We start from the raw sequence: 144,179 nt of genomic DNA, 5'->3' as shown, positions 1-144,179 counted from the left end.
CCATATATCTTCCTCACCTCCACAAACCACATCTGTACCTCCACCTTTTCCTTCTTATTCTCTCCTTAGATCTCAGAAAAACAAGCATCTTTCTTTAATTTGAAGGAGGCAAATGGGCTAGAAAGCAGTCAGGACAGCGGAAGGATCACTGAACAGCACATCCAGAAACCTGAGTTAACATCTCAGCTTTGCTCTGCCTGTGTGATTCGGGGAAAGCGATTTCACCTGCTCAGATCTGATTCCTTATGTATAACCTGAAGAAAATGGACTGGTGCATCCTGAAGCTATCTTCTTTGTCAAACATTGTAACCCCACCACCCCTTTACTTTTAATACCTTCTCGTCCTGTGTCTAAAAGCACAACATTTTTTTCCCTTACTGAGGAAGAGAAAACCTTTTTCTCTTTTCCTGTATTTAAATGTCCAATATTTTCTTTGCTGCTCTTCAATACAGGCAATTGAATCACCAACGCTTAAGAGCTCATAGGTTTTTCCTGGAGAAGGTGCCATGCACTGCTGAGAAGAAGGTGTAGTCTGTGGCTTTAGGATGAAATATTCTATAGATGTCTACTAGGTCCAGTTGTTCTATTGTTTGTGTGAGTTCTGTGCCTTCTCTGTTGAGCTTTTGCTGCGTTAATCTATCTATTGGTGTTAGTGGGGTGTTGAGATCTCCCAGAATTATCGTATGTTCATCTATGTCTCCCTTTAAGTCCAAAAGTAGTTGTTCACCTAGCTGGGTGCATCCGGGCTAGGAGCATAAATGTTAAGAATGGCAATTGGTTCTTGTTGGATCCTCCCTTTCAAGAAGATGTAGTGCCCTTCCCTGTCCTTTTTGACGTTCGTTACTTTGAAGTCCGTATCATCTGAGAATAAGACTGCCACGCCAGCCTTTTTTTCTCGTCCATTGGCATGGAATATTTGTTTCCACCCTTTCACTTTTAGTTTCCTGGAGTTTCTTCTGGTTAGATGTGTTTCATGCAAGCAGCATATAGTTGGGTCCTGATTTTTAACCCAGTCTGCTAATTGGTGCCTTTTGAGTAATGAATTTAAGCCATTTGTGTTGAGAGTTAATATTGAGAAATTATAATTTTGCCGTGACATATGCCTGTGTTTTTGAGGTTGTTGGTAATTGATTGTCGTTTCTGTGGATGGACTTTATTGAGATCTCCCTGATTGCCATCCTTGCTTATTTCTTGCTTCCTTTTTCTCTGGGAGTAGTGCATTTCTGAGGAGATTTTGTAGAGTTGGTTTTGTGTTGGCATATTCTTCTAATTTCTCTTTGCTGTGAAAGTATCTAGTTTCATTCTCGAATTCAAATGAAATCTTTACTGGGTAGAGTATTCTTGGTTGACAGTTGTTCTCTTCCAGTACTTGAAAGATTTTGTTCCACTCCCTTCTTGCCTTGAGCGTCTGTTCTGAGAAGTCGGCAGTGATTCTGATGGTCCTGCCCCTAAATGTAAGCTTCTCTTTGGTTCGTGCTAACCTTAGGATTCTTTCTTTGTATTCATTGGAGGGTAGCTTGATTACCACGTGTCTTGGGGAGGATCGTTTTGGGTCAACTCTGTGGGGAGTCCTCTGGCCTTCCTGAATTAGGATTGGGTTCATGTTCCAGGTATTTTGGAAGTTCTCCTGCATAATTTCCTCAAGTACTGGTTGTATGCCTGTCTCTCTTTCCACTCCTTCTGGGAGCCCCATGATTCTGATATTTGACTTCTTGATGTTGTCGTTCATCTCTTGGATCGTCTTGGTCGCCTTGTGTAGTTGTGACTCTAGTTGGTTAATAATCTGCCTACTTTCATTCTGGGAATCTTCCAAGTCGGATATCCTGTCTTCTGCTGCTGTAATTCTGTTGGCTAAGCTCTCAACTTTGTGCTTCAAGTCTAGGATCTTGTTTTTGAGTGATTTTGTTTCTGTGATTATGTGGTTTTTGAAATCTTTGAGCTCATCTCATCGTTTTTCATTGTCTCTGAAGAGTTTTATAATTATTTTTCTGAACTCCTTATCAGATACGTCTTCAATTTCTTCATCTGTAATCTCTGCGATTAACCAGGCTTTATGGTGGCTTTTTTGGGGCTGGCACTGGCTGTTTCTACTTCGCTAATTCTCTTATTTCATTTCATATTTGTGGCCCAAGGTGTTGCTGGATTCTCACCCTTGACCTCTGTTGCCATCTAGTGGGTGGCCTGAGGTCTTGCTGGCCTAGGTTTTTATTTTTCTTCTGGACCAGGAGTTTTTGCTTTGTTGTTTCCCTTCTGGGTTTCAGGTTTCAGCGCCTCAGGTTTCAGCCTAGGCGCCCGGGTCTCGTCTCTTGGTTTTTTTTTTTTTTTTTTTTTTTTTTTTTTTGGCTTGGTTTGGTTTGGTTTGGTTTGCTTTGTTTTTTTGTCTGATGCACAGGATCTGGCAGACCTCGCTCCACTGCCTCTTTCGCCCGGCCTGGGTTGGCCCTGAATTTAGATTAGCTGTGATCCTGGGAAGTTCACTCTCGCTGCCACAGCTGCTGGCTACTGGGCTTCAGGGTCCTAATGCCCTACCAGTACCGTGGCATTTCTTTATGAGGGAGTGTGTGTTGTATAGCCATCCGCGTCTTTACCTGGGCCCCACCAAGGTAATGAAAATCGCCACCACTTCTAGAGGTTTCAGTGCTCCTGCAGTTTCTAGCCGCCACTGGAGGGGCTTTGTGCAACGATTTCCTAAAGTTGCCCGTATATTCTCCGGTTAAAATTCCCGCTGGCCTTTCCCCTGCTGGGTTCTTAACTCACCCTTTTTGAGCTGAGCCGCCCGAGCTGCGGAGTGCTGCCTTGGTTTTTTTGTTTTTGTTAATTTTAGTTGATTCTCCAGATTGCTGCTCCTTCTTCTGGCACTTTTTGGCCCTCTCTCTCTGCCTTCCCCCTTACATCAACCCTCCATGGTTGGCCATTTTTTCCCTCTAGCCTCAGCCATTTTTAAAGTGAAACCTGTGTGCCTACTGTAGACAAGAGGAGCATTGGAGAAGTGAATGTCTTCAAAAGCCCAAAAGGACAGAGGTTCTCCATATCAACACTGAGTGATGGGGCCTAGGCTCTAAAGCCCCCCTCCAAGGCTCTGGTAACCTTACCTATTGGGGGCAAAAGACTGACTTCCTAATTGATATCAGTGCAAATTTTTCAGTATGCAAACAGAACCAAGGTCCCACCCAGGTAAATACAACTGCTGTACAAGGAGCTACAGGGTTGCAAATATGTGATTGGACTACTGATCCCACTGTTGATTGTCCCTGAGTGACTGCAGCAAGCTTTTCTTTAGTAAGTGGCCACTGATCAACCCAGACAGGGTTTGTAGTAGTCCAAGTAATTTTATCTGCATGTGATTGTGGTGTGGGTGTCTGGAGTACAGGAGAAGCAGTTGCCATTATGGAAAATGGGATGTATGGCCAAGGCCTGTGTGATTGTTTTTTGAGGATGGTTGGATGGGCAGGGGCCATCCTTGGAAATTTTTTTCCTAAACTTTGGCTGGGAAGGAATCCTTGAAAAAGCATTTGGGGAGCATATAATTACATTCATCTGAGATAGGATGCCCCGACCCCCAAAATTAAGGGGCAATCCTGAAACGACAAAGGGTTGGACTTGTCCCTGGCTACCCTCATTGTCTTGTTAAAATTTTTGAACTCTGGGGTTTGATGTTTGTCCTATACCTTGGATAGGTGTAAGGGAGTCGGGAAGGGCCAGGTTTTTGGCCAGTGGTGGGTGGAGATGATGGATGCATCTGTCCTGGAGTCAAGAAGACCTGTAAAGGTCTTCCCATCAAGTTTTAGTGTGAGGGTGGACAGGAGTTAGTAATTTCTCAGACCCCAAAAAAATCTGTGGACCCTATTTCTGAAGGGAATCTATGGAGTTGTTTGTAATCATCATTTAGTTGGGTAAGGGGTAGAATAATAAGTTGGGCTATTTGCTGGCCTCGGAGGAGAGTGTGGACTGCTTGGGACAGCTGTAGGAGGATATGTATTTCTCCCTGAGAATTGGGGTCCACGACTCCAGGAAAAATAATAATCCTTTTTGTGCAGCCAAGGCTTAGCCCAAAATCAGTCCAAAGGTGTCTGGTGGCAGGGGGCCGAAAACGCCAGTAGGCATGGTATAGACCCCATCCTCAGGTGTCAGTACTGTGTTGGAGGAGGGGCCAAGGTCCAGTCCTGGGCTTGTTTTGGTTCCCCACCAGAGATCTGAGACATATAAGTGTGTGGCGGATGGGGGTGAGTGTTTGAAGTCTGTGGGTGGAGTGCCGGCCCATTAACCCCGGGAGCCACCAGGGAAGGGGTCCAAGGTGACCCCGATGGGAAGTTTCTCTGTCCTTTAGGGGGTAGTGGGCATCCCTGAGCATCTGTTTTGGAATGACATTCATTCTTTCAATGGTGTCCTCTTAAGCACCAAGGACAAAGGGTGACAGGAGCAGGGCACGAGGTTGTGGGTGGGAGAAGAACAGGCCATTGGGCACCCTGGGGGTTAGCATGGGGATGGGAGCACTCCCTGGAGAAGTGACCTGGTTATTTGCAGTTAAAGCATGTCTTTTGTTGCTGTCTTTTGCCTGCCTTCTGTAGGGCTGCCCCAAAAGCAAGACCGATGGCATGGCTCGTCTCAACTTCAGCACAGAGGCCTACGTAAGTGGAGAGGGGATCTTTGCAATGGTGTTTGAGAATATCCTGACAGATTGGGTTGGAATTTTCGAATGCGAGCTGTTTAATGAATGGAGGCTCCAAACAAATGCTCGGCAGTTTCAGAGAGCCTGTTGATAATGGTACTATATGGTTCATCTGGCCCTGGTATAATTTTTGTAAGCAATCCGGTAGGAATGCCTTTTGGAGAGAGCTTTTTCCAGGTTCCTAAATCTCCTTGACGGATCTGTGCAAGCAGTCCAGTAGGGAAGGCGGCTAGCACTTCAAGGGTATCAAAAGGAGGATCCCCTAGAATTGTGCCGGCTGTCCACAAATGGGACTCAGACTTTAAGATATATTTTTGGGTCATTTCTTTAGCCATCTCTGTAAATTCTGGTTTCCAAAGGACAAAGTCTCCTCCATCTAGGGTACCTCTAGGTAATTGGTGCCACTCGTTTGGAGTTAGCCATGCTTCAGTGGTATTTTCAGGAAGGGCTAGGGTAAAGGGGGCTGTGGCGCCATAATTAGTGATGGCTGACTTAAGTTTTTCTATAACTTTAACGTCAAGAGGCGTATAGCGCATGGAGGGATGAGGGGGATTGTTCTCGGGGACTCTAGCTTCAGAGGGCTCGGGAGCATCCCTTTCCTCATCTTCGGAGTTCTCCCCGTCTTGGGAGATTTCAAGCGGCATGCAGGGGATTTGAAGGCCGCTACAAAGGGCTAGTGGAAGGTGAGAAGAGGGGGATTTTTATTCCATTTAGTGGGTCTGGTATGAGGGGATACTAAGGTAGAGAGTTTTAAGTGAAGTTCCTTGAGTTTACTAATAAGTTGGGTTTGTTGTTCCTTTATAGAGATTAAGGTTTTTAAGTGGTCGAGGTTCTGCAAGGTTTGGGAGCAGTGGGCTGACACGTTGCCCTGAAAAACAAGGTCTCCTATCTCAGGCTGATATGGTGGTGGGGCTAAAACCAGCGGCTAACTTCATTAAGAGGCTTGTGGCAAGCAAGTAAGGGAGCGCTATCACGCAACAGGAGCCAATCTTCCGAGTGATAGCAGGTGGCTTCCTCCTCAAGGGTGACCGCATTGGATGAGTTTAAAGGTTCATTATTAGGGAAAAGTAGAGAGTAGAGTCTCACAGGAGCAGAGGGCTCTTTCGGGGGTTCGGAGCAGGGGATCTTAACTTTGACTTTGGGGCACGGGGTTTCACTTTTACGGCTGGGAGGTCTGGAGGGTTGGTTTGATGAAGCTAACTGAAGGAGGGGAACTGAAGGGTCATAGTGGGAATTAGGGAGAGGGGTTGAGGGTTTGGCCAGGAAAGGCAAGCAAGGGTTTTTTCACCCTCTTTTACCAAATCAGTGAGATCCAACCATTGTTGATGTACCCTAAGGACATCATTAATAAGATTCCAATAGCTAAAGGCAGTAACAGGTATTCTTTGTGGCCCCCATGCTTCGTAAAAAACGTGAAGTGCATTGCCTATGCACCTCCATTGATTTTCATCAATGATACCCTCTTGAGGGAACCATGGGCAAAGATCTACTACAAAGGCAAAAAACTTACATAATTGCTTTTTCTTAACCTGAGTTCCACGCATTTTGAGGGATTCTTTAATCCCTTGAAGGAAGGCATCATCCTTACTTAATGCTTGCCCCATTGCTCACTGTTTAGGTGGTGGTCATGAACCGGAGACATAGACAATAGGGTAAGGTCGTCAGAATGTCCTCCCTAGCCAGTTTCGCGTTTGGTGGAAGCCAGGGACACCTCAAGCATAGTAAGGGCTGTCCTTCTAGTGACCACTGATGTCCCCCAATCTTCATGAGCTTTGTCCCACATTGGGCACCAGTTGTCCCGTCCCACAGGACATCAACACGCGACAAAGACCCTGCAAGATTGAGGGATATGGACAAGAGACTCGGAGGAAATGATCACAAGACAGGAGTCTGATAAAGTGGCATTTTTTATTTTCTCAAGCCGGCTGATATACTCAGTTGGGCAGGATGTTGGGAGAGGGGAGGATAGGGTAGGCAGGCAATTAGGGGTAGCCAAATGCTAGTGCAGTCAGGATTCCAGGAGCCACAGGGGGAGGGTGTTAGACCTGATAAAGCAGGATGTTGGCAGGGTGAAAAGGTAATAAGACCAAGGGGTGCAGAGTTCCAGGGAGGGTTGCTATGGTAATCAAGTCTCCTGGTGTGGGGGGGTTAACTATTCCCTGGGGATAATCTTTAGGGAGTAGCTATGTTCAGGGCAAAAAGTTAGTTGTATGTTTAACTCTAATATATGTTCCTGGTCATGGGAGCTGCTTAGGTCTTTGTCTGTGGCTTCATGGCCCCTTGCCTGTATGTATGGCTTCCCACAGAAAATCAGAGTTAGAGACAGAGAGATCCCCCATTTGTTTGTTCCCTTCCCAACTGGCTGTCATGGCTGGTGCTAGGCCAAATCAAAGCCAGGGGCTTGAAACTCTGTCCAGGCTTTCCACGCTGTTTACTAAGGAGCAGGATTGAAAGTTTGGCAGCTGTAAGGCACCATCTGCAGCACCAGTGTTCTATATGTGATGCTCCAACTATGATCCAGTTCCCTGCTAAGGTATTGGGAAAGCAGCGCAACATGGCCCAGGGGAGACCTGGAAGAAGCTGTGGACTCCTGGCTTAAGACCAGCCTAGCTCTGGCCACTGTGACAATGTAAGTGGGAAATGGAAGATTTTCTGCCTCTGTATGTCTCTCTTTGTAACTCTTGATTTCAAATTACATGTATTTTTTAAAATCTCAAATGTTTTTGGAGAGTTCTTCCTCCCACCCACTCCACCCAATTCTGTAATAAATAAACTTAATGCAAATTATTTGGACCAAATCTTCACCTCCAATGAGCTGAGATCCCGCAGGAGTTCCAGTTTATGTCTTGGTTGCTGCACTTTCTTTCCAACTCCCAGTGTGTGGCTTGGAAAAGGAGAAGAGGAGGGCCGGAAATAATCATGGACTGCATCCACAGGGGAGTTGCAGAAGAGGCTCCTGGTTCTGGATCAGTTCAGCTCCAGCCACTGCGGCCACCTGGGGAGTGAACTGGTGAATGGAAGATCTTTTTCTCTGTTTCTTTTCTTCTCTGTATATCTGAGACAAAAAGATCTTTCACCCACTGGCTCACTTACCAAGTGACCACAATGTTTGGAGCAGAGCTGATGTGAAGCCAGGAGCCAATTTTTATTGCATAGCGAGATACACAGAGAGGAAGAGAGACCAAGAAAAACATCTTTCTTCCACTAGTCCACTCCCAAAGCATCCACAAAGGCAAAAATTTATCCAAATCCAGGAGCCAGGAGCTTGTTCCCAGTCTCCTATGTGGGTGCAGGATCCCAAGGCTTTGTGCCAGCCTTGACTGCTTTCTTAGGCTACATGCAGGAAGCTGTATGGAAAATAAAGCAGCTCTGACATGAATTTGTGCCCATATGGGATCCCAATGCCTTCAAGGCTAGGGCTTTAACCACTCCTCTATCATACTGGGCCCCAAATACAAATTTTTCTCTTACAATCACAGAGCTTAGCCTCAAGGCTTCTTGAGATTAAATGAAAAATGGCCTAGTAATGAAACTTAGTTTTGTGCCACTCTTTTCCAACTAAGAGTTGTTTCAGAAAAATTTCAAAATTGTTCGTGTTAAAGTGTAAATGCACTTGACTGATGTATGTTTCCTAAGTCATCTTGGCATAGTTAACAGGTATAAATTGTGCAAAGGTAAAAGACTACTGTTCCAAATATGATGTTAAATCTAACATTCTCTTTTATTTAAAATGATTGTTGTGTCCTCAATAATGAAAAGTGTTTGGAAAAAGAAAATTTTGAATGTCTTGTGAAATATTTTCCCTGCAAGAGAATGGCTACATTACCCTGGTTTGGAAAAAATGCAAAAAAATCACAAAAGCTTTAATATATGAGTCATTAATATGATAATACCTGAATCAATTAATGCAAATGTATTAAGTTATTAAAATTAATAAAATACAACTGTCAAACTCTAGTTGGGAAAACCTGAGCTTTAAAGGAGTAAAGGTTGCCTCTGGATATAAATTTTTATTTTGAAGTATTTGAGTGATCACTTTATTAGTGAAAAAATCTGATGTGTAATCTGTAAACTCTAACTGTAATCTATAACTTGATTAAATGTGTAAATGTTATTTTGTGCTCCTTTGCATATTTGTTAGGATTGTTTTCTCTGACTTTGGGATTTCCAGATAGGCCCCTGGACCCCTGGAGATCTCAAAATACAACATGAAAACCAAGAGTCAGAAAACTGTGCTTGTCTGGTTTTTGTTTTATGTTTGTTTGTTATGAAGGTATTGGCTATTTGGATTGTATGCAAAGTATTACCAAGGTATGAAAGTATGCTATGTCATTAAGGCTAAAAATGATTCTAATGGTCCTATTATTACTATTGATATCATATTGAAAAGGAACAAAACTTTTGTAAAAAGCCTTCTTACTTCTGAGAATTATTATTTTCAAAGAAACACTCTGAAGTTAATCCTGCAGCAGAATCGTGGCTCTACTACTGAGCTGGCCTGGCTCCAAGCTGCCTTCCCACTGTCTACTCAACTGGGAAATAAATCACCAATCGAGGTAATGGAGCTCTTAACCAGCATTGCCAGATTCTACTGAGAGAGGCTCAAATGGCAGCTAGAAAGCCAACCAAACTTTCTAAGGTAAGCAAGATGCTCAGAGGCCCAATAACCCCCTGAGATGTTTCTTATGTCTACTAGAGGCATACCACTTGTACACCCTGATAGATCCTGAGGTGCCTGAGAACAGGTGCGGTATAAATGTAGCCTTTGTGTACCAGTTGGCTCCTAATGTTTAACATAAGTTAGCAAAGGTAAAAGAGTTTAAGAAAAAGCTGTTATCTGAAATGGTGGGGGTAGCTCAAAAGACCCATCCTTAAACTAAAACATGAATAATGAATTTTGGAAAAGGAACTATTGTTCATTCTTTCCTTGTGATGCTGGAATGCCCATAGAATCTCTGCTCTCTGAGCCAACACATGATTGCCAAGACAGCCTAAATTCTTCAGCAAACCTGAGGGCCAACTTGATAGACATTCCATGTCCTGACCTGCATAAAATCCTATTTACAGATGAAATCAGTTACATCATCAACAGGATCAGGTACATGGTGTAGTGGTCATCTAACATGATCAAATCATATGGGCCCAAGCACTACAACATGAAACAGTTGCCCAGAGGATGAATTAATTGCCCTGACCCAGGCCCTGAGATGCGCCAAAAAAAAACCTATAAGCTGTTGCCAGTGCCCATGTCCATGGGGCCCTTTATCATGATATGAGACTTACCAAACAACCAAAGAAATTGCATAAAAACTGGTGGGGCCTCCTTCAGATGCTCCTAGTCCTATAGGAATGAACACTACCACAGACCCCTCAATATTTGAGTGATCAAATGGATGTCAAATGAACTCATAGGACAGAGATTTACTCCAAAGGAGAAACATAGCTGATGATTAATTTCACTGAGATTCTCCTGGGAAAATATGGTACCAGTACCTCCTGAGCTGAGACACTTTCTCTGGCTCGGTAGAGTCATTCACCAGCAACACAGAAACAGCTCAGGTAGTAGCCAAGATGTTTGTCTCTGAAACTATCCCCAGCTTTGGCCTTCCTCTAACCATGGGGTTCAACAATGGCCTGATATTCATCCTTAAAAATCACACAATTGCTAGTACAGATCTTAAATATTAATTGGAAGTTACACTGTGCATATGGGCTTTAGAGTTCCCTTCAGGAAAATTTTAACTAAAAATTAGAGACTGGCAAAACTGGATGAGCCTCCTTCCCTTTGCCCTCCTGTGATCCCATTGTATCCCTTATGTGCAAGACGTCACCCTGTTGTCTAGGAGCCAACCACCCAAGCAGGGGACTGAGTTAAATAATAAGTCCCTCCTTAAGTCATTACAGACTCTATAGGTTGTCCTTCAGCAGACTCACAGCCTGGTAAAGGTGGCACATCCAGGAACAATAAGGACAGTATCTCACTCCAATTCCTGTGAACTCCAGCCTATGGACTTGGTGTGGATTAAGAAGCAAAAGCCTGCCATCCTTGAGCCACACTGGACTGATCCCTGCCAGTAATTCTGACTTACACACCAACAGTAACAAAATTTGCAGGAAAATGTCACTGGATCCACCACATGTAGACTCAATGCTGGACAAATGGATTGTAAAGGCCACGGAAGACTTGTGAAGATAAGGCTTTCTTGGGCCTGGTGTGGTGGCTTAGCCGCTAACGTCCTCGCTTTAAATGTGCCGGGATCCCGTATGGGCACCTGTTCTATTCCTGGCAGCTCCACTTCCCATCAAGCTCCTTGCTTGTGGCCTGGGAAGGCAGTGAAGGGTGGCTGGAGCCCTTGCGATGCTGCACCCGTGTGGGAGACCTGGAGGCGGTTCCTTGCTCCTGGCTTCAGATCAGTGCAGCACCAGACTTTGCAGTCACTTAGGGAATGAATCATCAGATGAAAGATCTTCCTCTCTGTCTCTCCTCCTCTGTGTGTATCTGACTTTGCAATAAAAATAAATAAATCTTTTTTTTAAGATAATGCTTTCCTGAAAGAATTCCTAATACTTGTAATGCTGCTAAGCCTAACTGCTCGTGGGGGCAAATAAGAATGGGCTCTCCCTGCACCAACTAGTTCATTATACTTAAGGACTAAGACTTCTCTGCCTTTGGGTGGAGCCCTTAGGTGGAGTTTAACCTGGCTTGCTACTTTCCTCTCTTCCCTGGATAGCCCTCTAATACTAATGTTTCAAGAACTACTTGTAGGCCTGTGTGTTATAAACTGTTTAACAAATTTATAACTGACTATGACCAGGCAGTAAAGCCCATGGTACTTAGGACCCACTCTCAGTATATTAATAATCAGAACAAGGAGCACTTGATTTGACTTCCCAGAAAAAAAAAAAAAAAACAGTGGGGAATGTGACAGGGTGAAAATTATAGAGTGTATCCCATGGTCAGCAGTGGAGTTAGACTGACCCTTGTCCCCTGCAGAGCAGCAATTTGTTAGGCATTTCTAGAAAAAGAGCCCCATGAAAAGAGTTTCCATGAAAGAAGAAATCAGGTTGTGGGAACTGAACCTCATTAAGAATGGAAAACTGGAGCCAAAAATTCCAAACATTAGGTAAACAAATTAATATGGCTAGCTTAGAATCTTCCCTGAACTCCTTGGCCCAGGTGGCACTCCAACACAGTTGGGGACTTGCACAAGGAGGCCTTTGAATGACTCTGAGAAAAACCTGTTGTTTCTATGCTAATCAGTCTGGAATAACTGAAAATAGTCTATCTCAAGACAGAAATCAACTCAAGGAAAGAGAAAAGCGTAGAGAAGATGAACAAAATTGGTTTGAGAGTTTCTTCTAGTCACCTTGCTCACCAGATTGATTAAGGCTTTATGCTTTTGCTCTTAGGATTGCTAAATACGCTGTATTAATATTAATTGCAGGGTTCAATGTATAAAAAAGTTAACAATGCTACATTTATGGTCCTCAGGTCTCATTCTAACTGCTTTTCTGCAAATGACAATGTGCCGAAGGCTTGACTCTAGTTACTAGAATAAGGTGAGAATGTGATTTCCTGTCACAAAATGGAATCACGTTGGTTCAGATCTACGTACGTTTGTTAATCCACTCTTTATGCTTCTGTACAAAATGTTTTGCCAGTTTCCTGCTTTATGGGCCAGATCACTAGGCTAATATGCCCTGCTAGCAACCCTCAGTTTGAGGAATTAATATTGTATAATTTATTCACTCATTATTTCTTTTCTATGGCTGCACCCTGTGGCTGCCCAAGCCTACCCATTGTCCCCATGGCAGGCTCCTGTGGTTATTATAGCCTACCAATTGTCCATCCATTGTTCCCATGGCAGCCTCTGGCAGCTGCCCAACTCACCTGCTTCCCATGGCTGTACAACACTTTGTATAAAAACTCAGCTAGCTCCCACCTTGAAAGGGGTGCTGACTCCAGCCACTAGGTCTGTTTTTCTGTCTCCTCAAAAACTTTTGCTGCTTAACAGAGTTGTCAAGGGTGTAATTCTTAGGGAGAGACTCAGTCTGGATGCAGCAAATAAGCCTATAACATATAGCCCTAGTAACGCAGGATTATTGAGAATGTTTTCCCTGGGATCAGACACAGAATGGGTTGCATCTCCTCACAACCACACTCCATGTTACAGTGGAGATGTGGACATGGACACAATCAACAAGCAGAAAACACAAGACTTGAGAATTCACCTTGAAGCAGCACTAAAGAAATCAATCAACAAGGCAAAGAATATGCTACAAAATTGAAACTGATCTTCCACAAACTGGCAAGTGGACCAGATCCAACAAATGGAAAGCAACAGCCTGAGAATCTTCCTGAAGTAAAAACAAATAAATAACTTCTTGAATCCATTTCCACAACAATACCAAAAATATATTGAATAGAATAAAACTTTTAAATCTTAACTTTCTTAATCTCATACAGATTGTCACAAATAAGCCTACAACATATAACACAAGAAACATAGCATTATTGAAAATGGTTCTCCTGGGATTGGATGCAAAAAAGGCTGCCTTTTCTACTGAACAGGCTCCAGGTATACAATGAGAACGTAGTCATGGAAACAACAAACAAGCAGAAGACACAAAGCCTAAGTACTTACTAAAAAGCTAAATAAATAAATAAATAAATAAATAAATAATGCTGAGGATACCTTACATAATCCAAACCATGAATTAACCAGTTCACATGACTTCCTCCAAAGGAGGAAAAATTACAATCTGCAGAATAATGTAATGCACCAAATAAAGACAAACAATGCTATTCCATCAAAATTTTTTTTAAAAAGGGGGGATGGGTGAGACTAGGAAAGGAGTCTATTTACATGTGAAATACAACCAAAGAAAACATGTATGTAAGATCTGTAAGCATTGTTTACAGCAACCCTGTAAATAACACCCTTGGCATAATGAACCAAATGGGTGAAGAATGTGCAAAGAAGTTCTGAAAGAAGATTGTAGGGGGATGGTTGTTGAAGCCACAGGTTCTGCCAAGTACCAAATAATAGTGAGAGCGCGGACATGTGGATGGATGAGTTGCACCAACAAAAAGGTTATAGGACACCAACTTTGGTGGGCCATGACCAGGTGAAAGTGAGAGAGGAGTCAGACTGGGTGGCAGGCAGTTAGGGTATTCTGGGTCCCTGAGTCATTTTTCCTCAAAATGAAATGGCATTTTCTCCATCATGTCTTGGGTTCACCTGAGCACGTTTCTCCCAAGAGACAAGTGCATATTTAACATATCAGAAACACACTGCCCCAAGAAGCAAGGGTGACATTAATATATCTGTTCCCCACCTAAAGTGCCAGCCCAATTCTGTCTTGGCCATTGCCAAGGGGGTAGTGTCAGACTGATCTCATTATCATTACAAAGGACAGAGGAACTTCACCAGGAACACTTTTTGGGCCTTTTGTTCCATGGTCAAGCACCAAGCAAATAGGAATCATTTGCTTGTTGAGAAACTCCAAGGGTGTCATGTTATAAGAGACACTCTCCCCACCATTAACTTGGGGTTTTTCTTTCTCCTGCCACTATGGCAGAGGCCTACGGTCCTTTTTCTCTTTCCTCCTGCCACTATTCAAGAGGTACAGGTTCTTTCTCTCTTCTAACCCCTTCCCATCATAAGGATGGGAGTCTCTCTTCACAGCTTTTCTGATAAACCTTGCTTTAAAACTAAACTGTGTCGGGTCTGGCGGCATGGCCTAGCGGCTAAAGTCCTCGCCTTGAAAGCCCCGGGATCCCATATGGGCGCGTGTTCTAATCGCGGCAGCTCCACTTCCCATCCAGCTCCGCAGTTCCACTTCCCTGCTTGTGGCCTGGGAAGGCAGTTGAGGATGGCCCAATGCATTGGGACACTGCACCTGCGTGGGAGATGAGGAAGAGGTTCCAGGTTCCTGGCTTCGGATTGGCGCGCATCGGCCCATTGTGGCTCACTTGGGGAGTGAATCATCGGACGGAAGATCTTCCTCTCTGTCTCTCCTCCTCTGTTTATATCTGACTGTAATAAAATGAATAAATCTTAAAAAAAAACTGTGTCTGCATGAAAATTCTTCTTTCCCATGAGACAAGAAGTGAGGTCACTGCTGTATTCTGGCTCTAAAACCCTACAACAAGAGGTCAGACCTCTGAACCTGAACTGCAGCCTTGGCCCTCACTCTTGCTGCACTCACATAACCCCATGTGGCTGTCCTGGCGACAGGGAGCATTTTGATTGGCTACATCTCTGAAGTCACAGGGCTATGACCATACAAGCTGTCCAATCAGCAGCTGCCTGGTCATAACAACCCACAATTCTAAAGCCTCAGCATTCTAGAAATGCCATGGTGACAGACAGGCTCTTCTGCCTGGTGGAGACATGTGGTGAGTGGCTCAAATTCTGCTTTCTGTGGTCTTTCTCCCCACATGCCCTGACACGTAAGGATGTTCAGCCCCCATGGAAGCCAGCAGATTGTGAGTGTATGGGGCTGGGTGACTACTGAGTGTGAGTGTGCAAATATTTTAAATGTTAGGGCTTTTTCAACACTGGTATCATGAAAAATGTTTCATTTTCCATCGATGAGGACCTCCAAGGATCCAAACTGATCCAATTCTTCATTAAAATCTTGCATCCAAGCTGAGCCTCTCCCCAAGAAGTGCAATCCAGATTACTCTCCTAAACAGTAAAGTTTATTCAGGGGCCAGGTAAGCTAACCAGCTGTAGATCAGCTCTCCTTTCCTTTAGAATGTGACCCCAATGTGAGAGTTAGAAGGGCTTCCATGTAAAGTGTTATACAGTCATGGGAAGCAGGTGAGTTGGGCAGTCACAGGAGGCTGCCATGGGATCAGTGGGTGGGCCTAGGTAGCCACAGGAGGCCTCCATAGGAATAATGGGTGAATAAATCATTCTCTGAAACCAAGAATTGCAGACAGGGCATGTTTCTCCTTGTGATGTGGTCCCAAAAGCAGGCAGCTGGCAAATCATTTTGTACTGATGTGTAGAGAGCAGGTTAGCAATCTTGTGCAGGCCTGAACCAAAGTGACTCCAGATTGTGATTGGATTTTACATTTCCCTCTTTTCTAGTAGCTAGAGTCAAACCCTTGACTCATTATCATCATGAACATGAATTAGGTTATATTGAGATCTGAGGACCCTTAGTTTAACAGTATTGATTCTATGTTTTATAGAGTCATTCAAGCAATTAACAACACAAGGGCCTATCAGTGATCCTAAAAGCAAAAGCAGAAGGGGGCCAGCAATGGCCATAATGAAAGTGCTGAGCCAAGGTGACCAAGAGAATAGGCTCTCAAATCAATTTTGTTGATTTTCTCTTAGCACTTTTCTTTCCTTGAGACAGCTTCTGACAAGAGATAGTCATTTCTAATTACTCCAGAGTGATGTGTATAGAAGCAGCAGGTTTCTCTCAGGGCTGTACAAAGGGCTCCTTGTTTTAAAAACAGATCTAGTCCTCAACTGTTTTGGAGGACCACCTCAGCCAAGGAGGATAAGGAGATTTTTAAGTTGGACACTGATGTCTCTAATTCAGAGAGGTCCGCATCCACTTGTTTACATAATATGTGGAAGTTCTGGCTCCCAGTTATGAGGGCAGCCCCTCCAAGAGCCGTGGAGCCAGCTATTCCCAATCTAACCATAACTGACACTAGGGCAGAGGCAGCTCTTTCATCTGTGGGCCAGCTCCCAGTGTTTTCTTCCCCCTCCCCTCAAATAGTAGCCATTTCGGGGAATTATGTGGACAAGGGCACCCATTGCTGTGTTGTGTGTGTGATAATCCTGTCCGTGAAAGGCAGGAGGTGATTCCTACACTACAAGCAAGCCATGATCCTTCTGGAGCTACTAAGTAACTATTTTCTCAAATGTCCCAAAGGCTGAGTTTGTACATTTGGCTGCATGAAATTTGGTAGGGGGAGTTACCGATATTAAGCTCATTATTTAAGAAACAGGTAACTCCTTCAAGGTTCCCAAGAGTGAGCTTGGATTCCTTTCCCCAGCTGGCAAAGCCCCTGGGCATGGGCTTGTTCAGCACTTACATTGTGGATATGGTGGGGTAGTTGCTCTACATTGCTGTGGGTGACAAAGCCTATATAATATGGTGGTTCAGGGTTGACACATGGCCAACGGTCCTGGGTGTCACTGGAATTTGTTGTATTAAGAAAAAAAACTGAGTCTAGCATGTTTAACCTAGAACTCTGTGAGTAATTGACTTACATTTTGAGGGGTGGCCTGTTGCTATTAGTGCTGTAATTTGCCCTGTGGAAGATGTAACTGAAGCCTGTGGCTGCACCAGCAGCACAAGTCATGTAATCTGTCTACTAGGGACAATTGAGTTGATTGGCATTTTAGGGTGGTAACATTGTATGGTAAATATTGCCTCTGGGTCCCAAAAATAATAAGTAGTCATGGTCTCCATGTGAGTCTTGTGTTCGAGTGAAATCTTGTAGTTTTTTGTTTTTTTAATCCGAATAGCTATAGGGTTACTTTATCTACTTTACAAGGTCCCAGATTTGTTTCTCTTTTGAAGGCAATATAACTGTCTGGGATTCGGGGCTGCCAGGAGTCTATTGTTTCACAGCCCCAAGCGCAGCAGTGATAGTCTCCAGTACCTCCACAGTGTGCGTTTTATTTATCAGGGCATACATAAAACTGTGCATTAAAAAAGTTGTTTCTTGCCTTGCCTCCCACATCCATAGATTATTAGTGGACTATTCCAGTATCTTCCAAATAGTTGACAGAGAACAGACCGATATGTAGGGACCCCATAGTTGGATACCTGCTTAACTGCAGTCCCGTCCTCTGTTTTACTTAACTCCCAAGTATAGTTAATCAATTGATGTAGGGAATGCAATAGAGTCCCATCCATCCAATTTCTATATAAGATCAACAACATCAATATTACAAACAGGTGCTAAAGAGTTTCTTTGGTAAGTCTTATCTTCAGTGGGTCTCAAGGGTCTCTGATGATTCTCTATTTCTTACCTGATGTGTGAAGACCTGTGACCATTGCCAGTTGCTCCACTGGGCTGGTGTCCTGTGGGTTGGTGGCCATTGCTGGCTGCTCCCTGGAGTTGGTGCCCTTTTTGACCTGAGAGTGGTGAATCAACACCTTGGTGCTAGCTATCTTAATGACTATTGGAGTGGTTATGATTATAGTGCATGGTCCTTTCCACAGTGGTTGCAGGGTTTCAGTTTGATGTCTCTTGATCCAAACCTGATCATCTCATTTGGAAACAAGGTTGTTAGACTGGGTGGCCAGAAAGCTGCCTCCAGGTCAGACATCAGTTCCTTTGGAATTTTCTGGAAATTCAAAGGATTTTCTGCAAGAAACTTAAGAGCCAGTCATGGGGCCCGGTTCACAACCCCCAGGTTAGTAACCATGAGGACAATTTGGGAGCTGGACTAATCTAGCTCCATTCTGCCACCATGGAGGCAGGACAAGTCAGGGTGGATTCCATTCTTGGGGCTGGGGACGGACAGAACCACTCCGCAGGGTGGTAGCTGCAGGGAGGCATCTCTGCTTAGCGGAATCCGGCTAGGGGCTCAAGCCAAAACCATCCTGCAAGGTGGTGGTTCAGCCCTTGGTTTTCTCCACACCTTGGAGCAATGATCCCTCTGGTTCACAATCCCCAGGTTCATAACCATGAGGGCAATTTGGGAGCTGGACTAATCTAGCTCCATTCTGCCACCATGGAGGCAGGACAAGTCAGGGTGGATTCCGTTCTTGGGGCTGGGGACGGACTGAACCACTCTGCAAGGTGGCAGCTGTGGGGAGGTGTCTCTGCTACGTGGAATCTGGCTAGGGGCTCAAGCCAAAACCACCCCAAGAGGTGGTGGCTGAGTCCTTGGCTTCAGGTGGCCAATGGACCAATTGGTGTCAGGCTCTGCCTGCTGGCTGCCCAGTGGCGAGCTCTGGGGCTTTTATGATTTGTAATAGCTGCTCAGGGACACTCATGAATTAGACCAACTTTAGTATAGGTGAAACATAAATTTCTGGTGATTGCCAGTGATAGGGACATGTAACTTTGCGCTTGCACCTGCTGGTCTACTTTAGTCAGGGATGCTGGGCCACAGTGTCTAGGGCAGAGACCAGGACAGGTGAGGGCCTGAAACAAGCTGAGTCATAGCAGCCACTATCAGGTGCATGATCTGCAGCTAGGAGCAAGACAAGCTGGGGAGCTGGGTTGACACCCTAACAGGGTTGAAGTTCCCACCAAGGGGCCTGTGTACTGGAATGGGGGCTGTGTTCTAACTAGGAAAGAATTGTAGTCTCCCATGGCACTAGTGTGGGCTGGGATTGGATGTACCAGGCCAGGCCAGACCCCAACACCATCTGGTATCCTGGGGAACCAGTGTAGATGTGGGACTGGCAAGGCTAGGTCTCAACCCCCTACTGAGCCATGTGTGAGTTGTATGTGGGTACGGACGAGCCATGGCTGGGCTGAAACATCCAGCAACAAGAACCAGAATGGGTTGAAAGCCACCCAAGAAAAGCCACTGTTCCTGCTAGGATATGAGGTGAACTGAGAAGGGCTGGCTCATGGACCCCTTGATATGCGCAAAATAAGTGCAAGAAGTATGATAGGAAACAGCCCAGAATAGGCCATGGAGCCTTTCCCACTGGCATACATTTGGCATGGGTCAGGGGTGGACCAGGCTGAATCAGTTCATGTCTCCACTGGCAAACCCGAACACCAGAATAGGGTGTGGATCGGGCCTAGGTTTGGTCACGACAATAACCAGTACACAATATGGAATGCCAGGGTGAGGTTGCCTGTACTGGATTTGAAAGCAGCACCCAACCAGCACGAGTGAGAACCAGGAAGGGAGAGGCAAGAGCCAGCAGGGGGATTAAGGGGCTGTTACCCTTGCCAGACAGCTACTCCCACTGGAGAGCACGGGCTGGGATGGGGACACCTGGGCTGCAACACCAGAGCACCGCATGTGGACTAGATCAGAGGAAAGCCAGGATGGGCTGATTATTCCTGCCAGTACAAGCAGAAATGGGAGTGGGTGAGGGTTGTTTGGGCTTAGCCGCAGACGGCTGGCAGAAGCTGGCACTGGGGGCTAATTCTGTCAAATCAAACCATAGAATCACCCAAAGACTGCATATACCGGAACTGAGAGAGACCTGGGAGGGTAGTGGTGGGTTCCTCCCTCTTGGGTCACTAGTCCCGTGGGAGGGCATGAAAAGTAGGACGGGGCTGAGGTGCCTAGATGGAAAGGCACTCAACACTGTGAGGGCTGGATAGTTGAGTTGGTTAGAAGGAAGTAAGCTTTAATACCCCATGACAGGTACAGGAGCCAAATGGGATGGGGGACAGACTGGACTAGTCTGCTATGTACACTGGCAGGCCGGGGGGGCGGGCCTGGTGGGGGTTATTGTGGGTCGCCCCAACTGGGCTGCAACTCCCACTGGTTGATGAAAGGGTCGAGTATGTGCTGGGCAGAACCAGGCTGGACTGAAACACCCATTGGTTCCAGTGCAAGTTAGGACTGAGAGCAGAACCAAACCAGCAATTGCAACCACCAGCTGATTGTGGTGACGGACTGTGCCGGGCCCTGTGCTTGCTACAACATACAAGAATCTGGTCTGGGAATACCTCAAAGTTTCTTTGGAGATCTCCCCAATCGAACTGTGGGACTCAGAACTCTAGCCAAGAAAAGAGGGCAGAACAAGTCAATCAACCACCTCGGCTATATGTTGGGCAGCGAAATACTGGGCAAATGAAGAATCCATGATGGACTGTGATAATCAGTGGATTCTTCAATTACCTCATTGAGCTGGGAGTGGTGAGATTGGCAGAGATCCATAACTGGAGAACTATTTAAACCACTTGGGCCCAGCGGCGTGGCCTAGCGGCTAAAGTCCTCGCCATGAACGTGCCCCGGGATCCCATTTGGGCGCCGGTTCTAATCCCGGCAGATCCACTTCCCATCCAGCTCCCTGCTTGTGGCCTGGGAAAGCAGTCGAGGATGGCCCAATGCCTTGGGACACTGCACCCGCGTGGGAGACTTGGAAGAGGTTCCTGGTTCTCGGCATCGGATCGGCGCACACTGGCCCGTTGCGGCTCACTTGGGGAGTGAATCATCGGACGGAAGATCTTCCACTCTGTCTCTCCTCCTCTGTGTATATCTGGCTGTAATAAAATGAATAAATCTTTAAAACAAACAAACAAATAAACAAACAAAAAAACACTTGAGCAAAGATCTCAGAGCATGCCCGACATCCAGGACTTGGAGTGGGTGGGAAACTGGGTGGGGCTTCTCCCTCAATATCCCCCTTTACCTCAGATACATGAAGGAAACAATATGGACATAAAAGTCTTACCCACTTCCCTATAACCCCTGAACATTTTTACTCTAATTAACTATGTAAAGATTGTCAACAATATAAAAAAATAAATAAATTTAAAAAAAATTTAAAAGGCAGTCATGGGGCCTAGCACGATAGTGCTGTGGTTAAAGTCCTCAGGTTGAATGTGCAGGGATCCCATATGGACACTGGATCTATTCCCGGTGGCCCCGCTTCCCATCCAGCTCCCTGTCTGTAGCCTGGGAAAGCAGTTGAGGATGGCCCAAAGCCTTGGGACCCAGCACCCGCATGGGAGACCCTTAAGAGCTCCTGGCTCCTGGCTTCAGATTAGCTCAGCTCCAGGTGTTGTGGCCACTTGGGGAGTGAACCATCTGATGGAAGTTCTTCCTCTACTTCTCTCTGCATATCTCCCTTTCCAAAAAAAAAAAAAAAAACTTAGAAAAAAGTGACCATTACTGATAATTTGCAGGGTTTCTTCTCCTATCTTGGGCAAAATGGTTGGGAGGGTCTCCCAAACATGGTCTCAAAAGAGTGAACACCTTAATGTTGGGGGTACATCTTGTTCTAAATAGCACAAAAGGCAGCATGCCCACACAATTTTCGCGAGTCTCTAGGAATAGTTTACCAAGGTCTCCCTTAAGGGCCAATTTGCTCTCTACCTGGTCAGAGCTTTGGGGTCTACAGGTACAATATAATTTCCCATTTATTCCACACACTGGGCTATTCCTTGTGATACCTGGGCAATAAAGTCAGGGTCATGAGCTGAGCCTATATGAAAAGGCAGCCCACAGGTAGGAGTAATCTCATGTAACAGTTTTTCAGCAGTCATGCTTGCAATTTCAGTCTTAGTAGAGAAAACTTCTGAACATCCTGAGAATGCATCTATCAACACAGTAAGTATTTATATCCATTGTTTTCTTGGCTTAATTTCAGTGAAATCAACTTCCCAAATCCTCCATGGCTCTGTTCCCCTATGTCTGATTGCAGTTTGTTGCTGGTCCTGACTTGGGTTAACCTGGAAACAAATTACACAATATTCTACTACTCCTTCCATTAATGCATTTAGTCCTTGCACCCTAAATTCTTTTCTGAGGAGCTCAGCAAGCCTTGCTTTTCTAAATGTGTGCTTTGATGGAGTTGGTGGGCCAGACGTTGCCCCAGAGCTTTTGGAAGAAACATTCTACCATCCATGTCTTGATACCAGTTCTGTTCTTGCTGCCTGGTACCCCCACCCCCTGTCATTTCCTGGGTCTATTCTGAAGCTTTGGAATGATATGGATCTGAGGGAAGAATTGAGGTGGTAAATAGAGGGAGTATGGCAGTTGTCTGCGTGGCCGCTTCTCAGTAGCCATGTCATCAAGGCGGTTTCCCTTTTTGGTGTCCAGTACAGTGTTATCGCGACTGTGCTAGGAACCAAATACTATCTAATAGGTCGTGAGAATTTCGTCTTTGTTTTTGTTTGCATTTGTCTGTAAGGAGGCATAATTCTCAGTAGATGGCGCCATATACATGAGCTGTAGCAAAGTCATATAGGCTGTCAGTGTGGATATTAACAGTCTCATTAGTGCACATTTTGAGAGCCTGGATCACCACAATAAGTTTATCCTTTTGAGCTGAGGTGCTTGTTGGCAAGGCAGTCTGCCATAAGACTTCAGTGGGTGAAGTCACTGCTGCTTCAGCCACACATATTCCATCCTGATTAGACCTGCTGCCATCACTAAATGAAATGAGATCTAGCCAGGACCATGAGATGTCATTGAGGTCTGGTCAAAGGTCAGAGAGGAGCTTATCATCTCCAGGTAGGAGTGGAGCAGTTGAGTAATTGAAGAGCCAGAAAGGTGGCTGGGTTAAAGGCAGAAGTGGTCAAGAATTTAGTGCAGGGTTGGTCAAGGAGCAAAGTTTGATAGTGAGTTATGTTGGAATTGGAAAGCCAGCGACTGGGAGGGGCTATGAGGAGCAGCTTGACTTCATGTTGGCCTGTGAGATGGAGGTTTTGGCCCAGGGTTAGTTTATCCAAGTCTTTTGCCAGGAGGGCTATGGAGGTTATCTGGCATAGACAAGCAGGCCACCTGGCCACCACAAATTCCAGTTTTTTGGACAGATAGGCCACAGGGTAACACCAGGATCCTAACATTTTGGAAATTAACCCTTCCCATAAGCAAATCCCTTTCGTTCATCCACAAACAAATGAAAAGGTTATCTGTTGTTTATTGGTGGGCTCAAGGATGATGATGATGATGGATGCATTGGCTGCCCAAATAGTGGTGGTCCCTGAAGTAGATACCCTAAGTATATTACTTCGGTTGGGCAAAACTGGGCATTTTTGGCTGAGACCAAGTATCCAAAAGTCTGTAGGTGTCCCAGTAAGTCCTTGGTGGCTTCAAGGCAGTCTGCATGAGAAGCAGCTGCAAGGAGATTATCAATATACTGTGAAAGGGTTACCTGGAGGTGTTTTTTTTTTTAAAGATTTTATTATTATTGGAAAGCCAGATATACAGAGAGAGGAGAGACAGAGAGGAAGATCTTCCATCCGATGATTCACTCCCCAAGTAAGCCGCAACGGGCTGGTGCGCCAATCTGAAGCCAGGAGCCAGAAACCTCTTCTGGGTCTCCCATGCGGGTGCAGGGTCCCAAAATTTTGGGCCGTCCTCGACTGCTTTCCCAGGCCACAAGCAGGGAACTGGATGGGAAGAGGAGCTGCCGGGATTAGAACCAGCGCCCATATGGGATCCCGGTGCATTCAAGGCGAGGACTTTAGCCACTAGGCCATGCCGCTGGGCCCAAACTGGAAGTGTTGATAGCAGTAGGCAACAAGGTCCGAATGAAAGGGTCCATCAAAGAGCATGGATGAATGTTTGAATCCTTGTAGGAGCTGAGTCCAAGTGAGCTGTCCCGTCTTACCATTCTCTGGGTCTTCTCACTCGAAAGCGAAAAGTGGCTGCTTCTGGGTTGCCAGAGCGATGGTGAAGAAGGTATCCTTCAGCACCTGTTGCAGGGAGTGGGATGCTGGATGAGCCAGCCCTGTTCTTGTGCTGTGGACAGGGTGTGTGTGTGTGTGGGGGGGGGAGGCTTGCTGTTTGCATGTGTGAGTTTGATGGGATGTTAGCCAAGCCTTCTGAGAACCCTGGAGTATTGGATAAGTGGAATGGGGACATGGGAGGCATTGCCTGGGCCCATCTGATCTGGCAGTGCCAAGGGTGGTCAGCAGGTTGGTAATGTTGTGTGGTTTATTACTCTGGCTGAGCTGGTCTGTCCTTGGAGCAGCAGATAGAATGCCTAGAATAGCCTGAGATGGACATGGAAAGAAGGTTCAACATGGAAAGATATTGCCAACTGAGAAAACCTGTGTCAGCTGCAGCAATCAAGTCTAGAATGCTAGAGACTCTGTGGACCCAGGAAGAGTGAGCCCAGCCCTGAGGTACAAAATGGAGGTTGGGGTCGCAGTGTCCTTGGCAGAACCAGCCTAGACCTGAAGTCATAAGTAGGGCAGCAGTGGGGGGTGTTTTGTATGCATGATGGTCTGCAGAGCTGTTCCAGACCTGAAGCAGCAGCCTTAGCTTCAGGACCCAAATGGTAGTGAGTTGTGGATGATGGCCCACCAGGCCTAGCCCTATAGCCATCAGCAGGAAGGTTGCGGATGCAATGCAGTGAGCACTGCTAGAGTTGGCATGGCCCTTAAGTGATGGGACTGTGGGGCAGGCATGCTTAATAAAGAGGAGGCTGGGCGCCTTGCAATGGAGCAAGCAGGGTGGTTGTGGACATGAGGGTGCTGGAGTAGTGTGTGAGGAGTCAGACTGGATAGCAGGCAGTTAGGGTCTTATGGTCCTGGTAAAATTAAACCTCAAAATGTAAAAACAGGGCTTTCCCCTATTTACATACCATTCCTGGTGCAGGGTCTCCCTCTGGGGAGGCAGCAAAGGGACAGAATCAACATATCAACCCCCATCTCTGAGAGCTGTTGTCATATCAGAAGCAATGGGATATGGCTCACACAAATCTCATCTCTGAATCACTCCAAAAGGAATGGCACTTTAGCTTTCAGTTTAGCATCAGGATGGTATTGCAGGGTGCCAGCAAGCTTACATTAGAAAAGTCTAGAATATGGGAGAATCAAGATGGTGGAATGGGGTAAGGGCACATTTAAATGGAGGGAAAAACATTTAATCAGGATGAAGCAGAGAGGACGCATTCCAGGAAATAGGAGAGGACAGAATAACAGAAGAGGGGTACCTAGAGACTGACAGACACAGGAAAGCAGCAGATACAACGGTGTGGTGTGGCAGTGACTGATACTCCAGCAGCATTCAGCTAAGGCCATTTGAACTCCACCAGCAGCTGGAACTCCACCAGCAACCAGGTGGGAAAAGACTTGCACTGGGAGCTTGGGAGGTGAACCCAGACAAAGCACTGTCCATCCTGCTGGTCTGTTTGATTTGAGCGGGAGTAGAGACAGAGCAGCTGATCCCAGAAGGGAAGTGTAGAAACAGGGTGGATTTCCCAGCCCAGTCAGCCCCTAGAGCTGAATTGGGCTCCATTTTGCATAAGGAAGAAAGGCAAAGGAAAGGATTGAGCATAAACTGAGCTCAGAGTAAACTCATTTCTGACTCAGTGACTGCATCAACATGGCATTCTACAGGCTCCACCCAACACAGAGACCTGTGTTGATGGCTAGCAGATCAAGAACTCTAGTAGTGGTACACCAGTCCCCATTTCGTACACCATGGCAAATGCTTTGGGACTGCAGGAGACAACAGTGGACTGCGCATGTGCTGAGCTCACAAGAACTGACTACGTTCCATGGATTGCACTGGTCCTGCAGGAAAATAATACCGACTGTGACATCGTACAGGTCAAAATATGTCCGTGTTGCACCTAGACCTAACGGCCAACAGGTTCTGCAAACAACCTAATTATATGGGACACCTGGTATATCTAATCCTGGGGCCTGCTACAACCAGAAGTAGGAGAACGCTTGTAGAGACAACAGTGCAGCCTCAGCACTATATCACAGGAGGTGGAGAGTGGTGAGCCAGGAGTTGGGGCTACGGAGTTCTTTGTGGAAATCTAACATAAGAACCCAGACCTGGAATCGCCGGAGGGAGTGTCACAATTGGCTGCAAGCAAAGAGTTGTGTACCAACTGCAATAAATAAAATCAAACTGCAGACCTGTGGGTAACAGGTTTCTACTACCTCAAGGAGAAGACTCTGCTAACCAGAAGCACAATGACCAAAAGCAAAAGAAGAGACAAAGGCACAATGAATATGACTAAAAACTCCCCTGCAAAGAAGCAAAACCCTATGCCAACCTCAGAGTTAACTGAGGAAGACATCGAGAAAATGGGGGGCACAAAATTCAGAAAACTCCATTTAAATCTTCTCATCAACACAGAAAAGCACATACAAGTACTCAAAGAAATTAAGGAATATTTTACACAAGCAACAGCAGCAATAAAGCAGATCAAGGTTGATATATCAGAAATTAAAAACTCAGTAGAGCAAATTAAAAGCACAGTGGGGTGTCTCCAAAATAGAATGAAGCAAGCAGAAGAAAGAATCTCAGAATTGGAAGATATTTCCTGTAATCAGGGCGAAGCAAACAAAAAGCTGGAAGCAGAGCTGGATCAGGCCAAAAAAGTATTCAAGAATTGAAAGACACTATTAAGGGGCCAAAAATAAGAGTTATGTAAGTCCCAGAAGGTGCAGAAAGAGAAACTGGTTTTACAAATATATTTAATGAAATAATAAAGACAAATTCCCATAACCTAAAGAAAGAATTGGGAAACAAGATCCAGGAGGGGCACAGAACTCCCAACAGGCTTGGCCAAAAGAGATCTTCACCAAGACACATGATCATCAAACTCTCTTCAATTGAACATAAAGAAAAGATCCTTAAATGTGCACGTGAAAAACATCAGTTGACATATAAAGGAATGCCAATTAAACTCACAGGAGACCTCTCACAGGAAACTCTACAGGCAAGAAGAGAATGGGGTGATGTATTCCAGATTCTAAAAGAAAAAAAAAAATTGTCATCCTGGGATAACATATCCAGCAAAGCTTTCTTTTGTCTTTCAAAATGAAATCAAATACTTCCACAGTAAAGAAAAGCTAAAAGAACTTGCCTCTTTCAAACCTGCCCTACAAATGATACTTCAAGATGTTCTCTTGACAGAGAAGAGGAATAGCACCTACCAAAACCAAGGGCAAATGGGAAGAACATCCCGGTAAAATGACAAAAGAAGACTAAATCAATGAACAACCCATTCCTAAAATGACAGGACTAAAGTACCACCCATACATATTAACCCTGAATGTAAATGGCTTAAGCTCAATCAAATGTCATAGATTAATACACTGGATTCAAAAACAAAACTCATCTATTTGTTGTTAGAAGAGACACATTTCACTAACAAAAATCAGCAGAAACTATATCACATGGGTTTTGATGTTTTCTGTTAGTTTCATCTCTTCAAAACACTTTCTTCTGATTAAATCATTCAATGATTCGTAGATCATAGAGTAGCATCATTTTCTTCAAGAAGGTTCTTGATTTTCATTTCTTCATCTACATATTAGTCATTTAGTAGCATGTTATTTAACTTCTTGGTGCTGTTAACTTCTTTTTTCTTCCTGATGCTGATTTTGTTTTGTGGTTTTTCATTTAAGGGGATGTACAGTAGTTGTGTAATGGAGACTGTCATTTAACTTCATGGCATTGTAAATTTCTATTTTTCTTCCTATTGTTGATTTTGTATTTTGATTTTCTTTTGAGGGGATGTACAGTAACTGTGAAATGGAGACTAAAATATACAGAAGTGAGGATATAATGTAGAATGCATCTCTACTTCCAGACAAAGAAGGACTTACAATGAAATTGCTTACTATATTTTGACAATAGGATTCTGAACTCACTGCCATTATCCATGGCCGCAATGATGAACAAATGACTATCTATGAAGAACTACTCTTTAGTAATCATATAGAGAAACTAGATGGGGTGTGAATTGGGGCTGGGATAAGAGAAATTCCAGGAGCCTATGGAAGTGCATCATAAAAAAATAAATAAATAAATAAATAAATAAATAAATAAATACATAAATTCTGGTTTAAAAAAAAGAACATCCTATTTAAGGAATCTATTAGCCACTCTTGGTGATAACAGGCCACACTAGAAATTAACAAATGACATGTTCATGTGACAATCCAGTCTGAATGGAAAGCCCAAGATGAAGGAATGATCATTACCCTGAAGTCTGTCTGTTAATCTGAAGACCTATGTTCCAGTTTCCCCAGCAATGTAAGTTATCCTAAGAAACATACAACAAGCAGCATGGATACACTTCAAAAGTCTGCAAGCATTCATAGTTCCATGCCTTCTCTGCCTACATTCCATTACTGCTAGGCCTCACCTCTCCTGGAACTCTTGAAAGTACACAAGTGAGCAATACAAAGCACCTTAGAAATAGCATCTTTACTGTCATGCTCAAGCAGTGAACAGAGTGTGAGGAATACAGACACACAAGGGCTACGTTCAGGGGCTACCTATCTTCAGAGTCTGTCTGTAGGAAGCCAAAAAGCAAACAGGTTCTGGGGAATCAAAGAGTCAGAGTGCCAGAGTAATGGTAGTGTTGTGCCAGATTTTTGAAATCCCCAGAAAAGCATCGAGTCTGAAGTCAGCGATAAGGCATAAAGGTGGTTTATCCAGTTTAACCTAGGTCTCCCAGCCACCTCCCCCAGCCAAGGTTGCTGTAGGAACAGCAGGGTAGAAAAAGAGAGCAAAACAAGGGCCAAGGTTAAACAGCATAGGGTTCTTATAAATTTCAGGACAATTCCATATAATTATACAGTCATGATTGGTCAGTTTTAGCTGCTAACTTTCAAAATGAGCTTTTGGCAGGCTTGTATTGGTAGGTTTGAAGCAAGCAACTTTCAAAAGGTGCAAATTGATGGGCTATAGGGCAATGACTCTTATCAAACACCAGGGACCTTCTTCCTGAGGAGTGGTCTACCAACATGAACTTCCAGGTGTCCTGCCGGGTGATTGTCACATAGACTGTCAAGCCAGGAGTTCACACAGCCCCCAGCCAAGCAATTAAGGCAGATCACAAAAGCAGAAAAACATCTAGATTCTTCAGAAGCATGTGACAAAGAGAGGGAGGCTCTCCCAATCATGGGCCTTTATAGGGGCTTTCGAGGGGAGTGGTACCAAAAAAAATGCAATACCACCCCCTCTCAGTTCCAGTGATGATAGGTAAGAGTCACAGGTGGGCAGAAGGGAAAGCCTAGATTGTGTGGGGGTGTGGCTTCCAAGCTGGTGACACTGAACTAGCTGACTAGCCCATAATATTGGGAGAAAGAAGACACAAGTCTCAACCTTTTTTCTGGGTGAGGTGGTAGACATTATTGCCCATTGTGAATAAGTTTGTTTCTCTTTGCCCTTGGGGGGACTCATGTGAACACCTCCCCAAGATGGTGCATAAAAAAACACTATTTCCACCATATTCTTCAGTCTTTCCTCCTTTGGAGTGCCATGCTTCTGCTAAGGCAGGAATCACTGTGGTTCCTATTCTTAAATAAATCCTGCTTTGCAAACTAGAGCTGTCCCCATGAAAATTCTCCCCTGTGAAACAAGAAATGATGTTGTTGCAGTGTTTTGCTTGGATTCCCTGCAAATCTAACCTGCCTTGCTCTGGAGCAGTGGAAATTCTGAAGAGGTGGGCAGGTAAGAGGTGAGTGTTGGGGATGCACAGGTGCCCTGGCCCTGGAACAGCTTGCAGGCAGGCTATAGATGTAGGACATCTGACTGGTAGGACTAGTGAGGTGACAGGGTGTTGTGGGGTGGGGGACTCCAGACATGCAGTCTCTGGCCCCAGGGTCACCAGCAGAAAGGACCCAGCCTTGGAGAGGCTGGCAAGCACACTGCCTGCCTGCTGAAGGAGCAAGATCACTGCATGAGCTGGACTGGCTTTTAAGTGGTGGGAGGTCAACAGTGTGCTGGCACTCATAGGCTAGGGGCAAGCTGATGACGGCTCACTGAGCCTGCCCCTGGCTGGGTAAGTGCAGCAATGGATGGGACATGTTAGTGGTATATCTTCCACTCAAGAGTAATTCAGTCTGGCCCTGAAGTGGATGACTATTGAGCTGTGGGATTAGGGACACTGCCCAGGACGTCTTGGCTATGAAGCAGATGATAGGTGGGCAACAGGAACAGAGTGCACTGGCTTGTCGAGCTTGGCCCTGAAATAGCTATTAGTGGACGCCTTTGGCCCTTGGCTCACTGTAGTAACCTCTAGGTGCTGGAGTGCATGTGTGTGTGCTGGAGATGCATGGGGTACTGGATAAACCCTCTTGGCCCAGTGTGGACCGTGGGCTGTGTGGAGTAGGTGTTTGAGCATACCTGGACAGGAAATGCCTGGCAGGTCTGTTGCACCCCATAGGGTTACTTACCTGTTGGTGAAGAAGCAACCAACAGAACGGGAGAAAATTTAGTACACTACACAAGTGATATGGGGTATATCCAGGATTTACAAAGAGTTTCAGAACACCAGGAACAGTAAATACATACATACATACATACATACATACATACATACATACTTTGAAACAATGGGCAATACAACCGAAGAGGCCTTGTGCAAAAGAACAGTGCTAAATGGAAATCAGTATGGAGTGTGTTTAGAGAATTGCAGATAAATCTGCCACATTGGACAAAGGGTGCAGATATATTCGAGATGACAGAGAAACACTGGACAGGGTAAAGAAGAGAGAGCAGATTGCTGAAAAACATAGGGGTCAGGCAGTCAATACGAATGTACCTGGAGACCCCCTGAACACAGGGAAGAGGCCACGGTGGAGGAGCAGTGCTACAGGGTACAGAAAACCTACCAACCACAGGTGAGCTGTGATGTAAACTCCAACAATACCCAGGGATCCAGTGGTAGCAACAGAATTAAGCCTTGCAGAAGCCAGGTGGGAGCTTGGATCTGCTCCTGGAGCTCCAGAGGTGAAGGTAGGTTGGGACTGACATATCCTACTTAATAATCTGGCCCAACAAAAAATGAGAAGGGAGCTGTGTACTCCTCAGGGCAGGTTGGTGGTGGATTGGATCTAACAGCACGGATATCGAGCGCTGGAGTGGGCAAGTTTCCAACTAGTCACACCCAGCTGATCCCACTTTGAGGACAGCACCAGCTTACCATCCTACATAATCTGTGTGGTCCCTGGATCAAAAGGCCAACAGCACCAGTTCCCTGGCAGTGCCCCACTGGGTGCCATCTTGTGTGTTTAGATATCAGTGCCCACTGGGCGTCATCTTGTGTTTGGATAAGAGCAGTGTTGCTGACAAACCAGTTATCTGGGACAGTTGGCCTCTTCCTAAGCCAAATGATTGAACTTTGCTTGAAATTGATTTGCAGATCTCTTGGCAATACATCTTAGAAATCCAAACTAAAGGAGCAAAAATCCACCAAACAGGATTAAAATGTCAAAAGTTAAAAGACGAGACAGAGGCACAATGAATGTTCCTGAAGACTCCTCAGTAAAGCAGAAAAAGCCTCTACCACCCTCAGAGTTATCTGAGGAAGACATTGAAAAAATGGGGAACACAGAACTCAGGAAACTTAGTATAAAGCTTCTGACCAACACCGTAAAGCACATAATGCAAGAGATCAAAGAATTTAAAGAGTTTGACACAGATGAAATGAATTAAATGAAAGCTGACATTTGAGAAGTTAGAATTACAGTAGAGCAAGAAATGAAAAATATTTCCTGTCACCAGGGGAAACAAACAAAAGCTACAATAGAGCCAGATCAAGGTTAAAAAACAAAAGTATCCAAGAATATAAAAATATAATTAACAGGCCCAACATAAGAATTATGGGAACTCCAGAAGACACAGAAAGAGAAGTTGGCATCTAAGGATTATTCATTGAAGTAATAAATGAAAACTTAACTAATCTAGAGAAAGAATTGGGAAACAGCATCCAGGAGGGGCACAGTACTCCCAACAGAGTTGATCACCATGATACATGATAAGAGAGCAAGCTTTCTCAGTTGAACATAAGGAAAAAAATCCTTAGATGTGCACATGAGAAAAATCAAGTGACCTATAGAGGAACTCTAGGCAAACTCACAGCTGACATCTCAGAGGAAACACCAAATTAAGAAGATAATGGAGTGACAAATTTCAGATTCTAAAAGGGAAAAAAATGTCAGCCCAGAATACCGTATCCTATAAAGCTCTCCTTTGCAATTGAAAATGAAATAAAATTCTTTCTCAGTAAAGAAAAATTCCAAAAATTCAAATCCTCCAAATCTGCCCTACAGCTGATATTCAAATATGTTTTAGTGAAATACACTTTTTTTTGTCAGTGCATGGAACCTTCTCCAGAATTGAGCATATTATAGGCCACAAAACAAGCATCACAAAATTTTTAAAAATCAACATTACACCATGCATGTTTTCAGACCATTGTGTAGTGAGGCAAGAGACCAAGAAGCCAAAAACTTATGAAAACTTGCAAACATATGGAGACTGAATAATATTTTTTTTAATTTTTTTATTTTTTAAAGATTTATTTTATTTTTATTACAAAGTCAGATATACTGAGAGGAGGAGAGATAGAGAGAAAGTGGAGCTGCCGGGATTAGAACCAGTGGCCATATGGGATCAAGGCGAGGACCTTAGCCACTAGGCCACACTGCCGAGCCCTGAATAATATGTTATTAAATGAGCAATGGGTTAGAGAGGAAATCAAAGGGGAAATAAAAAAAACCTGAAACAAGTGAAGGCATCAACACAACATATCAAAACTTATGGGACACAATCAAAGAAATGGAAAAGGCAATGTTCATCCCAATGCTTGTGTTAAGAAACAAGAAAAGAATCAAGTAAATCTCTTAATCTTACAGTTGTAGGAAATAGAAAAGCAACAGCAAAGCAATCTCAAGATTACTAGGAATAAAGAAATAATCAAAATAAGGGAGGAAATAAACTGAATACAGACCAAGAGATCTGTACATAACAGCAATGAATAAAAGAGCTGGTTCTTTGAGAAACATCAACAAAATAGACTCCCCACTAGTGAAACTAATAGAAAAAGGGGGAGAGAGAAAATATGCATTAATAGCGTCAGAGAAGAGAAAGGAAACACAGTAACAGATATGTGAAATACACAGAGAAGTATTAGGAACTATTATAAGCAACTGTATGCAAACAAATCAGAAGACGCAGTAGAGATGAATAGATTCTTGAACACATACAATCCACAAAAACTGAATCAAGAAACAATCGACAATCTAAATAGACCTCCAATATGCACTGAGATTGAATCAGTAACTAAAGTCCTCCCAACCAAGAATTATCCTGTACCAGATGGCTTCACTGCTGAATTTTACCAAACATTTAAAGAGGATATTACCCTAATCTTCCACAAACTTTTCAAAACAATAGAAAGAGAGGCAAATCTTCCAAACTTTTATGAAGCCAATACCACATTAATACCAAAGCCAGATAGAGACGCAACAGAAAAAGTGAACTACAGACCAATATCCTTGATGAACACAGACAGAAATTCTCAACAAAATGCTAGCCAACAGGATGCAACAGTTCATCAGGCAGATCATTCTCACAGACCAGGTGGGATACATCCCAGGTGTGAAGCGATGGTTGTCCATTCACAAATTGATCTGATACATCACATCAATGGAATGAAAAACAAAACCACATGATCATCTCAATAGATGCAAAGAAGGTGTTTGATAAAATGCAACACCTTGTCATGTTAAAAACGCTAAGAAGAGAGGCATAAAAGGAACATTCTACAATACAGTCAAAGCAATTTCTGCAAAACCCTAATACAAGCAGCATTCTAAATGAGGAAAGATTGGAAGCCTAACCACTAAAATCTGGAATAGGATTTTATCTGGATTTTATCTGGATTTTCATCTGGATTTTAAAATTTTATCTAGATTTTAAAATCTGGAACTAGTGTAGTGGTGAACTGTCTCCACTACACTTCCATATAGTATTGGAAGTCCTTGCCAAAACTATTAGGCAAGAAAAGGTAGTTAAAGGATTCCAAATTTCAAATGAGGAACTGGAGTTACCTCTATTTACACACAGCATAATTCTCTACATAGGAGAATCAAAATACTCAGTGAAGACACTATCGAAACTCATACAAGAGTATTGCATGGTACCAGAATACAAAGTTAATGAAAACAAATAAAGGGCACTAGTATACAAAAATCTTCATTCCTAAGAAATTTTAAGGATCCCATATGGATGCCAGTTTTAATGCCGGCAGCCCTACTTCCTTTCAGCTCCCAGCCTATGGCTATGGAATGCAATCGAGGGCAGCTCAAAGCTTTGGGACCCTGCACATGCATGAGTGACCTTGGGGAAACTCCTGCCTCCTAGTTTCAGATGGGCTCAGCTTCATTGCAGCCACTTGGGGAGTGAAAAATTGGATAGAACATTTTCCTCTCTGTCACTCTTCCTCTCTGTATGTCCACCTTTCCAATAAAAATTTTAAAATTTTAGAAAAAAAGAAATTGCAACTATAGTCCCCTTTAAAATAATGGAGATGAATCTTAAATACCTAGGAACTAAGTTACAAAATATGTAAAAGACCTCTATGATGAAAAGTATAAATCATTAAAAAAGGAAATAAAGAAATCTTTGGCAAAGGGAGAAACTTCCCACGTTCCTTCACTGGCACAGTAAACATAATCAAAATTGCCATATTACCAAAAGCAACATACAAGTTTGATGCAATCCCAATCAAAATTCCAACAACATTCTTCTCAGAAACAGAAAAGATGATACAAAAGTTAATCTAGAATCACATGAGACCATGAATAGCCAAAGCTATCCTGAAGAATAAAAATCAATCTAGAGGAATCTCAGTTTCAGATCTCAAGACATACTACAGAGCAGCGGTCATCAAAATAGTCTGGTACTGGTACAGAAACAGAGAAGAAGATCAGTGGAACAGAACTGAAACCCCAGAAAGGAGCCCACACATGTAGGGCCAACTAATCTTTGACAAGACAACTGAAAATAGTCCAGGCAAAAATCCTGGTCTATTCAACAAATGCTGTTGGGACAAGTGCATAGCAGGTTGCAGAATAATAAAACATGACCCATACCTGTCACATTATGCAGAAATCAGCTCTAAACGGATTAAACAACTAAATCTATACCAAGTAACCATCAAACTATTAGGGGAAAACATAGGAAGCACTCTCCAAGAAATCGGAGCAGAGAAAGACTTCTTGGAAAAGACGCCAAAAGCACAGGTGAGTCATTACCTAACATCATCTAGCGGTTGTGAGAACCATCACGGGGAGAATGTTCAGTGCTGTATCAGGCCACAAAATAGGCAATTCACATGAGGGCTGAGACAGGCGACATGCTGTTCCTAGATAGGTTTTAGCAAACAGCAACATGGAGTGGAATTGGGGGAAGACTAGACTGAGCCAGGCTGCAATACATGCTGGTGGAAAATGAGTGGAGGCAAGCCATGGCAGACAGGGGGATGTTGGTGCTGGACACATGATCCCTGGGCGCAGGAGATCCAGTGGGGCCCTGGTAGCCTTGTCTGGGCCCTTGGGCACAGTTGTGTGATAAGCCCAGTTTGTAAGCCCCAGTGGCTGTATGTGTGGCGGTTTATGTTGCTTGGCCTGGATCCTTGGCTGTCCAGTGCAATGGGTCCTGGGTCTGTGAATCCTGTGAGTAGAAGGTGTGGCAGGCCTCAGATCACCTGGCTTGGATACTTTAAATGCCTGCATGGTGGTGCTAGCTCAGTGAGCGCTGAGGGTGGGGCTCCACTGGGGCAGGATTGACTGGCTCGAGGTCTTGGTGCACTTGCAAGAACTGGTACTCCTCAGTTGAAAAGGAGTATTAGACAACTGGCCTGGCTCCACCTGGAGATGGAAACCCACTGAGGCCTGGAAAGCACATCTGGACCATCCAAGAGAAAGGAGGAGAGAAGAGATTGAATAACTACCCCAGCCATACAATGACATCAAATATCTGGGAGAAAGGAGACTCCAAGGTCAACCATGACAGCCAATGAACATTGAAAGGGTTCCCTCCTGCTTGAATTGGTGAGATGGACATCATTTCAGAATTATTGGAACCACCTAGACAGAAACTGCAGGGCCTAGTCTCCCAAGGATTAATTTCACAGTTTAGCTTGTTCTTCAAGGGGTAACATGATGCACAATCTTGGCCTGATACATTTAGTTCTTGGCTGAACCACAAGTTCCTACTTCCCATTAATCAGGATGCCCCTGGGGATCTTAGGAGCTGCTAGAGCATTGTAAGAGTACTGGGAGGAACCAGAGAGTAAAAACGGCAGGCTAGACTTCAGCAAAGTGGCATTCTCTTTGCACGACTGGCCCAGTGTGTGCTGTCTTCTTTGTAACCCTAGTCCCTCTGCTCGAATTGGGGTATATGGCGATGTGGGCATTGCTGACAAGAAACTTTGCAGTGTGTGCCACATTGACAACCTGGTTTGGTATCAGGGGTCCAGTACCCATCCTTAAGTACTAGGATGTTTGGGAGACCTGGTATAGCTTCTCTGAATATCTTAACTCTGACCTAAAACAGGAAGGAAAAATAGAAAATGTGGAAATGATCACACCAATTTCTCCTTAATGATCTAATACATGTGCACACACACATTGAGTGCAATTAAATTGCATACACACACACACACACACACACTACACAGAAACCCAACTCATGAAAAAAAAATGATTAGGTCATACTCCCCCAGTCCCACCCACCTCTCAATGTTGGAGGTGGGTGGAGCCTAGGCCTGCCTTGTTCCCAAGGTATCTGCTCCCAGTGTACTCACCAGGAAGGGTGAAGCTTCTTGAGTCTAGGCAGGCCAAGGCCCAGCTCACCCAGTGGTCATAGTGGCTGAACCTCAGGTCCCAAGCATGGACTCCAATCTGGGTTAGGTCCTCCCAAGAACAGCAAGTGTATGTGAGGATAGAGAAAGTATGCAGATTTCTATAAATACCAGTTGCTCACATTTAGGAGGTGCATACAGAAACTGGATCTCAAAGTCATTTTCTTTTAATGTATCCTTTTAGAGACAGAGAAGTTTTATTTGCAAAGTGATCATGTGAGCAGGGGAAGAGGAGGGAAGGGGAAAGCACTTCTCAGAAAACTAGGTGGTGGTGTGCTTCTTGAAATTGGAGACACCCAGTTAGCAACTTCAATGTTGTCCCAACCCTTGTTTTCTCCCAGTTCCTGTGAATCCCATCCTTCCACCCTATTCCACACATTCCTAATATGTAATTAGAAAAATCAAAGGATGTCAGGATGCTGTGAGAGACTTGGACTATTTTAAAACAGGAACTGCAAAAAATTCAATAAATCTCACTGTTGCAGGAAACTCTCTGAGGAGTGTCCTAATGAGGACCTGAGCCACAAGCTGATAAGCAACAATAGCAGATGAGGGGGCTCATGAGCAATATGGTAGGAAGCATGTACATGTGTGGAACTTCATTCTGTAGTTTAAGTAAGATACTGATTACATGACACATTTTTAAAAAAGATTTATTTATTTTTATTACCAAGTCAGATTTACGGAGAGAAGAGACAGAGAGGAAGATCTCCCATCCGATGATTCACACCCCAAGTAAGCGCAAAGGCCAGCGCTATGCTGATCTGGAGCCAGGAGCCTGGAACCTCTTCTAGGTCTCCCACATGTGTGGAGGGTCCCAAAGCATTGGCCCGTCCTTGACTGCTTTCCCAGGTCACAAGCAGGGAGCTGGATGGGAAGCAGGGCTGCCGGGATTAGAACCGTCACCCATAAGGGATTCTGGCACGTTCAAGGTGAGGACTTTAGCCACTAGGCCATGCCACTGGGCCCTACATGACACATTTTACAAAAACAAAAAAAATTGTCTCTCTTACCCTCAGTGCTTGTCATTGTTGGTCTTGATAGGGCCTCGACTCTAAATAATAAGTAGTAGAAATGCTCTAGGTTGTCGCACATGAGATGCAAGTCAATGGGCTTCACATTTCCCTCAACACCAGTCATGGGACCCACTCTTGAATATTTTTTTTTTCTTTAAAAAGCAGAATTAGAGTGAGAAAGACAGAAGCAGGGAGATATCTTCCGTCCACTGGTTCATATTCCCAATGGCTCAATTGCAGTACCTGAGCTGTTGTGAAACCAAAGCCAAGAACAAAACCATGGTGGATTGGCTAGGATCTCATACAGCTTACCTACTATGTAACAATGTTGGTCCTGGTGCTCACTCTTATGATTGAAAGACTTCAGGCACAGGTTGGCATCAAGGAGCTCATACAATGGCAAGAAACTTACTGTGAGAAGCCATGATACGTGAAATCAGTGTGAATCTGAGCAGTAGTGGTGGCAGCTAACACATAAACTCCACCTGAAAGAGGAACTCCAAGAATCTGATGTCAGACAATTGTTTTGTCTCTGAGATATTCCTCCTAGAGTCTTGGTTGTTTTTTGACCAGCATTCCTCAAGATTCTTGAGGGCCATGACAATGGTGTAGGTTGGCTGCAGAACCACCAGAGAGAAACTGGTGAGGGATGCATTGGAAAGATAATACAAGCATATATACAGTGGAGGGGGAAGGCAGAAGGGTGGTCTCAATAGTACTCCCACCCTACACTGTTATTGTAACTGGCCAGTAGGCATGCCTATCTCTCAGGACACTCTAATCAAGTCACCAGTTACATTCTGTAAGCAGGGTTGATACATTAGTGTTTTAGGTCATTTGCAGGTAGACCAAGACAAGCTAGCACCAAGGCTGAAAGCTATACCTTTGATCATGATCATTACGTGTGACTGGTAAACAGGATGAGGGTTGTACTTAACTACTTAGAGTTGCTTATCAGGGACATTCTAGCACAGCTTTGCAGAGACAGAGAAATTGAGATACAGCCTACTGCTCTGTATGCCCAGTGAACAGGCAGGCCAAGATGGAGTTTCTGTTAGCTGAGACCACTGCCAGGGCTTCACCTCAGAGACACAATGTGCCATGTGCCTATGACGTGTTGTATCAGATAAGCTGGCAGAGATGCAGGAGTGATCTCCCATACTTACTATTCAAGGAGAGACAGTGGCCAAATAGGATCCACACTTGGCCAGGTATAACAAGAAAATCTTGCCTCTAGAAAAGATTCATCCTTCAAATCTGGGTGTTTATCATTACAACTGCCACATGCATCATTTGATAACTGTGGTTACAATATAGTTCTATAATAGGATGAGGAATTTTGTGATTCTAAAAAAGATAAATGCATAAATGACAAAGATGGTTTTTGAAACAAGTGGTACATACTGAGCATTTATTATTAACATTTAATCTGAAAACAGCATTCACATTTACCACCTCAAAACAAAGAGAGATCACAAATTGCATCTTAATTATTTTAGTAACAAATACCCTCTCTTCTGAAATAAAATGATACTGCTTATGTTTACTATTTAACACTTGCTGAGACTTTCAAAATGTTTCCACATCCATTCCCCTTTTACAATGTTTTGTGTTTGCACTCTTGCTAATCGTTGCTTTTTAATTCACTTTGTAAGCTTTGACACATCCGTTGCCCCTTTATAATATTTTGTATTTGCACTCTTGCTAATGGTTGCTTTTTCATTCACTTTGTAAGCTTCGACACACCATAACAGGTTTATGGTGGCCACTCTTTTGATTGACATGCTTTTGTAGTTCTGAGGTCTGTGACTCTGCTATTGATTGACTTCAGAAAATGATTTTTTAGTCAATGCTGTGTGTTTGATCATGTCTGTGAATATGCTACTTATTGAAGCATGTATGCTTTGCACTGTGCTGAAAAGGTTTGTGTATGATTTTTAACACACATGTAACACATTTCTGCTTTCCCACATGAATTTAGATGTTTAATAAAACTTGACTGCCTGCAACAGGATTTTCCATTCATTATGTTCATGCGGTTCTTATCATGTATGGATACTGTGACGTTGAATGAAACCTGTCTGGTAAGTAAAGGCTTGAAGATACGCACTACAATCTTAAGGTTTCTCCCCTGTGTGGACCCTCTGATGTATGATTAGGTGTGACTTCTGAGAAAAAGCTTTTCCACACTCACTACATTCATAAGGTGTTTCTCCAGTGAGGACACTCTGATGTCTAATGAGGTGTGGCTTACAAGGAAAGCCTTTTCCACACTCACTACATTCATAAGGTTTTTCCCCAGTGTGGATTCTCTGATGTATGATCATGCTTGACTTATGAAGAAAAGCTTTTCCACACTCACTACATTCATAAGGTTTTTGCCCTGTGTGGATTCTCTGATGCACCATTAGATTTGAATTCCGAGAAAAAGCTTTTCCACACTCACTACATTCATAAGGTTTCTCACCTGTGTGGATTCTCTGATGTATGATTAGGTGTGACTTCTGAGAAAAAGCTTTCCCACACTCACTACATGCATAAGGTTTTTCCCCTGTGTGGATTCTCTGATGTCTAATGAGAACTGAGTGATAACTAAAGCATTTTCTACACTCACTACATTCATAAGGTTTTTGCCCAGTGTGGATTCTCTGATGTATGATCATGCTTGACTTATGAAGAAAAACTTTTCCACACTCACTACATTCATACGGTTTTTCACCTGTGTGAATTCGCTGATGTGATCTAATGCTTGACTTAGCAGAAAAAGCTTTCCCACACTCACTACATTCATAAGGTTTTTCACCTGTGTGGATTCTCTGATGTGATCTAATGCTTGACTGATCAGAAAAAGCTTTTCCACACTCACTACATTCATAAGGTTTCTCCCCAGTGTGGATTCTCTGATGAGTAATGAGGTGTGACTTACGAATAAAAGCTTTTCCACACTCACTACATACATAAGGTTTTTCACCAGTGTGGATTCTCTGATGTCTAATGAGGTGTGACTTATAAGGAAACCTTTTCCCACACTCACTACATTCATAAGGTTTTTCCCCTGTGTATATTCTCTGATGTGATCTAATGCTTGACTGATCAGAAAAAGCTTTTCCACACTCACTACATTCATAAGGTTTTTCCCCAGTGTGGATTCTCTCATGTATGATTATTCTTGACTTATGAAGAAAAGCTTTTCCAAACTCAGTACATTCATAAAGTTTTTCCCCACTGTGGATTCTCTGATGTGTAATGAGGTGTTGCTTATAAGAAAAGCCTTTCCCACAATCCCTACATTCATAAGATTTCTCCCCTGTGTGGACCCTCTCATGTATGATTAGGCTTGATATACGAGGAAACTTTTTTCGACACTCCTTACATTCATAAGATTTTTTTGTGTGGAGTCTGTGTTGCCGACTTAGTGATACTTGCTGGTGAAAGGCTTTACTGTGCTCATTGCATTCATACGGATTCTCTGCACTTTGAAGGATCTGATCTCTAATGAGTTCTGACTTCTGGCACGTGTTTCCTTTACCTTCATTAGACAAATACAAATATTCTCCTGTGTCAGTTCTCTTTTTGGTGGTAAGGCAAGATTTATAGTAGCCAACATGAATTGCTTCTCCCACACTGACAGGTTGCTGATTACATGGGTCTTTGGGATAAACTTGCTCACACATAAGGACTATCTTCTTCCCGCTGAAATTTTTCTCATTTCCATTGTGTTCAAAGGACTGCTGACAAATCTGGATCTTGTCAAACTGACTGAGAATTTCCTTACTCTCGAGGTTGTTCTCAGGGACATTAGAGGCATGCTTCTTTTCAAATGGTATTTCATTAGGCTTCCTGTGGGAAAATCAAATTTAAAATAAACTATGACATCATTTTCTCTCCATTCAAAAAGCTCCAGATCTTAGAGCCCCTCCAGGGAGTAACTTTCCCCCTCTCCTGTTCCAAGTTCAACTGGTCAATTAACTCTAAAAATTTGGTCTACAAGTGTTTTTCATTATCTGTTTCTATACTATGTTAAAGGAAACAATCACTGAGCTTTCCTGGTAACATTTGGTTCAGTGAACAATATGGGAATTGAAAAAGAATTTTTGCTCTTATACAAGAGCTATGAGGCTGAAGGGAGCAAAGCGAAGATTCCAAGATGTTTGTACTAAACCTCTGGAAATGACCCTTGGCACCTCATGCCTCTGCACAAAGAGGAACACAACCACACACTCACATACTCCCCAGCCACTGCTTAACTCCAGCAAAATATTCAGATGGACTGTACTTGGATAGGTTTTAGCAAACAGCAACATGGAGTGGAATTGGGGGAGACTAGACTGAGCCAGGCTGCAATACATGCTGGTGGAAAATGAGTGGAGGCAAGCCATGGCAGACAGGGGGATGTTGGTGCTGGACACATGATCCCTGGGCGCAGGAGATCCAGTGGGGCCCTGGTAGCCTTGTCTGGGCCCTTGGGCACAGTTGTGTGATAAGCCCAGTTTATAAGCCCCAGTGGCTGTATGTGTGGCGGTTTATGTTGCTTGGCCTGGATCCTTGGCTGTCCAGTGCAATGGGTCCTGGGTCTGTGAATCCTGTGAGTAGAAGGTGTGGCAGGCCTCAGATCACCTGGCTTGGATACTTTAAATGCCTGCATGGTGGTGCTAGCTCAGTGAGCGCTGAGGGTGGGGCTCCACTGGGGCAGGATTGACTGGCTCGAGGTCTTGGTGCACTTGCAAGAACTGGTACTCCTCAGTTGAAAAGGAGTATTGACGGTGGGTGCCAGCGGGGCGTGAGCAGCGGGGAGTGCTGCTTCAGTTCCTCTGAGGGATCTCCCTCGGCAAAACCCCTCAGTACAACAATGCCTGGGGTGCGCACCAGCACAGCTTCTCACTGCTGAACACCTGTGGCCCCACAGAGGTGGGTGCCAGCACTATGCACCAGTGGCGGGGAGTGCTGCTTAAGTTCCTCTGAGGGAGCCCCCTCGGCAAATCACCCCAGCACAACAACAGCATCTGGGGTGCAAGCCAGCACAGCTTCTCACTGCTGAATGCCTGTGGCCCCACAGAGGCGGGTGCCAGAGGCAGGAAGTGCAACTTCATTTCCTCTGAGGAATCCCTCTGGGCAAACCCCTCAGCACACCAGCATCTGATTTTCACATTAGGTAAGTTTTGGGCAGCTCCACAACTGCAGGCCCTGAAACAGTGGCTAAGATACACATAGCTAGAGTCCCCGACGGCCTGACACATACTCTCCCACAGGCCTGAGGGGTGCTGGGGGCCTTCTAAAATCTGCCCCAAAACTAGAGACAAGGAGCCCTGAAGCTACAAAGTGCTGCTGCTAAGCTCTATCCCTGAAGACGCACACAGGACAAAAGGTCTAACCAACAGACCTTAGAGAAACCAAGCTACAGAGGGTTATAGACATTCAGGGGTTGATATAGCTATCCCCCTCACCAAACGTCTCCAATACAAGTCAAAGAAATTCTCCTTCAAAAGTAAACTAAAAGGAAGCAGCAAACTAACAGCTACTCCAAACTACTGCACAGAGACCAGAAGCTGTAGATAAACAAATCAGAGAATACATCCCCGAAATCAACAAGAAACAATAACACAATGAGAAGAAACTTTAGAAAAGGTAATGATCCGGACAAGAGAGCCAATACACCAACAAAAAAGACCAAAAGCCAATATCTATTTCGGAAATGCGAGATGAAGACATGGAAGCTCTACCAGACAAGGAATTTAAAAAAAATAATGTTAAAAGCTGTCAGAGACAATGAGAACTGGGAAGATTTCAAGGAATTCAAGAACCACATAGTTACAGAAATACAGCAAGTCAAAAACAAAATCCTTGACCTAGAGCACAAAGTTGAGAGCCTAACTAACAGAATAAATACAGCAGAAGAGAGGATCTCTGAAACTGAAGATACACAAAATGAAAGTACCCAGCTCATTAAACAGCTAGAAACAAGCCTGAACAAAGCCAAAACGACCATACAGGAGATGAAAGACAACCTAAAAAAATCTAATATCAGAATTATGGGACTTCCCGAAGGAGCAGAAAGAGAATTAGGAATGGAAACGGTGCTCAACGAAATTATACAGGAAAATTTTCAAAACACTTGAAACATGAACCCAGCCCAAATCCAGGATGGACAGAGAACTCCCAATAGATATGATCCAAACAGATCCTCACCCAGACACATTGTGCTCAAGTTCAACTCCAACGAGGACAAGGAAAGAGTCCTGAGACAAGTACGAAGCAGAGAAAAGATCACATTTTCAATCAGAATCACTGCTGACTTCTCTGAAGAGACCCTACAAACAAGGAGAGAATGGACAAAGATCTTCCAAATCCTGAAACAGAACAACTGTCAACCAAGATTAATGTACCCAGCAAAGATCTCATTTATATTCGAGAACGAAATCAAATACTTTCACAGCAAAGAGAAATTCGAAGAATATGCCAGCACAAAACCAACTCTTCAAAATCTCCTTAGAAACGTGCTAAATCCAGAAAAACCAGGGGCAAACCACAAGCAAAGATAGCAAACAGGAAGATCTCCCCACTAAAGTCCACACAAGGAGGGATAATTACACAGACACCAACACCCACAAAGACACATATGTATGGCAGGGCAAAAATCGCAGCCTCTCAATATTGACTCTTAACACATATCGTCTAAACTCACCAATCAAAAGGCACAGATTAATGGAATGGATCATCAAACAAGATCCAACTATCTGTTGCCTACAAGAGACACATCTAACTAGAAAAGCCTCTAAGAAATTTAAAGTGAAGGGATGGAAAAAGATATTTCATGCCAATGGACAAGAAAAAAAGGCTGGGGTAGCTGTCGTAATTTCAGATGATACAGACTTCAAGCTTACAGACATCAAAAAGGACAGAGAAGGACATTATATATTGGTGAAAGGATTAATCCATCAGGAAGCAATTACCATTGTGAACATATATGCACCAAATCCCAACACACCTAGCTACATGAAGCAATTACTTACAGACTCAAGGGGAGACGTAGATATGCACACAATAGTAGTGGGTGATCTTAACACCCCGCTAACAACAATAGACAGATCAACAAAACAAAAACTCAACAAAGAAACAACAGAGCTCATACAAACAATAGAACAACTGGACTTGGTTGACATTTATAGAACTTTTTATCCTAAGGCCACAGATTATACATTTTTTTCAGCAGTGCATGGCACCTTCTCCAGGATCGACCACATGATAGGACACAAAGCAAATCGAAGTAACTTCAAAAAGATAGGAATCATACCATGTACCCTCTCAGACCACCACGGAATGAAACTGGAAATCAGCAATTCAAAATGCCCCAGGAAATACAGAAACTCTTGGAGGTTGAACAATATGCTATTAAACAAACAATGGATCAGAGAAGAAATTAAAGATGAGATCAAAAAATTTATGGAAACCAATGAAAACTCTGACACAACATTCCAAAACTTGTGGGAGACCACCAAAGCAGTGCTACGGGGTAAATTCATCGCAATTGGAGCTCATGTCAAGGCCCAAGAGAGGCACCAAATACAGGAACTAAACACACACCTCCAGGAATTGGAAAAGCAGCAGCAGATGAGCCCCACACACAACAGGAAACAAGAAATCATCAAAACAAGGGAGGAAATCAACCAGATAGAAATAAAAAAAAAAACATACACAAAGTAAATTAATCAAAAAGCTGGTTTTTTGAAAAGATAAACAAAATAGACACCCCGCTGGCCCGACTGACAAAGAAAAAACAAGAGAAAGCAAGAATTAACAGCATCAAAGATGAAAAAGGCAACATAACAACAGACATTGCAATCATTCAGAACATAATTAGAAAATACTACAAAGCACTGTACTCCAACAAATCAGAAGACCACCAAGAAATGGAAAAGCTCTTAGACTTCTACCACCTGCGAAAACTTAGCCCAGAGGCAACAAACGAACTGAACAAACCCATAACTGAAGTAGAGATTGAATCAGTGATTAAAGACCTCCCAACAAAGAAAATCCCAGGCCCAGACGGCTTCACTATACAATTCTACAAAACATACCGAACAGAACTAACCCCAATCCTCTACAAACTCTTCAAAACAATAGAAAAGGAAACAACCCTTCCAAACTCATTCTATGAAGCCAACATTACCTTAATCCCAAAACCGGACAGAGAACCAACAGAGAAGGAAAACTACAGACCTATCTCTCTGATGAACATTGATGCTAAGATTCTCAACAAAATCCTAGCCAATAGAATTCAAGAAAACATCAGAGAGATCATTCATCCAGATCAAGTAGGATTCATCCCTGGAATGCAGGGATGGTTCAACATTCAGAAATCCATAAATGTGATACACCACATCCAAAAACTGAAAAACAAGAATCACATGATAGTATCAATAGACGCGGAAAAAGCCTTCAACAAAATCCAACACAACTTTCTGCTAAAAACCCTAACCAAGGTAGGCATAGATAGAAAAATCCACAACACAATCAAAGCAATATATGAAAAACCAAATGCCAGCATCATACTGAATGGAGAAAAACTGGAACCCTTCCCACTGAGATCTGGAACAAGACAGGGATGTCCACTTTCTCCACTGCTATTCAACATAATCCTAGAGGTATTTGCTGAGGCCATAAGACAAGAGAAAGAAATCAGAGGAATCCAAATAGAAAACGAAGAAGTACAAAATTAATGAACAAAACTCAACAGCCATAGTGTATGCAAACAGTCCCAAGATGGAAAAGACCTATCCAGCAAGATACCATTCAAAATTACAGAGAAAAGTATGAAGTATCTGGGAATAAATCTAACCAAAAATGTAGGAGACCTATTTGAGGAAAACTACAAACTACTTAAAAAAGAAATTGAACAAGACCTCAAAAGATGGAGTAACATGCCATGCTCCTGGATAGGTAAAATCAATATCATTAAAATGTCTATATTGCCAAAGGCAATATAAACATTCAACGCAATCCCCATCAAATTGCCCAAAACATTCTTCATGGAACTGGAAATAATGATTCAACGGTTCATCTGGAAACACAAAAATCCACGAATGGCAAGAACCATCCTGAAGAACAGGAAGTTGGCAGTGGGAATCACAGTTCCAGACCTCTGGACATACTATAGGGCAGTGGTTATCAAAACAGTCTGGTGGGCCCAGCAGCGTGGCCTAGCAGCTAAAGTCCTCACCTTGAATGCCCCGGGATCCCACATGGGTGCCGGTTCTAATCCCGGCAGCTCCACTTCCCATCCAGCTCCCTGCTTGTGGCCTGGCAAGGCAGTCGAGGACGGCCCAAAGCTTTTGACCTTGCAACCGCGTGGGAGACCTGGAAGAGGTTCCTGGTCCCTGGCATTGGATCGGCGCACACCGGCCCGTGGCGGCTCACTTGGGGAGTGTAATATCGGATGGAAGATATTCCGCTCTGTCTCTCCTCCTCTCTGTGTATCGGCTTTCCAATAATAACAAAATCTTACAAAAAACAAAACAAAGCAAAACAAAAAAAAACAGCCTGGTACTGGCACAAAGAAGATCAATGGAGAAGATCAATGGAGCAGAATAGAAACACCAGAAGAGAACCCACACAGACACAGACAAATAATCTTTGACAAAAAGAAAAACAATAATCCAGGCAAATGGGAAGGTCTGTTCAATAAATGCTGTCGGGATAACTGGTTGATAGCCTGCAGAAACAAAAAGATAGACCCACATCTTTCACCATACACTAAGATCAAATCTAAATGGATAAAAGATCTAAACCTACATCCAGAAACTTTCAAACGTTTGCAAGAAAATGCTGAAAATACTCTGCAAGATCTAGGGGTAGGTCCCAACTTCCTAAAAAGGACACCAAAAGCAAAAGCAATCAAGAACAGAATAAACAAATGGGACCTCATCAGACTAAGAAGCTTCTGCACAGCAAGGGAAACAATCAACAAAGTAAAAAGGCAACCCACAGAATGGGAGAAGATTTTTGCGCACTACGTAGGTGATAGAGGGCTAATCTGCAGAATACACAAAGAACTACAAAACAACCAAAATACCAAAACAAACAAGCCACTCAAGAAATGGGCACAGAAAATGGGTAGACATTTCACAAAGGAACAAACCCAAATGGCAAATAAACATATGAAAAAATGCTCAAGTTCCCTGGCAATAAGGGAAATCCAAATTAAAACATCAATGAGGTACCACCTGATGCCAGTGAGAGTGACCCACATGAAGAAATGCACCAACAACACTTGTTGGCGAGGGTGTGGTGAAAAAGGAACCCTACTCCACTGCTGGTGGGGCTGCAGGTTGGTACAGCCTCTATGGAAATCAGTATGGAGAACATTCAAACAACTGAAAATCTGCATACCATATGATCCAGCAATAGCACTCCTAGGAATATATCCAGAACACCTGTTTTATGAGAAACCAACATGCATCCCTATGTTCATAGCAGCACAATCAGTAATTGCCAAAACATGGAAGCAACCAAAGTGCCCATCAACAGAAGACTGGATAAGAAAGCTATGGTTCATCTACTCCATGGAATGCTACTCAGCTATTAAAAAAAAAACAAAATGCAGCTCTTTGTTGCCAAATGGGCCAAACTGGAAACTATAATGCTAAGGGAAATGAGCCAATCCCAGAAGGTTAGATACCATACGTTTGCCTTAATTTAAGAGGATATGATGTTATGTAAAACATGTTATTTTATGAATATTATGTTATATATTATGCGTAAACTAAAATTGAAATGTCAATGAGGTGGTCACACAAGGTGGTTAAGAACCCGCATTTATTTTTAACATATTGGTTACTCATTGCTATGTCAATTAATTCCATAACGATGTAAATTTTTGTGGATGGTATATTGGAAGGGTCTCTGTAAGAAGCCATTGAACTAGGCTGGACATTAAGATGCTGGACTCTATGGTTGGTATATGCTTGCAGGGAGGGAATCTCAACTGAACTTAACCTGTGGTCATGTAACAGAATGGAGTAATCCACCATGGAGGAGGGTGTGGAGAGCGGTGGGGGAAATCCCAGTACCTATGAAACTAATACAATGTAATTAATGAATAATAAAAATAAAAAAGAAAAAAGAAAATCAAGAGTGTTAAGTCCTTACAGGCAGCAGGAACCTATGCTTAGGGTTGTCCTCCCACACTGACCATATGCTAATCAAGGATGCTAAGTCCCTAGATGTAGTGGAAATCTATTCTTTCCCTCTTTCACTAATCTTTAGGTCCCTCCTTCTGTGATGCACTTCCTCCATTAACCGTTTCAAGAGTAAGTTGGACAATAAGATGCTGGACTCTATGTTTGGTATATGCTTGCAATGGGGGATTCTCAACTGAACTTGAACTATGGTTATGCAACAAGGTGGAGGAATCCACCATGGTGGGAAGGTTTGGGGAGGGGTGGGGAGAATCCAAGTACCTATGAAACTGTGTCACATAATACAAGGTAATTAATGAATTAATAAAAAAAGAGTAAGTTGTAGAATCAGGATTGTAATAGAATGTGCTACTGATTGACATGTACCATCTATTGAGAACTTCTTGACAACAGGATTAGTGTGGCTGATATCCTGCCTCAAGGGGAAACAATTGGCAGAACTATCCTTAGGAATTTCTGCTTGACCAGGTGTGAAAATTAGGTGCCAGAGTTTGTGAAGACTTCTGTGCAAAATAAAGAGGACAGCTTTCTCACACTGTCCATTATGATCCTGAAACTGTAGTGGTCCATTTATTTTCTATGCCTACTCCAAGCACCCTTCTTAAGTTCTGAACTTCACTTGAGCTGGACTCTGGCAAAGGGCAGAGAGCTGGATGTTCAGTGAGGCTTCCAGGGCACAAAGCAGTGTTCATATATGTTCCCAGTGCTTGCAAGGTGAGGGCCAGCCACTAAGCTACCATGCCATTCCCTCGGGTTTGATCTCTAGAAATGACTTATGTGGGCCTTCAATGACCTCCTCTATACTTCATACACGGGTTGAGCAAAAGCCAGTTTCTTCAACTTTGTCACTCATGTGGCTTCCTACCACTGACAGCTGAACAGCCATAGAATGGTCAGTGTACATTGGAAGCTGTGTAATAGCAGCTATTTCCTTGCTAGTTGAGAGACAACCAAAGGGAAGTGTCTTATCCACAGGTTCCTGTCCAGACAAGGAATGCTCAGGGCACACTTAAAAATCTGAGAGCCTTCTGAAAAATTTTGCTGTCTCCATTTAACAGCAAATCATCTTCTGGCTCTATCCCAAGAAATTCTATTTGATTCCCTCTGCTTTTATATTCATCTGTTCACTTTGCAAATAAAACTTCTGTCTGAAAATGAAAAAAGAAATAGAAAGAAAGAAACCCTATTTCTCAAGTCTCATTTTTGCAAATTTCCCTTTCGTATTGTGTTTCAACTATGGCCAGAGCTAATGCTAAGCATCTTTGTGACAATGCAGCTCTCTTTTCAGTTATTCTATAATTTTTGTGATTACAACTTGCCTGAAGATTATCTCTTGACCTTTTTGATTAGCTCCAAGCTGCTCATTCTTTCCATGGGGATCTGAAATGAGCAAAAGAGTAACCATATCTATGAATCACATCTAAATGTTTCTTTTCAAAATTTCCAGTGAAGCCAATGAGATTTGTTGCCATTCTAGATACAGCACATTTTAATATTAGTGAAATGTGGACATTTATGAGCAGTATTAAATAGGCATTACATCTCACCTATTAATGCCTTAACTTAATACCCATTTTTTTAAATAAAAATTTCAATTAGTTGAGATTGCGTATTTAACTTAAAGCAGGATATGACAGAAAATATGGAATAAAAATTCAAACTAAGGCTTGGGGTATCTTACATCCTATCTTAGCTCTAGTTCGTCTTTTCCTGGCTACTCTGCTTTAAAAACAACTTCCTGAAAATGTATCCTGGGAAGTGGCAGATGTGATTCAAATGTTTGAGATCATGAAAAACCCATATATAGTTCCAGATTTATGGTGACAGGCTGGCAAATTGCTAGAAGAAACCTGTACATGGAGACTATACAATGCTTGTGTCTCACCAGCTGTCCTTCTGGAAGAAACTCAAAGCAAAACTCAAATATAATTCCAGTCAACATTTACTGAGCTATGTATCAATTCCCCTGTCCATTATGTGCTGACCTGGAAGTCTCTGCATGACAGATTTCTCCACTGTCCATGGTACTGATTCTTGCTCCAACTTGAAGACCACATCAGGCTTTGTCATTGAGTACCCTATTCATGGAGAATGATGCAGATTTTTTGAAATCACCATTAGTCCTACCAACTACTGCATTTTATAAACTGTTCTTTCATTAGCAAACTATACAGAAGTGTTCTGCTTAGGCATGACAGAACTTCACTCACCCAAGGACAGCAAATTGTTATAGGTCTCAAGCATCACCTCCTTATACAGGGTCCTCTGAGTATTGTCCATTGTCTGCCATTCTTCCTGGGTAAAGTCCACAGCCACATCTTCAAAGGACACCAACACCTGTAACAGCACATGTCTCCTCAGCTCTGGATCATTAAATAGAAACACTGACAGTGCATTCTCTGTATATTAAATTTGCAACTTCTATGGACACAGTTCAATTAATAATTCATACAGCATCATAGAGTAACAGTTAAATGAAAATATCTTGTGCTATATTACTTTTTCAAGTCCAATGCTACAACAAAATAATCCTTATTCTATTAAAGGTTGTTTCCTGTAAAGATTCTATCATTAGATTCAATCTAATTAACTGTTGAAGGCATTGCTAGAATAGCTCTCCAAGTGGAAGATGCCACTGTTATTACCACTGTTTTTCTTTTTTTTAATTTATTTATTAATTACATTGTATTATGTGACACAATTTTATAGGTACTGGAATTCTCCCCACCCCACCCCAAGCCCTCCCCCCATCCTGGACTCCTCCACCCTGCTGCATAACCACAGCTCAAGTTCAGTTGAGATTTTCTCATTGCAAGCATATACCAAACATAGAGTCCAGCATCTTATTGTCCAAGCTCAACAGCTTCTTAGGGAGACCTGCTCTGGCCCGAAGGCAGAGCCAGCAGAGTATCCTCCCAATTAATTAAAAGCTCCAACATACCATCAGCAACAATTTATAACGTTATGGAATTTTTGACATAGCATTGAGTAACTAATGTGCTAAAAATAAATGCAATTACTTAACCACATCCTGTGACTACCTCATTGACACTTCAATTTTAGTTTATATAGAAAGGGTTCTATACATTTTAAATAGCTATAGATTACATCCAGCTGTCTTGTGTCTATTCTCATTACAATATTTGGCCTTTTACAGCATTGAAGCATATTATTGCTGAACCTGGCTTTTTTTTCCTGGGTAGTCTAGACTGGCTTATAACTCCAATAGGACATATGTCAACAGTTTAGGTGCAGAACAGGTTTAGGAGGGATGTGCAGAGAAATCCTCAATACCCTAGTGATGAGCAACTAATATTTCACATCTTCAGCTCACCTTCTAGGGTGATGGAAGATTGCTCCTCTCCTCCAGGCCCTTGCGGAATGACATAAGGTATTAAAAGCATATTAGGCTTTACAATTCTTTGATGTAGATCATAAGCAGTCTGACTCACAATTATTGTTGGTTCGTTGGTTGCTTCACAATATCTTATTGCTTGTGAGATAGGCTGCTTGAGGTTGAGATAATATTACATTTTACAGGTACTGTTTTTCATATTGACATTATTTCATCTTAAATTAAGGCAAACATGTGGTATCTAACCTTCTGGGATTGGCTCATTTCCCTTAGCATGATGGTTTCCATTGGGCTCAATGGTCACAAACAACTGCATTTCATTTTTTTCAATAGCTAAGTAGCATTCCATGGAGTAGATGAACCATAGCTTTCTTATCAAGTCTTCTGTTGATGGGCATTTTGGTTGCTTCCATGTTTTGGCAATTACTGATTGTGCTGCTATGAACATAGGGATGCATGTTGGTTTCTCATAAAACAGGTGTTCTGGATATATTCCTAGAAGTGATATTGCTGGATCATATGGTATGCAGATTTTCAGTTGTTTGAATATTCTCCATACTGATTTCCATAGAGGTTGTACCAACCTGCAGCCCCACCAGCAGTGGAGTAGGGTTCCTTTTTCACCACACCCTCGCCAACAAGTGTTGTTGGTGCATTTCTTCATGTGGGTCACTCTCACTGGCATCAGGTGGTACCTCATTGATGTTTTAATTTGGATTTCCCTTATTGCCAGGGAACTTGAGCATTTTTTCATATGTTTATTTGCCATTTGGGTTTGTTCCTTTGTGAAATGACTGCCGATTTTCTGTGCCCATTTCTTGAGTGGCTTGTTTGTTTTGGTATTTTGGTTGTTTTGTAGTTCTTTGTGTATTCTGCAGATTAGCCCTCTATCACCTACGTAGTGCGCAAAAATCTTCTTCCATTCTGTGGGTTGCCTTTTTACTTTGTTGATTGTTTCCCTTGCTGTGCAGAAGCTTCTTAGTCTGATGAGGTCCCATTTGTTTATTCTGTTCTTGATTGCTTTTGCTTTTGGTGTCCTTTTTAGGAAGTTGGGACCTACCCCTAGATCTTGCAGAGTATTTCCAACATTTTCTTGCAAATGTTTGAAAGTTTCTGGATGTAGGTTAGATTTGATCTTAGTGTATGGTGAAAGATGTGGGTCTATCTTTTTGTTTCTGCAGGCTATCAACCAGTTATCTGACAGCATTTATTGAAGAGACATTCCCATTTGAATGGGTTGTTGTCTGTTTTTTTGTCAAAGATTATTTGTCTGTATCTATGTGGGTTCCTTCCTTTGTTTCTATTCTGCTCCATTGGTTCTCCTCTCTGTTTTTGTGCCAGTAGCATGCTGTTTTGAGAACCATCGCTCTGTAGTATGTCCAGAGGTCCAGGACAGTGATTCCCCCTGTTAACTTCCCAACCTTGAGGATGGTTCTAGATTTTGGTGACTTTTTGTGGGTGGTCCTCGCTCCTTCCTCTGACTCATTTCTTTTCCTGTGGCCTCGCCCCATATCTATGTGATCTGATATTGCTGGCTTCTAATCCTTGACCTCTGCAGTAACCTTGTGGCTGACCTGAGGTCTTGCTGACTTAGATGTTTTTTTCCTTCTTTCGGTGTCTGGGTTCCCCTCCCCCTACTTCTTCAGTATGCAGTATTGTGGGCTCTGTAAAACAGGACAATATTTGCAGTAGCTTTGGATCTCCCTTCTGTGGGGTTCCTGTTGCCCTGGGATTGGCACTGATCAGTGCTGGGGAATTCCAGTTCCCAGGTTTGCCCAGGCTCTTTGTTTCTGTGCCTAGTCACCCTCTCCAACCCGTCTGCCCAGATCCAAGCCTGTCGTGATTTGCTCAGTCGACCCACCCTTCACCATGTTTTGTTCCGAAGATCAGTTTAGGCACCTTTCACTGGATTTTGTTCCCAAGATCCACCTGCCCCTCACCTCCTGCCAAGGGCGGAAACTTCCCTGTGTTAGCGGCTCTCTGAGGTTCACTCCCTGAATTTCACTCACCAGATTTTGCTCGAGTCTCTGCAGCCCGGGGCACCTTCCTTGTCCTTCTCAGGTTGTTGATCCTAGTCATTCTTTTCTGTTTTACTGCTGAGTGCCACCTTTCTCAGTCCTAGCAGCACTGGGAGATTTCCCACAGTGTTCCCCATGGATCTTTCCCCTCAGGCTCAATTCAGACTGCTCCCATCCCTAACTTTCAGGACCCTCGGTCACTTTAGTCTAACTTTGTCGACAATCTTGACTCCCCTCCCCTGTTATTCTCTTAAACATTTGAAATAACATGTTTTAAATTGATATTGCACTCAAGATCTTAATTTTTCATTAAGTGATTAAAACAACAGTAAGAAGATCAATGTAATGGGTATAATGAAATGAAAAGATATGTTTCAATCATACAGCTTACAGAGATCAATTAAACTACAGTAGAATATCATCATTCGCTACTTGACAAAGATATAAATCAAAAGTGACAAATCATGTTTACACCAATACTGATATATACCATTGTACCCCCCCTTTTGTTGTTGCTTGTGATTTTTTTTGCTACTCTACATAACAGAATATCATATTTGTATATCTGTATTTAGAATATTTCACTCATTAACATCTTGGCCTCTAGTTACACTCATTTTGATATAATACACAGAATTTTGTTTCTGCAGCTGAATAACAGCCTGTTGTACACAGAGACTATTTTTTCCTTATTCAATTATCTGATGACGGACGCCTCAATTCATTCAATATCTTGTGTATTATGAATAGCGCTGTTATAAAAAAGATGGCATCTCTTTTACAGAATGTGTTCATAACTTTCAGAAAATACAACTAGTAGTGAGATTGCTCAAACTTACAGTAATCTTACTTAAATTAAATCTTTTTGATTTTATTTGAACTTTATTTTATTTATTCTTTTTTAAAAAAGATTTATTTCTTTTTATTGCAAAGTCAGATATAAAGAGACAAAGACGAACAGAGAGGAAGTTATTCCACCCAATGATTCACTACTCAAGTGGGCTCAACAGCTGATTCTGCGCCAATCCTAAGACAGGAGCCAGGAGCTCTTAAGGGTCACCTATGCAGATGCAAGGTCCCAAGGCTATGCACAATCCAGAATTGTTTTCCCAGGGTACAGGCAGATAGCTGGATGGGACACAGGGATGCTGGGATTAGAACCAGTGTCCATATGGGATCCCAGCACATTCAAAGCAGTTTACCTGCTAGGCTACCATACTGGGCCCAGCAATCTTATCTTTAAACATTTAAGAAATTTTATGCTATTTTCACGTGCTGATTTAATCTATAACTCCATCAACATTGCATAAATGTTCTCATTTTTTACTTCCTCACCAGTATTTGTTACCTTTTCTTCCAAATAATAATAGCCATTCTGACAGGGTGGAGATATCTCATTGTGATTTTGACTTACATTTCCCAATTGGTTACATTTTGAGAACTACCTACTGAGGTCCTTTGATCAGTTCTTTTACAAACAGAGGATGTTTTTTGTTGCTAAGGTTACATGGAGCTTGAAAGATAAAAGTTGCCAATATGAACAACAAATGGAACTTCCCGTATCCTGATACTTGACAAATTATGACAACTGATACAGAGGGACCAGAGTTGTGGCCTAGAGGCTAAGTTCTTGCCTTGATAACGCTAGGATCCCATATGGGCACCAGTTCTAATCAACACAGCTCCACTTCTCTTCCATCTCCCAGCTTGTGGCATGAGAAAGCAGTCGAGCACAGCCCAAGCTTTGGAAACCTGTATCCACATGGAAGACCTGGAAGAATCTGCTGGTTCCTGGCATTGTATTGGTGCAGCCCCGACCATTTCTGTCACTTTGGGAATGAATCATTGGATGGAAGATCTTCCTCACTGTCTCTTCACTTCTCTTTATATCTGACTTTGCAATAAAAATAAAACAAAAAAAAAAGAGTGGTAGAGAAACACTTATAATCCATAAAGCTCACAATACAAGTACAATTTCTCTAGAAGAAAACAAAAACCAAAAAACCTAATATTTCCTAATGAAATATGACTTCTACTTAGATTTGGGATTTTTTTGTTTCCCTGTTTTTGAAAGATTTATTTATTTTTAAGCAAGAGAAATAGAAATTGGAAAAGGGGCCTGACACAATAGCCTAGGGGTGAAAGCTCTCACATTGCATGCACTAGGATGCCATAGAGGTGCCGGTGTGTGTTCTGGCTAATCTACTTCCTATACAGCACCCTGCCTTTAATGTGGGAAAGTGGTGAAGAACAGCTAAAAGCCTTGGGACCCTGAACCTGTGCGCTAGGTCAAGAAAAAACTCCAGGCTTCTCATCGGCCCAGCTCCTTCCATTGCAACTCTTTCAGAGTGAGAGCAGATGGAGAATCATTGTATGTCCTTCTTTTTGTATATCTGCCTTTCAAAAAATTCACATATATGTGAATTTTCTAAGTTTATTGTGGATTATGACTACATATGTGATCAGGGTGGGAAGGTTCAAGGCTTAGGGAAAAGTTGAGGTGATCATTTCTTCCAAATTTTCTTTTTCTTCTTCCTATGGAACTGGTTCATATGCTGATTGTTCATTCCCCATCTAGCTCCCTGCTTGTGGTATTGGGAGGCAGTACAAGGAGGCCAAAAGATATGGAACTGGGTTTAAGCATTTTTACACCAAGAGTAAACATAGTTGCGACACTGAAAAAGTTATTAAGGTCAACGCATGGTAGAGTTACAGGATAATCTTTGTTTAATTTCTGCATCAGTCACAAATTAAATAAGCAAGTATTACAGTATAAGTATGACTGTCAACTCAAATGTTACCTGGTGGGCATGCCTAACAGCCTACCTGCCTATGATCTGAGGCATGGCTTACAGCCATGTTTTCAGTACTTGACCTGTGACTGGATTGGAGTTTCCAAATAGACATGCCTTCTAGTCAATTACAGTGTTCTTGTTGTGTGGGAGGGCTGTCTGGGACTTCCCTTCTGCCATCCTCTTTCCAAGTGCATATTAGTAATGCTCACTTAACAATAAATGGACATGCTCCCTCAGACTATCCCCAGTGGTTCTTGCAGCCCAAGAACTCTGACACCGCATCCCTTTGGTGGTTTTGGGCATGTTGGCAGGAAAATCCTTGAAACCCAAAAGCAATAAAAACAGATACCAAAATGAACAAATAGCTAAAAATATTTCTACAAAGAAGATAATCAAAAAGCTAATTAATTCGCACAAAAAGATTTTTTGCATGATTGATCATTACGTGAATAAAAATGGCAACCACATCCATTGCAATGTCCTTCATTAAAACAAACCAGGCAAGGGTGGCTCAAGCTGCCTTCAAGCAGCCAGGCGCTGTTCTGCCCTTCTACCAACCAGACAAAAGTGGCCAGTGGGGCTAAGGTTCTCTTTGCACACATGCCAAGGCCAGGATGGTTCAAGTTGCCTTTAAGCAACCAGACCATGCTTTGCCACTCACCTCAGCCACAGTTGGCCAGTGTGGTCCAGCATCCAGTTTGACACTTAGCCCAGGCCAGAATGGCTCAAGCTGCCTTTAAGTAGCCAGGCTGGGCTATGTCCCTCCTGCCACCAGTCAAGAGCTGACAGTGGGTACAAGCTCACGTTTACACTCTCATCACAGGCTGGGATGTCTGCAGGTGCATTCAAGCAGCTAGGCTGGGATGCTTGATTCCAGGAGCAAGAATTGCAGATTGCTCAGGAGAAGGGGTAAGGGGAATGTGTGGGAGGCAGGACCACTGAAGGAGTATGTTGCAGCTGAAGAATGACTTCTGAAGGACTTCTACTGACAAAGACATTTTACTTGCAGGTAAATGAGGGGGCTAACACCTAGTGGTTTGGAAGCTATAACTGAGGAAATGTCTGGGTCAGACCAGTACACATGCCCAAATGGGAGACCTGAACTGGGATGGTTAACATGGACTACCACCACCCACCAGTGCACACATAAGGTAGGGCTGGGGACCTGTCTGGCAGGGAAAGATTACATTACTGCCAATGAGTTTCATAGAAGGGGAAGATAATGATAGGCTGGGTCATGATACCAACAGGCATGCAAAAGAACTAGGTCTGGGGTAGATCCTGTGGGGAATATGAGGGCTCAACCTGTGGAACTGCAAATTCTGCTGCTTGGCTCAAGGGCTGAGAGTTGTAAACAGCTGAGCTGCACATGACCATGGAACCCTTTGACACTCATGAATACCGGGATTGGGAACAGGACACACTGGTCCAGTCTGCAGCAAACAGCAGTCTGCTGCTCAAAACAACAAGCAAAGGAACCATGGCGGGGGGCAGACCTAGTAAGCATTATAGGGTGTCACTTTGATTGGAATGCAGTTCCAACTGGTATACATGAGAGCAGAATGTGGGATGGGCACGGTTGGTCTCCACCACAGCATCCACTGGTTTGCATAAAAGATGGGACTAGAGACAAAATTTATCCAGCAACTGCAACCAATTGTGTGTGCATAGGCTGATGTGGGTGACAGACTGAGCTGACCCCATATTTGCAAGTACACACACAAGTCTATGATCACCTCAGCTATTTTCTTCAGGGATTCCCATCACTGAACCAATTACTCAGAACTCCAAAAATGTGGAGAAATGTGGAAACTGTGCATTAACTTTGGAGTTCATGTATCAGAACTGGGCCTCCTCATTTGTTGAATGAACATGCTCAGATGCACATAGGGGATATGGCAGTCTGTTGGAGCCTGCAGATGAAGGAGGGCAGAAAAGATTGGACAACTACCCCAGACAAGTGTTGACACTAAAGATATGGATGAATGGAAACTAGTTGGAATGTCAACCAATGGGCCGTGGGAGGATTTCTTATGGAAACCAGTTGAATGGAACCCTCAGAGCATGCTCCACATCAGGGTCCCTGGAAAATAAGATGGCCATTCTGCATCCACGGTTCTATTGTGGGGATTCTGGGAATCACTTTTCTCCTTCTCTCCACCATTTCCCAGACACAAAAAGACAAAAATTCGGAAACAATGATCTCATCCACTTTCCCCTATCTCTCGATTCTGGCTAGCTTAATCAGAATCCAAATGTGCATGCATGCTCCCTTCTCAAATGTGTAAACATCATCAAAATAAAATTTTAAAAAAGAACAACAAGAAATTAATTACTGCAATTCAAGACACACATTTTATAGTATATTTTTTTATGGCAACCAAAACACACTCTTATTTGTAACTATACTTCCTATTACCAATGAGAAAGAACTGACCATGATCAGAGAAATGTAGAAATCAAAAGTTTTCACTTTACATGGTCAACATCTGAACAATAGCAACTAAAATGTCAAATGGCATCCTAAGCACTGATCTCTAACTCTCAGAAAAATAAGAAGCCAAGTCTAGAAGTAGAAAAAGGAAATTCAAAATAAAGATTAATGAAGAAATGAATAAAACCTGTATTCAGCAATACTCAAGATAAAGGAAACATTCACTGTTCTTAAAAAGATAACAAAATCAATAAAACTTTTACTAGATTAATCAAAAAGTAAGCTCCAGTATATAACATCAAAAAGAAGAGGGACATATTCAAATTGGTATCACAGTAGTAGAGTGGATCAGGGCTGTTTGGACAAAGTGGTTCTGTCACTACTTGTGAGATGAAAGTCAGAGCTGCTGCTTTTTTTTTTCTCTTTTTTTTAAAATAAACATTTCTTTACTTTTATTGAAAAGCATGATATATATGGAGGAGAGGCAGAGAGGATGATTTTCCATCTACTGCTTCACTTCCCAAGTGGCCACAATGGCTGGTGCTGAGCAGATTTGAAGCCAGGAACCCAGAGCTTCTTCCAGGTCTCCCACACAGGTGCAAGGCCCCATGTGTTTGGGCCATCCTCCACTGCTTTCCCATGCCACAATCAGGGAGCTGGAGGAGAAGTGGGGCTGTCAGGATTAGAACCAGCACTGAAACAGAATCCCAACATAGGCAAGGCATGGACTTTATCCACTAGGTTATCGTGCCAGGCCCAGCTGCTTTATTTCTGATCCAGCTCCCTTCTAGTGCCGGTGTGAATGCAGAGAATGTCCCAAGTGCTTGATCCCCTATATTGATCTGGGAGAACTGGAAAGAAGCTTCAATCTGGTCCTGCTTTAACCACCATGGTCACTTGGAAAGGGATAAAACAGAAGGAAGATCTCTCTAACTCTCCCTCTTTCTCTATAGTTCTGCCTTATATATCAATTAAATAATTTTTAAAGATTTTTTAAAAGATATTTTATTGCAACATCAGATATACAGAGAGGAGAAGAGACAGTGAAGAGGATGAAGATGTTCCATCCAATGATTCATTCCCAAAGTGACAGCAACGGCCAGAGCTGCATCTATCTGGAGCCAGGAACCAGGAATTTCCTCCAGATCTCCCACACGGGTGCAGGTTGCCCAAGCTTTTGGCCATCCTCAACTGCTTTCTCAGGCCACAAGCAGGGAGCTGGATGGAACAAGGGGCCAACAAGATTAGAACGGGTGCCCATATGGGATCCCAGTGTGTTCAAGGTGAAGACTTTAGCTGCTTGTCCACAGCACCAGGTCTGATAAAATAATTCTTTACTTAAAAAAAAAAAAAAAAGGATGTGCAATGGATCACTAAGGACTATCAACTGTAGTTATAAACAAATAAATCATAAAAATGTTTAATTTATGGATACTTAACATTAGGCTACAAACTGAATGAGAAAGACTTCAAAAAAACTTGACAGTACTAACAGGCAGTTAACAGTGAATCAGGAATATATCTCTTCAAACCAAAGGTCAACACTAGGTGTCTTCACGGCTAGATTCTACCAAATTAGCACCAAATTTTCTAGAATTATGGTAAAAAACTAAAATGAAAAACCATTCCAAAATTGTGCTGAGTGTAACAACATTTGGATTCCTAAACTAGACTGAATCAGCAGTAGAAAGATCTTCAACTATGCCTGACTGTTTAAAATAGGATAAAAAAAGATGGAATTGCTCAGTAAAAATGCAATCTCCATTCCTGTACAATTAGTTCTGTATATATTTACTTAACACTTCTTCTGAAATAATTGCTCATAGTCCAGAAATCTAGCTTAAAATCATTAAAAGGTCATAGACCAATACACCTGATAAAATAGATGTAAAATTCTTATCATAGGGCCCAGGGCGGTGGCCTGTGGCTAACGTCCTCATCTTGCATGCGCTGGGATCCCATGTGGTCACCGGTTCTAACCCCAGCAGTCAGCGCTTCCCCACTTGGGGAGGAAACCATGGGACCTAAGATTTTCCTCTAAGTCTCTCCTCCTCTCTCTATATCTGATTTTGAAATAAAATCTTTAATAAAAACATTCCTATAACACATGTAAAATAAAAGCAACATCACAACAATAAGCTCACATGAACTAGCCAAGGTGCACCTAACTGGAGAATGTAGAAAATGGACCAACAAACCAAAGATTTCACATAAACAAGATGAAGGACAAGCATTGTTGAAATCACCTTATAGAAAGCACTCAATGAATTTCTACATTTATTTTGTAATAACACATATGTAAGTTGAGGAAATGTACAAATAAATAAATATATCCGAATATACCTCAGCTGAGGCACACAGAAATAGGCCTCAATAAAGTAATATCTACAGATAACAAACCTATACCCATCACACAACTGAAGGCCAAAAAACCAAACGCATTTCGTCTAAGATACATGACCAAATTAGAATGACTACTTTTTATTGTTATGTAATTCAATATTCACACAGAAATGAAGTAGACAAGGAAGTAAAAGGCACAGAAATAATAATATACTAGATTAGTATACTAAAAAAGAAACAATTAGTTGTGATTCTAGATTTCACTGGTTCCCCTGATGTTATTAATAGTGAAACCCAATGAATGTCAAGAGACTGCATTCAGTCATTAAAAACAACAAATTCTTATTTGTTACCAAATAGATGAACATGGATGTAGTGAAATAAAATAAGGCAAATGTAGAAAAAACTAGCATGTTATCATATATGCATGTTAAAAAACAGCTGCAAGCTTATAATTGTGATTGCTACGGGTTGGTAAGAGTGAAGACCAGGGCTAGGAAGGAAGTAGAAAGGTAGCAAAGAGAGACAGAAGGACAAAGATCCAGTGTTCCATCCCAGTGCGTGGTGACTACAGTTTACAATGATAAGGAAATTGGAAATGCAGGACGCTGTGTGCTGTAAAAACAAACAAACAAACAAACAAACAAACAAAAACATGGAAAGCCTGGGCACCTGGTTTACTCAGCTCATGTTGTACATATACTTAAATACAACACTGCACCCAGTGATAATATTCAAGTACATGTTGATCAAAATTCACAAGATGTTTTTAAAAATCAGAATCATCCGTTCATACTAAAATGATCTATTTAGAAGATATTAAACACCCCAGCTCTAGGCAGCTGCCTAGTTTGCATTGTACCTAGGTAAATGTTACACAGGTGGGAGAAAAGTAGCTAATAGCTGGTGGGCATCCTGGGCCTGATTAATGCCAAATATGTGTTAACAGTACCAGTGTGTCAGCATAGTTGCACATTCTTTTTCTTTCTTTCTTTCTTTTTAAAAGATATGTGGGAAGGACCTCAGGCTGTGTTAATGGAGCTGCCAACAGCATGGGGGCTGCTGGCGGTACCTGAGTCAGCTTGCGCTCAATACTTGGAGCACTAGCAACAGCCATTGATGCCAAGTGCTGAGTGAATTCTGGGATTGTGGGCAGCCAGAGCACCAACTGGCACCAGGCTTCACCTGCTGGCTTCACCCAGGGGCGAGCTTTAGAGTCTTGGGGTGTGGAATTGTTACCTAAGGAGATTCATGGATAAGGCCACTGTACGTGTAGGTAAGAAATGAATCCTGAGGGACACCCAGTGACAGGGCAATTGCACTTGCAGGAAAATGAGGAGCCTGAGACATAGTGGTTTGGAGGGGAGAGACCAGAAGCACTGTATGGGTCAGACTGATACACCAGCCCATACGGGAGTCCTGAGTAGGAATTCTTAGTAAAGAATATTGCTGACCACCACATGCTAATCCATGCAAAAGTTAGGGCTGGGAATCTGAATGACAGGGCTAGATCCTACTGTCTGACTGAATGTTGGAACAGGGAAGGGTCAGGTAAGGCAGGGCAATGACATTAGCATGTAGGAGAACCAGGTTCAGGAGAAGATTCTGTGGGGGATATGTGGGCCTTAACCTGTGGAAATGCAAGTCCCACTGGTTAGCTCAAGAGCTGGGAGGGTGATGGGTTGAGCTAGGTGTGACCATAGAACCTGTAAACATTCATGGATACAAACACCGAGAATAATCCGGGCAGGTCCAGGCTGCAGCATCAGCATATGCATCCTAAAAGAGGGTGTACAGCAGGCCAGGCCGCAACATTCATAAGCTCACACAAGACCAAGATGGAGAGGCAGGCTATGCCAGGCAAGGACCGAGCACCCACTGACATGAGTGAGATCTGGGTCTCGGAGTAGGCAGAGTGGGAGAACTTGGGAAACTCTCCTGCTGGGTCATAGCTCCTGCTGGTGAGTACATGATCCAGGTCTGGGGGTTGGGCAAGGTGGACAAGGTTGGCAACTTAGCTCCACCTGTTGTTGAATGTGTGGGCAAGGGGGCAGATCACGCAGGGAAAAAAAAAGCTTTACCTTACCAGCAAGTGAAGAAACTGGGCCGGAGCACAGGTCATTCCAGGGTAGGGTGTCACATCTACCAGTTTTCATGGGCCAGGGATAGGTATAGACTGCGCAGCTCTAGGCTACAGTAACGACCAGCAATAGTTGGGAATGGGGGCAGGCTGGGTCCAGCCAGGCTGCAGCATTTGAAAGCAAAAGCCAAGACAGGTGAGGGACTATGCCAAGCTGGGTCAGAGAAACCATTGGAAAAAGCAAGATCTATGACTGTGAACAGGCCTGGCTGGGGAGCTAAGGTTTACACTGACTAGGTTGTGGTTCCTACTGGTAAATGTGAGGGGCAGAGCAGGGGCTGTTATCTGATCTGGAGATGGCTGCAGTCTCTTTTGGCACAAGTGTGGACTAAGTCTTAGTGTGCCACACCGAGCTAGACTCCAGCACCCACCGGTGCTCATGAGAGCAAGGCTTAATGTAGGATGGACTAGGCTACATCTCTCCCTGCTGAACTATGCATGAGCTATGTCTGGATGTCTACCATCCTGGGCTGGGCTGTAATATCCAACAGAAAAAAACAGAATGGGTTGAGGGCCAAACAGGAAAGGCCACTGTTCCTGCTAAGACAGGAGATGGACGAAGTAGGGCTGCACCATGGACCCACTGGTCTGGCACTAGGATAAGTTCTCATGGAGGAGCTTGTGCAATTCCTCTGTTGGGACACAGTCCCTGCAGGTGAGAGCAAGAACCATGACAGGGAGCAGCCTAGACCAGGCCAGGTTATGGTACCCAAGGACATACCTTTGGCTCAGGTCTGGGATAAACCAGGCTGGGCCAGTTCATATCACCCACAGGCAAATCTGAGAGCCAGAATGGTATGTGGATCATGGTGAGTTGGGCCGCAACACCACACAATTCACATTAGGGATGGAACTGGTAGTTGGTTGGACTGGCTAAGCTGTAGCTCCCACCTATGAGAGCTTGAACTGGGACAAGCTGAGAAGGCCACGCTATAGCACTCAATGGCAAATGCCGAGGTGAACTATGCTATGCCAGACTGGGCCACAGCACATAACCATTACAAGTGAGACCAATGGGAAAGCAGGAGAACCCAGGAGGGGGCTGCAAGGAGCTCCCCCACCGAGTCACTACTCCCAATGGTGAATGTAAGAGCTGGTATTTGGGCAGACCAGTCTGGGCAGGGATATAACATCTGTTGGCCTGCATGTTTATGGAACAGGGAAAATCCAAGGTGGGCAGACTGTACCTACAGGTACGTGCATAAGCCAGAGTGGGTGAGGGTTGGGTTGGGTGGGCTTTGCCACAGCATCACCTAGCAGATGATGGCTCCAGCAGAGGGGGTGAGGCAAATTCTTCCAAGCTAAACTGCAGAAACTCCTGGAGAGTGCAAGATCCAGGAATGGGAGAGAGCCCATGAGGGAAACAGTGAACACCTCTCTAATAGACTGCAACACTCATTGGTATGTATAGAAGAAAGGGCTGGAGACAGATCTGATTCAGTGATATCAACCACCAACATGTGCTTAAGCTGATTTGGGTGATGGAATGTGCTGGACCCTCTGTTGGCATGCACACACAAGAATCAGGTCTGGGATCACATCAGATCAAGTTTCTTTGGGAATTCCCCCCAACTGAATCACTGGATTCAGAACTCCAACCATTGAGAGAACTGCAGGTTCCATGGACTGATCATGGAGGGTATTTGTCAGAGCCAGGCCTCCTCAGTGGCTTTGATGCAACAGTGAGCAGCATATTCAGGTGCACATGGAGGATATGGCAATACATTGGAGCATGCAGAGCACACTAAGTACCAAAACAGAGCATGAAGAACAGAACAAACCAATCAACTACCTCAGACAGTGCTCGAGGTGAATACGTGGGCAAACAGAGACTCTAAGATGGACTATATCAACCAGTGGATTCTGGACAGATTTCATTGTGTGTAAATGATGAGATCGGCAGTAATTCAGAACTGTTGAACTATCAAAACCTCAGGAGCAGGACCATCAGAGCATGCCCCACATCAGGCATCATGAGATGGTTGGGAGGCTGGGTGTGGCTTCTCCCTTTATCTCCTCCCTTCCCCCAGATACAGGAAGGAAAAAAAGAGATTGTGGAAATGGTCATCTCACCTACGTTTCTATAGCCTTGACCAACCAAACTAAACAACAATATAAAAATCACCAAAAATAAAAATAATTAAATAAGAAGAAATTTAACAGTCCCCAATCTACAGAGTATAAAGTATGGTGGTTTTATTTTTCAATTCCTTTAAAAAAACAAAAGCAATTTACTTACTTAAAAGTGAGAATTACAAAGCAACAGTCAAAGCCATGCAGGCAGAAAGATCTTTGCTCCACTTGATTCCTCCACATGTGGCCTCAAGTGGCATCAAAGTCCAGGCCAAAACAGAGCAGGCTGAACTCCATTCTGACCCTCCAAAGGGGTGCAGGTGTCCAAGGAACTGGGACATTTTCTGCTATCTCCCAAGCACGTTAGCAGGGAAGTAGATCAGAAAGTGAACATCAGGGACTTAACTAGTCCTTATATGGAATGCTGGCATTGCATGCAGCAGTGTAACATGTTATCACAAAACATGCCACAAGGATGGCTTAAGTAAATCTGGTAATCAAAAGTCAGGTTGCTTTTCCCACTGAACCTTCTACTCATCCCATACCTGATATCCAATGATGTTATTTGCCATTTTCTATAATGTAAATGCCACTGCTGGAAAACTAATCTTGAACCTAGACGAAAAGGTACTTACGCTGCTTTTACAATGTCTCTATTCATTTGACAGGAAGAATGACAGAAAAACAGGTGTTTTGTGCAGTTTTTTTTTCTGAATGTGTTTACTAGCTGTGTCTGTGTCAGACTGACTCCAGGTCTCCCTCTGGCATCTCACCTGTGGGTGGGACATATGCAAGGACTTATACCACCACCAGATGCTTCTCAGATGCCTTAGTAGGAGGCTGGATTGAAAGGGTGGAGTTGGGGAGAATCCCAACACCTATGAAACTGTGTCACATAATACAATGTAATTAATGAATCAATTTTAAAATTAAAAAAAAAGAAAGGGTGGAGTAGCCAGGACTAGAACGAGGTGCACTGCAATTCCATGCATTCATCCCACCATACAGACACACAATTACACTGTTTTATTCATATTAATACCACTGTCAACTTCTTGTGAATATATCTCAGACAGGGCAAATTGCAGCCATCTAGCGGCTTATGTCGTCATGTTGAACATGCCAGGATTCCATATGGGCACCAGTTGTGATCCTGGCAGCTCCACTTCCCATGCAGCTCCCTGCTTGTGGCCTGAGAAAGCAGTCAAGTTTGGCCCAAAGCCTTGGAACCCCGCACTCTTGTGGGAGACCCAGAAGAGTATTTGGGCTCCTGGCTTCATTTTGGCAAGCACGGGCCGTTTAGTCACTTGGGGAGTGAATCATTGGACGAAAGATCTTCCCCTTTTTCTCTCTCACTTACTTTGCAATAAAAATAAATAAATCTTTTTTAAAAATAAAAATCTTCAAATATATTTATATATAAATAAATAATATAAATAATATATACATATAATATATAAATAATAAATATATAAATATACAAAAATAAATCTTTATGAATAAATAAATTTATTTTAAAATGTATATTTATATTATATTTATATATAATATATTATATAATATATAAATATATATTATATATTTATAATTATATATCTATATTTATTTACATATTATTTATAAGATGTTATATACATTATATTTATAATGTTATATTATATATTATTAAATATATCTATCATATATTATATTTAAATATATTATTTATAATACATAATATATATTATATGTAATATATTTTATATATATATAAATATATAATATATTATATTTAAATACTTAATATATTTATTATATATAATTAAATATATTTATTCTTATATTTTTTATTATATTGTATTATAGTTAGAATATATTATATATTTCTTATTTAAATATTTATTATTTATAAAATATAATATATAACATATATATAATATATATCTACTTATTATATATTTATATATATTTATTATTATTTACATATATAATATATTGTATTTATATAAATAATATATGTCTAATAAATTTTTTAAAATAAAAATCACATATATATATATCTTTAAATATATATATATACAGAAAACCTGGAGAGGAACTTTCAATCAGTCTTGACAGTTCCATTCTTTAGTTATCAAAGCTTAACTTCTTTCTTTCAATCTTTTTCATTTTAGCTTAAAAACTATCATCATACTCTTCAAATACCATGTAAAGCAAGCCGAGAAGTAATCAAACAACTTACTGAAGGTGTGTTGGTGTTCTCCCGCCTGGGAAGCATGTAGCAGGCTGCAGGGCTACACCTGCAAGAGAAGGTGGAGACAGGGAGTTATGCATTGGTCTTGATTGTTCCTAGCCTCTTCAGTGGTTCCTACTGTGCTAAGCAACATCAACTTGGAGGCAGACACAGTGGCTGGGAAATAAAGGCCATTGGCTTCCCTGGGCAAGAATAGTGCCTTACAGGTGCAAAGAATGCATCCTTGAAACAGTATCAATAATTTCCATAATTGGCAGTGATTAAAGCAAGTAATCATTAGGTCAATGCAAACAATTGCTATTTCTTTAAAACTAACGTTACTGAGACTGGCACTGTAGCCTAGTGACTAAATTCCTCACCTTCCACTACAGGGATCCCATATGGATGCTGGTTTATCTCCTAAGTGCTATATTTCCCACCAAGCACCCTGCTCGTGCCTGTGAAAGCAGTCAAGGACAGAACAATACCTTGTGAGCCTGCACCAATATGGGAGACTCACAAGAATCTCTTGGCTCCTGGCTTCCATTTTGGCTTAGCTCTGGCCACTGTGGTGACCTGGGGGAGTTAGGCAGCAGATGGAAGATCTTTCTGTCTCTGCTGCTGTAAATCTGACTTTCCAATAAAAGTTTTTAACAAATTTTAAAAATCATGAAGTTACTGCAAAGCACTAACTTATTTTTCAACAACTATTGTTCAAATTACAAGATACCACAGAAAAACCATATTGTCACTAACATGTATGCTTCAGAAAAATAACTGGATGGTATTAAGTACTTCAATATTTCTACATTCAAAGTAATTCTGTCTATAACTATATATGAAAATTGAGTATACTATTTAATCTATAAAGTTTTCTAGTAATTGTTCCAAATGAAAGTTCCTCAGTCTTCAATGACACTTCCCAGTTCCTAAACCCTCAACAACACTTGACTTTGCCGTTTCATTTACTTTAGCCAATAGGACATCCATAAATATGACAGCAACATAGTTTGAGAAATCTTTTTATTTTATCTCATTTAATAGTTACACTATGGAAACAGTGAGAGATAATTATCAGACTCAAATGAGTGAATGTCATGATGCAGGAAGCTGGGCTGCTGTTTGGCATAGATCATATCTGATACCCAAAGGCCTTATTTATGCCTACTGGCCATGTAACACTTCCAATGCAGTATCCTGCTAATGTGCCTGGAACACAGTGGGTGGGTTCCAAGGATGTCCTTGGAAACCTACATGAATTCCTGTTGCTGGATTAAGCATGGCAGGGCCCTGACATCTTGGGAGTAAATCAACCCAACTTACCTTTCAAATATACATAGCATTTATAAAAATGATTATAAAGAAACATACTGCATCTAGAACAACATATTTTAAATTGATTTGTGGATATATCTTGCTGAGTAATAAAGAATTACATTTCAAATTCAATTCAGAGAACTTCACAAAGACACTTCTACAACTGACATTTTTATACATATTTGGACATTCTACTTCTTTTTTTTTCTCCCTTTATTTTATATTTAACTTTCTGATACAATTCCATGGGCTCTGGGATTTCCCTTACTGCAATATTCTATGCAGGATGGCCAGCAGTGATCTAACACACTACACCGCAACACAAGCACCAAAGGTTAGTCTTCTTGACTCATTACTACCAAAAATGTTCTTATGTACCTTAGGTATCTGACCATATTCTTTTTAATATCTCCCGCCTGATGATTCATTCCCCAAGTGACTGCAACGGCCAGTATACACTGATGTGAAACCAGGAGCCAGGGAATTCTTCCAGGTCTGCCACACGAGTGCAGGGTCACAAGGCCTTGGGCCGACCATGACTACTTACCCAGACTACAAGAGCGGAACAGGATGGTAAGTGATGCTGCCAGGATTAGTAATGATGCATATGGGATTCCAGCGTGTTCCATATGAGGACTTCAGCCTCTAGGCCAGCCTACCAGGCCCTGATTATAGTTTCTTTTTTTTAAATTAATTCATTTTATAACCTATTTTTCAAAAGACAAGCACATTAATGTTCCCTTTCCCCCAAAACTCAGGACCTGAAACAATCACTGTACTTCATGTACTGAAGTGTGACCATCCCTTATGGTTACATTCAAATTCAAATGCAAAATACCCTATAGAGGAAAATCACATTTAATGTGGATTGGAGTAAAATACATAGTAAAATAAACTTCAAAATTTGGCAATGATTTATTGCATCCTTTTTGGTGTTAAAAAACACCTAAGAACGCATCACAAAATTTACAAATTAAACTCATTATTTTTCAATTACGACAATCACCATCACCAATTTTAGCTATTTTTACCTTCTAAAACCTACTGTAGTTGATCATAGTGGTAAAGTTTCTGCTTGGGACCAACACAATCCAGAGTGCCTGGTTTGAATGCACACACCATGCCTGATTCCATTATACCTGCCTGCACAAGTCCACCCTGGGACATCAATGATGTGAAGTTCAAGTAGACATTTCAGTTATATTGAATACTTAGATTTAACACATAGCTTCTAACTACTAAAAATTATTTATTTATTTATTTATTTATTTATTTATTTATTTGAAATGCAAAGAGAGCTTACATCTGGTGGTTCATGCCACACGCTTACAAGAGCCAAGCTGAGTCAAGCCAAAATTAGAAAGGAGGAACTCCTTTGTTACAGATTTATTTATTTATTTATTTATTTATTATTATTATTATTATTATTATTATTAGTTGGAAAGTCAGGCCTAAAGATGAGTCAAGTCAAAGCTAGAAATGAGGAATATTATTCATGCCCCCATAAGGATAGTTAGAAACCCAGTTTGGTGGCATATTTTTGCTGTCTATCCAAGGAAGCTGTAATTAGAAGTAGCCAAATCCTGAGCTAGAATTCTTAAACATGCATATCCATATCACTTGATAAACTTGCTGTGCTGCCATACATACCTCATTAGCTCCCAGTTTTAACATAATCTAATATGGGACAAGAATCTGGGTAGGAAACCAGCTTTTGAGAGTAATCTCTCTCCATGCTCTCTGTCCTGGCCTCTAAAACAAAAGCACACAATAAGATGGCACCAGCATCCTGTGGCTAAGCATCCACCATCAGTGTTGTCATCCCGTACGGGTGCTGCTTCAGCTTGGGGTGTTCCGCTTACAATCCAGCTCCCCGCTAATGGCTAAGAAAGCAGTAAGGATGGTCCAAGTCCTTGAGCACCTGTGCTTATCTTGGAGGGCTAGGATAAACTCCAGGTTCTTAACAAGCACCAGCCACCTTCAGCTAGTGAGGATAGTTAGGGAGTGATTCGCCAGATGGAAGATCCCTCTCTGTCTCTGCTTCTTTCTCTGTAATGAGAAATAAAAATATATGTTAACAGAATATATATTAAGAAACAGAGGAAGAAAAGCAGAGGAGCCCAGTCCTCTCTGGACTTCTCCCTAATACCTTCAGTATTTCTAATAAAAGTCATTGCAAATATGCTGCTTCTATAGAGATTCACCCACAGTGGACACTGCATATGGTGAAGATGGGATCTAGGTGTCCTCAGTATCAATAAAGAGCCTCATCACCCTAGCAGGCCCTGGACCCATACCTCTCAGCACCACTCAGCCTGAGCATGGTTTTGGCAATAGGCAACTGAGCACAGAAAAAGCAGAGATGTCATCAGCTGGCAGTCAGTAGGAGGTGGAGGGCTGGGTTCTCAGTTGCAATTGACCTGGTCATGATGTGGGAGGAAGGTACCTGTTCGAGGGTCAAATATCACTAAGTCTCTCTGCCTTGATCAAATCTTGAATTTTCTTCAAATATGTTTTTTTTAAAGAAGGTATTAACCAGAAACCATGGTAACTGAGAATGTTTCAAAATGCCTTAGGTTCCTTTAGAAAAGGATGCACATGGACACAGGAAACACCACGTGAGGGTACAGGAAGGTGGAGGCTGTGAGTCGGCCAGGGAGAGACCTCAGCAGAAACCAAATCTATTACCACCTTGCTCTTAAACTTTCAACCATTAGAAACACAAGAAATGAATGACTGTGATTCAAGAGCGACATTCTATACTATATTTTTATGGCAACCACAGCACACTCTTATTTTCAGCTATGCTACTTACTGCCAATGAGAAAGAACCCACCATCAAAGCAATATAGAAACCAAAGGTTATGACTTTAGATGCCTAACACAACAGCAACAACAAAAAGTCAAATAAATAATGTAAGTACTAATCTCAAAGTCTTAGAAAAACAAAAAACCATCCAGGAGTTGCAAACGGAAATTCAAAATAATGACTGGTGAAAAAACGAATAAACTATATTAAGCAATACTGAAGACAATGGAAATAAAGATTTTTTTTTTGTGTGCTCGCTTCAGCAGCACATATACTAGACTGGGAACAATATTTTAAAAGACAAAATTAATAAGCCTTTATCTAGATTAAGTAAAAGTAGGGCCCTACATAGTATACTCACAGCTAAAGTGCTCGCCATGTTGGCGCCAAAACACCACATGGGCACTCGTTCTGATCCTGGCAGCCCCAGTTCTCAATCATCTCCCTGCTGTGTCCTGGAAAAGCAGTCAAGAATGGCCCAAAGCCTTGGGTCCCTAGACCTGTGTGGGAGACCCAGAAGAGGTCAGGGCTCCTAACTTTGGATCAGCACAGCACGGGCCATTGGGCTCACTTGGGAAGTAAATCATCCGAAGATGTTTCTGTCCGTCTCTCCCATTCTCTCTCTCTCTCTCCATATATATCTGACTTTGCACTAAAAATATATAAGTTTTTAAAATAAGTTAAATCTAAAAAAGAAAGAAAAAGGTAGTCGTGATTATTACAGACTGAGAAGAGTGAGGCCTGGGGAAAGGAAGGAGGTAGAACAGGGAGCAAAGAAAGTGAGACAGAAGGAACAAGATCCAGTGTCCCATGCCAGTGTGTGGTGACTACAGTTCACAAAAGGATAAGCCTCTGCAGAAACATGGAACGGAGCACCCTGTTTATTGTAAAAGCAAAGATACATGGAAAGCCTGGGCACCTGGTTAATCAGCTTAGGCTGTATTTGTACACAAATACTGCACTGTACCTTGTGATATTATTCAGGTACATGTTGATCAAAATTCTGTGAAATTTTTAAAAATCAGAATCATCCCTTCACGGTAACTATCTAAAAAATTTAAACTGTCTTTATCTACATAGTATAAAATGCATTTGGGGCCCGGCAACGTGGCCTAGTGGCTAAAGTCCTCACCTTGAATGCCCGGGATCCCATATGGGAACTGGTTCTAATCCCGGCAGCTCCACTTCCCATCCAGCTCCCTGCTTATGGCCTGGAAAAGCAGTCGAGGATGACCCAAAGCTTTGGGACCCTGCATCCCCACATGGGAGGCCTGGAAGAGGTTCCTGGTTCCTGGCTTTGGATTAGCACAGCACCAGCCACTGCGCTCAATTTGGGAATGAATCATCAGATGGAAGATCGTCCTCTATGTCTCTCGTCCTCTCTGTAGATCTGACTTTGCAATAAAAATAATAAATAAATCTTTTTTTAAAAGTTAAAAAATTAATTTAGTACTTTTTAAATTATTCATTGAATTTTTGTTTTGTAAAGTATTTATTCGTTTTCACTGGAAAATCAGATTTACACAGAGAAGACCAGAGAGAAATATCTCCCATCCACTGGTTCACTGTCCACATGGCCGCAACAGCTGGAGTTGAGCTGATCTGAAGCCAGGAGTCAAGAGCTTCTTCTGGGTCTCTCATGCACATGCAGGGTCTCAAGACTTTGGGCTCTCTTCTGCTTTTTCCCAGGTCACAAGCAGAGAGCTGGATAGTAATTAGAGCAGCAGGGACAAGAACTTGTGGTGCCCGGCGGCATGGCCTAGCGGCTAAAGAACTTGTGTCTTTATGGGATGTTGACACATGCAAGATTAGGACTGTAGCAACTAGGCTATCATGCTAGGTTCTTTATTTTCCCAAGAAAATGTAATCTTACTTTTATTTTTTTTTACCTTTTATTATTATTTTCATTTTATGATAATTTCCAAAGTCCCTTGAACTTTCCTTACCCTCTCCTTTTTAATTATTTAAAAATCATTTATTTATTTCCTTAAATGTGAAAATTACTCAGCAACAGTCAAAGACTGACAGACTATCTTCCCTCCACTTGTTTACTCCCCATGTGGCCACAAGAGGCAGCAAGGTCCAGGACAAAACCAGCAGCCTCAACTCCATTCTGATCCTCCATTCTTCCTCCATGTGGGAGACCTGGAGGAAGTTCCTGGTTCCTGGCTCCAGATCATCACAGCACCAGCCATTGCGCTCACTTTGGGAATGAGTCATCAGACGGAAGATCTTCCTCTCTCTCTCTCCTCCTCTCTGTATATCTGAGTTTGTAATAAAACTAAAAAAGTCTTAAAAAAATTGGCATGGGTGTTTGGTGAAGCTTTTCCCACACAATTTTGAGGGCCACATGCTTCTTCCCAGTGATTCTAAACAGAGCAGCACATTCTTTAAAGAAACATCTCATAGAAGAACAAAGGAAAGTACACACCGACCGGCAGTAATGAGTACAAGTTAATACAACAGTGTAACTACTCAGTGGGAACTGCTACTCAGCAATGTGATTAGAGATCTCAGTTAACACTACATGAAGCAGATAAAGTCAAACCAAATCCTAGAGAAACAAAATAAGTGTACATAGAGGAAATGTTAGACTGCAAACATTCTACCCTATCCATGCTTCATACTCCATCAGAATATATCCCCAGTCTATAACATAATATTGTCCTACATGCAAAACAATTGCAATGAATTTGCATATGAAAAATGAAAAGCAATACAGGTACTGTCATCATATCAAAAACTAAAGCAAAGGCCAGCATTGGGGTATAACGTATAAAGCTGCCAACTGCAACACCAGCATCCCATATGGAATCAGCTGTTCCACTTCCAGCCCAGCTTTCTGTTCATCTCCTGGGAAAAGCAGTGGAAGATCATCCAAGTGCCTGGGCCCTGATCACCCACATGCAAGCCCTGGAGGAAGCTGCAGGCTCCAGGACTCAGCTTGGTGCAACACTGGTTATTTTAGCCACCCGTGTAGTGAGGTAGTGGGTAGAAGATCTCTGTGTCTTTTTTTCGTTTAAGTTTCATTTATTTTCATTACAAAGACAGATATATATATATAGAGAGAGAGTAGGAGAGATAGCAATATCTGCTGTCTGCTGATTCACTCCACAAGTGGCTGCAACTGCCAGCACTGTGCTAATCCGAAGTTAGGAGCCAGGGGCTCTTCTGGGTCTCCCACGGAATTGCAGGATCCCAAGGCCTTGGACTACCATGACTACTTTCCCAGGCCATAAGCACGGAGCTGGATGGGAAGCGGTCTGCCGGCATTAGAAGCGGGGCCCAAAAGCAATCCCAGGGCGCTCAAGGAAGGCCTTTAGCCAGTAGGCCAAGGCGCCTGGCCCTTTCTCTTACTTGAACTCTCAGTTGAACATACACAAATAAAAGATAAAAAAAAAGAAAAGAAAAGAAAAGAAAGAAAGGTATTTTTAAGTTCTATTCACCATACGATATCACTTGAAAAATATCAGTTTAAGAAATCACAAACATCAATTATCAGACAGTATTCGGACTAGTTCACCTTTGGGGATGGAGGATCAAAGAGACCTAGACTTAAACTGACAAAGGATTTTTTCAAATAGCTTGTCTACAAGGTCGCTGTGCCACCCCAGGCCTCTGCCAAGCACAGCGCCAGCACCACATGCTGCCCCTCAACCTTGCAGCAAAATCGCAGGAAAACAAGGCTGTTTGTTCTAACTGCTGGAGTCTGTGCTGCTCTGGTGTCAGCAACAAGAAAACTGCCCCAGACCCTTAGGAGGAGCTTCACTGACCACTGAGCTGCGGGCTCCAGACGCTGTGGTTCAAGTCAAGACCTTTAAACAATAAAAAGGAAACCCTGCCTAACATGAAGGTCGAACTGTCCCTGGGCACTCAATCCCTCCTCCTCACTGCACAATGGGTTCAACTGGGAGTCCTAGTGTTCAAGGTCAGTGCTGCAGAGTGAGGACCCCAAGGGGGCCCCCTCCTGGCCCCCGCCCGCCCGCCCCGGGGCCTCAGGAGATGCTCTCACACACTCACCCTTCCCAGCTTCTCACGAGTCGGGGGTCCTGCAGAGGCTCCTGCGGGGAGTGAGCTCACAGGGCAGCACTGGCTCAGCCACCTGAGCCTCTCCACCAGCACAACCAGCAACGTGGCGATGGCGGCGCCCTACAGCAGCCTCCTGTCTGCTGCCACAGGGCTTCCCGGGCGCGCCTGATTCCACCCTGACAGGACTACGCATGACGTCACAATGCGCAGCCAATCACAATCAGAATCACAAAGGGCAGTGAGACAGGATTCTGGAGGGAGGGGGATTAGGGGCGGGGCTTCACCTCAAGCTGGAAGAGGCCTCCTCTCTTGCAGCTTCAGCTTTCCAACAGCAGGGGCCGCTGTCGCCTCTCACATCAGTCCACCTCCTGGTCTCTCCTTCCCTCTCTGCTTCATGCTCTAGTCTGGAAACCAAGAAACAGATGGCAGGAGTCTTAGATGCACCTCACTGAATGTTCAACAGATTCTGGGACTTTTTTTCTTTACACTTGCTTTTTTTCCCATTAGTTCATTCGACTTTTTTTTTTTTAAGATTTATTTTTATTACAACGTCATATAAACAGAGAGAAGGAGAGACAGAGAGGAAGATCTTCCTTCCAATGGTTCATTCCCCAAGTGAGCTGCAACGGGCCTGTGCGCACTGATCCAATGCCGGGAACCAGGAACTTCTTCCAGGTCTCTCAGGTGGGTGCAGGGTCCCAATGCATTGGGCCGTCCTCAACTGCTTTCCCAAGCCACAAGCAGGGAGCTGGAGGGGAAGTGGAGCTGCCGGGATTAGATCCATCGCCCATATGGAATCCCGGGGCGTTCAAGGCGAGGACTTTAGCCGCTAGGCCATGTCGCTGGGCCCCACTCGACCTTTTAAAATGCTCAACTGAACTATACTTGAAAATATATAAATTAACCTTTTCAATCTCATTTCTGCTACTCATGTTCATTTCCTGGTTTGTGTTTTTATTTTCATAGTGTTCCATATCTGTTTCTTATTAGCACATATTAATTTGATTCTGTATGTTGATCTTCTATTCAGAAATCCTGCTTGATTCTCTGCTCTGTTTAAATTTGTTTCTCCACAAAAGGGCTATTAGTGTACATTCATAGTTATGCAGCTTCAAACTTGATCATTGGACCCAGCGTGATAACATAATGGTTAGGGTCCTCTCCTTGAATGTGCAGGAATCCCATATGGGGCAGGTTCTAATCCAAGCAGCTCCACTTCCCATCCAGCTCCCTGCTTGTGGCTTGGGAAAGCAATCAAGGATGGCCCAAAGCCTTGGGAATCTGCACATGTGAGGGAGACCCGGAAACAAGTTCCTGGCTATTGGCTTCGGATTGGCACAGTACTGGCCCTTAGGGCCACTTGGGAAGTGAATCATCGGATGCAAGATCTTCCTCTCTGTCTCTCCTCTCTCTGTACATCTGCGTTTCCAATAAAATAAATGAATCTTACAAAAAAAAACCTTGATCATTCTGCTACAATTTCCTTTCTGGGTTTAATTTCCTGGTTACACATTCACAACAATGTGTGACAGACACAGAGAGAAGAGGGCTTGTCCAGATTCAATCTAGCAAAATAAAACCAGCAGTGAGTGATATATGTAATTAATATTATATGTGTATTTCCGGTGTTATGCAGTATATATTTATTTCTATTACTTGGTTTCCATAATGTGTGGCTTTTGGTTTCTGTTTTATAACATATCTCTTGTAATGATTTTTAAAAATTTTTATTGGAAAGTCAGATATACAAGAGGAGGAGAAACAGAGAAGAAGATCTTCCTTCCACTGATTCACTCTCTAAGTGGGAACAATGGCCAGAGCTATGCCAGTCTGAAGCCAGGAGCCTAGAGCCTCTTCCCAGTTTCCATGTGGATACAGGGTCTTGTGGCTTTGGACCATCCTTAACAGTTTTCCTAGCCACAAGCAGGGAGCTGGATGGGAAGCAGGGCTACTGGGATTGGAACTGGTGCCCAAATGCAATTCCGGCATGTACAAAGCAACCACTAGTCTATTACCCTGGGCCCTGTTTCAAAACATCTTACATCTAAGTATTTCAGAAAATCCTCTCATAATCTTGTGAAAAATTACAAGTATTCTGAAGAATTGTTTATATTCCTGAAGTTTATTGTTTACATGCCATTTCGTTTTTAATGATTTTCACGAATTTATTTTGGTATTTATTTATTTATAGGAAAAACAGATTTAAATAGAGAAGGAGAGACAGAAAGAAAAGCCTTGAATCTGCTCGTTCCCTTCACAATTGGACACAATATAAGACCCAAGTTGATCTGAAGCCAGGAGCCTCATCCAGGTATTCCCAAGACTCTGTGACATCCTCTACTGCCTTCTCAGGCCACAACAGGGAGCTGGATGGGAAGTGGAGCAGCTAGGCCATGAACTGGTGCACATGTAGGATCCCAGCACATGCGAGCTGAGGATTTAGCCACTGAGCCATCGTGCCAGAACCCTATTATGTGTGAATATTGTTAATGGATTTCCACAATGGCTGGTTTTCACTATATACAATACAAACTTGAGACTATAAATGGATCCCCACCTACTGTGCAGGTTTATGTGACATGTCTGTACTTCGTGCTGTGTTTTAGAAACTTATACAAGCCTTGTCTGCCTCCTTGTGTCTCGAGTCCTACATGTCTGGAGCCAGGCCTGGATGTGTATAACTCTGACCTTGTTCCTGGGACTATAGGTCATCAGAAGTTTCAACACCTCACATGAATGTGATCTGTGCTCATCCTTGCAGTCTAATTATAGAAATCCATCATTTGGGCAGGACACAGTAGCCTAGTGACTAAAAGTCCGTGCCTTACACTTGCAAGGATCCCATTTCAGCAATGGTTGCTGTCCTGCGGGCCCCACTTCCCATCCAGCTCGCTGCTTGTGGCCTGGAAAAACAGTGGAGGATGGTCCAAAGCATAAGAACTCTTACACGCATGGGAGACTCAGAAGAAGTTCCTGGATCCTAAGTTAGGATCAGCTCAGCTCTGGCTGCTGCAGCCACTTGGATATTCCTTAAGCTTACAGCATAAGCCACTTGCCTGTACAGCAACATCATTTACTTTGATCAATAATCAATATTTCCCTCCACCCTCTCCCCTCTCTCTAAATCACATTGTGCTCCACCTACTTCCCACATCTCACTCCTTCCTTCACCCTCCTCTGTCTGAAGTTCCCTAGCTAGCTTTCCTCACTGAGAATCTGAGCTGCCACAACCACATCTCCCCCTCCTCCTCCCTCTTCCTCTGCTTGAAACTGCAGTTTTTCCAAGGGTTAAGCTTTTCCCTTTCTCCTTTGTATACTTCACCCTCACACACCCCTAATCCAGAGGGATGGGGTACAGGACAAGCTAAATAACATCTAGTGGCAAACATACCAAAATGTTACTTTCAAAACTTGTTCAGTAACTTGCTAGAACAGAGCCCTCCAAAAGCAATGAATATTCAACCAGAGATTTCTGCACCTTCAATTTTGATTTAGGCCCTGGCATATTGGTCTAGTGACTAAACTACTCGCCTAAAATGCTCTAGGACCTCATATGGGCACTAGTTCTAATCCTGGAAGCCCCGCTTCCCATCCAGTTGCCTGATTGTGGCCTGTGATTGCAGTTAAGGACAGCCCAAAGCCTTCAACCATGCACCCACATGGGAGACCTGGAAGAAGTTCCTGGCAGGTTCAACCGTTGTGGTCATTGGGGAGTGAATCATCAGACCTTCTCTGTCTCTTCTCCTATCTGTATCTCTGAGTTTGCTATAAAAATAAATAAAGCTTTAAACATTTTTTATTTAAGTGAGATAAAAAATGTCTAAATATAAACATAAGAATAACTAGCCTCTTGTAAGCTATGAACAATGTTGTTCATGATTAAATACAATTTTTTGCTTTTTTGTAAAATGTTTAGTTTATTTTTATTGCTAAGTAAGATACAGAGACAGGAGGAGAATCTGATCTGTACCCTATTATGTAAACAGATCCTATTGCAATCAGATAATTTATGCCTTCAAGGCATTCTTGACAGACACTCAGAAATTCAAAAGCTTCCAATTCTGGCACTTTATTTAACTTCTGTAACAAGATAAATTTTGGAATTAGCACTTGTAAAAAATAGTTTTTAGGCAAGTTGTGGTAGCCAAGTGCAAATGTCCTTTCCTTGCACATGCTGGGATCCCATACAGGTGTCAGTTCATGTCCCAGCTGTTCCACTTCACTTCCAGCTTCCTGCTTGTGGCCTGGGAAAGCAGTAGAGAATGGCCCGAGGCCTTGGGACCATGCACTCATGTGGGAAACCTGGTGAAGGCTCCTGGCTCCTGGCATTGGATCATCTCAACTCCAGTGGAGGCTGCCACTTGGGGAGTGAACCAGCAGATGAAAGACTTCCCTCTATGTTTCTCATTATCTCTGAAATCTGACTCTCTAATAGTAAGTAAATAAATCTTTTTTTAAAAATAATCTTGTTATGATACATGTATAAATCTCTGTGATGTTGGAATCATGTGAAACAAAAATGTGTACATGCATAAAATGTGCATTTAAATAATTTCAAATGGCTAAAATCATATATACACCTGTTCAATGTAAATTTTGAAAGGTTCATTAACAGGTACACTTTTAGTCAAGTGTGATGAGTCTCTATATAAAGTCCAATAAACCAACCAGAAACACAATTGTGTTGTTCTCAGTGCTGACTGAATGGCTGGGCTAATTCTCAACTCCGACTGAGAAATATGCCTGTGGCTCTGACAGAACCCAGTATTAGCTCACAGCACTGCTGTGGAATCAGTCAGCACCCAGCTGGGTCACCGGACCAGACACTGCCCTGCCCACATCATACCATTGATGCTGAACAAGCAAGGCAGTGGCCCAATGATGGCCAGTCAAGTGAAAGGCCAGAGGTGGGGAGGAGGGGAATCCAGGAGATCCCTGACACTGATGGAATTAGAAGCTCAGACACCCTGTTCTGGATGTGGACTCCATGAGAAATGGTACAATGTGAGCACAGGGATCATTGTTGAAAAGATTTGTGTTGCTACCAAATAGGACCCCTGAGAGAACACTCTGTAATTCTACAAAAGGGCACCACTTTGCTTAGAATCAATCCTACGAAATAAGCAAGATTCATTTGAAGAGAACACATCACAGAAAACAACCTCACTGTTTTTTAGGAGCCTTGTAATAAATTACATCATAAATGTAATTATAAGCAGCAGTCGTGCCTGGTGGCGTGGCCTAGCGGCTAAAATACTCGCCTTGAACACTCCGGGATCCCATATGGGCGCCGGTTCTAATCCCGGCCACTCCATTTCCCGTCCAGCTCCCTGCTGTGGCCTCGGAAAGCAGTCAAGAATAGCAAAAAGCCATTGGGACCCTGCACCCTTGCGGGAAACTCGGAGGAGGTTCCTGGTTCCTGGCTTTGGATCGGCACAGCACTAGCCATTGCGGTCACTTGGGGAATGAATCATCACTTGGAAGATCTTCCTCTCTGTCTCTCCTCCTCTCTGTATATCTGACTTTGTAATAAAAACAAATAAATCTTTAAAAAAAATAAGCAGCAGTCAAGTGAATGATTTTCACCACAGCCTCTGCCTCTTTTTGATGCAAGGCTGTCTGCCAGTGCCACTGTCCTGGTAGCTGGTTTCCTCTGGAAAGTGCTAGCGACTTCAACCCCCAGTGACCATGCCAGTCACTGCATGTGCAGGCTTGCTCAGCAGCTGAGTGGCTCACATCTAGGTTGTTGTCCCTACATGCCACTCCAGGATAAGTGTTTGTGCCTAGGTCCCCAATGACCATAACCTGCATGTCAGCCCTTCCAGGGACAGCTAGGCTGTGCTGACCCACAGTGAGTCTCTGCAATGACCCCTCCCACAAGCCATCTGCAACACTGCCAGGTGGTCTTAGCCAGCACCTCGAGTGCTCACAGCCACTGCTGCACCTCTCTTGGGCCAGGACAGTTTTGCCAAAGTCCCTAGCACCGCTTCTCAACCTACCCTGACACCCCACATGCTGCTCTAGGGCCAGGTTGGCTTGGCCACTGCCATCCCTGCGGAAGAATAGGTGAACCCGGTGGACATGCCTGGCACTCCAGGACACAATGGCCCTGGCCATGCGCCTTTTTTTCCCCTTCCACTATGAACCCATAACATGTCTGCCCAGTCCACAGCTCTAGTGCCAGGTGAGCTGGGCCATGATCCTGTTCACTCACACTGCTGCTCATGGGTTGGGTATGTTGGGCTGGCCACTGGCCCCGGCATGCCACGCAACTCCAGTCCTCCCACTGTGTCAGCTGGTCACTCAGTCCACACCCTGTGAGTCCCCAGGCTGCCAACCATCCACTGTCTCTTCCAGGGCCATGCTATCCTGATTGCCACTGAAAAACCAGGCTGAGGACAGACCCCATCAGCTACAACCTGCCTGCCAGGTGCTCCAGGGCCACGTGTGCTTGAACAATGACTCCACTCTGCCCGCTGTCCACTCCTGGGCCAAGAGGGCTTAGTTGGTATCCCCATGCATGCCGGGCAAACACACTGTGTGCTCCAGGGACAAGGGGTCAAGACAACAAGCCAAGGACCAAAGACGCCCACAGCCGCTTGTTCCAGGGCCAGGCCAGACAAGCTGGTGCACTCTACACCCGTTGTTCTCCTACCATCTACTTCAGAGCCAAGTCATCCTGGCCAGTGTCCCTGCTCCCACAGCACTGTAGTTGTCTATTTCAGAGCCGAATTATACTGTGGGAAGGCTGCACCTCTAACATGCTCCCTCCATTGCCACACTTGCCCATCCAGGGTTAAGCTTGGTGAGCCAATGCCAGTGCACCTCTAGCCCAAGCGCACGGTCACACTGTCTACCATCTGTTGCTGAGAGCCAGTCAGGCTCAGACAGTGATCCTGCTCCCTCAGTGCTGGGTCCCTTCTGCTGGCCACCCTGCATGCCTTCAGTCCCCCACCCCACAACATGCCCACCCTGTCACCTTATTTGTCCTTCCAGTGGCTTCTCCGACATTAATAGCCCTTCTGCAAGCTGCCAGGGCCAGGCCAGAAGGGCAGCCCAACATTCAACTCTAGCCTGTCTGCCCAAGAGGACTTCCTGCTGCCCCAGGGCAAGTGGGCTAGAGTTGCAAGGAATTTGAAGCAAAACACCGCAGCAACAACCTTGTTTCTTGTCTCCCATGACACAGTTTTCATACAGACAACTCTAGCTTGCAAAGCAGGATTTATTTAATAAGAGGAAGGAGAATAGTGATGGCCCTAGTGGCAGGACGGGGCTCCAAAGGAGGAAAGCCCTGAAGAAAATGGTGGAAATCGTGTCTTTTATGTACTGTCGAGGGGAGGGTTTCACATGAGTCACCCCAAAGGCACAGAGAATGAAACTTATTCGCAATGGGCAGTAATGTCTACCACTCTAAGGCCTCCCGGCAGGGAACACCTTACCATCTGTCTCGAGAGAGTGAGTTTCCCCAATGACCACCGAAGTTGAGGCTTGATGCAAAAGCAAGAGGCTTTATTTGATCACCAGCGCGCTGGGGCCAGGGCCTCACGTAGGAGGCTTGACACACTGACCCCGAATCATTGTATAGTATTCTTTTTAAAGGCTAAACCAAGGCTAAAATCATAAAATCATAATGGGGAGGACAAAGGCTAAAACCATAACTATAAACGGGGGGGGGGGGCAAAACCATAAACATAAACAGGGAGGGGGCCACTCAATTAGGGGTGCAGGCTAGTTGCAGGTGCCCCTTATCTCTCAGGCTCCCAGGCTCTATCTAAACTTAATCATGAAATGTTCATTTAGCTATTCACTGTTTTCTACTGCAAGTGAAATACAGAAAGCTAAAAAAGCAAATTAAATCTGTCCTTTTCATCCTAAATATTACTTTTCAGAGGGAAACATTGCTTTTTTGATCCTGATTCCAGTTCGCTTCTCTCTCTCTCTCTCTCTGTCATCTCTGTTCCCTTTCTTCCTCCCCTCCCCAATTTGCTCTCCTCCACCTGGTCTCCTCAAACACCGCAATCTCCAATCGCCACTGCCCGCCCGCCTCCCCGCCCCCAGAGTTGCCCGCCGCCCAGAGGGTCTCCGGCCTCCAGCGGGCCAGGCCCACGCACACAGCGCCCGCATGGACAACAGATGGAGATGCAGCTCAAGCCGCTGGGCACACAGCCGAATTCTAGGGGAGGCTGAGGCAATGGCAACACCACGGCGGCGGCGGGCGGCAGCAACCAAAAGGCCCAGGAACGCCTTCATGGTGTGTTCCCGTGGGCAGTGTCACAAGATGACCCAGGAGAACCCCACGATGCACAACTTTGACATCAGCAACCACCTGGGCCCCGAGGGGAAACTTAGTGGTAGATGGCAAAGCGGCCGTTCACCACAGAGGCCAAGTGGCTGTGGGCGCTGCAAAAGAAGGAACACAGAGATTATAAATATGCGCCATGGCTGAAAAGCAAGAAACTCTTGAAGAAGGATAAGTACACGCAGCATGGCGGGATGCTGGCTCCCAGAGGCAACAGCATGGCCAGCGGGATTGGGGTGGGTGCTGGCCTGGGAGCAGCCGTGAATCAGCGCATGGACAGCTATGCCCACGTGAATGGCTGGAGCAATGGCAGCTACAGCATGATGCAGGACCAGCTGGGCTGCCCGCAGCACCTGGGCCTCAACACGCATGGCGTGGCTCAGATGCAGCCCTTGCACTGTTATGATGTCAGTACCCTGCCGTACAACTCCATGATCACCTTGTAGACCTACATGAATGGCTCTCCCACCTACAGCATGTCCTACTTGCAGCAGAGCACCCCTGGCATGGTGCTAGGCTCCTTGGACTAGGTGGTCAAGTCTAAGGCCAGCTCCAGCCCCTCCGTGGTTACCTCCTCCTCTTACTCCAGGGAGCCCTGCCAGGCCAGGAACCTCCAGAACATGATCAGTGTGTACCTCCCCGGCGCCAAGCCAACTGCACATGTCGCAGCACTACCAGAGCAGCTCGGTGTCCAGCACGGCCATTAATGGCACACTGCCCCTCTCGCACATTTGAGGGGGCCCGCCAGACAAAGGACTGGAGAAGGCCATGGGGCAGGGTGGAAGGGGAGTTTGGGGGTGATAGTGGGGAAAAGGAAACAAACAAACAAAAACCCGGGAAATGGGAGGGGTGCAAAAGTAGAGTGAGAAGGAAGCATGATGAAAAAAACAAGCGCATGCAACACAAATCCTGGTATGTGACAAAGAACATTTCATTAGAGCAAATGACAGCTTCAGAGGAGACCACCAATCCCTTCTACACTCAACACAAAACCTGCGTCGCCAATGAGAGAACTTTATAAAAGATTTAGAGATGCTGGACTTCTTTTGGGGGGGGGGGACTATTTTTGTACGGAAAAAAACTGGCTCGTGGGTGGACTGGGGAGGGCCTGGGGAATGGACCTTGTGTAGATCTGAAATAAAAGAAAACTACACACAACTTTTTTTTGTTTAATTGAAAAGTGGATATACAGAGAGCAGAAGAGACAGAGAGGAAGATCTTCCATTGGATGATTCACTCCCCAAGTGAGCACAATGGGTGGAGCTGAGCCAATATGAAGCCTGGAGACAGGAGCCCTTTCGGGCCTCCCACAAAGGTACAGGATCCCAAGGCTAGGCTGATGACCCCTGCACCTCTAGGCTTCCAGCTGCTCCAGGCCCAGGCCCACTCAGCCCAAGAAACCAACACACCTGCCCCACTGCTCCACTTGCTGCTGTAGAACCAGGTGGGCACTGCCAGCCACCCGGCACCTCCAACAGGCTGCTCACAGACCAAGCTGCATGTGGGGCCTTGCCCTGCCAAGAAGCTCATAGACCACTACTGCAAGGATTGGCCAGTTCAGCTGGTATCCCCTGTGCCCCCAGCCTGCCGGAAGTCCACTCTGGTGACAATCCTGACCTCCCCCCTTGACCCTGTCCCACGTTCCCAGCTTGCTTGCAAGTCACTCAAGGGTCAGGTGGGCTCAACTATTGATCCACGTGCCTCTAGCACAACCTCACCATTGCCCCCTACCACTGATCAAAGGCCAGGCCTGTTCAGACAGCATTCCTGGCCCTCAGCATGCACTCCATCTGCTCCAGGGCCACATCATTCCAGCTGCCTAGGCCAGTGCACCCCTCAGCCCTAGCTCAAAGGTTGCTCAACCCCTCATGCTGTTTGGTTGGTATCCCCATGTACACCTAGTATGCACACCATGCATTTCAGAGCCAATGGGTCATGGCAGTAAGCCCAGAACCCTAGGAGCCCACTGGCCACTATTCCAGGAACAAGCTGGACAAACCAGTACACTGTGTGCCCCTCTCTGCCTGCCATCTGCTTCATAGCCAAGTCATCCTGGCTGGTGTCCCTGCTCCTACAGAATGTAGTCCTCCATTTCAAAGCCAGGCTGAATTGCATGGACGGGGGGGAGGTGGTGAAGGGCTTCCTTAACATAACACCTTCCATCACCCCACGTGCCCGGCCACGGCCAGGCTCGGTTAGACAGCCTGGGCTCTATTCCAAGAGCACTGCCACACTGTCCACTGTCAGCAGCTCGAGAGCGAGTTGGGCTTAGCGAATGATCTCAGTCCCTCAGCAGGCAGTGTGCTTGCCAGCCACTCCAGGGCTGGGCCCCTTCTGCCAGTGACCCTGCATCCCCAGCCTGCACACCTTGAGTCCCCTGCCACACAACATGCCCACGCTGCCTCTTTACCTAACCCTCCAGTGTCATCCTGCCACACCTAGTCTACCTGGATGTCCTCCAGGGCCAGGAGGGCTTGGCCCCACTACACTCATTTCTAGCCTGCCTGCCCCCATAGCCTTCCCACTGTTGTAGGCAAAGCAGGCTAGGGTGATAGGAAAATCAACACGAAACACTGCAACAACCTATTTCCTGTCTCATGAAAAAATGGTCATGTAGTCAACTCTAGTTTGCAAAGCAGGGTTTATTTAAGGAGCAGAAGGAAGGTGGCTTGCACTAGCAGCAGGAGGGACTCCAAGGGAAGAAGACCCATGAAAAAGATGGAAATTGTGTCCATTCAGCACCATCTCAGGGAGGGGTTGACATGAGTCACCCCAAGGGCAGAGAGAAATAAACTTTTTCACAATGGGCAGCAATGTCTGCTGCATCAACCAGAAATAAAAGGCTGAAATCTGTGGCTTCCTCCTCCAATGTTGTGGGGCTAGGCAGGCAGTTCAGAGTCACCAGTTTGGAAGCCACTCCCCATCCCACTACCTGGATATTTTCTCCTGCCCATCTGGTATGCTCACCTATCTGCAACCTAATAGGGGCAGGTATTGCATTGTTGTGTAACCACTCCCCTCACAAGCCCCCACAATGGCCCCTGATAGCAGGACAGGGACTCACTGTCTTGGTCACATGCTTCCATTGCTCTGGCACTCTGACTCTTGGTCTCCCCAGTACCTGGTTGGTCTTAGGTCTCCAGGTAGCCCCTGAACATGGCCCCTGTATGTGTCTATTCCTCACAATCTGTTTACTGCTTGAGTGGGACAGGAAAGATGTTAATTCTAAGATGCTTTGTATTTCTAATTTGTGTATTTTCTGGAGTTCTGGGAGAGGTAAGGCCTAGCAGTAATGGAATGTGGACAGAGAAGCCAGGAAACGGTGGATGTCTGTAGTCCAAGCCCCTCTCTCTCTTTTTTTCCCTTGAATTTATTATGTTTTTATCATAAAGTCAGAAGACACAGAGGAGGAGAGACAGAGAAAGATCCTGTCTGATGATTCAAACCCAAGTGACCGCAATGGCTGGTGCTCAACCAATCTGAAGCCAGGAGCCAGTAACTTTCTCCAGTCTCCCACAGGCATGCAGGGTCCCAAGGTTTTCTTAGGCTACAAACAGGGAGTTGGATGGGAAGTAGGAATGCGGGATTAGAACCGGTGCCCATATGGGATCCTGGCATGTTCAAGGCAAGGACTTTAGCTGCTAGGCCACTTGGCTGGGTCCCTGAGACTCTCTTCAACAAGTGCAGCCCAGGGCCTGGCCCGTTCTGTCCACAATCCTGTGGCCCCAGCATGTTTGCTGAACAGCAAAGTTTATGAAGGAGTCAGCTAAACCAACGATCCAGCCTGGGTCAGCTCTCCCTTCCTTTAAAGAGTGACTTCAACATGAGAGTTAGATGGGTTTTTATGAAAGAGTGAGTTATACAGCCTTAGGAACCAGGTGAGTTGGACAGCCACAGTAGGCTGCCATGTTTACAATGGGTGCACCATGGGTGGGCTATGGCACTGCAGCAGTCTACCAGCTCTAGACTGGATCTGCCAAGGACCCTAACACCCCGGTCCTCCATCTTGCTCCTCAGGAATAGGTTCACTCTCCCTGGGTCCACAGCACATCTAGCATTCCCACCTTGGCTGCTGCAGCAAACACAGGTCTTCAGAGCTGGCAAAGCATGTGCTTCTAGCCAGCCTGTCATGCCTCCCTCAGGCTTCTCCAGGCATTCTGCCTGCAGCTTGCTTTAGGGATAGATTGGCTTGGCCAGAGTAACATGCCCCACAACACACCCACTCCATCAACCAGCCTTGGCACTGCCAGATCAGATGAACCCAGGAGGCACTTTCTGTGCCCCAGCCTGCTTGTCAAACCTAACAGAAAAAATCTGAGTCTCAAAATACTATTAACAGGGTCCAGCGGCACGGCCTAATTGCTAAAGTCCTCACCTTGAACGTCCTGGGATCCCATATGGGCGCCGGTACTAATCCCGGCAGCTCCACCTCCCATCCAGCTCCCGGCTTGTGGCCTGGAAAAGCAGGAGAGGACAGCCCAATGCATTGGGACCCTGCGCCCACATGGGAGACCCAGAAGAGTTTCCTGATTCCCGGCATTGGATCGGCACAGAACCGGCCGTTGCGGCTCACTTGGAGAGTGAATCATCAGACGGGAAAATCTTCCTCTTTGTCTCTCCTCCTTCTGTATATCTGACTTTGTAATAAAATAAATAAATCTTTTTAAAAAATACTATTAACAAAAGGAGAAGAAGAAGATGCTGTTATTTTAGAACTTCCCGGAAAGTCACCAATAATAGTGGGTAGGTCTGTAACAGTGCAAGAAGGGCCAACACAGAGCCTGATGGGCCACTTGGTGCTGTCCAGTCTGGATCTTTGTTATGTGCAGGGAAGAAATACAAGGAACTGTCCTCCCATCCATTCAAGCCCTTTGGATCAATGTGTTTTCTTGTCTGTCAGACTCTCTACACACATATACGTGTGTGTGTGCTAGGGGAGAATCCTGTGACATCACAGGTTTTTTTTTTTTTTTTAGATTGATTTTGTTTTTGTTGGACAATCAGGTCTACAGAGAGAAGGAGAGACAGAGAGAAAGATTTTCCATCCACTGGTTCAGTCCCCAAGTTGCAGCAACAGCCAGAGCTGAGCCAATCCAAATCCAGGAGCCAAGAGCTAGGAGTTTTTTTCTTACCACCAAATAGACTAACTTTTACCATTTTGTTTGATCTCTTAGTCTTTGCAGTATGGATGCTACTTCCAACAACTGTGTGTGTGTTTTAGGCGTGCCTTTTTGTTTTATGTGACTGATTCCATCTCTGCAGTAATTAGAAAGTATTTCAGATGAAAATGAAAATAAAGAAAAGTTATTTGAGGGAAGCACACAAGACAATGTTCAAGTACCCTGAATGTGATGGTGGGGCTTAAAACCAGAAAAAAAATTAGACTTGCATTTCTCAGTTTCCATTAGATTGAAAAAACAGTTAAGACCATACCTGAACTTCTCAAGAAACTGGGAGTATACCTGAATTTCAAAAGAAATGAGACAGGGCTATTTACAATTGGGTTGAGATAATCTTCAAATACACTTAACAGACTCTAGGGAAACTACTCAAACAAAAATTTAGGAGATACATATTGGTCTGTTAATAGAGAACAGAATATGCACCAACTAACATATTCAGTTAAAATGAGGAGATGTGGGCATCTAGTAGAGTGGATGAGAAACTGCTTAGGAGACACTCACCCTACACTAGACTTCTGGAGTTTGTGTTATGGCTCCACAACAAATTCCATCCTGCTGCAATCTCACTCTCTGGAGGCAAGCAAGAAATTTCCCAAGTATGCAAGTCTTTGCACCTGCTAAAATGGACACAGATTTAGTTCCTGGCTCCTGTTTTTGGCTTGACCTTGTCAAAATCTTGCAGGGACTTTAAGGACTTAATCAGTAGATGGTAGATAACTCTCCATGACTTTTGTAAATGAAATATACTAACAAGAATTATTATCAAAATGATAAAAGAAAAGGAAATAATTTCAAAACAAGAATGGGCATGGATGTTTGGGGCAGCTTTTCACACATAATTTTGAGGACCACATGCTTCTTCCCAGTGATTCTAAATGGAGCAGAGCATTCTTTAAAGGAAAATCTCATAGAAAGGCAAAGGAAAGTACACACCGATTGACAGTAAAGAATATGAGTTAATACAACAGTATAACTACTGAGCCAGTGGTAACTACTACTTAGCAGTATGATTAGAGATCTCAGTTAACACTAGATTAAGAAAAAGTCAAGGGCCCTGTGCCATAGTGTAGCAGTTAAGGTCCTCACTTGAACATGTTGGGATCCCATATGGGAGCCAGCTCTATTCCCAGCAGCCCTGCTTCCCATTCAGCTCCCTGCCTGTGGCCTGGGAATGCAGTTGAAGAAGGCCAAATCCTTGAGACCCTGTACTCATGTGGGAGACCTGGAAGAAGCTCCTGGCTTCAGATTGGCTCAACTCTAGCCATTGCTAACACTTGGGGAGTGAAACATCGGATGGAAGATCTGGCTCTCTGTTTCTCCTTCTCTCTGTATATGTGGTTTTCCAATAAAAATAATAATAATAAATCTTTTTAAAAATAATAAAAAGAAAAAAGTGAAGCCAAATCCTAGAGAAACTCAAAATCACTGTATATGGAGCAAATGTTAGAAATCCTTCTACCCTACCCATACTTCATACACCATCAGAATTTATCCACAGTCTGTAACATAACATTGTGCCATATGCAAAACACTTGCAATTAGCATATGACAAATAAAAAGCAAGAAAAATATTGTCACCAGTATGAAAGCTACTCAGACAAACAAAAATAGTGTAGTGAGGGTCCTGTAAATGTTTCAATGGGGGATCTCAAGTTGAGGACATTCTAATGAAATATATGCACTTAAGTTAGGTAAAAGGAGAAGAACTAAAATTTGGAAGCTTAATTTAATTTTTTCTTATTCACTGGGGTGATTTTTTCATCTACTGTCTCACTTCCCACATGCCTGCAACAGCCAATTGACTGAAAATAAGTCAGGTTTTACACACTGCTACCCAAGCCACTGTCTGCTGCCTCCCAGCCTGGGCAGTAGCTGCATACTGCATTTGCACAGAACTGAAACCCAGGCATTCTGATGCAGACACAAGAGTCCCAATGTCAACTTGGTTTTTTTCTTTTTTGTTTAAGATTTTATTTATTTTCCTTGCCACATATATATATGTATATATATATAAAGAGAGAGAGAGAGAGAGAGAGAAAAGAGAGAGAGGAGGAGACAGAGAGGAAGCTTTTCTGCCCAATGATTCACACCCCATGCAGCTGCAACAGCTGGAGCTGAGCTATTGCGAGCCAGGATACCAGAAATTGCTTTGGGTCAGCCACAAGGCTTCAGGGTCCAAGGCTTTGGGCCGCCCTCTACTGTTTTTAGAATTCACAAGCAGGAAGCTGGATAGGAAGTGGAGATGCTGGGATTAGAACCAGTGCCCATACGGGATCCCACCACATTAAAGGTGATAATTTTAACCCATGCACTAACGCACCAGGCCCGCCAATGTCATCTTAAGCACTGTCACACATGCTCACACAGGGCAGTGAGGCCTTCCTGTGCTGCGTCAAGTGACATCTCACTGCTTTTCTCCCACACCTAATGTTCACAGCAAACAGTTCTTCTAAAGACCTATTAATTACTTTGTGAAATAGAATTACAAAAAAAAAAAAGACAACTTATTTAATTGTATTTTGGAGGAAATAGTACTCCTGTTGTGATTTTTCAGGACAGAGAGCAGCACTTGGCATTGAGACAAGAGTTCTGGACATTCAGAGATTTATTCTCTGCCTTAATGCTCTCTGCTGAGCCTCACTTGTGCCCTTTACAACTCATGGGGACATTTAATCCCAATCATGAGAACTTAAGCCAATGCATGACAAAATATCAGAAGCCATCAGTATAAACCAGTAGTGCTGCCTTCACAGCTTCTTCGTCAGGTTCTAGAGAAGCCCCTTTGTGTGAGTCCCCTTGGCTTGTCTACAAGGTCGCCCTGCCACCCCAGGCCTCTGCCAAGCACAGTGCCAGCACCACATGCTGCCCCTCAACCTTGCAGCAAAACTCGGAGGAAAACAGGGCTGTTTGTTCTAACTGCTGGAGTCTGTGCTGCTCTGGTGTTAGCAACAAGAAAACTGCCCCAGACCCTTAGGAGGAGCTTCACTGAGGACTGAAATGGAGGTTGGAGATGCTGTTGCTCAAATCAAGACAATCATGGCAAAATAAAACGATAATTGTGATAAAGAAAAAAAAGGAAATCATGCCCAACATGAAGGTCGAACTGTCCCTGGGCACTCAATCCCTCCTCACTGCACAATGGGTTCAACTGGGAGTCCTAGTGTTCAAGGTCAGTGCTGCAGAGTGAGGACCCCAAGATCCCCCTCCTGGCCCCCGCCTGCCCATCCCGGAGCCTCAGGAGATGGTTCCACACACTCACCCTTCCCAGCTTCAGACGAGTCGGGGGTCCTGCAGAGGCTCCTGCAGGGAGGGAGCTCACAGGGCAGCACTAGCTCAGCCACCTGCGCCTCTCCACCAGCACAACCAGCAACGTGGCTATGGTGGTGCCCACAACAACCTCCATCCTGCTGCCACAGGGCTTCCTGGGCGCGCCTGAATGGACCACTCTCACAGACCTTGACTACACATATCACAGAATGCGCAGCCAATCACAATCACAAAGGGCACTCAGGTAGGATTCTAGAGGGAGGGGAAGTAATGGGAGGGAGAGGCGAAGCTTCACCTCAGGCTGGAAGTGGCCTACTCTCTTGCAGCTTGAGCCTTCCAACAGCAGGGGCCGCTGTCGCCTCTCACGTCAATCCACCTCCTGGCCTCTCCTTCCCTCTCTGCTTCAGGCTCAAGTTTGGAAACCCCAAAATTTGTGACAAGAGTCTGCAGATACACCACGCTGAATGTTCAATAGATTCCCGGACTTTTCTTCTCCATTATTGCGCTTCTTTCCACTAGTTCATTTGACTGTTTAAAATGCAGAACTGGGCCTGGTGAGGTGCATTAGCTGCTAAAATCCTTGCCTTGAGTGTGCTGGGATCCCACATGGGTTCCGGTTCTAATCCCTGCGGCCCTATTGCACAGACAGCTCCCTGCTGTGCCCTGGGAAAGCAGTGTAGAAAAGCCCCAAGACGTGGGAAGTTGTGGAAATTTCTGACCTGTGGCTTCAAGTTTGAGCAGCCCTAGCTCATGCGGTCACTTGGGAAGTGAATCAGGGGACAGAACATTGATAATTAGCAAGTTGCTGTTTAAAATTTAACTCTTTAACTACCATTGCCTTCATTGTTTGATTTCCTGTTTGCACATTCACAATCATGTAAAAGAGACAAAGTGAGAAGCAGGCTTTCCATGTTAAATCTAGCCAACGAAAACCTACAATGATACATGTAATTCATATTATATTTACATTTTCTATGTATGCACTTTGTATTTTTCTTTAATTTTGTTCTTACAATTACTGTCTTTTGGTTTCAGTTTTAAACATCCTATTTAGGGATATTTATAAAGAAAAAAATTTGGAAAGTCAAAGATATAGGCAACAAGAGAGGCACAGAGGGAGATCTTCTGTCCACTGATTCACTCCCCAAGTAGCCGCAATGGCCAGAGCTGTGCCAGTCTGAAGCCTGGAGCCTGGAGCCTCTTCCAGGTTTCCCACAGGGGTGCAGGATCCCAAGGCTTTGGGCTGGCCTCAGCTGCTTTCCATAAGCAGGGAGCTGGATGGGAATTTATCGCTTCAGGGATTTGTTGCCGCTGCCCAGCAGCGTCAACACTAAAATGACGAGGCATGCTCTTTAGGATCCGGGAAAAGCTGGAACCGTAACTGGAACCCTCACTGCCAAAAGCAGCTGCGTTTAAATCCTTATGTCCGCTGTTTCTGTCCCCATTGGTCTAAGCTTTCCTTCCCACTTCTACAGCTCTCTCTGCCACCCTTCTTGCCGCCCGTCCTTCATTCTTTTTTTTTTTTAAAGATTTATTTTTATTACAAAGTCAGATATACAGAGAGGAGAGACAGAGACGAAGATCTTCCATCCGATGATTCACTCCCCAAGTGAGCCGCAATGGGCCGGTGTGCGCGAATTCGATGCCGGGAACCTGGAACCTCTTCCAGGTCTCCCATGTGGGTGCAGTGTCCCAATGCATTGGGCCATCCTCTCCTGCTTTCCCAGGCCACAAGCAGGGAGCTGGATGGGAAGTGGAGCTGCCAGGATTAGACCCGGCGCCCATATGGGATCCCGGGGCTTTCAAGGCGAGGACTTTAGCCATTAGGCCACGCCGCCGGACCCCCGTCCTTCATTCTTCCCCAGTCTTTCTCTTCGTAGTCCCCCAGACTTCCTCTCCTTCTTTCTCATCCCGTCTCTCCGCACTGTTTTTACTGCTTCTGTCTGTATCCCTCTTTTTTACTTTCTCTCCAGCGCTCTTTCTCCCATCCTTTCTTCTTCTCACTCATCCCCGTAATTCTCCATCCACCATTCTCGTCTCAGTCTGTCATCATCCCAGTCTAGCCATTCATCTGGCTTTCACTGGCTACTTTTACATCGTTCTCCACCAATCACTTCTCCCCATGGGTCCACTTGGTGCTACGTGATAGGCCAGTAATCACAGCGAGGTCATTAGCCTATCCCTGTGACTTCCTGTTTACCTGCTGGTGAGACCAGCCCCGCCTCCTAGTCTGGGCCAGCCGCCATCTTGCGAAGGTCCCTCCTATTCAGAATTTTCTATTCTGGGGAGTGGCTTCAGCATCCCGCTCCCCATAGGGGTTAAAACTGGTGCTCGTATGGGATCCTGGCACATTTATATCCTTGACATTGATTACTTACATGGCATTTCTTTCTTAATAACTTTTACTAATTTTATTTATTTATTTATTTATTTATTTATTTATTTGAAGGACAGATTTACATAAAGAAGAAGAGAGAGAGAGAGAGAAATATCCTGAATCTGCTGGTTCCATTCACAAGTGGACATAACAGCCAGAACTGAGTTGATGTGAAGCCAGGCACCTCATCCAGGAATCCATGTGTGTGCAGGGTCCTATTTTGTATTATTGTATTATGTAAACAGAATCTGTTTCAAGCAGATAATTTGAGCCTTCATGGCATTCTTGATAAGCACTCAGAAATTCAAATTCTGGCACTTTATTTATCTTCTGTAATCAGATGAATTTTGGAATTAGGATCTATAAGAGTCATTTGCGGACAAGGTGTGGTAGCTTAATAGTTCATGCCCCAGCTGCTCCACTTCCCTACCAGCTTCCTGCTTGTGGCCTGGGAATGCAGTAGAAGATGGCTTAAAGCTTGGGATCATGCACACATATGGGAAACCTGATGAAGAATCCTGGCTCCTAGCTTGGGGTCGTCTCATGTGAGTCGATGCTGCCACTTGGGGGTTGAACCACCAGATGGAAGATCTTCCTCTCTGTCTCTCATTATCTCTGAAATCTGAGTTTTAAATAGCAGGTAAGTAAAGCTTTATTAAAGATAACCATTTTGTCATGCACTTTGATGTATTTTTAAATCACTGTGATGTTGGAATCATGTGAAACAAAAATGTGTACATGCATAAAATATGCATTTAAATAATTTCAAATGACTGAATAATATATACACCTATTCAATGTAAATTTTGAAAGGTTTATTGGCAGGTACACTTTTAGTCAAGTATGATGAGTCTCTATATAAAGTCCAATAAACCAATCAGAAACACAATTGTGTTATTTTCAGTGCTGACTGAATGGCTGGGCTCATTCTCAACTCCAACTATAAGTATGCCTGTGGCTCTGACAGAACCCAGTATTAGCTAACAGCACTGCTGTGGAATCAGTCAGCACCCAGCTGGGTCATTGGACCAGACACTGTCCTGCCCACATCTTACCACTGATGCTGAACAAGCAAGGCAGTGGTCCAATGATGGCCAGTCAAGTGAAAGGCAAGGGGCAGAGAGGAGGGGAATCCAGGAGATCCCTGACACTGATGGAATTAGAAGCTCAGACACCCTGTTCTGGATGTGGACTCCATGAGAAATGATACAACGTGAGCACAGATATCATTTTTGAAAAGGTTTCTGTTGCTACCAAATAGGACCCTTGAGAAAATACATTGTGATTCTAGAAAGGGACACCACTTTGCTTAGAATCAAACCTACAAAATAAGCAAGTTTCATTTGAAGAGATCATGTGACAGACAACAACATCACTATTTATTAAGAGGGTTATAATCAGTTACTTTCTAAATGTAGTTGTCAGCAGCAGTTAAATGAATGATTTCCTCACCATAGCCTCTGCCCCTTTTTGGTGCATGGCTATCTCTGCCAGTGCCACTGTCCTGGTAGCTGACGTCCACTGGAAGGTGCCAGTGAGTCCAACAGCCAGTAGCAACACCAGTCACTACATGTGCAAGCCTGCTCAGCTGCCTGGCCCTTCACTTCAAGTCCACCCACCCCACATGCCAATCCAGGCTCATAGAGGTTGTACCCACATGCCTAACCATCCTAACCTGCATGCCAGCCCTTCCAAAGCCAGCTGGGTTGTACTGTTGCACAGTAACTTCTAGTATGCCACCTCCTACAAGCCCACTGAACCAGGGCCACATGGTCGCATGGTCGCAGCCAGTGGTCCATGTGTTTACAGCCACCCTTGCCTGCTACAAGGCCAAGACAGCTTTGTTGGCATCCCCAGCACCACTTCTCAACGCACCCTGTTATGCCACAGGCTGCTCTATGGCTATGTCGGCTTGGTAACAGCAACTGGCCCCACAGCAGGTACACGCCACCAAATTGCCTGATGCTCCAGGGGTAAGCTGCTTAGGCTGTGTTCCCTCTAATCCCTCATCCTCAATGTGCCTGTAGCAAGTCCACCTGGTCTGCAGCTCTATAGCCAGGCAAGCTAGGCCACCAGCTTCTTCACTCAGACAACCTCTTGCCTGCCAGACACTCCCAGGCCAGCTGGGATGCCTCTGCATCCCATGTCTCCCCTCTCTACCACCTGTCAAGATGACCACTGCTCCACAGTGGAGCCTGACTGCATGGACCAGCTTACATGGCCCCAGCCCTCATGCACCACACTCTGCCTGCATTCCAGTGCCAGACACTTTCACCCAGCACCTACACTGCCCCAGCACTCCTGCCTTGTGCCCTGCTGCAGGGACAGGACTGCTTGACCAGACTCAATACCTCAAGTCCACCTGACCCTCCACACCACAGGTATCTTGAGGGTGGGTAGAATCAGTAAGTGCTCACTGCTCACCCTGTACCTCCAGTACCCCCAAGGATCTCCACTTCAGGAACAGGCCAAGTTGGACTGTGCCCATGCTCCCTTAGCTTGCCTGCCACTTGTTCCAAAGCCACAAGGGGCTAGGTTGATGACCCCTGCACCTTTAGGCTTCTCGCTGCTCCAGGCCCAGGCACACTCTGCCCAAGACATCAGCACACCTGTCCCACTTGATGCTGTAGAATCAGCTGGGCACTTCTAGCCACCTGGCACCCCAAAAGGCTGCTCATAGACCAAGCAGCATGTGGGGCTTGCCCTGCCAAGAAGCTCATAGACCACCAGTGCAAGGACTGGCCAGTTATGCTGGCATCTCCTGTGTCCCCTGGCTGCCAAATGTCCACTCTACTAACAACTCTGCCCCCCCGTGACCCAACCCCCTCTTTGGAGTTAGCCTGTAAGCCACTCCAGGGGCAAGTGGGCTAAACTGGTTCACCATGGGCCTCTAACCCTCCCTTACCATTGCCCCTTCCCAGTGATCTAGGGCCAGGCCTGTTCAGACAGCATTCCTGACCCTGAGCATGCACTCCATCTGCTCGAGGGCCACATCGCCCCAGCTGCCTAGGCCAGTTAATCACTCAGCCCTAGCTGGCAGGCCGCTCAACCCCACATGCTGTTTGGTTGGTATCCCCATGTGCCGCCAATACGGACACCATGTGTTTCAGAGACAATGAGTCACGGAGGTAAGCCCAGAGCCTAAAGTAATCCACTGGCTGCTATTCCAGGGCAAAGCCAGACAAGCCAGTGCACTGTGTGCCCCTTCTTTGCCTGCCATCTGCTTCATAACCAAGTCATCCTGGCCCCTGTTCCTGCTCTTACAGCAATGTAGTCCTCCATTTCAGGGCCAGATTGAATAACGTGGTGGGCAGGGGAGGAGGGGGTGAAGCAAAAGTGCATCTTTAACAAAACACCTTCCATTGCCCCACTTGCCAATCCAGGGCCAGGCTCAGATAGCTGGCACCAGTGTTCCTCTGGCCTATGAGCACTGCCACACCATCTACTGTCTATTGCTCAACAGCCAGTCGGGCTCAGCCAGTGATCTCACTCCCTCAGCAGACAGTGTGCTTTCCAGCAGCTCTAGGGGAGGGCCCCTTTAGCCAGTGAACCTGCAGTCCCAGCCTGCACACCTTGAGTCCCCTGCCCCACAACATGCCCAACCTGTCACAGCACCTGACCCTTCATTATCATCTCCCACATCCCTGGCCTGCCTGGAAGCTCCTCCAGGGCCAGAAGCTTTTGGCCCAACACTCAACTCTAGTCTGCCCGCCCCCATAGCCTTCCCACTGCTGAAGGGCAAAGCAGGCTACTGTGGTGGGAAATCAACATGAAACACTGCAACAACCTATTTCCTGCCTCATGAAAAAGTGTTCATGTAGACAGTTCCAGTTTGCAAAACAGGGTTTACTTAAGAAGCAGAAGGAAGGTGGCCTGCCCTAGCAGCAGGAGGGACTCCAAAGGAAGAAACCCCTGAGAAAATGGTGGAGATAGTTTCTGTTAAGCACCGTCTCAGGGAGGGGTTCAGATGAGTCACCCCAAGGGCAGAGAGAAAGAAACTTATTCTCAATTGGCATTAATGTCTGCTAACTTGCACAGAAATAAAAGGCTAGAATGTGTGGCTTATTTCTCCCAATGTTGTGGGCTAGGCAGGCAGTCAGGGTGACCAGCTTGGAAGCCACATCCCATCCCACCACGTAGGTGTTTCCTCCTGCCTACCTGTGATGTTCACCTATCTGGAACCTGAGAGCGGGTGGTATTATATTTTATGTAACCACTCCCATCAGAAATCCTCACAATGGTCACAAGGGGCTCGCTCCCTTGGTCATGTGCTTCCACTGCTCTAGTACTCTGACTCTTGGTCTCCCCAGTACTTGCTTGATCTCGGGTATCCAAGTAGTCCCTGAACGTGGCACCTCTATGTGTGCATTACTAACACAATATTCAGAGTTTAGGTAGGACAGGAAAAGTGTTTTTTTTTTTTTTTAATATTTATTTTAATTTTTTTTTATTACAAAGCCAGATATACAGAGAGGAGGAGACAGAGAGGAAGATCTTCCATCCAATGATTCATTCCCCAAGTGAGCCGCAATGGCCAGTGCTGTGCCGATCTGAAGCTGGGAACCAGGAACCTCTTCCAGGTCTCCCACACGGGTGCAGGGTCCCAAAGCTTTGGGCCGTCCTTGACTGCTTTCCCAGGCTACAAGCAGGGAGCTGGTTGGGAAGTGGAGCTTCTGGGGTTAGAATCGGCGCCCATATGGGATCCTGGTGCATTGAATGCAAGGACTTTAGCTGCTAGACCATGTGGCCAGGGCCCAGAAATGATGTTAATTCTAAGATGCTTTGTATTTCTGATGTGTGTACTTTCCAGAGTTCCGGGAGAGGTGAGGCTTAACAGTAATGAAATATGGACAGAGAAGCCAGGGAAGAGTGGATGTCTGCAGCCCGAGTATCTTTTTTTTTTTTTTTTTTTAGTTTATTTTGTTTACATCACAAATTCAGATAGATAGAGGGTAGGAGAGGCAGCGAGGAAGATCCTCCGTCTAATGATTCACTCCCCAGGTGACCATAAAGGCTTGTGCTGCTCCGTTCCAAAGCCAGGAGCCAGGAACTTCCTCCTGATCTCCCACATGGGTGAAAGGTCCCAAGGTTTTCTCAGACCACAAGCAGGGAGTTGGATGGGAAGCAGGACTGCTGGGATTAGAACCAGTGCTCATATTGGATCCTGGCATCTTCAAGGTGAAGACTTTAGCTGCTAGGCCACCTGGCTGAGCACCCCATCCTCTCTTGATGAAGTACAGTCCAGGGTATGGCCCCTTCTATCTGTGACCTTGTGACACTAAGCAGTTTGCTAAACTGCAACATTTTTGAAGGAGGCAGGTAAACAGACCAACTGAGTTGGGTCAGCTGATCTTCCTTAATAGAGTGACCTTGACATGAGAGTTAGATGGGTTTTTTCTGGGAAGAGTGGGTTATATAGCTGTAGGAACCAGGTGAGTTGGACAGCCACAGGAGGCTGCCATGTTTACAGTGGGTGTACAAAGAGTGGGCTATAGCACTGCAGGAGGCTGTCAGCTCTAGACTGGCTCTGCCAAGGACCCTGCCGCCCCTGCCCTCCATCTTGCTCCTCAGGGCTAGCTTCACTCCCCCTTGGTACACAGCACATCTGCATTCCTGCTTTTGTTGCTGCAGCAAACACATGTCTTCATAGCCAGCAAAGCCTTTGCTTCTAGCCCACCTGTCACACCTCCCTCAGGCTTCTCCAGGTGTTCTTGATATTTGTGATTCCAATATAATTTTGTCACAAAATGTGGAATTTTGAAATTCCAAAAAAGCCCCCATCCCAGTTCATGCTCTCCAGTGAGAGTAGCTATCCAACAAGGGAATCCTACCCTCCCCCAATATTCCCCCTCCTGGCTCTGTTCTCTCCATTCCTGGTTCTCACACATGCTAGTTGGTTGCTGCGGTCACATCCAGTACAGGCAACTTCACAGTGACATTCCATAGTGTGCACTGGTTTGGGCAACCAAACCCGGCTCAACCCACACCCTGTTCTGGTGCTTGGATTTGCCATTGGATGACATGAGCTGATTCAACCGGGTCTGCCCCCAACCCATGCCAAGTGTTGAGTAAAAGCTTTTCCAGTCACTACATTCATATGGTTTTCCCCCAGTAGATTCTCTGATGTCTAATGAAGTGTGGCTTAAAAGGAAAGCCTTTTCCACACTGACTACATTCGTAAGGCTTTTCACCTGTGCTTTCTCTGATGTCTAAAAAGGTATGGCTTACAAGAAAAGCCTTTTCCACAGGCACTACATTCATAAGCTTTTTCTCCAATGTGGATTCTCTGATATCTAAGGAGGTGCAGCTTAAAAGGAAAACCTTTTTAACACTCACAACATTCTTAAGTCTTTTCACTTGTGTGCTTTCTCTGATGTCTCATGAGGTGTGACTTATAAACAAAACCTTTTCCACACTCTCTACATTCATAAAGTTTTTTCCAAGTGTGGATTCTCTGATGATAAATGAAACCCGACGTTTTGGTAAAAGCTTTTCCACACTCACTGTTATTTGTAAGTCTTATTTTTTAATAAAGGCAGACAGCTTTTTTTTTTTTTTTTTAAGATTTTATTATTATTGGAAAGCCGGATATACAGAGAGGAGGAGAGAGACAGAGAGGAAGATCTTCCATCCGATGTTTCACTCATCAAGTGAGCCACAATGGGCCGGTGCGCGCCTCTTATGCCAGGAACCAGGAACCTCTTCCAGGTCTCCCTCGCGGGTACAGGGTCCCAAAGTTTTGGCCCGTCCTCGACTGTTTTCCCAGGCGACAAGCAGAGAGCTGGATGGGAAGTGGAGCTGCCGGGATTAGAACCAGCGCCCATATGGGATCCCGGCACTTTCAAGGCGAGGACTTTAGCCACTAGGCCACACTGCTGGGTCCATTTGTAAGGTTTTTAACCAGTGTGGACTCTCTGATGTGATCTAATGCTTGACTTATCAGGAAATGTTTTTCCACACTCACTACATTCATAAGGTTTTTCCCCTGTGTGCTTCCTGATGACTAATGAGGTGTGACTTACGAATAAAATCTTTTCCACACTCACTACATTCATAAGGTTTGTCCCCAGTGTGGATTCTCTGATGTGCAATGAGGTTTGACTTACGACTAAAAGCTTTTCCACACTCACTACATTCATAAGCTTTTTCACCTGTGTGCTTTCTCTGATGTGCAATGAGGTTTGTCTTATGAGAAAAGCCTTTTCCACACTCACTACGTTCATAAGTTTTTTCACCTGTGTGCTTTCTCTGATGTGCAATGAGGTTTGTCTTACGAGAAAAAGCTTTTCCACACTCACTACATTCATAAGCTTTTTCCCCTGTGTGGATTCTCTGATGCCTAATGAGGTGTGACTTATGAACAAAAGCTTTTCCACACTCACTACATTCATAAGATTTTTCCCCAGTATGGATTCTCTGATGTCTAATGAGGTATAGCTTATTGGAAAAGCATTTCCCACACTCACTACACTCATAAGGTTTTTTCCCTGTGTGGATTCTCTGATGTGCAATGAGGTTTGATGTACGAATAAAAGCTTTTCCACACTCACTACATTCATAAGGTTTTTCTCCAGTGTGCTTCCTCTGATGACTAATGAGGTGTGACTTACGAATAAAAGCTTTTCCACACTCACTGCATTCATAAGGTTTTTCCCCTGTGTGGATTCTCTGATGCCTAATGAGGTGTGACTTCTGAACAAAAACTTTTCCACACACACTACATTCATAAGGTTTTTCCCCAGTATGGATTCTCTGATGTCTAATGAGGTGTGGCTTATCAGAAAAGCATTTTCCACACTCACTACACTCATAAGGTTTTTCTCCAGTATGGATTTTCTCATGCCTAATGAGGTGTGACTTATGAATAAAAGCTTTTCCACACACACCACATTTATAAGGTTTTTCTCCAGTGTGGATTCTCTGATGTGCAAGGAGCTGGGGCTTACGAGAAAAGCATTTCCCACACTCGCTACATTCATAAGGTTTCTCCCTGGTGTGGATTATCTGATGAGCAATGAGAGAAAATTGCTGGTGAAAGGTTTTTCCATGCTCATTGCATTCATATGGATTCTCTGCACTTGGAAGGATCTGATCTCTAATGAGTTCTGACTTCTGGTACATGTTTTCTTTACATTCTTTGAACACATATAGATTTTCTCCTGTGTCAGTTCTCTGTTTGCTGGTAAGGCAAGATTTAGAGTAGCCAACATGAATTGCTTCTCGCACACGGACAGGTTGCTGACTACATGGGTCTTTGGGAGAAACTTGCTCACACATAAGAACTGTCTTCTTCCCACTGAAAGTTTTCTCATTTCCATTGTGTTCAAAGGACTGCCAACAAATGTTTTTCTTGTCAAGCTGACTGAGATTTTCTTCACTCTCGAGGTTGTTCTCAGGGACATTAGAAGCATGTTTCTTTTCAAATGGTATTTCAACAGGCTTCCTGTGGAATTACAGGATTTAAAATAAACTGATGTCATTTCCTCTCTCCTTTTAAGAGGAACTAGATATCTGAGCCCCTCCTGGGAGTTGCTTTCCCCCTCCCCTTTTCCAAGTTCAACTGGTCAAATAACAAGTAAAAGTTTTGTCTGCAACTAGTTTCCATTTTCGGTTGCTATAGTATGTTACAGGAAAGATTCACTGAGCTTTCCTGGTAACATTTGATTCAGTGCACAATATGGGACTTGAGAAAGAATTTTGACTCTTATACAGGACCTATGATGGTAGACTTAGGAAAGAGAAGACTCCACAAGGTTTGTCCTGAACCTGTGTAAAAGACCTTAGGTACTTCATGTCTCTGAAAAAATATGAACACACTCACCTACCCGCACAATCCCCAGCCACTGCCTAGCTCCAGCTCAACCTCCAGATGGATTGTACTTAGTTAGGCCACAGCACACAACAACATGAAGTGGAATTTGGAGAAGACTAGACTGAGCCAGGCTGCAACACATGCTGGTGGAAAATGAGTTGAGGCAAGCCCTGGCAGTCAGGGGGATGTTGGTGAGGGACCCATGATCTCTGGGTGCAGGAGATCCAGTGGGGCCCTGGTAGCCTTGTCTGGGCCCTTGGGGACAGCTGTGTGATGAACCCAGTTTATGAACCCCAGGGGTTGTATCTGTTGCTTGGCCTGTGTCCTTGGCTGGCCAGTGCAATGGGTCTTTGGTCTACAAGTCCTGGGTATACAGGGTGTGGCAGGCCTCAGGTCACCTGGCTTGGATACTTCACATGCCTGCATGGTGGTACTAGCTCAGTGAGCTCAGGGTGAGGCTCCACTGGGGCAGGATTGACTGACTCAGGTCTTACAGGAACTGGTACTCCTCAGTTGAAAATGAGTATTGGACAACTGGCCTCGCTCCACCTGGAGATGGAAGCCCACTGAGGCCTGGAAAGCACATCTGGACCATCCAAGAGAAAGCAGGAGAGGAAAGATTGGATAACTACCCCAGCCAAATATGACAGCAAATGTCTAGGTGAATGGATTCTCTAAGGTCAACCAAGTTAGCCAATGAACATTGAAAGGGCTCCCTCTTGCTTGAATCAGTGAGATGGACATCATGTCAGAACCACCTGGACAGAAACCATGGAGGGTGTGCCACATTGACACCATGGTTTGGTATCAGGGTTCTAGTACCCATCCTTAAGCACTAGGATAGGTGGGAGACCTGGTGTAGCTTCTCTGAATATCATTTAACCCTGACCTAAAACAGGAAGGAAAAATAGAAAATTTGGAAATGATCACAACAATTTCCCTTTAATGATCTAATACATGCACACACACACACAATACACAGAAACCCAAACCATGAAAAACTTTTGAAGTCACATTCCCCCAGTCTCACCCACCTCTTGATGTTGGAGGTGGGTGGAGCCTAGGCCTGCCTTGTTTTCAGTGTATCTGCTCCCAATATACTCACCAGGAACACTGAAACCCTTTGTACTCGGGCAGGCCCAGGCCTAGCTTACCACATGGTCATAGTGGCTGAACCTAAGGTCCTAAGCATGGACTCAAATCTCGCTTGGGTCCTCACAGGAACAGCAAGTGTATGGGAGAATAAAGAAAATACATAGTTTTCTACTAAATAGCAATTGATTACATTCAGGATCTGGATCTTAAATTCATTTTTTAATTTATCTTTTTGGAGACAGAGAAGTTTTATTGCAAAAGTGGTCATGTAAGCAGGGGAAGAGAAGGGAAGTGGAAAGCACGCCTTTAGAGAAAATTAGGTGGTGGTGTGCTTCTTGAAATTAGGGACACCTAGTTAGTAACTCTCGATTGTTGTTCCAACCCTTGGTTACTAAAACAGCATGCAGAACTGGAAAAAGGACCGACTCCTCTGTTTTCTCCCAATTCCTGTGAATCCCATCCTTCTACCTGATTTCACACTCCTACTTCTCCATATAAGTTAAAAGAATCACTGAGGTTTCCAAACATTTGGTTTGGTGCACAATATGGTACTTGAGACAGACTGCCGGCTCTTATACACAAGCTATGAGGCTGCACGTAGCAAAGAGAAAACTCCACAAGGTTTGTACTAAAGCTGTGGAAATGACCCTTGGCACCCCATGCCTCTGCACAAACATGAACACACCCTCCCACTAACCTAATCTCCAGACACTGTCCAGCTCCAGCTAAACTTCCAGACTGACTGTGATTTGGGGGGAATGGGAGGTGGAGATAGGGAGTATAACACTTTAGGTATTTAGAGGCTTTAATCACCAACTGCCTATTTTCACTTTTGCTCTCATGTCAATTTTCATTTTAGAAGCAAGTCTCTGGGTCCTTATATTTAGAAAACTGTTGGAGGATTGACGGAAGAGGTGAATTTTCTGCAGGACTTGAAACTCCTTCAGTAGATCCTGAATCCCAACTACCTGACATGGGACCAAAGTTCTGGGCTCTTTCTTCATGCTTCACATTGGTTTATCCTCATTGGAGGAGGGATCAGTGTCCAGACACCACCTAATATTCACTTTGGTTTGAGTTTTTATTGTTAAGATGCATTTATATTTAGTGGAAATTCAGATATACACAGAGGATGTGAGACACATAGGAAGATCTTCCATATGCTGATTCACTTCCCAAAAATACACAACTGCCAGAGCTGAGCTGCTTCAAAGGCAAGAACGAGGAGCTTCTTCCGGGTCTCCCACGCAGGTGTATAGTCATAAGCACGTGGGGTGTCCTCAATAGCTTTCCCAGGCCACAGGCTGATGAGGTCCATGCAGTGGGTGCAACAGACATGAAGCTGTGAAGAGAACTTTTCCATTTGCAGGCAAGGCCGCAGGGAATTCCCCACTGCATGACAAGGCCCAGCGGATATCTCTACAACCACCTGAAAAGCAGTTCCACCTCCCTTTGCATACACACCAGACAACCCCACAGAGATTTCTATAATTCATCATTGTCTGCCACTGTGGAGCTGTTTTTATGATCAGTGTGAGTTTAGAAGATGATGTTGGTGCGGGCCCAGCGGCGTGGCCTAGCGGCTAAGGTCCTCACCCTGAATGCCCTGGAATCCCATATGGGCACAGGTTCTAATCCAAGCAGCTCTACTTCCTGACCAGCTCCCTGTTTGTGGCCTGGGAAAGCAGTCGAGGACTCTGCAACCATGTGGGAGACCTGGAGGAGGTTCCTGGTTCCTGGCTTCGGATTGGCACAGCACCAGCCATTGCGGTTCACTTGGGGAGTGAATCATCGGATGGAAGATCTTCCTCTCTGTCTCTCCTCCTCTCTGTATATCTGACTTTGTATTAAAAAATAAATAAATCTTAAAAAAAAGAAGATGATGTTGGTGATAACATCTTAGCAAAGGGACCTTTTACTATTCCTACTCCCTTAGCTGGCCCTGTGATCATATGAAATTCAAGAATGTTAAGTCCCTACACCTAGCAGGAATCTATGCTTAGGCTTATCCTCCCACATTGACCATATGCTAATCAAGGATGTTAAGTCCCTAGGTATAGTGGAAATCTATTCTTTCCCTCTTTGACTAATCTTTAAGTCCCTCCTTCTGTGATACACTTCCTCCCTTAACTGACTCAAGAGTAAGTTGTAGAATCCGGATTGTAATAGGAATGTGTTACTGATTGACACGTACTATCTATTGAGAACTCCCTGACCACAGGATTAGGGCGGCTGATCCTGCCTCAACGTGAAACAATTGGCAGAACTATCCTTAGGAATGCCCGTTTGACCAGGTATGAAAAGTAGGTGCCAAAGATTGTGAAGGCTTCTGTATAAAAAAAGAGGACAGCTCTCTTGCCTTGTCCATTATGATCCTGAAACTGTAGTGGTCCATTTGTTTTCTGTGCCTACTTCAAGCACCCTTCTTAAATTCTGAACGTGGCTAAGCTGGACTCCGGCAATGTGCAGAGAGCTGGATGTTAAGTGGGGCTACCAGGGCACAAACCGGTGTCCATATATGATCCCAGTGCATGCACAGCAAGAGCCAGCCACTAGGCTACCATGCCATGCCCTCAGGTTTGATCTTTACAAATGACTTATGTGGATGACTCCTCTACACTTCATACATGAGTTCAGAAAAAGCCAGTTTCTTCAAATTTGTCACTCATGTGGCTTCCCACCTCTGACAGCTGAACAGGCATAGAATGGCAGGTGTTTGAAGCAGTGTAGTAGCAGCTATTTCCTTGCTGGTTGAGAGACAACCAATACAATGGGAAGTGTCTTATCCACAGGTTCCTGTACAGACAAGGGATTTTCAGGGCACACTTAAAAATCTAATACCCTTCTGAAAAATTTTGCAGTCTTCATTCAAGAGGCACACCATCTCCTGGCTCTCTCCCAAGAAATGCTATTTGATTCTCTCTGCTTTCTACATTCACCTGGTCACTTTGCAAATAAAGCTACTATCTGCAAATGAAAAAGAAAAAAGGAGAAAGAAAGAATGAAACCCTATTTCTCAAGTCTAATTTTTGTATAATTTTCCTTTCATATTGTGCTGCAATTATGGCCAAAGCTAATGCTAAGCATCTTTGTGGCAATGCAGCTCTCTTTTCAGTTATTATGTAATTTTTGTGATTAAAACTTACCTGAAGATTATTTCTTGGTCTTTCTGATTAGCTCCAAGCAGCTCATTCTTTCCATGGGGATCTGAAATGAGGAAAAGAGTAACCATATCTCTGAACCACATCTAAATGTTTCTTTTCAAATGCTAACGTGAAGTCAATGAGATTTGCTGTCATCTAGATACAGCACATTTTAATATTAGTGAAATGTGGACATTTATGAGCAGTATTAAATAGGCATTACATCTCATCTATTAATGCCTTAACTTAATACCCATTTTTTAAAATGAAAATTTCAATTATGTGACATTGTGTATTTAACTTAAAGTGGGATATTACAGAAAATATGGTATAAAAATTCAAAATAAGGTTTGGGGTATCTTACATCCTATCTTAGCTCTAATTCATCTTTTGCTGGCTACTCTGCTTCAAATACAACCTCCTGAAAATGTATCTTGGGAGGTGGCAGCTGTGATTCAAGTGTTTGGGATCGTGAAAAGACCCATATATACTTCCAGATTTATGGTGACAGGCTGGCAAATTGCTAGAAGAAACCTGTACATGGAGACTATAGAATGCTGTGTTTCACCAGTTGTTCTTCTGGAAAAAACTCAAAGTAAAAATCAAATATAATTCAGGTCATCATTTACTGAAAGAAGTATCAACTTCCCTGCTGACCTACCTGGAAGTCTCTGCTTGACAGAGTTCTCCACTGTCCATGGTGCTGATTCTTGCTCCAACTTGAAGATCACATCAGGCTTTGTCATGCAGTACCCTGTGAATGGAGAATGATGCAGATTTTCCAAAATCACCATTAGTCCTACCAACTACTACACTTTATAAACTTCTCTTTCATTAGCAAACTATACAGAAGTGTTCTTTAAGGCATGACAGAACTTCACTCACCCAAGGACAGCAGATTGTTATAGGTCTCAAGCATCACCTCCCTGTACAGAGTCCGCTGAGTATTGTCCATTGTCTGCCATTCTTCCCGGGTAAAGTCCACAGTCACATCTTCAAAGGACACCAACACCTATAATAGCACATGTCTCCTCAGCTCTGGATCATTAAATAGAAACACTGACAGTGCATTTTCTGTATATTTAATTTGCAACTTCTATGGAAGTAGTTTAATTTATAATTTATACAGCATCACAGAGTAACAGTTAAATGAAAATATCTTGTGTTGTATTACTTTTGCAATTCCAATATTACAACAGAATATTCTTGATTCTCTTAAAGGCTGTTTTCTCTAAAGATTCTAATTCTAATGAACTGTTGAAGGCATTGTTGTTGTTGTTTTTTTAAAGATTTATTTATTTTTATTACAAAGTGAGATGTATAGAGAGGAGGAGACACAGAGAGGAAGATCTTCCGTCCGATGATTCACTCCCCAAGTGAGCCGAAATGGCTGGTGCTGCACCAATCTGAAGCCAGGAACCAGGAAACTCCTCCAGGTCTCCCACACAGGTGCAGGGTCCCAAAACTTTGGGCCGTCCTCGACTGCTTTCCCAGGCCACAAGCAAGAAGCAGGCTCACAGTTGGTCCTTGAAACATGCAACAAAACTTAGTAGTGAGGGGTGTGTCGGGGGTGCACTCGGCAAGGGGCCACACCACCACAGTGCCAGCACACACCGGCACCCCCCAAGCTCAGCCCTCGGAGGCATCGTGGCTGAGAGGGCCGCTGGGTGTTGGCCCAGCCCGCCCATGGAACCCTGCGAGTCCCGGTGGCCGCTCGCACTGCAGGCTGACATGCAGGGGGAGGAGCAGGGCCGAGCGCGCCCGCCGGGCTCCCGCACCCCGAGGGAAGCTGAGGCAGCCAGGGAGGGCCCCGAAAGTAGAGCAGGTGGCAGCAAGCGGAGCGGCCTACTGAGGGGCGCGGGGGGACGCCGCCACAGCCCTCCTCCCGCTCCTGAAGGCATCGTTAGAATAGCTCTCCAAGTGGAAGATATCACTCAGTTTCCTTTATTGCCACTCTAATTTTCAACTAAACTAACATAAGTAACCTTACTGACAATGAGCTGAAATATTAACTCAGCATCTATAACACTAAGCTGAGTTTAATTCTTCTCTGTGTGTTCAATTTGCATCTTCTAGGAATGCAGCTTAATTTACAATCTATTTGGCAACCAGGTAAAAACAAAACATTTTGTCCTGTATCATGTTTGCAATTCTGAAGCTATAATTCCATTCTTATTCTGTATCAGACTGTTTTCTCTAATAAACTTAAAATGAGTTCATTGTGCAATCTTTAGATACACATGAGGTAAAAGTCATGCTAGATTAGATAATTAAGATAAATGCTTTCTATTGCACAAGATAACGAGAAAATTATTAAGTAGCTTACTAATGATTTCATTATACATACTGAAATACTTTAAAATTCCGTTTTCTTAATTCAAAGTGAAATAATGAAATACTGAAAACATTTTTAAACTTTACATCCATGAATAAATATTTCCTTCAGCTTATACTGGAATTAAATATATATGATCATATATATCAATAACACATTTATATGTACATACTCAAGACAAAAAATATGAAATACATATGCATGTAATTCTAGTGTATAAATATAAAACTATATATATTTCTTTTTTTCACTTTTGAGTATGCACATATTAAAACTTTCTACTTTGTTTTTGCTTTACTTTTTATGGAATAACATACTTAAACTGAAGTTTTAATTTCCACATAGTAAACTACAGCTTAGGGGGAAAACAAATGATAGTCTCATAAAGAACTATCTTCTTCTGAGAATTAGTTGGTATCAGCCAGTCACAGCCTGCTAGCTGAACAGAAGATATACATATAAGACAAATGACATGCTGTAACAAACCTAATCCTTTTTTTTAATGTCCTGGAAGCCCTTTAGCATTTACCAATTTTCTGGGTTTGCCTTTTGTTCCAGAAATTTATTTACTAATTTAACATAAAAACAGCTAATGTAGCATATATACATACATTTAACAGTATGATACTTCTTTTGAATCTTCCCTTTTCCCCTGTTACTCTCTTAAGCATTTGGAATAACATGCTTGAAATTCACATTGTATTCAAGATCTTAATTTTTGAGTAACTGATTCAAAGAACAGTAAAATGACCAATTTCATAGGTAAGCACTATAAATATAATGAAATTAAAAGATGTTTCAATGATACAATTTACAAACAAATATCATTTAAACTGCAGTAGGATATCATCATTCGCTGTGTGACAAAGATGTAAATCAAATGTAACAAACCATGTTTGCATCAATGCCTGTATATAAAACATTGTTTCTTCCCTACCTTTATTGTTGCTGCTTGTGATTCTTTAAGCTACTCTACATAACAAAATATCATATTGGCATATCTGTATTTAGGATGTTTTTTAAAAAAGATTTATTTAGTTTTATTACAAGGTCAGATATACACAGAGGAGGAGAGATATACAGAGAGGAAGATCTTCCATCTGATGATTCACTCCCCAAGCGAGCACAACAGCCGGTGCTGTGCCAATTTGAAGCCAGGAACCAGGAACTCTTCTGGGTCTCCCACGCAGGTGTAGGGTCCCAAAGCTTTAGGCTATCCTTAACTGCTTTCCCAGGCCAAAAGCAGGGAGCTGGATGGGAAGTGGAGCTGCTGGGATTAGAACCGGCGTTCATATGGGATCCTGGTGTGTTCAACACGAAGACTTTAGCTGCTAGGCCACACTGCCAGGCCCTGTATTTAGGATATTTCACTTAACATTTTATACTCTAGTAATACTAATTTTGATATAATACACAGAATTTTGTTTTCACAGATGAAAAACAGGTTGTTGCACACATACACTGTTTTCCTTATTCAATTATCTAATGATGGACACCTCAATTCATTCCACATCTTGTGTATTATGAATAGTGCTGTTATAAAATAGATCGTATCTCTTTCATACAGCGCCACCCAAACTCTTGGGCTTACCAGTGGGGCTAGAATTACACAGGGTGTGACCCACACATCCTGCACAGAATCTACTCCCAGCTATGGTTCTTGAGTGCTAGTTAATGTTATGGCCCTGCCTAATGTGACCAGTCTCCTGATCCATCATCATTTCAGGTAATAAGCTATCCTGCTGGACAAGCTTTTGCATGAACTGGTGTTCATCAACCAGTATTGTTAAGTGATTACAAGTTCTTCAAAGGAAGAGTTATTGCCTTTGGGAGTCTTTACGATTGACTTAGATCTCAGAAGCACAGTGGAATCAACCTGGAGCTACCTAAGCAACGATTCAGACAACCTAATACTCCGAGCTCCCTGGCAGGGTGGCCAATAGGCACAGCCTGGACACAGCTCACCAGGAGCACATGGTAGCTGGAGTCGGGATCTGAGCAGGACACCCTATCCTGGAGCCCACCAGCAGCCTCCCAACTGCTGGAAGTTTAAATCTCCAGGCCCAAAGTTGCACCCTTCCCCAATCCCATTCACTGTCCAATGAGGGCACTGGGTGGGCCCTGGACCTACCCAGTCACGGAGACTTCCCCCCTCGGTGTACTCCCTCTGAAGGAAGCAGGCCCCGAATCCAGGCTGGTGCGGGCATAATTCACCACATGCACATTGAGGCTGGAGTCAGCATCCGAGCAGTACACCCAATCCTGGAGCCCAAACAAGAGCTGAGAATTGTAAAGAGCTGAGCTATACAGAACCATCGAACCCTCTGACACTCATGAATATTAGGATTGGGAACAGGACACACTGGTCCAGGATGCATCAAGAGCAGTCTGCCGCTCAAAACAACATGCAAAGGAACCAGGTGGGGCAGGCCTAATATGTCTGATTAGGTGTCAGTGTGACTGAGATGCAGTTCCCAACTGGTGTACATGAGAGCTGAATGTTGGATGGACATGGTTTGGCTCCACCACAGCATCCACTGGTTTGCATACAAGATGGGACTAGACACAAAACTTATCCAGCAACTGCAACCACCAGTGTGTGGTAGGCTGATGTGTGTGACACACTGAGCTGGACCCTGGACTGGCAAGTAAACGGATATGTCTATGATTTCTTCAGGGATCCCCATCACTGAACCAATGGACGCAGAATTCCCAAAATGTAGACAAATGTGGAATGTGTGCATTAACCTTGGAGTGCACGTGTCAGAACTAGGCCGCCTCATTTGATGAATGAACATGCTCAGATGCACATAGGGGATATGGCAGTCTGTTGGAGCCTGCAGATGAAGGAGGGCAGAACAGATTACCAACTACCCCAGGGAAGTATTGACATCAAATATCTGGCTGAATGGAAACTCAACTTGGAATGTCAACCAATCAACCTTGAAAGGATTTCTTATGAAAATCACTTCAACAGAACCTTCAGAGCATGCTCTGCATTGGCGACCGTGGGATATAAGATGGCCATTCCACATCCCAAGGTTCTATTGTGGGGATTCTGGGAGTGGCTTCTCTCCTACATCCCACCATTCCAGACGCAGGAAGAAGAACATTCGGAAACAATGGTCTCATCCACTTCCCCCTAATTCTCCATCCTTCCTAGCTTAATCAGCATCCACATGTGCATGCATGCTCCATTTTCAGCTATGTAAACATTAACAAGACAGAATTTGAAAAAGAACCATTAGAAATGAATTACTGTGATTCAAGACACATTCTATAGTATATATTTATGGCAACCAAAGCACACTCTTATTTGTAACTATACTTCCTATTGCTAATGAGAAAGAACCTCCCATGATCAGAGAAATACAGAAATCAAAAGTTTTCACTTTACATGGTCAACACCTGAGCTATAACAACAAAAATATGAAATAAGCATCCTAAGTACTGATCTCCAAGTCTCACAAAAATAAGAAGCAAAGTGTAGGAGTAGAAAAGGGAAATTCAAAATAAAGACTAATGAAGAAATAAGAACTATATTCAGAAATATTGAAGATAAAGGAAGCATTCATTGTTCTTAAAAGGAGAACTAAATCAGTAAAACTTTTGCTAGATGAAGCAAAAAGTAGGCTCAAGTACATAACATCAAAAAGAAGACAGACATATAATAATTGATATCACAGAAGTACAGTGGATCAGGGCTGTCTGGACAAAGTGGGTTCTGCCACTGCTTGGGATATATTCTTCCCATGTAGATCCCACCATAAGTCCTGGCTGCTGCATTTTTTTTCCCTCTCTCTTTCTATTTTTTTTTTTTTTTGAATAAACATTTATCTACTTCTATTGGAAAGCCTAATATTTAAAAAAAAAAGGGAAAGAGAGAGACAGATACGATGATCATGCATTGCCTGATTCATGCCCCAAGTGGCCACAACTGCCCAAGCTGAGCCAAATTGAAGCCAGCAGCCTGGAGCTTTTTCCAGGTCTCCCACACATGCAGGGTCCCATGGCTTTGGGCCATCCTCCACTGATTTCCCATGCCACAATCAGGGAGCTGGATGAGAAGTGTGACCATCAGAATTATAACCAGCACCTATATGGAATCCCAGCATGCGCAAGGCAAGGACTTTACCCACTAGGTCACTGCGGAGGCCCAGCTGCTTTAGTTCTGATCCAGCTCCCTTCTAGTGCGTGTGGGAATGCAGAGGATGCTGCAAGTGCTTGATCCCCTGTACTGATCTGGGAGAACTGGGAAGAAGCTTCAACCTGGTCCTGCTTTAATCACTGTGGTCACTTGGAGAGGAATAAAACAGAAGGAAAATCTCTCTAACTCTCCCTCTTTCTCTATAGTTCTGCCTTGCATATCGATAAAATAATTCTTAAAAAAATTTTTTTTAAGATTTTATTATTATTGGAAAGCCGGATATACAGAGAGGAGGTGAGACAGAGAGGAAGATCTTCCGTCCAATGTTTCACTCCCCAAGTGAGCCGCAACGGGCCGGTACGCGCTGATCCGATGCCGGGAACCAGGGACCTCTTCCGGGTCTCCCACACGGGTGCAGGTTCCCAAAGCTTTGGGCCATTCCCAACTGCTTTCCCAGGCCACAAGCAGGGAGCAGAATGGGAAGTGGAGCTGCCAGGATTAGAACCGGCGCTCATTTGGGATCCCGGGGCTTTCAAGGCGAGGACTTTAGCTGCTAGGCCACGCCGCTGGGCCCAAAATTTTTTTTAAATTGCAAAGTCAGATATACAGAGAGATGAAAAGACAGACAGGAAGATCTTCCATCCGATGATTCACACCCCAAGTGGTTGCAATGGCCAGCGCTGCACCAATCTGAAGCTAGGAGCCAGGAATCTCCTCCAGGTCTCCCACACGGGTGCAGGGTCCCAAGGCTTTGGGCTGTCCTTGACTGCATTCTCAGGACACAAGCAGGGAGGCAGACAGACTGTGGCTTCAATGAAATTAGAACCGGTGCCATATGGGATCCCAGCATGTTCAAAGTGAGGACTTTAGCTGCTAGGCCACCACGCCAGGCCTAATAAAATAAATCTTTACTGGAAAAATGGATGTGCAATGGATTGCTAGGGACTATCAACTGTAGTGATAAACAAATAAATCATAAAAAAGCTTAATTTCTGGATGCTTAGCATTAGGCTACAAACTGAATGAAAAAGACATCAAAAAACTTGATAAAACAGGCAGTTAACAGTGAATCAGGAATAAATCTCTTCAAACCAAAGGTCAACACTAGGTGTCTTCACTACTAAATTCTACCAAATTAACATCACATTTTCTAGAATTACTATAAAATTAAGATGAAGAAAATTATGCTAAGCATAATTATGCTAAGCCTAACAATACTTAGATTCCTTAACTAGACTGAATCAGCAATAGGACGATCTTAACTATGTCTGACTGTTTAAAATAGGGGAAAAAAAGATGGAATTGCTCAGTAAAAGTCCAATCTCCATTGCTGTATAATTAGTTCTCTATATATTTACTTAATGCTTCTTCTGAAATAATTGCTTATAGTCCAAAAATCTAGTTTAAAACCATTAAAAAGTCATAGACAAACACATCTGATAAAAAGATGTAAAATTCTGATCATGGGGCCCAGTGAGGTGGCCTTGTTGCTAAAGTCCTTGTATTGCATGCACCAGGATCCCATATGGTCACCGGTTATAATCCAGCAGCCCAGGCTTCCCCATTTGGGGAGAAAACCATGAGACCTAAGATTTTAATCTAATTCTCTCCTCCACTGTATATATCTGATTTTACAATAAATAAAATCTTTAATAAAAACATTCCTATTATACATGTAAAATAAATGAGACATCACATCAATAAGCTCACATACAATAGCCATGGTGCACCTAAAGAATGTAGAAAATGGGCCAATAAATGAAAACCAACAACCAAATATTTCACATAAACAAGATGGACCAGCATCATTAAAATTATCTTATAGAAAGCACTCAATGAATTTCTACATTTATTTTGTAATAACATTTATGTAAGTTGAGGAAATCTACAAATATATAAATATATCCAAATATACCTCAGTTGAGGTACACAGAAATAGGTCTCAATAAAATAGTATCTATAGATAACAAACCTATAGCCATTACACAACTGAACGCCAAAAAACCAAAAGCATTTCCTCTAAGATACGTAACCAAATTAGAATGCCTACTTTTTATTGTTATGTAATATTCACACAAATAGACAAGGAAGTAAAAGGCACAAAAATATACTAAATTAGTATACTAAACAAGATAATAAATTACTTTTGAATCTAGATATCATTTGTTCATCTGATGTTATTAATAGTGAAACCTAATGAATGCCAAGAGATTGCATTCAGTCATTAAAAACAACAAATTCTTACTTGTTACAAAATAGATGAACATGGATGTAGTGAAATAAAATAAGGCAAATGTAGAAAAAACTAACATGTTATCATATATAACTGTTAAAAAATAGCTGCAAACTTAGAATTGTGATTGCTACGGGTTGGTCAGAGTGAAGACCAGGGCTAGGAAGGAGGTAGAAAGGTAGCAAAGAGAGACAGAAGGAACAAGATCCAGTGTTCCATCCCAGTGCGTGGTGACTGCAGTTCACAATGATAAGGCAACTGGAACGGAGGACCCTGTGTGCTGTAAAACACACACACACACACACACACACACACACACACACACACACACGGAAAGCCTGGGCACCTGGTTTACTCAGCTGATGCTGTGCATATAATTAAATAAAACATTGTACTCTATATTATTCAAATACAGGTTGAACAAACTCCACTGGATTTTTTTCTTTTTAGAAATCAGAATCATCCCTTTACACTAAAATCTGTTAAAAAGATGTTAAACATCCCAGCTCTAGCCAGCTGTCTTTTTACACTGTACCTAGGTAAATGTTACACAGGTGGGAGAAAATCAGCTAAGAGCTGGTGGGCATCCTGGGCCTGGCTAATGCCAAATATGTGTTAACTATATCAGTGTGTCATCATAGCCGCAAATTCTTTTTCTCCTTTTCTTTTCTTTATTTTTTTAAGATATGTGGGAGGGACATCAGGACTGTGTTAATGGAGCTGCCAGCAGCATGGTGGCTGCCAGTGGTACCTGAATCAGCCTGGACCCAATACTTGGAGCACTAGCAACAGTCATTGATGCCAAGTGCTGAATCCTGGGCTTGTTGGTAGCCAAAGCACCAACTGGCACCAGGCTTCGCCTGCTAGCTTCACCCAGCGGCAAGCTTTAGAGTCTTGGGGTGTGGAATTGTTACCTAGGGACATTCATGGATAAGTTCACTGTACATGTAGGTAAGAACTGAATCCTGAGGGATACCCAGTGACAGGGCCAATGCACTTGCAGGAAAATGAGGGGACTGAGACATGGTGGCTTGGAGAGGAGAGACTAGAAGCACTGTATAGGTCAGACTGATACACCAGCCCATATGAGAGCCCTGAGTAGGGATTTTTAGTAAAGAATGTTGCTGACCACCACATGCTAGCCCATGCAAAAGTTAGGGCTGGGGATCTGTCAGACAAGGCTAGATCCCACTGCCTGACTGAATGTTGGAACAGGGAGGGGTCTGGTTAGGCAGGGCAATGACATTAGCATGAGAGAGAACCAGATCCAGGGGTAGATTCTGTGGGGGATATGTGGGCCTAAACCTGTGGAAATGCAAGTCCAACTGGTTAGGTCAAGAGCTGGGAGGGTGATGGGTTGAGCTAGGTGTGACCATAGAACCTGTCAACATTCATGGGTACAGACACTGAGAATAATCCAGGCATGTCCAAGCTACAGCACCAGAATATGCATCCTAAAAGACGGTGTGCAGTAGCCTGGGCAACAACATTCATAAACTCTTACAAGGCCAAGATGGAGAGGCAGGCTATGCCGGGCAAGGGCATGAGTGAGATCTGGGTCTGGGAGTAGGCAGAATGAGAGAACTTGGGAAACTCTCCTGCTGGGTCATAGCTCCTGCTGGTGAGCACATGATCCACGTCTGGGGGTCAAGCAAGGTGGGCAGGTGGGCACGTTAGCTCCACCTGTTGGCAAACGTGTGGGCTGGCTGTGCAAAGGGGCAGATCAGGCAGGGCCAAGCAAATCTTAACTCACCAGCAAGTGCAGAGACCAGGCTGGAGCACAGGTCATTCCAGCTAGGATGTCACACCTAAAAGTGTTCATGGGCTAGGGATGGGAACAGACTGAGCAGGTCCAGGTTACAGTACCCACCAGCAAGAGCTGGGACTGCCCAGGCTCCAGCACTTGAAAGCAAAGGCCAAGACAGGTGAGGGACTATGCAAGCTGCATCAGAGAAACCACTAGAAAAAGCAAGATCTGTGGCGAGGAACAGGCCTGGCTGGGGAGCTAAGGGTATACCCTGACTAGGTTGTGGTTCCTACTGGTAAGTGCGAGGGCCAGAGTAGGGGTTCTTACATGGCTGCAGTTTATTTGGCACAAGTGTGGACTAGGTCTAATGTGTGCCAGACTGAGCTAGACTCTAGCACCCACTGGTGCTCATGAGAACAAGGCTTAATGTAGGATGGACTAGGCTATATCTCTCACTGCTGAGCTATGTATGAACTATGTCTGGGTGTGGACAATCCTGGGTTGGGCTGAAATACCCAACAGAAAAAAAACAGGATGGGTTGAAGGCCAATCAGGAAAGGCCACTGTTCCTGGTAAGACAGGAGATGGACAAAGTAGGGCTGCACCATGGACCCACTGGTCTGGCATTAGGATAAGTTCTCATGGATGAGCTTGTGCAATTCCTCTGTTGGGACACAGTCCCTGCAGGTGAGAGCAAGAACCATGACAGGGAGCAGCCTAGACCAGGCCAGGTTATGGTACCCAAGGGCATACCTTTGGCTCAGGTCTGGGGCAAACCAGGCTGGGCCAGTTCATATCACCCACAGGCAAATCTGAGAGCCAGAATGGTATGTGGATCATGCTGAGTTGGGCCACAACACCACACAATTCACATTAGGGATCGGACTGGCAGCTGGTTGGACTGGCTAAGCTGTAGCTCCCACCTATGTGAGCTTGAACTGGGGGCAAGCCGGGACACACTGTAGTACTCAATGGCAAATGCCAAGCTGAGCTTCGCTATGCCAGACTCGGCCACAGCACATAACCATCACAAATGAGACCCATGGGAAAGCAGGCAAACCCAGGAGGGGGCTGCAGGGAGCTTCCCCACTGAGCCACTACTCCCAATGGTGAATGTGAGAGCTGGTACTTGGGTAGACCACTTCGGGCAGCGATATAACATCTGTTGGCCTGCATGTTTAGTGGAACTTGGAAAATCCAAGGTGGGCAGACTGTACCTATTGGTATGTGCATAAGCCAGAGTGGGTGAGGGTTGGGTTGGATGGGCTTTGCCACAGCATCACCTAGCAGATGATGGTTCTGGAGGAGGGAAACTCTTTCAAGTAAAACTACAGAAACACCTGCAGAGTGCAAGATCCAGGAATGGGAGAGAGCCCATGAGGGAAACAATGAGCACCTCTCTGATAGACTGCAACACTCATTGGTTTGTATAGAAGAGAGGGCTAGAGACAGATCTGATCCAGCAATATCAACCACCAACATGTGCATAAGCTGATTTAGGTGATTGAATGTCCTGGACCCTCTGTTGGCATGCACACAAAAGAAGCAGGTCTGGGATCACATCAGATCAAGTTTCTTTGGGGGTCCCCCTACTGAATCACTGGATTCAGAACTCCAACCATGGAGAGAACTGCAGGTTCCATGGACTGACAATGGAGGGTATTTGTCAGAGCCAGGCCTCCTCAGTGGCTTCAATGGAGCAGTGAACAGCATATTCAGCTGCACATGGAGAACATGGCAATACATTCAGCCCACCATACTGACACTCCCTTACACTGTTTTACCCATTGTAACAGTGCTGTCAATTTATTGTCAATATATCTCAGGGCAAATTGCAGTCATCTAGCGGCTAAAGTTCTCACCTTGAACATGTCAGGATTCCATATGGATACCAGTTCTGATCCCAGCAGTTACACTTCCCATCCAGCTCACTGCTCGTGGTCTGGGAAAGCAGTCGAGCATGGCCCAAACCCTTGGGACACTGCACCCATGTAGAGGACCCAGAAGAGTATTTGGGCTCCTGGCTTGATTTTAGTGCAGCACGGGCCATTTCAGTACACCTGGAAATGGAGGATCTTCCTCTCTGTCTCTCCTCCTCTCTGTATATCTGACTTTGTAATAAAAATAAATAAATCTTTTTAAAGAATATATAAATCTTTAAATATATATATTTAAAACAGAAAACCTGGAGACGAAGTTTCAATCAGCTTTGACAGTTCCAATGTTTAGCTATCAAAATTTTACCTTCTTTCTCTCACATTTTTTTCATTTTTGCTTAAAAACTATCATCATACTCCTCAAATACAAGGTAAAGGAAGCTGAGAAGAAAACAAACAACTTACTGAAGGTGTGTGGGTGTTCTCCAGCCTGGGAAGCATGTAGCAGGCTGCAGGGCTACACCTGCAAGAGAAGGTGGAGACAGGGAGTTATGCATTGGTCTTGATTGTCCCTAGCCTCTTCAGTGGTTCCCACTGTGCTCAGCAACATCAATTTGGAGGCAGACACAGTGGCTGCAGAAATAAAATCCATCAGCTATCCTGGGCAAGAATAGTGCCTTACAAGTGCCAAAAAGGCATCCATGAAATAGTATCAATAATTTCAATAATTGGCAGTGAATAAAGCAAGTAACCATCAGGTCAATGGAAACAATTGCTACTTCTTTAAAACTAATATTACTGGGACTGGCACTGTAGCTTAGTGACTAAACTCCTCACCTTGCACATATAGGGATCCCATATGGATGCTGGTTTATATCCTGGCTGCTCTATTTCCCAGCAGTCAAGGACAGAACAATACCTTGTGAGCCTGCATTGTATGGGAGACTCACAAGACGCTGTATTCCTAGCTTCTGCTTTGGCTCAGCTGCAGCCACTGTGGTGACCTGGGGAGTGAGGCAGCAGATGGAAGATCTTTCTGTCTCTGCTGCTGTAAATCTGACTTTCCAATGAAAATTTTTAACAAATTAAAAAAAATCATAATGTTACTGCTAAGCACTAACTTATTTTTTCAACAAGTATTGTTCACATTACAAAATACCATAGAAAAACCACTTTGTCACTAAAATGTATGCTTCTGAAAAATAACCACATGGTATTAAGTACTTCAATGTTTCTACATTCAAAGTAATTTTGTGAATAACTATATATGAAAATTGAATAGGACATTTAATCTAGAGTTTCTTAGTAATTATTCCAAAAGAAAATTCCTCAGTATTCAATGACACTTTCCAGTTCCTAAAACCTCAACAACACTTGACTTTGACATTTCATTTGCCTCAGCCCATAGGACATCCATAAATATGACAGCAACATAGTTTGAGAAATCTTTTTATTTTACCTCATGAAACAGTTACATTATGGCAACAGCGAGAGAAAACCATTAGATTTGAATGAGTGAATGTCATGATACAGGAAGCTGGGCTGCTGTTTTGGGTAGATCATATCTGATACCCAAATGCTTCTAGGTCAGCATGCTGGGCCCTGTTTGCAATTTTTTTTATTTTTTATTAATTCATTTTATAACCTATTCTTCAAAAGACAAGCACACTAATATTCCCTTTCCCCAAAAACTCTAGAACTGAAACAATCACTGTAATTTATGTCACTGATGTGTGACCATCACTTATGGTTACATTTATATTCAAATGCAAAATACCCCATACAGGAAAATCACATCCAATGTGGATTGGAGTTTGACATAGTAAAATAACCTTGGAGATTTTGAAATGATTTATTGCATTCTTTTACGTGTTAAAAAACATCTAAGAACTATGGGCCTGGAGGTTTAAACTTCCAGCAGCCAGCAGGCTTTTGGTGGGCTCCAGGATGGGGCGTCCTGCTCAGATCCTGACTCCAGCCACCATGTTCAAGTGGTGAGCTGTCGCCTGGCCTGCCTGGTTTCGGGGCTGCTTCCTTCGGGATGAGTACATCAAGGGAGGAGGTCTCCGTGACTGGATAGGTCCAGGGCCAACCAACACCCTCACATTGGGCGGTGAATGGGATTGGGGAGGGGCACAACCTTGGGCCTGGAGGTTTAAACTTCCAGCAGCTGGGAGGCTGTTGGTGGGCTCCAGGATGGGGTGTCCTGCTCAGATCCCAACTCCAGCTACCATGTACACGTGGTGAGCTGTGCCCAGGTGGCCAGGGTGCCATTTGGCGCTGTTGTCAGAACCTCTGCTTAGGTAGCTCCAGGTTGATCCCACTGTGCTTCTGGGATCTGAGTCAAACCTAAAGATTCCCAATGGCAATTACTCTTCCTTTGAAGAACTTGTAATCACTTAACAATACTGGTTGGTGAACACCAGTTCATGCAAAAGCTAAGGCTTGGGGCTTGTCCAGCAGGATATCCTTTGACTTGACATAATGATGGATCAGGAGACTGGTCACATTAGGCAGAATCATAACATTAACTAGCACTCGAGAACCATAGCTGGGGGTAGATTCAGTGCAGGATGTGTGGGCCACACCTTGTGGAAATTCTAGCCCCTCTGCATGGCTCAAAAGTTGGGGTGGTGATGCACTAAGCTAGGTGTGACCAAGGCCCCTGCCATCAATCACAGGTAAAGGAACCCGCAACAGTCTGGACTTGTCAAGGCAGCAGCACCCGAATGTGCATCCTGAATAGGGTGTGGGGTGGGCTGGACTGCAACATTCACCGGCTCATATATGGCCAAATGGAAGGCCAGACTGCGTCGGACACTGGAATAAAACACATTGGCATGTATGAGAACTGGATCTGGGAGTGGATCAAGTGGAGGAACTTGGGAAACTCCCTTGGTGAGTCATAGCTCCCACTGATGAACATGTAGTCCAGACCTGGGGCCAGACAAGCTGGGCAAAGTAGCTCCAACAGTTGGCTAATGTGTCAATTGGTAATGGAACGGGATGTACTGGGAAGGACTCAGCAAACCTTAGCCTACAATTGAAACTAGAGACCAAGATGGAACACAGGTCATGCCAAGCTAGGATCTTGTACCTTCTGGTCTACGTGAGTTAAGGATGCTAAGCCACAGTGTCTAAGGCAGAGGCCAGGACAAGTGAGGGACTGTGACAAGATGAGTCAGAGCAAACACTGGTAGGCGTATGATCTATGGCAGGGAACAGGCCCACTGGGGAACTAAGGGGAAACTCTAACTGGGCTGAGGTTCCCACCAAGGGGCGCATGTGCTGGAATGGGGGCTGTGTTCTAACTAGGAAACAGTTACAGTCTCCCATGGCACTAGTGTGGACTGGGACAGGATGCACCAGGCCAGGTCAGACCCCAACACTGTCTGGTGTCCTGGAGAACCAGAGTAGATGTGGGACTGACTAGGCTGGGTCTCAACTCCCTATTGAGCCATGTGTGAGCTGTATGTGGGTATGGACAATCCATGGCTGGGCTGAAACATCCAACAACAAGAACCAGAATGGGTTGAAGGCCAGCCAAGAAAAGCCACTGTTCCTGCTAGGACAGGAGGTGAACTGAGTAGGGCTGGCTCATGGACCCCCTGGTATGAGCAAAATCTGGCATTGGAAGGGGTTCTGATGGAGGATCCTGGGCAATTCCTCTGGCAGGACACAGTCCCTGCAGGTAAGCGCAAGAAGCATGATAGGAAACAGCCCAGAGCAAGCTATGGAAAGTTTCCCACTGGCATACATTTGGCATGGGTCAGGGGCAGACCAGGCTGAATCAGTTCATGTCATCGTTCATCCACTGGCAAATCCAAACACCAGGACAGAGTGTGGGTTGAGCCAGGTTTGGTCGTGACAAAAACCAGTGCATAATGAGGAATGCCAGGGTGAGGTTGCCTGTACTGGATGTGACTGCAGCACCCAACCAACATGCGTGAGAACCAGGAAGGGAGTGGCAGAGCCAGCGGGTGGGGGGGTTAAGAGGCTGGTCCCCTCACCAGACAGCTACCCCCACTGGAGAGTGTGGGTTGGAATGGGGACAGAATAGGCTAGGCAGGGCTACAACACCTGTGCGCCTCATGTGGACTAGATCAGGGAAAAGTCAGGCTGGACTGATTGTTCCTACTGGTGCAAGCATAAATCAGAGTGGGTGAGGGTTGTTTGGGCTTAGTCACAGCATCAGCTGGCAGAAGCTGGCACTGGGGGGGGGGGCTAATTCTCTCAAGTCAAACAACAGAACCACCTGTAGAGTGCATAATCCAGAAGTAAGAGAGACCCGGCAGGGAAATAGTGGGTTCCTCCCTCTCGGGTCACTACTCCCACTGCAGAGCACAAAAACTAGGACAGGGGCTGGGGTGGCTAGACAGAGAGGCATGCAACAACATCTGTGAGGGCTGGATAGCTGAGTTGGTTAGATGGAACTAAGTTTTAACACCCATTGACAAGTACAAGAACCAAATGGAATGTGGGACAGACTGGACTAGTCTGCTATACATACTAGCAAACCAGAGTAGGGTGCCGGCCTGGTAGGGGTTATTGTGGGTCGCTCCAACTAGGCTGCAGCTCCCATTGGTTGATGTGAGGGCCGAGTGTGTGCTGGGCAGAAGCAGGCTGGACTGCAACACCCATTGATTCCAGTGAAAATCGGGACTGAAAACAGAAGCAACCCAGCAATTGCAACCACCAGCTGATCGTGGTGATGGACTATGCTGGGCCCTGTGCTTGCTAGAACATACAAGAATCTGGTCTGGGAATACATCAAAGTTTCTTTGGTGATCCCCCCATTCGAACTGCTGGACTTAGAACCCTAGCCAAGAACAGACAGAAGACAGAACAGGTCAATCAACCACCTCAGCTCTATGTTGGCAGCAAAATAATGGCAACTGAAGACTCTATCATGGACTATGCCAATCAGTGGATTCTTCAACAACCTCATCGTCCTGGGAGTGGCAAAACTGGCAGCGATTCATAACTGGTGAACTATAAACAACACTTGATCAAGTATATCAGCGTATGCCCCACATCTGGGACTTGGGGTGGGTGGGAAACTGGGTGGGGCTTCTCCCTCAATATCCTCCTTTATCTCAGATACAAGAAGGAAACAATATGGACATAATAATCTTACCCACTTCCCTATAGCCCCTGAACTTTTTTACCTTAATCAGCTATGTCAAGATTGTCAACAATATAATAAAAGTAAATTAAAAAAAAAAACCAAACACCTAAGAACTCACCAGAAAATTTACAAACTGAACTCATTATTTTTCAATTATGACCATCATCACCACCAATTTTTAGCTATTTTTACCTTCTAAAACCTATTGGAGTTGATCACAGTGGTAAAGATTCTGCTTGGAACCAAGAAACCCCAGAGTGCCTGGTTTGAATGCAAGCACCATGCCTGATTCCATTATACCTGCGTGCACAAATCCACCACTGGGGCCCGGCAGCATGGCCTAGCGGCTAAAGTCCTCGCCTTGAACATGCTGGGATCCCACACGGGGGCCGGTTCTAATCCAAGCAGCTCCACTTCCCATCCAGCTCCGTGCTTGTGGCCTGGGAAAGCAGTCGAGGACGGCCCAAGACTTTGGGACCCTGCACCCGTGTGGGAGAACTGGAAGAGGTTCCAGGTTACCAGCTTTGGATCGAGGCAGCACCGGCCGTTGCGGCCTACTTGGGGAGTGAATCATCGGATGGAAGATCTTCCTCTCTGTCTCTCTTCTCTGTATATCTGACTTTGTAATAAAAATGAATAAATCTTTAAAAAAAAAATGGCATGGATGTTTGGTGCAGCTTTTCACACACAATTTTGAGGACCACATGCTTCTTCCCAATTCTAAATACAGCATCACATTATATGAAGGAAAATCTCATAGAAGAACAAAGAAAAATACACACCGACTGACAGTAATGAGTATTAGTTAATACAACAGTGTAACTACTCACTCAGTGGGAACTGCTACACAGCAATGTGATTAGAGATCTCAGTTAACGCTCCATGAAGAAGATAAAGTCAAACCAAATCCTACAGAAACACAAAATAATGTACATGGAGGAAATGTTATACTGCAAACATTCTACCCTATCCATGCTTCATACACCATCAGAATTTATCCCCACTCTGTTGACATAATATTGTCCTACATTCAAAACAACTGCAATGAATTTGAACGTGAGAAATGAAAAGCAACACAGGTACTGTCATCATATCAAAAATTAAAGCAAAGGCCAGCATTGTGGTATAATATGTAAAGCTGCCAACTGCAACACCAGCATCCCATATGGAATGAGCTGTTCCACTTCCAGCCCAGCTCTCTGTTCATCTCCTGGGAAAAGCAGTGGAAGATCATCCAAGTGCCTGGGCCCTGATCACCCACATGCAAGGCCTGGAGGAAACTGCAGGCTATTGGTCTCAGTTTGGTCCAACACTGGTTATTTTAGCCACCTGTGTAGTGAGCTAGTGGGCAGAAGATCTTTGTGTCTTTTTTTTTAACATTCATTTATTTTTATTGCTAAGACAGATATATAGAGAGAGTAGGACAGACAGAAATATCTGCTGTCCGCTGATTCACTGCAAGTGGCTGCAACTGCCGGCACTGTGCCAATCAGAAGTTAGGAGCCAGGGGCTCTTCTGGGTCTCCCATGGGAGTGCAGGGTCCCAAGGCCTTGGGCTGACCATAACTACTTTCCCAGGCCACAGGCACGGAGCTGGATGGGAAGCAGGGCTGAAAAGATTAGAAGCGGCGCCAAATGGGATCCCAGGGCGCTCAAGGCAAGACCTTTAGCAAGTAGGTCAAGGGGCCTGGGCCTTTCTCTTACTTGAACTCTCACTTGAACATAAACAAATAAAAGATTAAAAAAAGAAAGAAAGAAATGAAATAAAGACTTTTTAAAGATCTATTTACCATATCACTTAAAAATAGCAGTTTAAGAAATCACAAACATCAATTAGCAGACAGTGCTCAGATTTAGTCACCTTTGGGGATGGAGGATCAAAGAGACCGAGACTTAAAATGACAAAGGATTTTTTCAAATAGCTTGTCTACAAGGTCGCTGTGCCACCCCAGGCCTCTGCCAAGCACAGCGCCAGCACCACATGCTGCCCCTCAACCTTGCAGCAAAACTCGCAGGAAAACAAGGCTGTTTGTTCTAACTGCTGGAGTCTGTGCTGCTCTGGTGTCAGCAACAAGAAAACTGCCCCAGACCCTTAGGAGGAGCTTCACTGAGGACTCAGCTGGGGGCTCCAAACGCTGTGACTCAAGTCAAGACCTTTAAACAATGAAAAGGAAACCCTGACCAACCGAAAGGTCGAACTGTCCCTGGGCACTCCCCCCTCCTCACTGCACAATGGGTTCAACTGGGAGGCCTAGTGTTCAAGGTCAGTGCTGCAGAGTGAGGACCCCAAGGGCCCCCTCCTGGCCCCCGCCAGCCCGCCCCGGGGTCTCAGGTGATGCTCTCACACACTCACCCTTCCCAGCTTCTGACGAGTCGGGGGTCCTGCAGAGGCTCCTGCGGGGAGGGAGCTCACAGGGCAGCACTGGCTCAGCCACCTGTGCCTCTCCACCAGCACAACCAGCAACGCGGCTATGGCGGCGCCCTACAACAGCCTCCCGCCTGCTGCCACAGGGCTACCTGGAAGCACCTGATTGGACAGACCTTGACTACGCATGACGTCACAATGCGCAGCCAATCAGAATCACAAAGGGCACTCAGGTAGGATTCTTGAGGGAGGGGGAGTAAAGGGGACGAGGGCGAGGCTTCACCTCAGGCTGGAAGGGGCCTCTTCTCTTGCAGCTTGAGCCTTCCAACAGCAGGGGCCGCTGTCGCCTCTCACATCAGTTCACCTCCTGGCCTCCTTCCCTCTCTGCTTTGTGTTCAAGTCTGGAAACCCAGAAACAGATCTCAGGTGTCCCAGATGCACCTCACTGAATGTTCAAGAGATTCTGGGACTTTTTTTCTTTGCATTTGCTTTTTTTCCATTAGTTCATTCGAACTTTCAAAATGCTCAACTGGACTATGCTTGAAAATACATAAATTAATCTTTTCAATCTCATTTCTGGTGCTCATGTTCATTTTCTGGTTTGTGTTTTTATTTTCATAGTGTTCCATATCTTTTTCTTATTAGCACATAGTAATTTTTTTCTGTATGTTGATCTCCTACCCAGAAATCCTGCTTTATTCTCTGCTCTGTTTAAATTTGGTTTTCCACTAGGGCCATTATTGTACATTGATAGTTTTGCAACTTAAAACTTGACCATTGGGCCCAGCACGATAGTGCAATGGTTAGTGTCCTCTCTTTGAACTCCCCTGGATCCCTTATGGGGGCTGGTTCTAATCCCGGCAGCTCCACTTCCCATCCAGCTCCCTGCTTGTGGCTTGGGAAAACAATCAAGGATGGCCCAAAGCCTTGGGAATCTGCACATGTGAGGGAGACCCGGAAAGTAGTTCCTGGCTATTGGCTTCGGATTGGCACAATACTGGCCCTTAGGGCCACTTGGGAAGTGAATCATCGGATGCAAGACCTTCCTCTCTGTCTCTCCTTTCTGTGTACATCTGCTTTTCCAATAAAATAAATAAATCTTACCAAAAAAATCTTGATCATTCTGCTACAATTTCCTTTCTGGGTTTAATTTCCTGGTTACACATTCACAACAATGTGTGACAGACACAGAGAGAAGAGGGCTTGTCCAGATTCAATCTAGCAAAATAAAACCAGCAGTGAGTGATATATGTAATTAATATTTTTTAAAATTTTTTTATTATCATTATTGGAAAGCTGGATATACAAGAGGAGGAGAGAGAGAGAGGAAGATCTTCCATCCAATGTTTCACTCCCCAAGTGAGCTGCAATGGGCCGGTACGCGCCAATTCGATGCCGGGACCAGAAACCTCTTCCAGGTCTCCCACACGGGTGCACGGGCCCAATGCATTGGGCCGTCCTCAACTGCTTTCCCAGGCCACAAGCAGGGAGATGGATGGGAAGTGGAGCTGCCAGGATTAGAACCGGTGCCCATATGGGATCCCGGGGCGCTCAAGACGAGGACTTTAGCCACTAGGCCACGCTACCGGGCCCATAATTAATATTATATGTATATTTCCTGTATTATGCAGTATATATTTATATCTGTTACTTGGTTTCCATAATGTGTGGCTTTTGGTTTTTGTTTTATAACATACCTCTTGTAAGGATTTTTAAAAATTATTGTTGGAAAGTCAGATATACAAGAGGAGGAGAGTCAGAGAAGATCTTCCTTCTGCTGATTCACTCTCTCAGTGGGTACAATGGCCAGAGTTGTGCCAGTCTGAATCCAGGAGCCTATAGCCTCTTCACAGTCTCCAAGTGGATACAGGGTCTCATGGCTTTGGACCATCCTTAACAGCTTTCCTAGCCACAAGCGGGGAGCTGGATGGGAAGCAAGCTGCTGGGATTAGAACTGGTGCCCAAATGCAGTCCTGCCACATAAAAGGCAAGGGGCTAGACCACTAGGCTACTACCCCAGGCCCTGTTTTAAAACATCTTACACCTAAGTATTTCAGAAAATCCTCTCATAATCTCGTGAAAGATTACAAGTTTTATGAAGAATTGTTTATATTCCTGAAATTTATTGTTTACATGCCATTTCATTCTTAATGACTTTCACTAATTTATTTTTGTGTTTATGTATGTATTGGAAAAACAAATTTACATACAGAAGGAGAGACAGAAAAGGCTAGAATCTGCTCGTTCCCTTCACAAGTGGACACAATAGCCAGACCCGAGTTGATCTGAAGCCAGGAGCCTCATCCAGGTCTCCCATATGTGTGCAGGGTCACAAGACTCTGTGACATCATCTACTGCCTCCTCAGGCCTCAGCAGGGAGCTGGATGGGAAGTGGAGCAGCTAGGCCACGAACTGGTGCACATATAGGATCCCAGCACATGCGAGCTGAGGATTTAGCCACTGAGCCATCGTGCCAGACCCCTAATTTTTGATAATTTTGTTAATGGATTACAACAATGGCTGGTTTTCACTATATGCAGTACAAACTTGAGACTATAAATGGATCCCCACCTACTGTGCAGGTTTATGTGACATGTTCTGTACTTCGTGCTGTGTTTTATAAACTTTCACAAGCCTTGTCTGCCTCCTCATGTCTCGAGCCCTATATGTCTGGAGCTGGGCCTGGATGTGTATAACTCTGACCTTGTTCCTGGGACTATAGGTCATCAGAAGTTTCAACACCTCACATGAATGCGACCTGTGCTCATCCTTGCAGTTTGTCATTATAGAAATCTATCATTTGGGCATGACACAGCAGCCTAGTGGCTAAAAGTCCTCACCTTACACTAGCAAGGATCCCATTTGAGCAATGGTTCCTGTCCTGGTGGCCCCACTTCCCATCCAGCTCCCTCCTTGTGGCCTGGAAAAACAGTGGAGGATGGTCCAAAGCATAAGAACTCTTATACGCATGGGAGACTCGGAAAAGTTCCTAGCTCCTGGGTTAGGATCAGCTCAGCTCTGGCTTTTGCAGCCACTTGGATATTCTTTGTGCCTACAGCATAAGCCAGCTGCCTGTAAAGCAATATTATACAATCTGATCAATAATCAATATTTCCCTCCACCCTCTCCCCTCTCTTTTAAGTGACACTGTGCTCCACCTACTTCCCACATCTCACTCCTTCCTTCACCCTCCTCTGTCTGAAGTTCCCTAGCTAGCTTTCCTCACTGAGAACCTGAGCGGCCACAACCACTTCTCCCCCTCCTCCTCCCTCTTCCTCTGCTTGGAACTGCAGTTTTTCCAAGATTTAAGCATTTTCTTTTCTCTTTTGTATGCTTCACCCACACCCACCCCTAATCCAGAGGGATGGGGTACAGGACAAGCTAAGTAACATCTACTTACAAACAAAACAAATCAAAACGTTACTTTGAAAACTTGTCCAGTAACTTGCTAGAACAGAGCCCTCCAAAAGCAATGAATATTCAACCAGAGATTTCTACACCTTCAATTTTGATTTAGGCCCTGGCATATTGGTCTAGCAGCTAAACTTCTCGCCTAAAATGTGCTAGGACTCCATATGGACACTGGTTCTAATCCTGGCAGCCCCGCTTCCCATCCAGCTCCCTGCTTGTGGCCTGTGAATGCAGCTGACGATGGCCCAAAGCCTTGGGACCCTGCACCCACGTGGTAGACCTGGAAGAAGTTTCTGGCTCCTGGCTTCGGACTGGTGCAGCTCCAGTCATTGCGGTCACTTGCGGAGAGAATCATCAGACAAATCTCCTCTCTGTATATCTGAGTTTGCTATAAAATAAATAAATCTTTAAACATTTTCTATTTAACTGAGATAAACATTGTCTATAAAAATAACTAGCCTCTTGTGACCTATGGACAATGTTTGTTCATGATTAAATACAATTATTTGCTTTTTGTAAAAGATTTAGTTTATTTTTATTGCTAAGTAAGATACAGAGACAGGAGGAGAATCTAATCTGCACCCTATTATGTAAACCGATTCTGTTGCAAACAGATAATTTATGCCTTCAAGGCATTCTTGACAGGCACTCAGAAATTCAAAAGCTTCAAATTCTGGCACTTTATTTAACTTCTGTAACAAGATAAATTTTGGAGTTAGCACTTGTAAAATTAGTTTCTAGGCAAGTTGTGGTAGCCAAGGGCAAATATCCTTTCCTTGCACATGCTGGGATCCCATATGGGTGTCAGTTCATGTCCCAGCTGCTCCACTTCACTTCCACCTTCCTGCTTGTGGCCTGGGAAAGCAGTAGAGGATGGCCCAAAGCCTTGGGACTATGCACTCATGTGGGAAACCTGGTGAAGGCTCCTGGCTCCTGGCATTGGATCATCTCAGCTCCAGTGGAGGCTGCCTCTTGGGGAGTGAACCAGCAGATGGAAGACCTCCCTCTATGTTTCTCATTATCTCTGAAATTTGACTTTCTAATAGGAAGTAAATAAATCTTTTTAAAAATACATTTAGGGCCCGGCGGCATGGCCTAGCGGCTGAAGCACTCACCTTGAATGCCCTGGGATCCCATATGGACACCGGTTCTAATCCCGGCAGCTCCACTTCCCATCCAGCTCCCTGCTTGTGGCCTGGGAAAGCAGTTGAGGATGACCCAATGCATTGGGACACTGCACCCGCGTGGGAGACCCGGAAGAGGTTCCAGGTTCCTGGCTTCGGATCAGCACAGCACTGTCTGTTGCTCTCACATTGGGAATGAATCATCAGATGGAAGATCTTCCTCTCTGTCTCTCCTCCTCTCTGTATATCTGACTTTGTCATAAAAATAAATAAACCTTGAAAAACAAATAAGCAGTCAAGTGAATGATTTTCACCACAGCCTTACGGAAGGAAGGGCCACTGCAGCCATAGGGTTTCTCTAAGAAGTCAGAAAGGACTTCACATCTCTGCTTTTGCAAAAACAATTTTTTTAAACTTCTACATGTGCAAAATAAATGAGGCTTCACTTCCTTCTGCTGCACAAAAAAACTAGACAAGGAGGGTCAAAGGTTTCAGTAAGGTACCCTGAGGTTCAAATTCCAACCTGTAATAATGTACAAGCTAAGTAGATTTTCTAATTTACTATGCAATTCCGTTTCTTTAACTGTAAGTTAGGGATATCATCAAATAGTTAATGTGGTCATGGGCAGGGTTAATGAGATAATAAGAATAGAGTATTTGGCTTGCTGCCTGATTTGCACTAAGTCCCTTTTCATCTTATTTATTGTTTATGTTTCCAGGGACAGGCACTGTGACACATCACATACAGCTGCTGGCTGCTTGTGGCACCCACTTCCCATATGAGCACTGCTTCAGGTCCTGGATGGTCCACATCGGATGCAGCTCTGATGTGCCTGAGAAAGCAGTGGGGAATGGCCAAGAGCTTGGGCCCTGCACCCATGGGGAAGGCCCTGAAGAAGCTCCTGAATCTTGATGCTGAACCAGCCCTGTTTCAGCCATTGCAGCTATTTGGTTTGGGGAGTGAACCAGCACATGGAAGACACCTTTCTTTATCCCTCCCTTTATTGTTCCAAATACAAAAACAAATTGAAAAATTCACGGCCCAGCATGGAGGCCTAGCAGCTGAAGTCCTCGCCTTGAACATATGAGTGCTGGTTCTAATCTTTGTGGCAGCAGTGGGGAACAGCCCAAAGCCTTGGGATCCTGCAGCCATGTGGGAGACCCAGAAGAAGTTCTAGCTCCTGGCTTTAGGTCGGCTCAGCTCCAGCCACTGCAGTTAATTCAGGAATGAATCATCAGATGGAAAATCTATCCCTCTGTCTCTCCTCCTCTCTGTATATCTGACTTTGCAATAAAAATAAATAAATCTTTTTTAAAAACTAAAATTTTAAACAAAGGCAACTTTCTAAAATATGGAAATTCATGCAGTTGTTCATAATATCCATTTGCATAAATTTCCCAAAACTGCGTCATATGCATGCACTTAAAATGCAAAATGAACTCATCATTATCTTCTTCATAATCATTGTTGAAGTATCGATCTATATTATTTTGTTGGCCACAAGCTAAGGAAAGTAGATATATTTCTAGGGCCAAAGTCTTAGGGATTACTTCTACTATTTAAGAACTTATCTGACTGGGCTCTAGCATGTGGCCTGCTGCCACCTAGAAAAACAGGCTTTTGAAATCCCAGTATTCTTTCTGCATTTCCTGTTTTGCTTTTGTTTGCTTGTTTCTAGTTAACTGTATCATGCCCATATTTCTCCACAGAAACAAACAGAAGAAAAGACTCTAGAATGAGAAGAGTTCATTCCCCCATTCCACATACAGAAATGGCATCTCCTCTACATACCATGCACTAAGTGTTATAAAAGCACAAAAAATGAAAACCTCAGGTATAGCCAGCTTTTATCAAGCCACCATGTATTTGAATTTCAAAATGTTGGGCACTCACTAGTATTTCATAAACATGCAAGTGTTGGAAGACTAATTTAGTAAAATTCTCACTACCAAGCCCAGAACGGCAGCCTTAGCGGCTCAAGTACTTCTCCTACAAGCAGGAAATTCCATATGGGTCATGGTTCATGTCCCGGATGCCACACTTCCCACCTAGCTCCATACCTGTGGCCTGGGAAAGCAGTTGAAAATGGCCCAAAGCCGTGGGACCTTGAACTTGTGTGGGGGATACGAAAAAGGCTCCTGGGTCTGGATCACTTCAACTCTGGCCTTTGCAGCTACTTGGAGAATCAACTAGCAGATGGAAGACATGTATCTCTGTCTCTCCTCTTTTCTGTAAATCTGACTTTGGTAAAATTATTTTTAATCTTAAAAATAATTCTCAATACAAAGTACTTACACTTTTATGAGAAATACAAATCTTTAAATACACCTTGAAATAAATTTGCACAAAATCAAGAAACAAGAAATGTTATCATTTACCATCAGGGTGTGTGGCCCAAAATGTCAGTTGCTTTGTGTCACAGTTTCTTCATTAAAACAGTACACACACACTCTCCTACTGTGTTCTCATTGCACTGAAGTGATGCAGCCAAAGGAACTCTGGAAAAAGCTATCACCATGCTGTTAACATTTCCTGCCCCTAAACTCTCAACAAATATCTTTATACATTATTCATCCTCTAATAGTTCATTTCAGTAAGAATAGACAGTGGCTGGCACTATGGCATACTGTGTAAGGCACCATCTGCAGCACCAGCGTTCTATGGGATGCTCCACTTATGATCCAGCTCCCTGCTAAGGTACTTGGGAAAGCAGCACATCATGGCCCAAGGACTTGGGTCCCTGCACCCATGCAGGGGACCTGGAAGAAGCTATGTGCTCCTGGCTTAGGACCAGCCCAGCTCTAGCCATTGTGTTGATTTAAATGGGAAGTGAACCATTGGATGGAAGACTCTCTCCCTCTCTTAGTCTCTCTGTATAACTCTTGATTTCAAATTAAAGGAAATCATTTTTTGAAAATCAAATGTTTTCAGAGAGCTCTGCCTTCCACACATTCCACCCTAGCCTGTAATAAACAAACTCAATGCAAATAATTTGGGCCCAGCACAGTGGGTCAGTGATCAAATCCTCACCTTGCATGAGCTGGGATCCCATAGGAGTGCAAGTTTGTTTCCTGGCTGCTCCACTTCCCTGCCAGATTCCTTCTCATGGCCTGGGAAAGTAGAAGAGGAAGAGCCAAAGCCTTGGGACACTGCACAACAAGGGAGTAGAAAAAAAAGGTTCCTGGCTTTTCTTTTTCATTGAGGTCACTTGGAAAGGGAACCGGGGGACAGAAAATCTTTTTCTCAGATACAGAGAGAGGAGGAGAGACAGAAAATAAGGTCTTCTGTCTGCTGGTTCACTCCACAATTGACCACAATGCCTAGAGCAGATCTGATCTGAAGCCAAGAGCCATTTTTTTAGTGGCAAGTGAGATAAACAGAGAGGAAGAGAGAGAGAAAGAGGGCTAGAGAGAGAGAAAAGAATCTTCCACCTCTCCAGCAGCTGCAATGACCGAAACTGAGCTGATCCAAAGTCAGCACGAGAAACTGCTTCCTGGTCTCCATGTGGGTTCAACATTGCAAGGCTTTGTGCCATCATTGATTGCTTCCCAAGACCATAAGTGGGGAACTGGATGTGAAATCCAGCACCCAAAGCATAAACTAACACCCATATGAAATCATGGCACATACAAGTACTTTAGCCACTAGGCTACCATGCTGGGTACTAAATAGTAATCTTGAGGAAAAATGAAAATGATTTGAGGAAGCACACAAGGAAATGGTCCACTATGAGTTAGAGTCAGAGAGTGGCCTGAATGCATTGGGGGAGAGCTCAGCTCCATCTGCCACCCAGATACAGACTAGAAAATTTTACACCAGCAGTTCTCAAAGTTTCCCTTACACTGAAAAAAATAAATTAAAAAATCCCCACTTCTTTTCAGATTATCAAGAGTTGACATGTGATTGAAGAAAATATCACTCATTTTCCCTCCTCTCAGAAATTGTCCTGGAATTCTGCTGCCCTGGTTCAAGCTGATGCCTACAACACTGCCATCCCACACCAGAGCACTGGTTTGAGTCCTGGCTGCTCCACTTCCCATTCCAACTCTCTGAAAATGCTTTTGGGAAATGTCCCTGCACCCACGTAGGAGACCTACAGGAACCACCTGGTTCCTAGCTTTAGCCTAGCCTAACCACGACTATCCTGGTCAACCAGGAGTAAAACCAGCTGATGGAAGATCTCTTTCCCTCTTTCCCTCAATCAATCTGCCATGCCTTCAGTGGAGGGTCCCTTGTTCCCTGTACTGTGACCTCCACAAAAGTGCAGGTGCCAACCAGCATGGCCTGAGGTGGTCCAGGGTCAAACCCTGTGCTGGGTCACAGCAGGCTGTGGGATGAAGTCACACAGGAAATGGCACCAGGAGTCCATCTTGCAAGCACCACCAGAGTAAGGGTGACGAGTCACCACATCCAGCCACGCAGAGAGACAGCAAAGACAGGGGCCACGGAACAAAAACAAAGGACACTACACACAGGGAAGCTCGACCCACTTTTCAAATTATAGCACTGATGTTCAGGGGTTATAGTAGAGGGGAAGGGGAGGAGTGGGAGGGAAACAGCAGGACCCCTGGAATACTCCAGTCCCTGACCCGGAGGGAGGAGCAGAGGGTAGATGGAAGCAGGCTCTACCACTCGAAGAACCCAGTCCCTCACTTGGCCCTGGAAAGCAGGTGCGGTAGGGATGTGGGAGATGCATGGTGGGTGCAGGGCAAATAGACCTGGCTCTGGAGCTGCATGCTCAAGGCTGTGAAGTGCTGTCTGAACAGGCCTGGCCCTAGATCAGCAGTAGGGGCAATGGTGAGGAAGGGTTAGATGTGCATGGAGTACAAGTTGAGCCCACCTGATCCTGGAGTGGCTTACAGGCAAGCTAGGAAAGAGGGGTGGGGTTAAGGGGGCAGGGTTGTAAATGGAGTACACATATGTCAGGCTGGGTGCTCATGGGATACTAGGTAAATGTGCAGCAGTTGTCTATAGGCTGCCTGGCAGGGCAAGCCAACCTTGCCCTGGACTAGCAGGTGGGCAAAGAGCCTGTTGGGGGTGCAACATGACTGACAGAACTCACCTGGTTTTACAGCAGCAAGTGGAGCAGCTGGGCAGGTGTGCTGGGGTCTTGGGAAGAGTGGGCCTTGCCCTGGAGCAGTGGGAGGCCTAGAGGTATAGGGGTCATCAGACTGACAGTTTTGGCTCTGGAGCAGGTGGCAAGCAAGTAAAGGGAGCGGGAGTACCGTCCAAGCTGGCCAGGCTCTGGAGTGGCCATCCTGGGGCATGTTAGAGGTGCAAGACAGGTGGCAAGCTCTGGCTGATTCTACCTGCTATTGAGATACCTGCAGCAAGGAGGGTCAAGTGGGCTAGAGACAAGGTGTCTCTCTCCAAGCAAGCTTGTCCCTGCAGCAGGGGACAAGGCAGGAGTACTAGGGCAAGTGTAGGTGTGGGGTGGGGTGGGTGGTGTCTGGTGTTGGAATGTAGGCAGAGTGTGGTACATGAAGGCTGGGGTCCATGTACTCTGGCCCAGGAGGCCTGGCTCCATCCTGGACAACAGGTCATTGTGTCGGGTGGGGTGGGGGTGCAGGGGAGGTAGAACCAGCACAGGCTATGAAGCGTGACAGTGGCTGGTGGACAAGAGGCTGTCTGAAGAACTAGATGGCCAAATTTTCCTGGCCATAAAGCTGTGGACCGGGCGGGTGTGCTACAGGTTCATTGGGGATGTAGGCAGGGGGTGGGTGCAGCCTAACAGCCTGGGCCTGGATCCAGTGCCAGCAGGTTGGCAGAGTATACCTGCTGTGGGGCAGGTTGCTGTGGCAAAGATGACCTAGCCCTAGAGCAGCCTGCAGGGTGCCAGGGTGGGCTGAGAAGTGGGTCAGGGGACACTGACAGAGCTGTCTTAAAGCAGGTGAAGGCGGCTGTGAGCACATGGGGTGCTGGCTGAGACCACCTGGCCCTGGTGCAGTGGGCTTGTGGGAGAGGGCATGCTAGAGACTCACTGTGGGGCAGCACAGCCCAGCTGGGCCTGGAAGGGCTGGCATGTGGGTTAGGGTTGTTGGGGACGCTGTCAGAACCTCATGAGTCTGCAGTGGCATGCGGGACAGGCTGGCCTCAGATGCAGCTCACAGTGGCTCGGCAGGCAGGCCTGCATCCCTGCCTAAGTGAACAAACTGGAAATCCAAGCACCAGGACATGACAGAGAATGAGCTCTGGGAAGCAGCCTGCTTACACTTCACAGGGAGACCCACACTCAGCAGCTTCCCCACGTTCCCAGGCCTTGGGGATCACTCTCACTGAGGACACAGTGCACAGGGAGGTCTCTGAATTGACTGAGAATCCTAAGCAGCCAGAAATGTGACAGTGTGGACCTGGGAACCCCTCACAGCCTGCAGTGTCTCCTCCAACATTTAGCTCTCTGCTGCAACCACACATTTAAGATCCAGGGAAGGCTGTGGCCTCTGTGATTTTTTTTTTAATACCAACCAGATGTGTTATGTTTGCTTAATACCAATTTGCCACCAACAACGCATTACAGAACAATTCAATTATTTCACCATCTGCAATTAATAGAGGCCTCAGGGTCAATGCTCCATCCCTATACACAGATGCAGGTTAATGTTAGTGAACAGCAGGTGTCAGCTCTTTCAGGTCTTTTGTCCCCTGTAAGAAGTTATGTAGGGGGCCCAGCGCAATATCCTAGCAGTTAAAATCCTCCTCCTGCATGGGCCGGGATCCCATGTAGGTGCCAGTTTTTTTTTTTTTTAAAGATTTATTCATTTTTATTGGAAAGCCGGATATACAGAGAGAAGGAGAGACAGACAGGAAGATCTTCCATCCGATGATTCACTCCCCAAGTGAGCCGCAACGACTGGTGCTGCACCAATCCGATGCCGGGAACCAGGAACCTCTTCCGGGTCTCCCATGCGGGTGCAGGGTCCCAATGCATTGGGCCGTCCTCAACTGCTTTCCCAGGGCACAAGCAGGTAGCTGGAGGGCAAGTGGAGCTGCCGGGATTAGAACCAGCGCCCATATGGGATCCCGAGGCATTCAAGGTGAGGACTTTAGCCGCTAGGCCACACCGCTAGGCCCTAGGTGCCAGTTTTTTTTTTTATAAAGATTTATTCATTTTTATTACAAAGTCAAATATACAGAGGAGGAGAGACAGAGAGGAAGATCTTCCGTCCAATGATTTACTCCCCAAGTGAACCGCAACGGATCGATGCGCGCCGATCCGAAGCCGGGAACCTGGAACCTCTTTCGGGTTGCCCAGGCGGGTGCAGGTTCCCAAAGCTTTGGGCCATCCTACACTGCTTTCCCAGGCCACAATCAGGGAGCTGGATGGGAAGTGGAGCAGCCGGGATTAGAACCTGGGCCCATACGGGATCCCGGTGTGTTCAAGGCGAGGACTTTAGCCGCTAGGCCACGTCGCCGGGCCCCCGAGGTGCCAGTTTTAATCTCAACAACCCTCCTTCCCATTCAAGTCCCTCCCTGTGGCCTGGGGAAGCAGTGCAGCATAGACCAAAGCCTTGGGAACCTGCACCCATGTGGGAGACCCAGAAGAGGCTCTGGCCTCCTGGCTTTGGATTGCCACAGCTCAGGCCTTTGTTCTCGCTTCAGGAGTGAATCAATGAACAGAAGATCTTCATCTCTGTCTCTCCTCTCTGTGTATCTGCTTTGCAAAACAAAACAAAATAAAAAAAATAATAATAAAATGAAATTTTTAAAAAGACTCTTATCCCAGACATTGAGCACAATGATACTAACGATTCAGTGAACAAATCAAATACACTCACATTTTTTTATTACCCTTTCTGCCACCAAAATTAGACCACTGCAAATATTCATGATAATAACTTATGAAACCAGTCGCAAATACGCTCACAAATTGAGAAGTGGTGTAGGCCACCAAAATTTCACCTTCACAAAGATTCTTTCTTGGTACAAATTATCATCTGACTAAACCAACTTGTGGCTGCAAAATGAAACTGCTGTGTATCGCAAGCTCACTACCCTAGGATTTACCTGGGCCTTTGCCAAGGTTTTACTCTCTAGGTAGCCAAGGCTGAGAGAACCCAGGGTGCATCAATCATCTAATGGTGCATCTTCCATCTAATGGTTTACTTCCCATTTAAATCAACACAATGGGTAGAGCTGGGCTGATCCTAAGCCAGGAGCACATAGATTCTTCCAGGTCCCCTGCATGGGTGCAGGGACCCAAGTCCTTGGGCCATGATGTGCTGCTTTCCCAAGTACCTTAGCAGGAAGCTGGATCATAAGTGGAGCATCCCATAGAACGCTGGTGCTGCAGATGGTGCCTTACACATTATGCCATAGTGCCAGCCACTGTCTATTCTTACTGAAATGAACTATTAGAGGATGAATAATGTATAAAGATATTTGTTCAGAGTTTAGGGGCAGGAAGTGTTAATAGCATGGTGATAGCTTTTCCCAGGGTTCCTTTGGCTGCATCACTTAGTACAATGAGAACATAGTAGGAAAGTGTGTGTGTACTGTTTTAATGAAGAAACTGTGACACAAAGCAACTGACATTTTGGGTCACACACCCTGATGGTAAATGATAACATTTCTTGTTTCTTGATTTTGTGCAAATTCATTTCAAGGTGTATTTAAAGATTTGTATTTCTCATAAAAGTGTAAGTACTTTGTATTGAGAATTATTTTTAAGATTAAAAATAATTTTAGCAAAGTCAGAATTACAGAAAAGAGGAAAGACAGAGATACATGTCTTCCATCTGCTAGTTGATTCTCCAAGTAGCTGCAAAGGCCAGAGTTGAAGTGATCCAGACCCAGGAGCCTTTTTCGTATCCCCCACACAAGTTCAAGGTCCCAAGGCTTTTGCCATTTTCAACTGCTTTCCCAGGCCACAGGTATGGAGCTAGGTGGGAAGTGGGGCAGCCGGGACATGATCATGACCCATATGGAAATTGGTGCATGCAGGACAAGTACTTGAGCCACTAGGCTGCCGTTCTGGGCTTGGTAGTGAGAATTTTACTAAATTAGTCTTCCAACACTTGCATGTTTATGAAATACTAGTGAGTACCCAACATTCGGAAATTCAGGTACAAGGTGCCTTGATAAAAGCTGGCTATACCTGAGGTTTTCATTTTTGTGCATTTGGTAACACTTAGTGCGTGGTATGCAGAGGAGATGCCATTTCTGTATGTGGAATGGGGGAATGAACTCTTCTCATTCTAGAGTCTTTTCTTCTGTTTGTTTCTGTGGAGAAATATGGGCATGATACAGTTAACCTGAAACAAGCAAAGAAAAACAAAACAGGAAATGCAGAAAGAATACTGGGATTTCAAAAGCCTGTTTTTCTAGGTGGCAGCAGGCCACATGCTAGAGCCCAGTCAGATAAGTTCTTAAATAGTAGAAGTAATCCCTAAGACTTTGGCCCTAGAAATATATCTACTTTCCTTAGCTCGTAGTCAACAAAATAATATAGATCGATACTTCAACAATGATTATGAAGAAGATAATGATGAGTTCATTTTGCATTTTAAGTGCATGCATATGACGCAGTGTTTGGAAATTTATGCAAATGGATATTATGAACAACTGCATGAATTTCCATATTTTAAAAAGACGCCTTTGTTTAAAATTTGAGTTTTTAAAAAAGATTTATTTATTTTTATTGCAAAGTCAGATATACAGAGAGGAGGAGAGACAGAGGGGGAAGATTTTCCATCTGATGATTCATTCCTGAATTAACTTTAGTGGCTGGAACTGAGCCGACCTGAAGCCAGGAGCTAGAACTTCTTCTGGGTCTCCCACATGGCTGCAGAATTCCAAGGCTTTGGGCTGTTCCCCACTGCTGCCAGAAAGATTAGAACCAGCACTCATATGTTCAAGGTAAGGACTTCAGCTGCTAGGCCTCCATGCTGGGCCGTGAATTTTTCAATTTGTTTTTGTATTTGGAACAATAAAGGGAGGGATAAAGAAAGGTGTCTTCCATGTGCTAGTTCACTCCCCAAACCAAATAGCTGCAATGGCTGAAACAGGGCTGGTTCAGCACCAAGATTCAGGAGCTTCTTCAGGGCCTTCCCCATGGGTGCAGGGCCCAAGCTCTTGGCCATTCCCCACTGCTTTCTCAGGCACATCAGAGCTGCATCCGATGTGGACCATCCAGGACTTGAAGCAGTGCTCATATGGGAAGTGGGTGCCACAAGCAGCCAGCAGCTGTATGTGGTGTGCCACAGTGCCTGTCCCTGGAAACATAAACAATAAATTAGATGATGAAAAGGGACTTAGTGCAAATCAGGCAGCAAGCCAAACACTCTATTCTTATTATCTCATTAACCCTGCCCATGACCACATCAAGTATTTTGATGATATCCCTAACTTACAGTTAAAGAAACTGAATTGCCTAGGAAATTAGACAATTTACTTACCTTGTACATAATTAAATCTGGGAATTTGAACTTTGGGGTACCTTACGGAAACCTTTGTCCCTCTCCTTGTCTAGTTTTTTTGTGCAGCAGAAGGAAGTGAAGCCTCATTTATTCTGAACATGCAGAAGTTTAAAAAAAATGTGTTTGCGAAAGCAGAGATGTGAAGTCATTTCTGACTTCTTAGAGAAACCCTGTAGCAACAGTGGCCCTGCTAAGCAGTTGTGTCCTGTCTCCTCCTTAACCACTTTGAGGAGTTTGGTTTGCTTGTGTTTTGTTAAGTCCAGGCCTTAGAGTGTATAGCTGAGAAGTCCTTTGATTGCAGCTTTCTTCACTGAGGGAGTGGGGCCTGATGCCTGCCTAGAATACAGTGTATTATAACATCAGATACTTTGCTGATTAAGTGATTTTCCATAATCAGATCCTCTCCCATACAATCACTTATTTCTTGCTGTGGCTTACAACGGCCATAAAACGGTGCTGCAGCTTTGTAGTCAGCCTTAAGGAATTGTCTTAGAGGAGCACACCAACTGTGGTGGTGAGGCTGCTGGAGCGTTAATAAAGGCTCA

At 44.3% G+C, this 144,179-nt stretch overlaps 2 protein-coding genes and 1 pseudogene across 2 annotated transcripts; 1 reads left to right on the top strand and 2 right to left on the bottom strand.

Annotated features, from left to right (window-relative positions):
- Positions 1-40,073: 40,073 nt before the first annotated feature.
- On the bottom strand, positions 40,074-128,795 carry LOC131483360 (zinc finger protein 260-like). Its single transcript, XM_058681294.1, has 8 exons — positions 128,689-128,795; positions 121,657-121,714; positions 109,738-109,864; positions 109,514-109,606; positions 108,856-108,916; positions 68,531-68,588; positions 51,362-51,488; positions 40,074-41,485 (listed from the first exon to the last, which is right to left on the bottom strand). Exons 2-8 carry the CDS (start codon positions 121,690-121,692, stop codon positions 40,074-40,076), a joined length of 1,914 nt encoding a protein of 637 aa, XP_058537277.1. The 5' UTR covers positions 121,693-121,714; positions 128,689-128,795.
- On the top strand, positions 84,065-85,710 carry LOC101525086 (transcription factor SOX-2-like; annotated as a pseudogene).
- On the bottom strand, positions 102,146-106,713 carry LOC131483323 (zinc finger protein OZF-like). Its single transcript, XM_058681258.1, is given in 4 exon segments — positions 102,146-102,305; positions 102,763-102,798; positions 102,800-103,874; positions 106,527-106,713. Coding segments are annotated over 4 exon segments (1,458 nt in total).
- Positions 128,796-144,179: the final 15,384 nt, after the last annotated feature.

This window comes from Ochotona princeps, chromosome 25, assembly GCF_030435755.1.
Source record: "Ochotona princeps isolate mOchPri1 chromosome 25, mOchPri1.hap1, whole genome shotgun sequence".
NCBI lineage: Eukaryota > Metazoa > Chordata > Mammalia > Lagomorpha > Ochotonidae > Ochotona > Ochotona princeps.
This window is presented reverse-complemented; position numbering and strand designations above follow the sequence as displayed.

What these genes read in the sequence shown, in the direction of transcription:
- LOC131483360 (XM_058681294.1), bottom strand. Translation starts at nt 121,692, where the DNA reads ATGCTTCCCAGGCTGGAGAACACCCACACACCTTCA. An exon ending in TGTCAAGCAGAGACTTCCAG is followed by an intron (nt 108,917 to 109,513) that starts GTAGGTCAGCAG and finishes TCCTCATTTCAG; the next exon opens with ATCCCCATGGAAAGAATGAG. An exon ending in TAACAATTTGCTGTCCTTGG is followed by an intron (nt 41,486 to 51,361) that starts GTGAGTGAAGTT and finishes TGTCTAATGAAG; the next exon opens with GTAAAGGAAACACGTGCCAG.